The sequence below is a fragment of the Moschus berezovskii genome, chromosome 25, assembly GCF_049115385.1.
Source record: "Moschus berezovskii isolate FMDL1 chromosome 25, NW_MosBer_1.0, whole genome shotgun sequence".
Classification (NCBI taxonomy): domain Eukaryota; kingdom Metazoa; phylum Chordata; class Mammalia; order Artiodactyla; family Moschidae; genus Moschus; species Moschus berezovskii.
Window position 1 is genome coordinate 720,454 of NC_142484.1, and position 105,285 is coordinate 825,738.

General features: G+C 57.7%; 2 protein-coding genes across 4 annotated transcripts; one reads left to right on the forward strand and one right to left on the reverse strand.

Moving 5' to 3' along the window:
- The first annotated feature begins 2,620 nt into the window (after positions 1–2,620).
- On the forward strand, positions 2,621–68,188 carry AP2A2 (adaptor related protein complex 2 subunit alpha 2). 3 transcript variants are annotated; one of them, XM_055415168.2, is made up of 22 exons: positions 2,622–2,816; positions 33,159–33,227; positions 40,996–41,138; positions 43,757–43,950; positions 44,363–44,492; positions 46,373–46,474; positions 50,086–50,194; positions 51,495–51,645; positions 52,382–52,550; positions 53,564–53,701; positions 54,592–54,774; positions 55,278–55,375; positions 55,741–55,972; positions 56,091–56,264; positions 60,524–60,684; positions 63,262–63,344; positions 64,757–64,846; positions 65,640–65,763; positions 66,461–66,577; positions 66,663–66,732; positions 66,873–67,007; positions 67,801–68,188. In XM_055415168.2, the coding sequence occupies exons 1-22, from the start codon at positions 2,750–2,752 to the stop codon at positions 67,876–67,878; spliced, it is 2,817 nt and encodes a 938-aa protein (XP_055271143.1). In that variant the 5' UTR covers positions 2,622–2,749; the 3' UTR covers positions 67,879–68,188. The 3 variants fall into 3 exon arrangements, with proteins under 3 accessions (XP_088688550.1, XP_055271143.1, XP_055271144.1); XM_055415169.2 differs by having other exon boundaries at positions 51,498–51,645; XM_088832424.1 differs by lacking the exons at positions 65,640–65,763; positions 66,461–66,577; positions 66,663–66,732; positions 66,873–67,007; positions 67,801–68,188 and adding an exon at positions 64,993–65,614 and having other exon boundaries at positions 2,621–2,816; positions 64,757–64,884.
- A 2,046-nt stretch (positions 68,189–70,234) lies between these two features.
- On the reverse strand, positions 70,235–92,055 carry MUC6 (mucin 6, oligomeric mucus/gel-forming). The gene is made up of 32 exons (XM_088832035.1): positions 91,998–92,055; positions 90,238–90,300; positions 89,586–89,829; positions 89,392–89,518; positions 89,074–89,164; positions 88,895–89,004; positions 88,509–88,716; positions 88,297–88,419; positions 87,865–87,985; positions 87,645–87,783; positions 87,453–87,557; positions 87,244–87,316; positions 87,020–87,157; positions 86,640–86,801; positions 86,468–86,562; positions 86,250–86,382; positions 85,699–85,948; positions 85,568–85,620; positions 85,366–85,475; positions 84,786–84,937; positions 84,489–84,630; positions 84,300–84,410; positions 83,798–83,983; positions 83,483–83,722; positions 83,183–83,339; positions 82,604–82,741; positions 82,353–82,415; positions 81,849–81,881; positions 81,321–81,524; positions 81,002–81,229; positions 70,751–70,901; positions 70,235–70,412 (listed from the first exon to the last, which is right to left on the reverse strand). Exons 1-32 carry the CDS (start codon positions 92,053–92,055, stop codon positions 70,235–70,237), a joined length of 4,386 nt encoding a protein of 1,461 aa, XP_088688161.1.
- Positions 92,056–105,285: the final 13,230 nt, after the last annotated feature.

Consider the following 105,285-nt stretch of genomic DNA (forward strand, 5'->3'; position numbering starts at 1 on the left):
CTGTCGACAGGCCAGGGACAGAGGTCTGGACCAGATCCTCAGTCTCAGCCTCGAAGGAACCAGCCTTATTTGATCAACAGCGTCCAGCCTCCAGAACTGGGACAGAGCACAGCGCTGAGTTCCTTTCCCTACATCATATGCAGGAATTTCCAGAATATCAACCCTGTTTAAACACGGTGCCACCGAGTCCAGCTTCCAGACCCTCAACTGCCCAGGCAGATTCAGGTGACCCAGATCGCCGAGTGCCCCTTGGGATCAGTCTGCTCTCTCAGAAACCATCCTGCACACATTCTACAGAGTTCTACTGACAGACACTCAGCTTCCTGCAGTTCTCCTGGTGGCTAAGTCTTCGCATCCGGGTGTGACTGGGTGTTGGGACCTCACTGTCCCAGGTCTTAGGGGATGGGGCTGGGCCAGAGGGCTTTGGGGGGAACTGACTTTTCGCCTACAAAATAACCTCTTCAAGGATGTCATGACTGGGTCTTCAAGTATGGGAACAATGTTGTCTAATGAGGGGAAAAGGGCTGTGGAGGGTGACGGGGCTCCTGGAGAACAGGGCTTGGTGTCACCTGGGCTGCCCCACCCTCCACCCACCTTCTCTGGGCCCCAGCTGGGGAGGCTACAGGTTCACCTTCCGTGTCTCTTTCACAACAATCCGAATCTGCCATGTGTGACTCTGGGCTCAGTTTAACGGCTACGAGAGAGGAGACAGGCATCATAGGCAGGTTCCTGCCTCCCTGAGATGAGCAGTCAGGCTGGAGCTCATCTCTGTCCTCTGGGTGGTCTGGCTTCCTTCAAAGGCCCCACCCACCACAGAGTTCTTGAATTCCTCATGCCCTGCCTGCTGGCCAAGACAGGGGATGTGCTCAGTCCCTGGAGCCTAGCTGAGCAATCATTCCTGGTGAGCACAGGGCGCCACAGGGGCCCAGGACACCACATCCTGTCCCCAAACACGCACGGCTGCTTGGACCTCCAGCCCCGTCTGGGCCAGGATGCCAACCCCAATTTTCTGGAAGGTTATTGTCAACAACCCCTTCCAGACAATATGGGAAGGAAACTGGGTCACTCGTAAAACTGACAGGCCCAGGTACCAGCAGGATCACTCTGGACACCATGGCCCCTGGCTCTGGGCTCCCCTGCCTTTGTTTCTTCTTCAGAATGCAAGTGTTGGCGCCTTCCCTTCCCACTGGCCATGGAAGGAGGAGGGCCTGGGAACCAGCACTGGCTGGTCCAGTTCACACAATCCAAGAAACGGAGCACTCATGCTTCCGAAAGTTTAAGTGACCTGAAGGGCCGGTGAAGGCACGGCAGGAGGCAGGAGGCTGGGGTCTTTCTCATGGCCAGTGGTGTGTCTCATCAGTTTTTGGACACCGACTCCCCCGCCCTGACCCCTCGCCAACATACACACACATGTGCAGGGATCCCAGGAGGCGTAGGAAGCCCAGGGCCAGCACTGAGAGAGGCCTGTCCATCTCTAAGCCTGTCCTCCAAGAAGCCCCTCCACTGTGGGCTGAGTTTGCCATCTGTCCATGCCTCGCATGAGCCCCTGCAGCCTCTTGGCACTGCCCTGCCCAGTGAGTGGCTTCTGGGGGTGGGTCATGGTCTCCTCACCTGAGTCCCCTGGCCTGGCTACAGTAGGGTTATCTCCTGGCCTGGGGAAACAGGCCCTAGGGGGTCTCTTCTTCAGGAAGCCCTCTGCAGGCCCCGCCCTTTGGAAGTTTTGGAAGGTGGTGAAATTGCCGCCTTATATGGCTTCGGGTCTCCACAGGTTCTGACTTCCCCCAGGGGTCCCAAAGGACTAGAGCTTGGGTCCTTGGTCCATGGAAGGGGACCTGACCCTTTGTTCTCCTAGCCAGGGTCCATCAGGGGCCTGGCCTCTTACTGGGAAGTGAGCCAGGGTGGGCCTGGGCTGTGGCAGTGGAACCTCTCTGGAGAGAGAGAGACAGGGTAGAGGGGCTGGATAACCCCAGACGAGGAAGGATCCTCTCCAAAGCCACCCCGCTTCGTGAAGGAGAGCTCGGTGGGGCCACCTGCTCTCCAGATAAACTCCTGGGGTCTCTGCCTGCCAAGGCCCCTGCAGCGCACTGCGGGTGGGCCCTGGTCCTGTCCCCACCTCCCCAGGCTGCGGAGGCAGTGGCGGCAACAGTGCAAAAGGTGAGGCTGGTCACCAAGGACCTGGATTCGAGACTGAGCCCTGGTCCCCTGGTGCTGTCAAGGGTGGGGGGAAGCTGTCTCTTCAGGGCTCAGTCTCCCCTTTGTAAAGAGACGGGCCGGCTCTGGACTGCCGGGTGATGGGCAGCTGGCCCCAGAGCTCTGGATGGGGACGGGTTCCCCGCGGGAGGCCGGCGGCAGGCGGCCCCAGAACCGGGCGGGCGCAGGCGGGGCCGGGATCGGGGCGGCTGGCGGTGGGGCTGCCGGGTGGGGGCCGGGCGGTGAGTATTCTGCGCGGCGGAGCCGGGGGGAGTGAGTCGCGGCCGCGGAGGCCCGCGCCCCCTCGCCTCCGCCGGGCCGCTCCCGCGGCGCCTCGGGGCCGCCGCCCGGCCGCGCGCGCCCGCCGCCGACGTGCGCGCCCCCGCGGCCCGGCCGCCGTCGGTGGCCGCGCGAGCGAGCGTGCGTGCGTGCGCGCGCGCGCGGCGGCCCCGAGCGCGGCGCTGGAGCCTGAGGCGGCTCCTCCCGGCTCCCGCTCTTGCGGCCCGCTGCCCTCTGCTTCCCCGGGCCCGCCAGCCCAGGCCGCTCCCCAGGCCCGAAGATGCCGGCCGTGTCGAAGGGGGACGGGATGCGGGGCCTGGCGGTCTTCATCTCGGATATCCGCAACTGTGAGCGGCTGGGCGCCGGACCGGCCTGCGGGGGGCGGGGGCGCGGGCCGGGGCGCGGGCCTGGAGGGCGGGGGTCTGGGGTTGGGGCTGGGCTCCCGGGCGCGGGCCTGGAGGGCGGGGGTCTGGGGTTGGGGCTGGGCTCCCGGGCGCAGATCTAGCGGGAGGGCGTCCCCGGGTTGGGGCTGGAGCCCGGGGCGCGAACGTGGAGGCCAGGGGACATGGGGTTGGAGGCTGGGGTTCCGGGCGCGGGCCTGGAGGGCGGGGGTCTGGGGTTGGGGCTGGGCTCCCGGGCGCAGACCTAGCGGGAGGGGGTCCCCGGGTTGGGGCTGGAGCCCGGGGCGCGAACTTGGAGGCCAGGGGACCTGGGGTTGGAGCTGGGGTCCGGGGTGCGGGCAGCGTTCAGCACCCCCGCGGGGGACCTGGCTCCGCTGAGGGGCTTCTGGCGAAGCCGCCTCTCCCCAGCATGATGTCACCCCGAGCAGTCGGCCGGTCTTTCTAGTAACGGAGCATCTAACCCAGCGTTTTCCAGAATAGCGTGCCTTTTCACTGGGAATGGGAGTAGTGAAACCCGCGTCTTGGGGGGAAGTAGCTGCTTGACCCGGTCCTGGCGGCCTGTTAGGCCCTGATTAAAGTGAATCGTTCCCAGGGAATCGGCCCCAGGCGGTGGGGTGGGATGGCCTAGGGGAAATGCTGTTCTGCCCACTGTCTTTGGTCAGGGACCGGGTTCTCAGTGACATGTGCCCCTCACAGAGTGGAAAAATCCACACGGAACGGTGAACCCAGCTGCAGGCCAGGGGTGCACCGTTCCATCCATCAGTACATTTAACTTTGGTATGCAGAAACTCCTGTTGATTTTGAGGTTATGTTCCATTTATTTGGGCTTCCCTGGTGGCTCAGACGGTAAAGAGTCTGCCTGTGATGTGGGAGACCAGGGTTTGATCCCTGAGTCGGGAAGGTCCCCTGGAGAAGGAAATGGCAACCCACTCCACTATTCTTGCCTGGAAAATCCCATGGGTGGAGGAGCCTGGCAGGCTACAGTCCATGGGGTCGCAAAGAGTCGGACACAACTGAGCGACTTCACTTTTCCCTTTGTTTAATTAAAAAAAATACACAAAACCAGTTTCTTGTCTGGCTTTAATTTCCATTTTTATTCTCCAGACATTTGTGGATTTCAGTGGCTGAGGTTCACTGTATGTTTTAAAGGACGCATGCAACCACCTGCTGGTCCGTGCTGTTGTCCGGAGCCCTCCCGTGATCGCCTCGCTTCCGTAGACTGGGGTTAGGACCCAGCCTGTGGAAGGTTCGATCTCCTGCTCCTTCCCCTTTTCTGCAAGAAACCCATGTGGAGACACACCCTGAGGTCTGCGCTTTTACACGTAGGGCAGTGTCCTTTTGTCTTCTGCCGTGTAATGTGATTTTCTAGATAATGACGGGCATAGTCATAATGTGTCTTGTAAAGCTAAGTGTGGGTGTGCTGCTGCTTCAGGAGACCCTTGGGCCAGGGCTCAGCTGCCTTAAATTAACCTTGACACCTGTTCTTTCATTTTGGGCAGGTCATTGAGCTTGAAATTTGAAATCCCTTTTCTCAGTTTTGTAGAGCAGTTCTGCTAACTAGATGTGTTCTGTGCTGGGTCTGCCGCCGTGTGCGGATGTGGCCTGTCAACTGAGTGTGTACAGGCCTCTCCACCTCTGCCCTGTGGCATTTGGGGCCGATCACCTGTGTGACTCTCCTGTGGCCTCTACCTTCTAAAAGCTGCAGTTGTGACAACCAGAAATGTTTCCCGCTCTTGCCCTGGGGTGCACCCCCACTCTGGGCCCTGAGCAGCTGGTGTGGAACAGTGAATTAGACAGTGTCTTCAGTGAAGAAGCTGCCTAAGAAGAAGTGCCTAATCCTTCGGAGGGCCGGGGATGGGCTCAGGCCTCTGTTTAACATGGCCCCCTCCTGAAAACCAGCTTTCCCACCACACCTTCTTGGTACCCCTCATCAGCTGCGTTAGGCTGTCCTCTCCTGTCAGGACAGCATGGGCAGTTCGTGGCTCTCTGTCCCCTCCCTGCCCCGCCCTGGAAGCCCTACAGGGTGGGGGCCACACGTGGTGTCCGTGTGAGCCGGTCACCTGGTAGCTTAGTAGGAGAGTGCAGAGATGCTCTCCCCTGGGAGTGATCCAGAGCCTGTTCTGGCCAGGCCTGGTGAGCGGCGGGCACAGCAGGGAGGAGGAGGAGATCTGACCTGAGAGCCTGCTGCCTGGTCAGAGCTTCTCTGAGCTTGAGCCCTCGGTGGCAGGTGAGGGGTCCCCCCTTCCTCTGCTTGTGGCTTTGTTTTCCTGTCGTGAGAGTGACCCCTGTGCAGAGAGGGCACCTGGACCCAAGGCCGCAGAGCTCCGTCTCCCCTGCTGACATGGACAGTGGGTGTGTAGCTGAAGTATCACTGAAGTGTTTCAGCTCTAAAATTGTGGCTTCCTTTACCTTTCCGCGTGATGTAGTCTCTTAAATGTCCCCCTTAGCGTGAGCTCTGCCTCAGGTGGTGGCTGGCTGCAAGCTGCTGCTGGGCCTGAGAGGTGCCCGTGTCCTGGTGCTCTGTGTAGCTTTGTGGCCCAGGTAGCAAGCCCACTCGGTGCCTCGTACGTTAACTTGGTCTTGTCTTACTGACTTCAGCTAAATTTGACTCAGTTAATTTGGTGTGTGGGCGTTCATGAGCTGTTTCTCTCCATCGTTTTGAAATACGTTGTTAAAAACATTTTATTCCTTTTATTTAGTCCCAGTTGTAAGATAATTTCTTTATTCAGAAATAAATATAGAGTCTTAGGAAGTTGCAAAGAAATGGACAGGGAGGCCCCAGCATTCCTCAGCTGTCTCCCCTCGCTCATGACAATGTAGCTCCAGCACCAGGAAACTGACACTGGTACAGTCTGCCAGGTGTAGTCACGTTTCTCAAGTGTAGTATGCAGGATGTATGAGTGTGTGCTTGAGTGCATGTGTGTGTAGGTCTGTGTACTTTTTTTTGGCTGCACCACAAGGCTTGCGGAATCTTGGCTCCCCGACCAGGGCCCTCCGCAGTGAAAGCGAGGCGTCTGACCACTGGACTGCGAGAGAGGTCGCAAGGTCTTTGCGCTTCCCTCAGGCACAGCTTCATGCAGCCCCACCTCGGAGGAGAGCAGAGCTTCTTACCGTCACAAAGCCCTCCTGTCCCGCGGCGTGCAGTCAGCTCTGCCCTCGCATTCATCTCTTCTCCGTCTCCGCCTCACCTCTCAAGGGTGTCGTGTGAGTGAGACTGCAGTGTGTGACCTGCTGAGGCTGGCTTTTCTCACTGGCACAGTCGCTGGAGGGCCATCCATTCAAGCACTGAAGTCAAAATGAAGGATCTGGGCCTTTGTTGGTGGTCCAGTGGTTAAGACTCTGCCCTCCCAGTCCAAGGGGCATGGGTTCCATCCCTGGTCAGGGACTAAGATCCTGCAGGCTGCATGGAGTGGCCAAAATAACAACCAAACAGAAAACAAACAATAGGAAAGAACTGCTGAAACTGGTAAAATAATAGCTGTTTGCTATTTGGTTGTTTGGGAACTTTTGTTTGCTTTTGCACATATGATAGGGGAGGAGCTTTACGTGTGACTTGTTGATGCTAGAACATTGGTCCGGATGCAGAACCTGCCGAAAACGCCAGAGCTGACTGCAGAGCGACCGGGAGGGGAAGAAGCGATGAGACCTCGTTCTTGTGGAGCCTCCACGTTGCCAGTGGCAGGGAGGTGCCGTTCGTCCCTCCGTGTGCGCCGCGGTGGGAGCTGGGGCTGGACAGAGAAGTCGAGACGCATCATGGTGCTTGGAGGCTTCTTGATTTAATCCCTCCAGGCACCCACTCAAATGAAGGGATTCAAGTGGACAGGTGTAATTTGTCATTTGGCCAAAAACAATTTCCATGTTCTTGGAGAAAGCGTGTGGTTGTGCTGCAGGTGCAGTGATTTGACTGGAGGCTGACTGGCCGTGCCCTGTGCTGTGGCCGCCACAGAGCTCGGTTCTGCCCCCCGCCCCGTGTCTGTTGTTCATAACTTTGCTGAAACGGGGCGCTCCTTTGAATTGTAGTTTAGCATGACTTAAGTTTAAAAAATTTTACTTGTTTGTAAAATTCCAGTTGTTATGAGTCATAAATTGGACATGAAAATTTAAATTCAAAGTAAAACTTCAACGTTAAAATGAAACATAGGGTTGGCACTTGATTTTCCTGGGTAGTCGTAAAGATCAGAATCAGGGATGGTCAGTCTGCATTTTAACCTAAAAAAAATTTTTTTTTAAGTAAGGTTCAGTGTAGTCTTGTCTGTACATTTAAAAAATGCTGACTTTTTGAAAAAGTGCTCTTGTTGCATATTTCCTTTTGCACTCTCATGCATAATTTATATTCCTTAGAAACTGATTTAGGAAGTTCGTGCTGAGGCTCGGGGAAGGGACGGACCTCCCGGCTGGAAGAGGAAGGAAGTCTTTGGTCTGACTGCACGTTGTGGCTTCCAGGAAGTCCCTGCGTCCTCCTGGCTCCTGTCTGTCCCCTCTGTGAGACCTTGAGGTGCCCTGGTGAAGAGTGTATCCTCAGGCCAGACACTCAGCATTACCTCTTTCCTCTTAAAATGATCCTCACTCCGTTTATTTATTTGTTTTTTGGCAGCAACACGTGTCAGGATTTTATAGTTGTGGAATTATTGGAAAGACTGTCTTTGGGGGATTAAATGGCATTTCTTGGCTTTAAAAAAGTCAGACAGGGTCAGACCCGAGGGTAAGGTTCAGGAGTGCTGTGGGAAAAGACACTTGGCGTTCCCGTGAGCGGGCCGAGGGGCTCTGGTGGGAGCTCCGAGCAGCAGGGCTCACATTCCTCCAACGTCACTTGCAGGTCTTGGGTCCACGGTCGGCCTCCCTTGGTTCGGAGGCTCTCAGTAGGGACGGTCCTGGCGCGTCTGTGCGGACGCGTCTTAGTTCAGATTTCAGAGCTCCGGCGGCTCCGAGGAGGGATGATCCTGGCGCGTCTGTGCGGACATGTCTGGCGCCGCGGTGCGGCCCTCAGTGGTCCCCTCCCAGTGGATGGGGCATGCGGGGGCCGTGGCCCCGGTTACCCGCTGGCTTCCTCTGAGAGGCGGAGCGGTTCTGAGGTCTGGACGGTGTGGGCCTCAGGTTTCGGTGAAAGGGTAGCGTCTGGACCTGTTGGGTGAAACACCGCTGGGGTTCTGAGCAGCTGAGCATGAAGCTCCCGGCGCCAGAGGTGCTTGCAGACAGACACACGGGACGTGAGTTCCCGCTCTGCGTCCTCAGAGTTGGGGGACTGGCTCGACAGGGTGGCGGAGGTGGGTCCTGGCCCTGAGAGAGCCCCAGGTTGGAGAGCAGAGGTCTGGGGAGGGGGCAGAGGGAGGAATAGAGGGACACAGGTGCTTGGCACCCACAGCAGGGAGTGCGAGCCCGCCTGGGAGCACTCCGTGTTTGCCTGAGGCCCTGTCGAGCGTCTTTTCCCGTCGGAGCCTGTCTGGTCCTCACTCCCCACCCTGCTCTGTGTGAGGAAATGAAGGGAGGGTGTGCAGGGCTGCGTCCCTCCCTCTGCTCAGCACTGGACTTGGTGGACCCCACAGGGGAGTTAGAGAGCACACGGCTTCTGTCAGCCCCCGTGGGTGCGGCGTGGAGTAAAGGGAAGTCATTTCCCCGTCAGCTTACCAAGCGAATTGAGAGACACTCATTAGAAGACAAAAATGAGCAGTTTTCACTAGGTCACAGGATGTCTGAGGCGTCAGACCACAAAACTGAACTTGCCGATTCTGGCCTTGGCCTTCTTCAGAGTCTTCCTGACTTTGGGATGAAAATCGACACAGGTGAGGTGTCATGGAAAGCAGTGCACGTCGCTTGCCTAGGAGGCGACTTTCAGGCTGGGTTGCGGAGGGTGTTCGCTGGTGGTGGGGGGCGGGGGCTGTGTGCTGAGGTCAGCCCTTGCCCTCCGTGGAGGGAGGCTTGTGAGGGACGCCAGGACGCTCAGAACGGAGCGCACGCCAGGAAGAAGCGCCCGACTTAAAGCAGCGCGCCTCGGGGGCCGATGTGGGAAGAGGAAGGGTGTGGGGCCACGGCGCGCTGTGCCAGAAAGGGAAGAGGCAGGCCCGGCCTTGCGCAGTGCAGCGCGTGCCCCTGGGGTGCAGTCTCTGCCCTGCAAAGAGGAGGATGGCTGGGCTCACGGCGCCTGCCCGTGCGCTCGAGGGGCTGCTGGGGGAGCAGCCTGGTGGGACCGGGGCAGGTGGGCAGGTGTGGGGTGGGCCAGCGATCTGCCCCTCGGCGGCTGTGTGAGTGGGGGTGCTCCAGGTTTAAGGAGGGCAGTGAGGTGCCCGGCCTGTGCCCCAGAAAGAGAGGGCTGTCTCTGCGGGGAGGTCGACCCCTCTTCCCGGCTCACTCCTGGCCCTGGGCAGGGGGAGTGGCTGGCTGAGGATTGGATGTGCTCGTTAAGGCGGGGTGTCTGGTCAGTGCTTGGAGTCGGAGCCTGGCTCTGTCCCTTTTTCTTTCTCACTTTTGGAAAGTGTGGTCCAAGACAGCTGAGAGTCTTCATTTTTCCCCAAATTTAAACCCAGTGAGGGAATTCCCCAGCGGTCCAGTGGGTAGAACTTGGTGCTTTCACTACCAATGGCCTGGGTTGTATCCCTGGTCCGGGAACTAAGATCCTGCAAGTCACACAGCATAGGCAAAAAGTAAAAAACAAGAAGACATCTCCCCCCAGCTCTGTGAGCCCTGAAGCGGTTTTGTGTTCACCCCCTTGTAGTGGAGGCGTTTCCCCCGTGTGGCCCTTCCCACCTGCCCTCATCTGCAGGGTTGCTTAAAGGTGTGAAGACCAAATCCAGCCTGGGTTCCTTGGCTTCTGTTTTGCACTGCAGTGCCTGCTTTTCCGCTTTAACAATCCTTCTGATGGAAGCAGAAGGGTGTCGTGAGGATTAGGTGTTCAGTGGGCTTGGAGCACCTTGAGCCCCTCAGGGTGGGGTTGGGCGCTGTGTGGGGATCCTGCTTTGCTTTCCCTGAGGCCAGCCTGCCTTCGTGTGGTGGGGTGGGGAGGGCAGTTACGTGTTTCTGTTGCAGTTTAAACAGCACTGGAAAAGGGCACTGTGCTGATGCTGAATAGTCTTTTAAAGCACAGGGGGAAAATAGAGCAAGAAAATGAATATTTTGGAATACTTTTGTGTTACATTTATTGCTGTTGAAAAATAGTTTTTTCTGGCCAGTTACTGTGAGGGGTGTGTGTCTTGTACGGTACTACCAGACCAGAGCCTTCTTCTGACGCTCGCTGTGCCTGCGAGAGCACAGTCTCCGGTGATGAGGCGGGTGCTCGGTCGCACCGGGGCCTGTGGTGGATGGAGGCTGGCCTGCACCTGTGGGGCGCCTTCCGCAGGCCTCCTGCCCTGGACTCCTCCTCACAGCCTCAGGGGCTCCTGTCAGGTAGCACATGGCTTCCGTTCAGGCAGTTCCCTGTTCAGACTTCGTGCTCTCATTGCTTCCCTGCGGCCTGAGTCGGCTTCGCCTGGAGCAGCACGCCGGCCTCCCCGGCACGGACCGTGGAGCAGGGGTGGAGGGCCTGTGGGTCTGTGGTGCTGAGAGGCCTGGCCTTTCTGAGGCTGCCTTCCGTGGACGGACTGGGGACCCTGTGTCCACAGCCCCCTGGACTGTCTTCCGGGGAAGCTGGTACAGAGGGCGGGAGGCACTGTGCTGTTGGGGCTGACGTGTGTCTGGCGTGTGCTCTCTGATGTGGCGTTTGCTGTAGGCCTGACACAAACCTGCTGTGTCAGTAGCCAAGAAAGCCCTGTTTTTCATGTTACCTTCTTGCTGTTTTGTAACAGTTTTGATACAACTCCAAGAGTGAAGGGTGTTTTGAAGGTGTGTATTTAAAAGTTTATTTCTTTGTTTTTCTGGACTCTTATCTTTTGACGTAACTGTTCAATTCATTGTTTATTTGGGCAGTCTGTTGGTGCCCGTTGTGTGCCAGTCATCCTAGGCATCGGGGATGCAGCACGTGACTGAAGGGACCCAGGCCCTGTTCTTTCAGAGACTTAAATTCTGTGAGAGTATGCAGGACTGGTTTCTGCGTTATTCTGTGAGTCTGCTCTCGCAGGAATGCGCTTAGCCTCCTGTGCCCGGCCCTAACTTCAGGGGCCTCGGGGCCCGGGGTGCCCCGCCCGGGGACTCGGTGAGGCCTCCCTCCTTGGTCTCCTGTCTCAGTGACCGCCGTCTTCCAGTGTCTGAGAACTGTTGTTTCCTATATTTCGCTCAGGTTTTTATTGCCTGAGGTGGGAGGGTAGATCCTGACCCTGTTTATGGCAGTAGGTTTGGGAGAGATGTTGAGCGTGCTTTTGGATCCCAAGGCTGGAATTCGGAGGTGAGCGGACGGCGGCGGCGTGTGTAGGTGGCGTGTGAGACCGCGAGACTGGAATCCGAGCTGGATGCTGACGGAGGGAGTGGCGATCGTCCCAGAAGCTTTACCTCTGTTTACACAGCTGATCTTCACGACGACACTTCACAGCGGGTACTGAGGTGCTCCCTGTTCTATGGAGAAAGGGGTGGAGGCCAAGGAGGCCGAGGCACCGCTCCTGAAATGGTCCACTGAGGACCCAGACCCAAGCGACTGGGGCTCCAAACGTCTCCCCTGAAGTGTGTTGCTGAGCCAGCTCTCCAGGAGGATGGCCAGAGCTCCAGATGTGCCTAAGCCGTCAGGCAGCCTGGGCCAGGGCGGAGGGCTGGCCAGGGGGGTCACAAGAGAGGATGGGGCAGGGGAGCCTGACGGGCGGTTTCCAGGAGAAGAACTGGGAAATGGGAGTCTCCGTACAGGGAGTCTCTGCTTAGCTTTGCGGCAGAGACGGGGGCGGGGGAGGAGGTGGAGACCACAGGGCTGCTGTGACACGGGAGCGCCCTTTGTGCCATGCACAGCCGCGCTCCTGGGATCGGACGCGGGCACAGCCTGGCAGCAGGCGCTTGGCCTGCGTCTCCCAGAGCCTCAGTCGTCCTGGAGACTGCCCGCCTTCCTTCTCCCGCTCCCCTCCCCGCGCCCCCCAGCCAGTCTGTCTCCAGACCTGGGTCTCCCTGACTGCTCCCTCAGGGCTCCCCAGGCTCCCCAGGTTTAGTGACATCTGCAGACTCACGGGGTCCTAGGATTGGGGTGTGTCTTTGAGGGGCATTCTGCCTATCACGATTGGGTCAAGAGTGCTTTTTTAAGGTTAATTCATTTGTTCAGCAAATTCCTGGGTGCATATTTCACAGAATGAACAGAAAAAACGACCAAGAGTGCCCTCGTGTGGCTTATATCCCAGTGAGGCAGACATAAAATAAGTAAGTTTAACATACACTGCATTGTATATGGTGCTGGGGCTTCCGAGGTAGCTCAGTGGTAAAGAATCTACCTGTCAATGCAGGAGACACAGGAGTTTGATCCCTGGGTCAGGAAGATCCCCTGGAGAAGTAAACAGCAGTCCACTCCACTCTTCTTGCCTGGGAAATCCCATGGACAGAGGAGCCTGGTGGGCTACAGTCCACTGGGTCGCAGGGTCAGACACGACTTAGTGACTGAACACACACGCACACACACTGTGCTGTGGGGAGCCTAAAGGGGAAGGGGCTTCTGTGTGGGTAGGGAAGCTGGGAGTCAGGTGTCCTTGGAATGCTGGTGGGTGGGTGGGGAGGCCGCTGTGCCTGCTCTTCAGAGCCGGAGGAAGAGGGGGCGTGTGGCGGGATCTTGTAGCTGAGCCACGGCAGGTGAGCAGAGGAAGGCCCTGGCTCTGGGGAGACAGGAGGGAAGACAGGAAGGTTAGGAGCCTCTGGACCAGGTGAGAGAGGTGAGGACCCCTGGGGGTGGGGAGGTCCACCAGGAGTGAGGCCAGGGGTTTGCCAGCAAGTGCTCCCATGGAGGAGGCGGGTCAGGCGTGGTTTTCGTGATGGGTGGAGATTGGCTGGGCTGGGGTGAGGGCGGAGAGCGGCAGAGAGAGTGGGATGCAGTGGGGGTGGGGCGCTGGGGCTCAGAATTTGCTCACCTGATCTAGTTGCTCAGTAGAGATGCAAGGATGGGGCCCTGGGGGTCCCTGCTGTGGAGCGTGGGGAGCGTGACTGTTGGAACGGCGACTCTGGGGGACCAAATCTTGTAGGGCACCACAGTTAGGGCCGGCGGGTCTGGGGGTCATTCATTCTGTATGGCGGGGAAGGGGTAGTGTCATAGTAAGTATTTGGGCAGGTCTTCCCAATTATATTAATTTTTGCTATTTACTTGTCCCTAAATAAATGTTTAAAGAAATGAAGAACAAAATCAGGAATGTAGTTTAAGAAAAGGTTAGTCGCTCATTTGTGTCTGACTCTTATTGACCCCATGGACTGTAGCCCACCAGGTTACTCTGTCCACGGAATTCTCCAGGCAAGCATACTGGAGTGGGTTGCCATCCCCTTAATTATAAAACAGTTGACCCTCACCCCATTCCCTCATTCCTAAACCTAAGTCAATTATTTTCATTTTACATCCATCTCTTCTCATATTTACTTTAAAAATGTGATTACTTATTCTAAATTACATGTTAAATTGCGTGTCAGTCATGGGTGTTTTTCTCCATTTAGCCATTATTTATTGGCTTCTTACTGTGGAAGATGAGGATTTAACTTGCCTAAGCTTTCCTTTTCCCATGCCCTGATGTGTCCCAGTTTTTACTTTAGTTCACCTATAGTGTTTAATGACTGTCTGAGAATACTGTTCTTAGCTGATGGTAACGGTTTGACTTTTCAGAAAACACTTATTTATTTACTCTCGGCTCTGCTGGGTCTTTGTTGCCGCGGGCAGCTCTCTCTGTGCAGTGGCCTCTCGCTGAGGACACAGGCGCCCGGTGCCCGGGGTGAGGGCTCGGTAGTCGGCGCAGACCACAGCGCGCGTTCCGTGGCCGCGGTGCGCGGGCTTCGTTGCTCCGCAGCATCTAGAATCTTCCTGGACCAGGGATTGAACTCTTGTCCCCTGCTTTGGCAGGCAGACTCTTACCCAGTGTCCCACCAAAGAAGTTCTGTTTTTGTTTTGTAAATAAGTTCATTTGCATCATTTTAGGTTCCACATATAAGTGATGTCATATATTTTTCTTTTTCTGTTTGACTTCACTTAGTATGATCATCTCTAAGTCTGTTCATGTTGCTGCAATGGCACTAGTTTTTCTCACGGCTGAGTACTGTGTGTATATATATATAAATACTTACATAGCGCATTCATAAAGAATGTACCATACGCGTCTGTGTGTGTGTACATATGTACGTAAATATACCATATTCAGGGCTTCCCTGGTGGCTCAGCTGGTAAAGATCCACCTGCATGCGGCAGACCTAGATTCAATCCCTGGGTTGGGAAGATCCCCTGGAGAAGGGAAAGGCTCCCCACTCCAGTATTCTGACCTGGAGAATTCCATGGACTGTATAGTCCATGGGGTCACAAAGAGTCGGACACGACTGAGCGACTTTCAGTTCACTTCTTTACCGTATTTATAAAAAATGTATATATTCTTTATCTAGTCATTTGTCAGTGAATACTTAGGTTGCTTCCATGTCTTGGCTGTTATAAATAATGCTGCTGTGGACATTGGGGAGCATGTATCTTTTTGAATTAGAATTTTTTCTGGGTATATGTCCAGGAGTGGGGTTGCCAGATCGTGTAGTAACTGTTTTCCATGGGTGCTGCACCAGTTTCCTTTCCCATCAACAGTGGACGAGAGTCCCCTTTTCTGCACATTTTGAGGGCTTTCTCTCTCTCTTTTTTTAATTGCAGTATAGTTGATTTACAATGTTGTGTTAGTTTCAGGTGTCCAGCAAAGTGATTCAGTTATACATACGTGTATATCTATTTTTTAAAGATTCTTTTTCCTTGTTGGTCATTACAAAATACCGAGTCGAGTTTGCTGGGCCATACAGTAGGTCCTTATTAGTTATCCACTTTATATCTAGCAGTGTGTATACATTAATCCCAGACTCCTGATTTGTCCTTCCCTTCCCCTCGAGGGCTTTTTTTCTTGACAGAGTGCTCCTTTGTTGCTGGCATCTGATTCTTGAAGGTGTACTTTCTTCTATTTGTGTGAGAATATCTACTGTTCTGGGGTTTCCACCTTTGCGTTGCCCCTTTGGTCTGAATTCTTTTTCTGTAGGTCTGTGTCCGTCTCTGGCTTATGCTGTGAGTTGGTCTGGGATGCCTCGTGGTCAGTGTCTGCCCATCATATGGACCAGTGATGGCCTGCACGGGTAGGGCTCCGGCAGAGGCCTGACTGTGAGCCGAGGGGTGAGGGGTGAGGGCCTCTCTTTCATGAGGGAAGCCGTGTGTCAGTCGTCTTCTCCGGCTTCTTCAGAGGAGTTCCAGGCTCCCTTCCTGCTCAGTGGGGAGGCGGGTGTGGGGAACCTGGTTGCAGTTGTTCGAGGCGGGGGTGTCTCACTGTTCAGGGAGTCTGGCACTTGGCTGTGCTTTTCTGAGCCTCCCTCCAGCACGTGGTGGTGTCACCAGGCCTGGAGTTGTGTGTTCCTGCTTTTGTGGAGGGCACCCTGTTGTCTTCTGCTGGGATTTAGGGGTGTGGCCAGGCTGGGGGAGTGGCTGCTGCTCCTTCTGTGTCTTCCAGCCCTGCCCCTGGGGCCCCTCCTGAGGCACCTTCAGGTCCTGAGCTTGTCAGGCTCTCTGACAAGACTTGCTTCTCACTGGTTGTTCCTCCTGCGGGTGTCTGGAGTCCAGCTTGCTCTGTTAGGCTGCGTCCATAACCACAGTCTCTTTCTGGTGTCCAGAGTTGTGGTGGTGTCCACTCTCATCAGTTTTCTCCTTTTAAATAAGTTTTGGACTAGTTTTGTATATTACACACACACGCACCATCCAGACCTTCATATATTACACACACACACAGACACACATCATGCAGATCTTCATATATCACACACACACACATCATGCAGATCTTCATATATTACATGCACACATAGACACACACCATGCAGACCTTCATCACCTTAATGGCCATTATTTATGCCATGGATTAATTGCTCCCTGAGGGAAGGGCTTGGGAAAGAATAATGTGACCTTTTTGTCCTTTGACCTGATTCCTGAGTGGAGTGATACTGCCTTTTCTTGTGAACTTGGTTTGGGCGGGTGGTTCTTGCATTTGACACGAGTTTCTAGTAGACTTTCTAAGAGAGCCTGGGATCCTGTGGCTCTTATTTCACTTCTTAATCCAGGCAGCAGGCGGGTGGGCTTGTTCTCTGTTCACAGAACACCTGCTTCTTAGGGCTCAGTTCACAGTGCTCCAGGCCCCAGAGGTCAGGGCAGGGAGACGGGCGTCTCCTGTGGTAACGAGGCCGTTTCTTGCTGGTGATGGAACATGGCAGACGGAAGTCTGTCTTTGTGGGACGCCAGTGGATTCTGTAATCGCTGATGGGGAATCAGTAAGGAGAGTTTGGATTCCTAACTTTTCAAAGAGTTACTTTTAACCCTGAGCTCAGACTTTTGAAACTAGAAATATTTTTAGCATGTGTGTCATCGTGGTGGAGCACAGAAGGGAGCCTGCGTCAGGTGGGGTGTTCACAGAGGGCCTCTCTGGGGACACAGCATGCGCGCTGGGTCCAGAGGGAGCAGGGCTGGGCTGAGTCGCTGACGTGGCCCGCTCCAGGACCTGAGAGCCCTGGGCACCGGAGAGTAGAGGGCGTGGCCCCTCCCTGCAGGCAGTCTGAGTTCTCTGAGGCGTGTGGGAGGCTGCTGAAGAGTCAGATGAGTGGCAGGTCCACCTGTGCGTGAGGGTCTCTGGGCCTCAGAGGAAGTGGGTCAGAGGAGGCCTGAGTGGGAGGTGAGGTGTTCCAGTTGAGATCGGACGTGCTGGCGGCAGTGGAGGTGGTGAGAGTGTCCTCCTGGAGGAGAGCGGACCAGACCCCCGGTAGGGTGGGCTCAGGGACAGGAAGCCTCATGGCGGAACCTGGACTCCCCTTGTCCTGCCCTCAATCTTTCCCAGCATCAGTCTTTTCCAGTGAGACGGTTCTTCGCATCAGGTGGCCAGAGTATTGGAGCTTCAGCTTCAGCATCAATCCTTCCAATGAGTATTTAGGATTGATTTCCTTTAGGATTGACTGGTCTGATCTCCTTGCAGTCCAAAGGACTCTCAAGATCCAGCACCACAATTTGAAGTCATCAGTTCTTCTGTACTGAGCCTTCTTTATAGTTCAACTCTCACATTTGTACATGACTACTGGAAAAACCATTGCTTTGACTATACGGACGTTTGTTGGCAAAGTGACATTTCTTTTGTGCTTTTTAACACAACCATTTTTCATAAATGGAGAAATTAAGATACTGCTGAATAAACAAGAATGAATAAATACCTTGCTAGCAGACCTGTGCTGCAGTAAATATTCAAGGGAGAACTTCCTTGGTGGTCCAGCGGTTAAGAATCCACCTGCCAATGCAGGGGACACAGGTTCGATCCCTGGTCTGGAAGGATCCCACTTGCTGCGGAGCAGGTAAGCCCGTGCACCAGTAGTGAGCTTGAATGTCCCATACTCTGCAACAAGAGAAGCCGCAGCAGTGAGACGCCTGCTCAGTGCAACTGGACAGCCCCTGCTTGCTGCAACTAGAGAAAGCCTGCGTGCAGCAGGAAAGACCCAGCACAGCCCAAAACAAAGAGGTTGATTCAAAAAACGCTGACGGGCGTGTGAGGCCCAGTGGAGGGATGCTGGATGGTAGAATAATGCAGATAGAGCGGCGGCACAGGCGCGTCTCAAAGACGTTACGGTGTTGTAGTGTTTGCTCTCCTACCTGATTTAAAGGAAAACTGCTTAAAACAGTAGTTTTTAACTGATTCTAATATAGTTTAAAATTTTCAGGTGCACAGGGGACATTCTTCAAAATAGACTGTATGTTAAACTATTAAGAAGCCTCAAATTTTAAAAGTTTGAAACCATACAAAGTGTGTTCACCAACCACAGTGGAGTGAAATTAGAGATCCGTGGAATTCTCTGGGCCAGAACACTGGAGTGGGGAGCCGTTCCCTCCTCCGGAGATCCTCCCAACCTGCAACTGACCACAGGTCTCCCACATTGCAGACGGATTTTTTTACCAGCTGAGCCACAAGGGAAGCCCAAATAAAATTATACTGATGACCTTGTAATGTTTAAATGTATAATTTGTATGACAAAACTACCACACAGGAGGAGGGAAGGAACAGAGCTATAATGGAACAAATTTTCTCTGTACTATTAAAATTTTTCTTTTGGCCATGTCACATGGCTTGTAGGATCTTAGTTCCTTAACCAGGGGTTGAACCCTGGCCATGGCAGTGAAAGTGCCAAGTCTTAACCACTGAACTGCCAGGGAATTCCCTAAAATTAAATTTATATTAATCAAACTAGATTGTTTTAGGTGTTAATTATGATCCCCAAGCAGCTACTAGGAAAGTAACTAAAAAATAAATAGTAAAAAGAAACGGAATTGAACTGGTATACTGAAAAGCACTTCTGCTTCCCAGATGGCACTAGTGGTAAAGAACTTGCCTGCCAATGCAGGAGACACGGGTTCGATCCTTGGGTAGGGAAGATGCCCTGGAGGAGGGCATGGCAACCCACTCCGATGTTCTTGCCTGGAGAATCCTGTGGACAGAGGAGCCTGGAGGGCTGCAGTCCACAGAGTTGCAAAGTTGGACACGACTGAAGGGACTGAACATGCATGGAGTGCAAAAGAAGGCAGTGGAGGACTGCAGGGGCGTGACGGACGGCAGGAGACGGCACAGCTGCCGGCGGAGATCCTGCAGGGGCGTGCCGGACGGCAGGAGAGGGCACAGCTGCCGGCGGAGATCCTGCAGGGGCGTGCCGGACGGCAGGAGACGGCACAGCTGCCGGCGGAGATCCTGCAGGGGCGTGAGGGACGGCAGGAGACGGCAAAGCTGCCGGCGGAGATCCTGCAGGGGCGTGCCGGACGGCAGGAGACGGCACAGCTGCCGGCGGAGATCCTGCCGCATTAGTGAGCATCTTAAATGTAAGTGAGTGAAGCCCTCGAATTAAAAGACAGATTGGCAGAATGGGTTAAAAAAAAAAGCATGATCCAACTAAATACTTTGTTCAAAAGACCCTGTAGATTAAAAGGTACAAACAAAAGATACTGGTGAAAGGAAGAAAGTGCTGTGCTTCGCAGAGAGTGACCAGCAGAGAGCTGCGGTGGCCACACTGGCACCAGGCGAAACAGACTTTCCAACAGAGCTGCTCCTGGAGACGCAGAAGAGCAGTTTACGACGGTAGAGGGTCAGTAGTTCCTGGAGACGCAGAAGAGCAGTTTACGACGGTGGAGGGTCAGTAGTTCCTGGAGACGCAGAAGAGCAGTTTACGACGGTGGAGGGTCAGTAGTTCCTGGAGACGCAGAAGAGCAGTTTACGACGGTGGAGGGTCAGTAGTTCCTGGAGACGCAGAAGAGCAGTTTACCATGGTGGAGGGTCAGTAGTTCCTGGAGACGCAGAAGAGCCGTTTACGACGGTAGAGGGTCAGTAGTTCCTGGAGACGCAGAAGAGCAGTTTACAATGGTGGAGGTCAGCATATCAATTCTTTCTTTTGATCATGCCTCATGGATTGCGGAATCTTAAGTTCCCTGACCAGGGACTGAACCTGGGCCATGACAGTGAAAGTGCTGAGTCCTCACCACTGGATCACCAGGGAATTCCAAATTCTAAACCCAGTACCAGAGCCTCAAGATACATGAAGTAAAATACACAAAGAAATGAAGGGGGAAATAGATACTTCAACAATAGTGTCACTAGTTGGGACTGTAGTGGCTGGCGTTCCGTGACGCAGTGGACGACAGAGCGGCAGTGGATGGAAGACTGCGCTGCGAGGCTGCTGGAGCGCACAGCCCCTCTGCAGCCTGCGCCGCCGGCAAGGGCAGGGTGTGCACGCTGTTCTCAGGTGCCCAGGGACAGTCCTCAGCATACACTGTATGTTATGAAAAAAAGCCTCAAGTGTAAAAGGATCGGAATCATACAAAGTGTTCACCAACCACAGTGGAGTGAAATGAGAAATCAGTAACTACTGTGGGTAAGAATCCCTAGAAGTATTGGAGTAGCCCTCATAGGCAACAAGAGGCTGAAATGCAGTGCTTGAGTGCAGTCTCAAAAATGACAGAATGGTCTGTTTGTTTCCAGGGCAAATCATTCAGTATCACAGTAATCCAAGTCTATGCCCCAACCACTAATGCCGAAGAAGCTGAATTTGAATGGTTCTATCATGACCTACAAGACCTTCTAGAACTAACACCAAAAAAGATGTCCTTTTCATCATAGGGGACTAGAATGCAAAAGTAGGAAGTCAAGAGATGCTTGGAGTAATAGGCAAGTTTGGCTTTGGAATACAAGACGAAGCAGGGCAAAGGCTAATAGAGTTTTGCCAAGAGAACACACTGGTCATAGAAAATACCCTCTTCCAACACCACAAGAGATGACTCTACACCTGTACATCACCAGATGGTCAATACCAAAATCATATTGATTATATTCTTTGTAGCTGAAGATGGAGAAGCTCTATACAGTCAGCAAAAACAAGACCAGGAGCTGACTGTGGCTCAGATCATGAACTCCTTATTGCAAAATTCAGACTAAAATTGAAAAAAGTAGGGAAAACCACTGGACCCATTCAGGTATGACCTAAATCAAATCCCTTACGATTATGCAGTGGAAGTGACAATAGATTCATGAGGTTAGATCTGATAGAGTGTCTGAAGAACTATGGACAGAGGTTTGTGACAAGAGCATCCACAAGAAAAAGAAATGCAAAAAGGCGAAATGGCTGTCTGAGGAGGCCTTGCAAATAGCCGAGAAAAGAAGTGAAAGGCAAAGGAGAAAAGGAAAGATATAAGCATCTGAATGCAGAGTTCCAAAGAATAGCAGGGAGAGATAAGAAAGCCTTCCTCAGAGATCAATGCAAAGAAATAGAGGCTAGGAATAGCATGGGAAAGACTAGAGACCTCTTCAAAAAAATCAGAGACACCAAGGGAACATTTCATGCAAAGATGGGCTCGATAAAGGACAGAAATGGTATGGACCTGACAGAAGCAGAAGATATTAAGAAGAGGTGGCAAGAATACACAGGAGAAATGTACAAAAAGGATCTTAATGACCCAGATAACCACGATGGTGTGGTCACTCACCAAGAGCCAGACATCCTGGAACGTGAAGTTAAGTGGGCCTTAAGAAGCATCACTATGAACAAAGCTAGTGGTAGGCGATGGAATTCCAGCTGAGCTATTTCAAATCCTAAAAGATGATGCTGTGAAAGTGTTGCACTCAATATGCCAGCACATTTGGAAAACTCAGCAGTGGCCACAGGGCTGGAAAAGGTTAGTTGTCATTCCAATCCCAGAGAAAGGCAAGGCCAAAGAATGTTCAAACTACTGCACAATTGCCCTCATCTCACACGCCAGCAAGGTAATGCTCAAAATTCTCCAAGCTAGGCTTCAACAGTACGTGAACCGAGAACTTCCAGATGTTCAAACTGGATTTGGAAAAAGCAGAGGAACCAGAGATCAAATTGCCAACACCCGTTAGATCATAGAAAAAGCAAGAGAATTCCAGAAAAACATCTATTTCTGCTTCATTGACTATGCCAAAAGCTTTGACTGTGGATCAAAACAAACTTTGGAAAATTCTTAAAGAGATGGGAGTGCCAGACCTCCTTACCAGCCTCCTGCGAAGTATGCAGGTCAGGAAGCAACACTTAGAACTGGACATGGAACAATGGACTGGTTCAAATTGGGAAAGGAGTACATCAAGGCTGTACATTGTCATCCTGCTTATTTAACTTATATGCCGAGTACATCATGTGAAATGCTGGGCTGGAAGAAGCACAAGCTGGAATAAGATTGCCGGGAGAAATATCAATAATCTCAGATATGCAGATGACACCACCCTTGTGGCAGAAAGCGAAGAACGGAAGAGGCTCCTGATGAAAGTGAAAGAGGAGCGTGAAAAAGCTCAACATCCAGAAAACGAGGGTCACGGCATCCGGTCTCATCAGTTCATGGCAGATAGATGGGAACAGTGCACACAGGTAGAGACTTTGTTTCTTGGCCTCCAGAGTCACTGCAGATGGTGACCACAGCCATGAAACTAAAAGACGCTCCTTGCAAGAAAAACTAGGACCAGCCTAGACAGCATATTGAAAAGCAGAGAGATTACTTTGCTGACAAAGGTCCGTCTAGTCGAGGCTATGGTTTTTCCAATGGTCATGTATGGATGTGAGAGTTGGACCATAAAGAAAGCTGAGTGCCTAAGAATTGGTGCCTGTGAGCTGTGGTGTTGGAGAAGACTCTTGAGAGTCCCGTGGACTGCAAGGAGATCCAGCCAGTCCATCCTAAAGGAGATCAGTCCTGGGTGTTCATTGGAAGGACTGATGCTGAAGCTGAAACTCCAATACTTTGGCCACCTCATGTGAAGAACCGACTCATTGGAGAAAACCCTGATCCTGGGAAAGATTGGGGGCAGGAGGAGACGGGGATGACAGAGGATGCTGGCTGGATGGCATCACCGACTCGGTGGACATGAGTCTGAGCAAGCTCTGGGAGTTGGTGATGGACAGGGAGGCCTGGCGGGCTGCAGTCGGTGGGGTCGCAGAGTGGGACACGACTGAGCGCCTGAACTGAATGGGAGGAAATTTGGGAAATTCACAAATGTGTGGAAATCAAACACCCTCCTCAATAGCTCGTGAGTCAGAGAAGAGGACAGAAGGGAGACTAAAAAACACTCTGAGATAAATGAAGAACAAAGCAGCAAGCAGGGCCTTCCCTGGCAGTTCAGTGGTCAGCAGTCCTCACTGTCGCTGCAGGGCGCCTGCCTTCAGCCTCTGGCCTCCAGGGAACTAGACCCCACGAGCCGTGTAGCGTGGCCTCCAAAAGAGAAAAGACAGCTAGCCTAAGTAAAGATGGGTAAGGTAGATACACAGAAGTCCAGTTGATAACAGAAGCCATTCAGTTCAGTTCAGTGCAGTCTCTCAGTCGTGTCCGACTCTCCGCGACCCCATGAAACACAGCACGCCAGGCCTCCCTGTCCATCACCAGCTCTCGGAGTTCACTCAAACTCAATGTCCATCGAGTCGGTGATGCCATCCAGCCATCTCATTCTTTGTCGTCCCCGTCTCCTCCTACCCCCAATCCCTCCTAGCATCAGACTTTTCCAGTGAGTCAACTCATCGCATGAGGTGGCCAGAGTATTGGACTTTCAGCTTTAGCATCAGTCCTTCCAATAAACACCCAGGATTGATCTCCTTTAGAATGGACTGGTTGGATCTCCTTGCAGTCCAAGGGACTCTCAAGAGTCTTCTCCAGCACCACAGTTCAAAAGCAGCAATTCTTCAGCGATCAGCTTTCTTCACAGTCCAACTCTCACATCCATACATGACCATGGGAAAAACCATAGCCTTGACTAGATGGACCTTGGTTGGCAAAGTAATGTCTCTGCTTTTTAATATGCTATCTAGGTTGGTCATAACTTTCCTTCCAAGGAGTAAGTGTCTTTTAATTTCATGGCTGCAATCAGCATCTGCAGTGATTTTGGACCCCCAAAAAATAAAGTCTGACACTGTTTCCCCATCTGTTTCCCATGAAGTGATGGGACCGGATGCCATAATCTTAGTTTTCTGAATGTTGAGCTTCAAGCCAACCTTTTCACTCTCCTCTTTCACTTTCATCAAGAGGCCTTTGAGTTCCTCTTCACTTTCTGCTATAAGGGTGGTGTCATCTGCATATCTGAGGTTATTGATATTTCTCCCGGCAATCTTGATTCCAGCTTGTGCTTCTTCTAGCCCAGCGTTCCTCGTGATGTACTCTGCATATACGTTAAATAAGCAGGGTGACAATATACAACCTTGACGTACTCCTTTTCCTATTTGGAACCAGTCTGTTGTTCCATGTCCAGTTGTAACTGTTGCTTCCTGACCTGCATACAGGTTTCTCAAAAGGCAGGTCAGGTGGTCTGGTATTCCCATCTCTTTCAGAATGTTCCACAGTTTATTGTGATCCACACAGTCAAAGGCTTTGGCATAGTCAATGAAGCAGAAATAGATGTTTTTCTGGAACTGTCTTGCTTTCTCCATGATCCAGCGGATGTTGGCAATTTGATCTCTGGTGCCTCTGCCTTTTCTAAAACCTGCTTGAATATCTGAAAGTTCACGATTCACATATTGCTGAAGCCTGGCTTGGAGAATTTTGAGCATGACTTTACTTGCGTGTGAGATGAGTGCAATTGTGCGGTAGTTTGAGCATTCTTTGGCATTGCCTTTCTTTGGGATTGGAATGAAGACTGACCTCTTCCAGTCCTGTGACCACTGCTGAGTTTTCCAAATTTGCTGGCATATTGAGTGCACACTTTCACAGCATCATCTTTCAGGATTTGAAATAGCTCAATTGGAATTCCATCCCCTCCACTAGCTTTGTTTGTCGTGATGCTCTCTAAGGCCCACTTGACTTCACATTCCAAGATGTCTGGTTCCAGATGAGTGATCACGCCATCGTAATTATCTTCGTCGTGAAGATCTTTTTTGTACAGTTCTTCTGTGTATTCTTGCCACCTCTTCTTAATATCTTCTGCTTCTGTTAGGTCCATACCATTTCTGTCCTTTATCGAGCCCATCTTTGCATGAAATGTTACCTTGATATCTCTAATTTTCTTGAAAAGATCTCTTGTTTTTCCTATTCTGTTGTTTTCCTCTATTTCTTTGCATTGATCACTGAGGAATTCTTTCTTATCTCTCCTTGCTATTCTTTGGAACTCTGCATTCAGATGCTTATATCTTTCCTTTCCTCCTTTGCTTTTCGCTTCTCTTCTTTTCACAGCTATTTGTAAGGCCTCCTCAGACAGCCATTTTGCCTTTTTGCATTTCTTTTCCATGGGGATGGTCTTGGTCCCTGTCTCCTGTACAGTGTCACGAACCTCCGTCCAGAGTTCATCAGGCACTCTATCTATCAGATCTAGACCCTTAAATCTATTTCTTACTTCCACTGTATAATCATAAGGGATTTGATTTAGGTCATATCTGAATGGTCTAGTGGTTTTCCCTACTTGCTTCAATTTCAGTCTGAATTTGGCAATAAGGAGTTCATGATCTGAGCCACAGTCAGCTCCTGGTCTTGTTTTTGCTAACTGTATACAGCTTCTCCATCTTTGGCTGCAAAGAATATAATCAGTCTGATTTCGGTGTTGACCATCTGTGATGTCCACGTGTAGAGTCTTCTCTTGTGTTGTTGGAAGAGGGTGTTTGCTATGACCAGTGCGTTCTCTTGGCAAAACTCTATTAGCTTTTGCCCTGCTTCATTCCGTGCTCCAAGACCAAATTTGCCTGTTACTCCAGGTGTTTCTTGACTTCCTACTTTTGCATTCCAGTCCCCTAGAATGAAAAGGACATCTTTTTTGGGTGTTAGTTCTAAAGGTCTTGTAGGTCTTCATAGAACTGTTCAATTTCGGCTTCTTCAGCGTTACTGGTTGGGGCATAGGCCTGGATTACTGTAATATTGAATGGTTTGCCTTGGAAACGAACAGAAATCATTCTGTCATTTTTAAGATTGCATCCAAGTACTGCATTTCAGACTCTCTTGTTGACCATGATGGCTACTCCCTTTCTTCTAAGGGATTCCTGCCCACAGTAGTAGATATAATGGTCATCTGAGTTAAATTCACCCATTCCAGTCCATTTTAGTTCACTGATTCCTAGAATGTCTACGTTCACTCTTGCCATCTCCTGTTTGACCACTTCCGATTTGCCTTGATTCATGGACCTAACATTGCAGGTTCCCATGCAATATTGCTCTTTACAGCATCAGACCTTGCTTCTATCACCAGTCACCTCCACATCTGGGTATTTGTTTCACTTTGGCTCCATCCCTTCATTCTTTCCGGAGTTATTTCTCCACTGATCTCCAGTAGCATACTGGGCACCTACCGACCTGGGGAAATCCTCATTCAGTATCCTATCGTTATGCCCTTTGATACTGTTCATGAGGTTCTCAAGGCAAGTATACTGAAGTGGTTTGCCATTCCCTTCTCCAGTGGACCACATTCTGTCAGACCTCTCCACCATGACCCGTCTGTCTTGGCTGGCCCCGCACGGCATGGCTTTCCTGTCCATTAGGCAACTGGAAATCAAACACCCAGTGACAACCACTGCTCACACACTAGGATGGCTAGAATAAAAAAGATTGACAATAACAAGTGTTGGCAAAATTGTGGAGAAATTGGAACCTTGGCTCTTTTATAGTGGTGAGTAAGATGGGCTTTCCTGGTGGCCAGTGGTAAAGAATCCCCCTGCCAATGCAGGAGATGGAGTTTGATTCCTGGGTCGGGAAGATCCCTTGGAGAAGAAAATGGCAACCCACTCCAGTGTTCTTGCCTGGGAACTCCCGTGGACAGAGGAGCTGGCGGGCTACAGGCCATGAAGTCCCAGAGTCGGACAGGACTGAGTGTAAACAGCAACAGCGTGATGCTGCCTTTTGGGAAGACATCTAGTCAGTTCCTCCAGGTGCTAAACATGGAGTTGTCACATGACCCAGCAGTTCTGAAAATGTGTATTCACACAAAAACTTGTTCATAGATGTTCATAGCAACATATTCATAGTAACCAAAACGTGGTAACAAGCCCCGAATTCATCAAGTGATGGCCAGATAACCCAACGTGGAACATCTGTGTAATGCAGTATCATTCCGCGGTGAGAAGGGATGGGGTACTGACCCAGGCTACCTTGAAACAGTCGTGGCGTCTTTTGTAAGCGCTGAAGGAAACTAGGTACAGGACATGTACCGCTTGTTTGTGTGTGAAGCGTTTAGAGGAGGTGAAGCCGTGGAGGTGAAGAGTGGAGTCTGGCTGAGGAGCAGGGGTGGGGAGTGACTGCTGGAGGGTGTGGTGTTTCTTTTTGCGGAGATGAGCATTTTCCAAAATTAGACAGTGGTGATGGATGCACCTCTGAATGTACTGGAAGTCGTTGAGTTGTGTGCTTCAGATGAGTGAACTGTGGGGCGCGCAACTTCCGTCTCACTCTGTTGTTAGAATAAGACACACTGGCAGCGATTGTCTGGACCAAGCTGGTTTTATCTTCTGTGGCACAGCAGCTCTCAATGCTCCCTGAAATCTTTGGTTCTCATCCACCGTTTGAAGGATTTCTGCTCTGAGGCCCAGCCTTCCTGTGCAGTAGAGGTAACATGCAGTCATAAGAGAACTCCGAGAATAGTCCTGACGCCCTGCGTGCGCTCAGGCGGTCCGTGTGTGGCCCTCGCTGTGCGCTGTGTGGAGCTCGAGCACCCATGTGAGGCAGGAGAGGCCCAGCCTGGCCGGAGGGGCGGTCCTCCCTGCGTCCGCCCTCAGCACAGCCTGCTCTCTTCTTTCAGAAGCAGGCTTTTCCGTGGTCAGTTTTGGGCTTTTGGCTTCCTCAGTGAAGTCATTTTACACATAGACTAAACTTTGTTTCGATCAAGTTTTATTGTAAATTTCAGACTCATTACTGGAGGATTTTTGCAGTTTGCTGTGTTAGTTCTCATGAGCTGTGATAGGCCCCTGTGCTTTTTGTTTGAAATTGGGCTATTCTGAGAACACTGGCGCTGTCACTGTAAGCTGGTGAGCTCAGCCAGCAAACAAGAAGGAGCAGTTAACCAGCACGTTGTTAACCAGTGTGTGTAATTCCAGGAGGAAGACCCAGGCGGTGGTTGTAGAACTCCAGGCTATTTTTCAAAGCCTGTCCCCCTGGAGTGTGTTCTTTGCTTCTGAATGGGTGTATACTGTGGCTTGTTTGGGGGCGGTGGTTGTGGGCTGGTCTGGGTTTCTCATTAGCTCCCAGAGCTCCGACATCCACTGTGGGAACCACTTTTTAGAAGCTTGGTGTTTTCTGTGGCCGACAGGCCTGCCGCGTTCTGGTGGGGTTGGCACGGGGGTCTCACTGCAGGCCTTTGAGGTTCAGCCCCACATCCGGCTGCTCTGGCTGTGGCCAGCCCATCAGGATGGGCTTCTGAGTCAGGATGGGCAGCCGCGTCTCCTTCTCCAGGGCTGCTGCTTTATCTGGAAAGACCAGACTTTTTCTATAGCTGCTTCCAGCAGTGTGGAGCGGTGGGGCTTGGTGGCGAGGTGCTTGGCCGGGAGGGCTGTTCACTCTCATGAGCCTGGGTGGGGCGCCGCGGTTGTGTTTCTCCCTGGCATCCTCACCACATGGAGGAGGGTGGCGGTTTTGTGAATTTGGGGCATAAGTGTGGATTTGGACGTGTTGCTTTGTCTGTGGTGTGTCTCCCTCATGGCCTATTAGGGTGAGTCAGAATCTGAGCAGTTCCTGGGTGGTGGGGGTGGGGAGGGGTGTCCCTGGGGCAGGGGGTTCCCCAGGGTTGTGGGCATCCCCGGGGCAGTGGGCGTCCCTGGGGTAGTGGGCATCCCTGGACCTGTGGGGGTCCCTGGGCCTGTGGGGGTCCTTGGGGCCATGGGCATCCCTGGGCCTGTGGGGCTCCTCGGGGCCGTGGGCATCCCTGGGCCTGTGGGGGTCCCCGGGACCGTGGCTCAGGCACAGCCTCGCTCTGCGGAGCGGGAACACCACCAGCCCGTGAGGGCCACTGTTTGTGTCCTTGGTCCCCGAGGTGTCGTCTTCCCCGGGTGATGAGGGCACCCAGGCACAGTCCAGCCAGTGGACCCGGTGGTCAGCCCAGACCTGAGCCCCCTAGGGTCAGAGAACTGAGGAAGTCTTATTTTCTTCCTTGTGTCAGGTGCTTTTTTTCCCCAGATGTTAAGGATTTTTTTTTTTTCTGTTTTGGCCGTGCCTTGAGGCTTGCGGACGTGTTACCGGGTGGGGCCAGGCCCTCAGCGGTCACTCGTGAGTGCTTCAGCAAGTGTGGCCCGCGGGCACTGGAGCACAGGCCCAGTGGTCACGGCACCTGGGCTTCGCTGCTTCACGGCGTGCGGGGTCCTCCTGAGTCAGGGGTTGAACCCGTGTCTCCTGCGTTAGCAGCTGTATTTTTTACTACTGAGCCACCAGGGAAACGCTCTTCGTTTCTATTTGCTCTAAATGATTCTGTCTTTTCATTCTTTTCACCTTCTGCTTCTCTTCAGGCCTCTGCGGGTGTTCTTCTGTTCTTTTTCCTTCTGGCTGTGCTGTGCGGCTTGTGGGATCTTAGTTTCCCGGGCAGGGATTGAACCCAGGTCCTTGGCAGTGAGAGCACAGGGTCTTAACAATTGGACCGCTAGAGAATTCCCTCTTTTTATTCGTTTTTGAAATGATTTTTAGATGTCTGCTTTACCTGATCTCTCTTACCTGGCATCTGAACTGTTCCGCGAGTCTTTAGTCCCTTCTCTGCTTCTCTTGCTGTTTCCTGGCCTGTCTGGGGCTGGGGGCTCCAGTGCTGCTCTGTCTGTGGGGCCGTCTACCTGCTGCGTGGCGTCTCTGTGTGGGCTGACTCGGTCCCCGGCGGTTTTGCTTTACGTAAGGTTAGTCCTCTGGACTGTGGCGGGGGTGGGGGCACGGTCCAGGGTGGCTCTCCTGTCGCACAGACACCCTCCTCTGCTGTCTCCACTGGGCACTACTCTTGGCATCTCTGAGCCAGGAGCAGTGCTCACGCTCTGCCCTGGTCCTCACGCTCTGCCCTGTGGGGTCCCCTGGGTCTGTTTGGGGCTGTCCCTTCTCTTGCCTTTTCATACTGTTCATGGGGTTCTCAAGGCAAGAACACTGAAGTGGTTTGAGACTCCCTTCTCCAGTGGACCACGTTTTGTCAGAGCTCTCCACCGTGACCCGTCCATCTTGGGGGGCCCTGCCCGGCGTGGCTCACAGTTTCACTGAGTCAGACGAGGCTGTGGGGCGTGAGATCAGACTGCTTAGTTTCTGTGACTGTGGTTTTCAGTCTGTCCGCCCTCTGATGGAGAAGGATAAGAGGCTTACGGAAGCTTCCTGATGGGAGAGACTGACTGAGGGGGACCCTGGGTCTTGTTCTGATGGGCGGGGCCAGACTCAGTAAACCTTTAATCCAGTTTTCTATTGATGGGCGGGGCTGTGTTCCCACCCTGCTGTGTGACCTGAGGCCAGACTGTGGTGGAGGTGATGCAGATAACGGACCTCCTTCCGAGGGTCCCCTTCACACACTCGCACTCAGCGCCCCCGACCCTGCAGCAGGCCGCCGCTGACCCACGCCTCCGCCCGAGACTCCTGGATGCGCCCGGGCGAGTCTGGGTTGGTCTCCTGTGGGGTCAGTGCTGCTTTCTCCTGGGTGCGCACGGGGCTCTGTTTGTGCCCTCCCAGAGTCTGTTTCCCCGGGCCTGTGTCACTTCTGTGATCGAATCCCACTGGCCTCCGCAGTCACCGTCTCTGGGCATTCTTGGTGCCTTTGCTGGATCGCCAGGTTGGGAAGTCTCTTACGGCTTCTGGTGGTGGCTTAGTTGCTGTGTCCTGTGACCCCAGGGACTGTAGCCGCCAGGCTCCTTTGTCCGTGGGATTCTCCAGGCAAGAAGACTGGAGTGGTTTGCCATTTCCTTCTCCAGGGGATCTTCCCGACTCAGGAATTGAACCCTGGTCTCCTGCACTCCGGGCAGATTCTTTACCAACGGAGCTATGAGGGAAGGCTTGTGGGGTTATGGGTCCTTGAACTTTCTTAACAGTGCGAGAATTTCTTTGGTATAATTGTCCTACAGCTTGTGTGTCGTCTGCTTGGCAGTGCTGTGCTGGGGTTGATGGCAACCTCCTCCACGAGGGCTTGTGTCATGGGCTGTGTGGCCCCGGGAGTGCACCCAGAGCCCTGCCTCTCAGCGGCCGCTGCTGTGCCCCCTGCGGGAGGCTCGGGGCCTAGTGCTCACAGTGTTCTTCGAGCCCTCTGAGTGTCTCCGGTGGGTGTGGGGTTTGATGCTAAACGTGCCTTTACCCCTCCTGTTGTCTTGCTGGAGTTTCTTTGCCCTTGGACGTGGGGTATCTGTTTTTGGCGGGATCCAACATCCTGTGGATGGTTGTTGAGCAGTGAGTTGTGATTTTGGAGTTCTCGCAGAAATGAGCGCATGTCCTTCTGCTCCGCCGTCTCGCCAGGCAAGGCACAGCTGAGCATCCCTGAAGGCACGCGGCTTGGAGTCCAGGGGGAAGCACAGGGGCAAGAGGAGCCGCGGGGATGCAGCCATGTTGGCCTCCTGATGGGAAGCACTGACTCGTTGGAAAAGACCCTGATGCTGGGAAAGGTTGAAGGTGGGAGGAGAAGGGGACAACAGAGGTGGTTGGATGGCATCACTGACTCAATGGACATGAGTTTGAGCAAGCTCCGGGAGTTGGTGATGGCCAAGAAAGCCTACGTGCTGCAGTCCATGGGTTCGCAGAGTCGGACACGACTGAGCGACTGAACTGAACTGAACTTCTCCTGCCTCCCCGCCCAGATGTATTGCCGTGAGACTTTGTGACTTTCAGTGGTTTCCTTGTCGAGGGAGCTGTGCTCAGAGATGCGAAGTCATTGCCATTGGTTGCAGAGCAAACCAGAGGCAGTGCTTGGATCCAGCCTTAGTGCCCTGCTCCAGAACCTGCTCTTGTCCTCAGGAGAGCCTGCCTGCTGTTCATTAAAATGAATGTGTGCGTGTGCATTGTAAATCGGCCAAGCTTTGGCTAGAAGGCCAGCTTTGTGCCCCGCCCTGGCCTTGCTGCCCAGAGGCAGGGCAGTGTCCCCACGGCACCCCTCGCTCCTGTGCTTCCTTCCCCCTGAACTCCAAGCCTCGTGCCTTCGGTTGTGTGTTGTGCCTTCCCTGCCGTGGGCAGTAGCTGTCGATCCCCTCTGTTCTGCATGCTGCCCTCTGCACTCCCAATCCTTTGTCATTTCTGCTCAACTAAGTTCCTGCCATGCAGGCCTATTTCCCTCGGGCTTGGTGGCTAGAGCAGTTTGCCTGCCGGGGAGCAGCACCGACCAGTTCCTGCACCCTCGAGAGCAGCTCACGCACACAGACGCACGCCAGCGTGGGCACAGAGAGTGGCACACCCCCGCGGGCCCCCTGCCTGTGCTCAGTCCAGGCTGTGTGGTGCCACCTGCAGGCCCTGTGGGTGGAAGGTACCCACAGCCTCGTTTCGTAGCCCTTTGGCCCAGTCAGTAAAGCCTACTGCTGCAGGCGGTACTTTATCAGGAAAATTTAAAAAAGGTTTGCTCTTGACCCACCGCCCTGCCTGCAGCTTTGTAGGGTGCCCTTGTGTCCTGGGGCGCGTCTTCCGGAGGACAAAGCCGGCACTCGGTGCTGGGAAGGAGAGTCCACTCCCCTTGGCCTGCCCCTCGCTCCCCAGAGCTGACCACTGTGCTCGTGCTAAAGACCCCCAGCCTCTATTCACCCCCAACCCCCATGTGGAGCATCGTCTCCCTGAGGGCAGAAGTGTTGTTTTAACCTGAGTCTGGGCACCCTGAGCAGTGCCTGGTGGGGGAGCTTGCCTCTCCGCCTGGCCGGGGCCTTGCTAGAGTAGAAGGGGCTCGAAGGAGGATTCTTTTATTTTGGAGATGTGCAGCCCTGTTTGTTAGCAAGTTGGTGGTGAAAGATAGCTGGTGCTGGGAGTGCCCTGGGAGGGGGTTGCCTCTCCAGCAGCAGGGGAGCTGGGTGGTGGGCAGCGTGTCTTCAGGGCGTCTGTGAGCGCCCAGCCTGTCCGTGGTCCCAGGGAGGTTGCTGTGGAAACCTCTCCTCCCTCTGGGGTAGGGACTTCCTTGCCTGCCTTCCTGCTTTGAAGCAGCAGTGGTACCTTACAGAGGGAGCGCATGACTCAGCCTGCCTGTGTGATGGGCAGCTTCCTCTGTGTGGTGTTGTTGAGCCGTGGGGCCCGGGAACGGCGTCTGCCCCTCAGGCCGTGTGCACGGCTCCGTGGACTGGGAGGGGCACGGGCAGGCGCGCAGAGCAGCATGGGGGGGACAGTTGTGCAGTCAGCGCGTCTTCCTGCCTTCTTTACATGATAAGACGGCTCCCAGCCTCACTGCTTACTGTAGAAGGGCACCTGTCAGATTTTTGGGTTGGTGAATTTCATAAAGGAAATGAGAAGCCTACAGTAGTTAAAACTTGACACTTTAAAAAATGATCTCGAAGTAAGTTACCTTTTGGAGCAGTCGCTTAGCTGAGAGTGGTTTACTATGGCGCATGCACAGCAGTGCTGTGACAGCACCCAGGCCCAGGGCTCTGGCAAGAAGGCGGGCAGAGCTCACCGTGCGCTGTGTGGGGGGCTGCCCTCGCTTGAGGAGCGTCCACGGACTCGCTGGTCCTGACGAGGGCCTCAGGTGGAGGCAGCTGGCGTCTTCCCTTGGGCTCCTATGAGCCTGATTCTGCCTTTAGCTCTGATGTGTCACTGTTGTCAGGGAATAGGTGTTTGTTTAGAAATCAGTTAAAGTAAGATGCCTTTGTGTTTTCTCTTTTTAGGCAAAAGTAAAGAAGCAGAAATAAAGAGAATAAACAAAGAGCTAGCAAACATTAGATCCAAATTTAAAGGTAAGTGTTTAACCGTTGTCCAGACACACACTATTCTTTTGTAAATTTTGCAAAAGGGACTTAATCTCTTAATCTCATCTTTATTTTTTTCATTTCAAATCAGAGTGAAGGCCTCAGTACAGATGCTGTCCTGGCTCTGTTGATGTTTAAAGTAAAGCCGGTGGTTATTCTGGAGTTGTTTGATGGTTTGTGTAGAGTTGATCCTTGATAGCGGGGCTCCTCCCTGGTCCAGCCTTTTCCTGGAGCTGGGAGGACACTGGCCTGGAGCAGTCCCCGCCCCCAACTCTGCTCCACAGGGTGCAGGAGCTCCAGCCAGCTCCCTGCTCTGCGTGGGGACTCCCTGCTTGCTTGAGCTCTTTCTGCCGGAGGCCCCTTCGCTGTGTCTGCATAGTGACCAGGCTGGCCCCCCCCCCCCCCCCCACCGCCCTCAGTCCCCACCTCTCCGCCGGCCAGCCTCGGGGGCGGTGCTCCCTGAGCGGCCTCATTTGGGAGAATCGTCAGGTGTAGATGTTCATTCTTGGGACATATTTATGAGTCCCGTAGACTTTAAATTTTCAGTTAATTTTTACAAATTTGAGACCTGGTTCAAATCTCTGAGCAGACGTTAGCAGGGAGAGTGGCTGAAGCTGCCTAGAAACAGTGTGCAGAGGAGAGGGCGGGTGAGCCCACAGAACCCGGGGGACCGCGGCCAGCCGGCTGCTGGGCGGGTGCTGCCGCGGGCGAGCGCGGGCATCCGGTGCGGTCAGGCTGCAGGCCCTCGTGGGGCCAGGACTGCTCCTGACGGACTCGGGAGGTGTTCTGTCTTACTGTTGACCAGTCCAAGGATCCTCTGGGAGACCTGAGAAAGTCGTCTTAGAATTCTATGTGGAGTGGTTTGCTTATATAAATGTTTCTTGTGTGTGTATGAGGGGATGTCTGTAACTTTCATTGCTGAAATTTTTAAAAATTTTAGACTTTTTTGTAGAGCAGTTTTATTTATTTTTAAATTTTTATTGGAGTGTAGTTGCTTTACAATGTCAGTTTTTTCTTTTTTTAAAAAATTTAGTTATTTTTGTTTGCTGCTGGGTCTTCCTTGCTTTGGCAGGCTTTTTCTGTTGGTAGTTGCAGCAGGCTGGGGCTTCTCTGGGGAAGCACAGGCCCCAGGGTGTGTCGGCTGCAGTGGTTGTGGCACGGGGGCTGAGTTGCTCTGCAGCATGTGGCCTCTTCCTGGACCAGGGATCGAACCTGCCTCCCCTGCACTGGCAAGCAGGCTCCTGTCCTCTGTGCCTCCGGGGGGTCCGTGTCGGTCTCCACTTTGCAGCAGAGTGAGTCACCTCTGCGTGGCCATGTGTCCCCTCACTTTATTTCCTTCGTGTCGCTGCAGGTCACTGAGTAGAGTCCCCATGCTGTGCAGTAGGTTTTCATTAGTTACCTGTTTTATACACGGGTGCTGCCTCACTTCACAAGTGGTTGACTGTGACCTTGTGGACTGTAGCCGCATACTCCTTTGTCTGTGGGATTCTCCAGGCATGATTACTGCAGTGGGCTGCCATGCTCTTCTCCAGGGGATCTTCCCGACCCAGGGATCCAACCCTCCTGCATCGGCAGGTGGATTCTCTGCCTCTAGCGCCGCCCGGAAACCTCAGTATGTGTGCGTCAGGTGCAGTCTCCCTGGTGTTCTTGGGTAGCAGTTTCACATTCCCAGCAAGATGGAGAGGGAGGCGCAGAGATCGCTCAGGCCCCCGCTGTCCCCACAGGCGTCCCGGCGCACGCCTGTCGTCACAGTCGCACACGGAGCGGCTCCCTGTCGCGGACGCCCTCCCTCCTCAGCCCCGCACCCGCTGCTCTTTGTGTCCTCTCCACGGTTCCGCCTTTTCTGGAACGCCGCTGCGTTGGAGCCACAGAGAAGGCGGCCTTTTCTCGCTTGCTTCTCTCACTCAGTTGTGTGCGTTTGCGGTTCCTTCGTGTCTCGCTGTGGCCTGACAGCTCATTTCTTTTTACGTGACCGATATTCCATTGTTGAGTGTACCACAGTCCATTCATCCCTTCACCCGTTGAAGGACATCTTGGTTGTTTCCAGGTGTGGGCAGTTACGAATAAAGCTGCTGTAAACATCAGTGTGCAGGTTTTACTGTGGTTGTGTTTTCAAGGAGCGGTGAGAGAGTGTGCAGGTGTGTGAGAAGCCGCCCAGCTGTCTCCACGGTGGCTGCACGTTCGCACCCCACTCATGGACGGCAGCACGCCAGGCCTCCCTGCCCTTCACCATCTCCTGGAGCGTGCTCAAACTCCTGTCCGTTGAGTCAGTGATGCCATCCAACCGTCTCATCCTCTGTCGTCCCCTTCTCATCCTACCTTCAGTTTTTCCCAGTGAGTCTTCAGCGTCTTTTCCAGTGAGTCAGTTCTTAGCATCGGGGCCAGAGTATTGGAGCTTCAGCATCAGTCCTTCCAATAGATATTCAGGACCGATTTCCTTTAGGATTAACTGGTTCAATCTCCTTGCAGTCCAAGGGACTCTCGAGAGTCTTCCAACACCGCAGTTCGAAAGCATCAATTCTTCGGGACTCAGCCTTGTTTATAGTCCAACTCTCACATTCGTACATGACTACTGGAGAAACCATAGCTTTGACTAGACGAACCTTTGTTAGCAACTGATGTCTCTGCTTTTTAATACACTGTCTAGGTTTGTCATAGCTTTCCTTCCAAACAAGTGTCTTTTGATTTCATGGCTGCAGTTGCCATCTGCAGTGATTTTGGAGTCTAAGAAAATTTTTATTTTTTCCCACATCTGTTTGCCATGGAGTGATGGGACCAGATGGCATGATCTTAGGTGTTTTTTAATGTTGAGTGTCAAGTCAGGTTTTTCACTCTCCTCTTTCACCCTCATCAAGAGGCTCTTTAGTTCCTCTTCACTTTCTGCCATTAGAGAAGTATCATCTCCATATCTGAGGTTGTTGATATCTCCCAGAAATCTTAATTCTAGCTTGTGATTTATCCATCCCAGGATTTCATATGATATACTCTGCATATAAGTTAAATAAGCAGGGTGACAATATACAGCCTTGTTGTACTCCTTTCCCAATTTTGAACCATTCCATTGTTCCATGTCCAGTTCTAACTGTTGCTTCTTGTTCTCTCTTCTTTGGAGACAGGTAAGGTAGTCTGGTATTCTGCTCTCTTTAAGAATTTTCCACAATTTGTGATCCACACAGTCAAAGGATTTAGTGTAGTCATTGAAGCAGAAGTAGATGTTTTTCTAGAATTCCCTTGCTTTTTCTGTGATCCAGTGGATGTTGGCAATTTGACCTCTGATTCCTCTGCCTTTTCATTGTCGAGCTTGTACATCTGGCAGTTCTCAGTTCACGTACTGCTGAAGCCTAGCTTGAAGGATTTTGAACATAACCTTACTAGCATGCAAAATGAACACAATTGTGTGGTAGTGTGAATATTCTTCGGCATTGCTTTTCTTTGGGATTGGAATGAAAACTGACCTTCTCCAGTCCTGTGGCCACTGTTGAGTTTTCCAAATTTGCTAACATATTGAGAACAGCACTTTAATAGCATCATCTTCTAGGATTTGAAACAGTTCAGTTGGACTTCCATGCCCTCCACCGGCTTTGTTCGTAGTGACGCTTCCTAATGAGGCGCACTTGACCTCACACTCAGGTGTCGGTCGCAGGTGAGCGAGCGCACTGTCATGGCCGTCTGGGCCATTAGGACCTCTCCATCTAGTTCTGTGTATTGTTGCCACCTCTTCCTAATCTCTTCTGCTTCTGCTTGGTCCTCGACATTTCTGTCCTTTATTGTGTGCATCCTTGCATGAAATGTTCCCTTGGTATCTCTAATATTCTTGGAGAAGTCTCTAGTCTTTCCCTTTCTTCAGAGTCTTAAGAGGGTGGTTATCAGTGAGGATAATTTTTGTCCCCAGGGACAGGCTGGCCCAGCTGGGTTTGGCGAGCTGCTGCCACCTACTGGGTGGAGGCCAGGCAGGCCACCAGACACCCCAGAACCGCCTGGCCCGAGGAGGCCCAGTGCCGAGGTTGAGCAGCTGGGGTCTAGGAGGAAGTCAGCCCAGAGCTCACCAACAAGGGGCCTCTTTCCACTTCAGGCGGAGCCCTGAGAGGCAGTGCCCTTGGGGCAGGAGTAACCTGGGAGCCAGCCGGCCTGTCCCAGTCCTCTGGAGGAAGAGGTGACTGTTGCAGGTGGAGCCATGTGGCAGGTGTCACCTACCATCTGCAGCCGACTTTTCAAGGGTGCCGTCCCAGCACCGACACAGAGGAGCCCGATGGCTTGGCAGGAGCCAGAGGGGTGACAGCAGTGGACTCACAGGGGCCTCTGAGACTAGACTCGGGGTAACAGAGAGCTGGGTCACTGTTTGTAAAGCAGTAAAAGACAAACTTGAAAATTTCAGAGGGGACCTTAGTATAAAAAGGTCACATAGATTTTGAAATGAGACCAAATGGAAACGCTGGGACCAAAACATGGAGTAAGGGATGTAAAGCGCTCTCGTGGGCGCCGCGGCAGGCTTGTTGAAGCGGGGCAGTGTCCTGGGGGCGGGTGAGGGGCAGCCTGTCCTGAGTGTGGCGAAGAGGGCCTGGGAGACGGCGGTGGGGCACGGAGTCTGGAAGGTTGGCTGGCTTCCTGGCAGGCGAGAGAGCTGCTGTGACAGAGGATGTGTGAAGATTCGTGACGCTCAGGCCTGAGCTGCAGTGGCCACAGTTACAGTAAATAATGAACTCTACATCTAGAGACACCGATGTGAAAAGGCTGATCCAGAGACAGGAAATGTGTGGTTGCCAGAGGGAGAAGGAGATGGGCCGACCTCACAGGAGCCCTCCCTGCTGGCTCGTCACCGGGCCAAGGGGCAGTGGGGCGGGGGCTGCTGTTAGCACACTGGAAGGGACAGCCCCCAGCGGTCTGCATCCAGCTGCCGGCTCCATGAGAACGAAGCTAAAAGAGGCCTTTCCAGACGAAAACGGAGTCTTCCACCAGGAAGCTTGTGCTAATGGAGAGTCTAAATGACCTACTTCAGGCCAGAAGCAGACAGTCCCGGACGCCGACGGAGGAGGACCATGGTGGGCATGTGGGTGGTGCATGGGCCGGTGGGGGTGTTAGACGTCCACGGGGTGTGGGGTCTTTGGCACCAGACAGCTGGAGCAGGAGGCATGGATGGGGCCTGGCGCCAGGGCAGCATCTGTGTGAGACCTGGTCCACGACGGAAACGGTGGGCACAGCCTCGTGTGCAGTTTCCCTGTCGAAGCCTGAAGGCGGCCTCTGGTCTCCCCTGGGCAGCCCTGCACCCCTTGTGGGCGGGTCGCTCCTCTGCCCTGGCTACCTGGCTGGCCTGGGAACTCGAGCGGGGGTTGGGCTGCTTGTGGACGCTGCGGGCCTGCCCTCGGTCCTGGGGCCTCTCGAGACGGCCGCTGTGCTGCCCGGTCGGGGGGCAGGCGTGTCGTCTCAGTGCTGGGCTTCAGGGACGTGTTGACGTGCTTGTTCGCTGCTGGGTGCTCACTTGTCCCAGGTGCTGGGGTGGACAGACCAATGAGAGGCATCTCTGTCGGGAATGTGTGTTCTTAGAGGTGTAGGGGGGCCTGGACACACGCCTCCTTCCCTCGAGGGAGCGTGAGCGCGTGCTTCCTGGGCTCGCTCATCTGTCCTCCCGCCTGGAGGCCTTTGCGGCTGCGGCGCTTGCCGTTCCTTTGCCTGTGTGCTTTAAGCTTTCGCTCTTTTTTCCTGGGAGATTCTGACACAGGAATTGTCTTTAAATTGGCTTTCTGAGATACAACTTAAAATCAGTTGTGTGCACTGTGGGTTTTAGCAAGTACTAGATGCAAGTACTGATGCAGCCACGCCCACAGCCAAGGTGGAGAGTGGCCCCTGAGAACGCCTCTCATGTCTCTGGTGCCGTGGCCCTCCCCGCCTGACCGCGCGGACCTGCCCTCTGTCACTGCAGCCCTGCTGTTCTTCCTGCGGCGGAGGCCGCCGTGTCTGCTCGTGGACTTCGTGTCCGCCTTCGCAGTCTGCGTGTGGCGCTGGCTCCCCGTGGGTGCACTGTAGAGCTGCTGTGAGCCCTGCGTGCGGGGCTGCTGTAGACGCGCCGTGTCCTTCCCTTCAGGAAGGCGCCTGAGGGTGCAGCCACTGGCTCGCGTGAGGGGTGCATGTTTGACCTTTTAAGAACCTGTCCCATATTTTCCGGAGCGGCTGCCCTGTTTTGTGCCCGCTTAGCTGAGTGTGAGTTCCCATCTCCTCCATGTTCTTGCCCGCACGTGGTACGGCTGACAGTTAAGCCTTGGTTTTCCCAGTGGGTGTGCAGTGGTCCTTACATGGTGAAACAGTTGAGCACAGTCGGGCCTGTGGGTCCTGGGTGGATGTGCTGGTGCTACCACCCTGCAGCGGCTGGCGGTATTGCTGTTCCCCCCTCTGAACGTAGGCAGGTACTCACTGAGGGTTAGGGCTGGAGTTGAACGGGTCTCTGTGAGAGAAGGTGAAAAAGGATCCCAGGTGGAAGTCCTGCAGCAGGATGTGGTCACCGGGCTCAGATGCCTTTCCCTGGAGACATTGGCTCTTGCCCTGCATCGCGGCAGCACCAGGGCCAAGACTTCTGACCGTGTGGCCGTGACTGCCCTTCCTGCGCACTCGGCACCTAGTGCGTCTGCGAGTCTCTGCGTCCTGCACGTGGCCTGGTGCTGTTCCTGGGCCGGGGCTGCTCTCCAGGGTGAGAGGGGGCAGCACTTCTGGCTGCTCATCAGAGGAGGCTTCCAGAGGTGATAGAGCGCAGGCTCGTCCTTGAGGGGCAGCCAGGTGTGGGGGTAAGGCGCGGTTGCCTGGGCCCCCTGCCCTCACCTCAGATGCTCTCCTACGGGGATGGGGCGGGAGTCCCGTCGTAAAGCAGTGAGCTGGCTTCTCCGGTGCAGGTCGCGGTGGGAGGAGCAGGGAGCCAGGCCCGCTCTGACTAGATGTTTGATCATTAAGTAGAATGCCAGTTTGCTGCTGAGAAGGACGGGGGTTTCAGAGCTCCCCAAGTAAGGTGTCCAGCTGGCTGGCTGACTTGTGATCCGCTGTCACCTCAGGAGTCTGGGGGTCTTTCTTCTCAGTGCCCTTTGAGGTTGGCCGGGGCTTGTCCGGGACACAGGTGACTCACCCTCACCGTGGGGGCCGTGGCTGCGCTCGCCTTCCCGGCTCCCGCATCCTGCTTGGCCTGCGACCCTGCGGTCAGGGCCACTGCAGTGCCTCACTCGAGCTGGCCGTGCTCCCTGCTGTCCCCCCGCAGGCTGCACGGGGAGGCTGCGCACTCCTCTGGTGAGAGGAGAACCTCTGCTTTTAAAACGGCACTGTCTGTTGGTCCTTTTTGAAACAGAACTTTCTGTGCTGACAGCGACCTGTTGTGAACCTGCCTTGCCGTGGTCTCCCGGGAGAGGCCGAGTCATGCTGCCATCAGGGTGGGGAAACAAGCCCTTCTGGTGGTTCTGTGTGACTTTTTGGGTGGATGATTTGTCCTAAAACTGGGTGAAATGAGAGATTATTTAGTGTATTGTCCTGCCTAAATGAATAAACATCTCTGAAAGCTTAAGCCGCTGGTGAGGTCAGGGTGGAGCAGCAGGGCTATGCTGGGGGGTTGTGGTTTTGCTGCCGGCCGGGAGGCTGGCTCGGGGTCTGCGAGGGACCCATACGCTCAGCCCTCACGTGCCAACCAGCTCAGCAGTGCTGGGCGCGAGCCTCCCAGTGGGTGGTCTGGCCGGCTGGCCTCCTGGTGGTGGGCCCGGCGCCCTATTCCGTGCTGCCCCTCCCACAGGCGACAGGGCCCTGGACGGCTACAGCAAGAAGAAGTATGTGTGCAAGCTGCTCTTCATCTTCCTGCTGGGCCACGACATCGACTTTGGGCACATGGAGGCCGTGAACCTGCTCAGTTCCAACAGATACACGGAGAAGCAGATCGTGAGTGCGCGGGCGCTGCTTCCCGCCGGGGCCCTGGCGCAGGCTCTGCACCTCTATCTGTCTGGGGACTTCCCTGGGTCTAGGTGGGAGCTGGCAGGAGGGCGCTGTGTCCCCCGAGGGCGGGGAGGCGCGCTCCCTCTCCTCAGCGCACGTGCGGCCCCCCACCACTGCCATTCGATCCGGGCACCCCCTGCGCTGGTTTAAGAGCAGAGGGCAGGCGTCCACGCCTCGCCCCCGGCTCCAGTGTCTGCCGAGGCGAGTGCCCGTGTCTAGGCCCTGTGGGCCCCCAGGCTCTGTACCTCCAGCCCTGTATCTGCGTGGAGGAACAGTCTGTGTGTGTTTTCTCAGGTGTTACAGAGGAGTATTTTATTTGTTCAAGAACTTTAACTTACAGAAAGCGGAAAAATACCCTTGATGCCCGGGAATTTTGTTAATTGTGTTTACTTAGAAATGGGCTTCCCGAGTGCTAGTGGTAAAGCAGGGGCGCTGGTGGTAACGGTTCTGCCTCCCAGTGTGGGAGAGGGCTCGATCCCTGGGTTGGGAAGATCCTCTGGAGTAGGAAATGGCAACCAGTTCTAGTATTCTTGCCTGGGAAATCCTATGGACAGAGGAGCCTGCCCGTCTGCTGTCTGTGGGGTTGCTGAGTCAGACACGACTGAGCAGCTAAGTGCACATGTGGGTGCACGCACACACACACACACACACACACACAGACACACTCCCACTGAGAAATACACACACACAGACACACACACACACCCACTGAGATATACACACACACAGACACACTCCCACTGAGAAATACACACACACAGACACACACAGACACACACTCACTCCCACTGAGAATATACACACACACAGACACACGCACACACAGACACACTCCCACTGAGAAATACACACACACAGACACACACAGACACACACACAGACACACACACAGACACACTCCCACTGAGAAATACACACACACACGCACAGACACACATAGACACACTCCCACTGAGAAATACACACACACAGACACACACACACACACACACTCCCACTGAGAAATACACACACACAGACACACACAGACACACACTCACTCCCACTGAGAATATACACACACACAGACACACGCACACACAGACACACTCCCACTGAGAAATACACACACACAGACACACACAGACACACACACAGACACACACACAGACACTCCCACCGAGAAATACACACACACGCACAGACACACATAGACACACTCCCACTGAGAAATACACACACACAGACACACACACACACACACACTCCCACTGAGAAATACACACACACAGACACACACACACACACTCCCACCGAGAAATACACACACACGCACAGACACACATGCACAGACACACACACACAGACACACTCCTACTGAGAAATACACACACACACACACACACACACTCCCACCGAGAAATACACACACATAGACACATACACACACAGACACACTCCCACTGAGAAATACACACACACACACACAGACACACACATTTCCACTGAGAAATACACACACACAGACACACTCCCACTGAGAAATACACACACACAGACACACTCCCACTGAGAAATACACACACACACAGACACACACACACTCCCACCGAGAAATACACACACACACACAGACACACACACCGAGAAATTACCGAGTGTCTTCCATACACACACACACACACACTCCCACCGAGAAATACACAGACACACACAGACATACACTGACACACACACACATACTCCCACTGAGAAATTACCGAGTGTCTTCCATAGATATACACACACACACACACTCCCACACATACACACACTCCCACACACACACACTCCCACCGGGAAAGTACTGAGTGCCTTCAATAGACCCAGCAGTGTGCTGGGGGCCATGGGGATACTGATGGTAAGCAGGGGTGGACACGGCTCTTTTCTAGGGGTGAGGCCGTCAGGCAGCCCCCTGCAGAGAGCAGAGCTGTGGCCGATGCCAGGAACCAAGGCGGGTGGAGCCCTAGGACTCTGAGCAGTGGGCGGCTAGTGGGTAGGGCTCTGGGGGAGGAGGGCCGGAGCTGAGGCTGAGGACAAGAGGTGCACGGGGGCGGTGGGGACGGACAGCACCGTCAAGGCCCAGGTGCAGGAAGGCAGGGTGGCCAGGACCCAGGGTGGGGGGCGAGCTCCTCCTGAGACCGATGGGGCTGAGAGGTGCTGTCCCTGCATGGGGAGGGCGTGGGCAGTGGGGTTGGCACGAGTCTGGAGTTTGGCCCGATAGTGAGGGGGCGCTGGGGCCCTGAGACAGCTGGGAGAGGGAAGTGTGGCAGTGTTCCCGCCACAGCCGAGGCAGGCCCTTCCATCCTGTTCAGATCCCCGTGGACCAGTAACTGGGGGGGCGGCGTCTGATGCCCATGGGGACGGTGCCTCAGGTTTGTCCTGCAGAACTGCCCGACAGGGGGTCTGGGGACAAGACTCGTGTGCTCAGGAGAAGGCAGGTGGGTCCCCTGTGGCCTGACCGCAGCAGTGCGCCGAGCAGACGGGTGGGGCTGGGGGCCGGCCGAGTGTGTCCAGCAGTGGTCTCTCTGCTCTCTGGAACCCAGGGCTATCTCTTCATTTCCGTGCTGGTGAACTCCAACAGTGAGCTCATCCGCCTGATCAACAATGCTATCAAGAACGACCTGGCCAGCCGCAACCCCACCTTCATGGGCCTGGCCCTGCACTGCATTGCCAACGTGGGCAGCCGGGAGATGGCTGAGGCATTTGCGGGGGAGATTCCCAAAATCCTCGTTGCCGGGTACGTGTCTGGGTGGCCCGCTGAGGGCACGGTCACCTCCTGCATGCATAAGTCAAGTGTGTGAGTCCTGAAGTCTCTGTAGCCTCTTAGCCTCCCATCTTGGTCACAGCCATAGGGCAAGGCAGGTCGAGATTGCCGGCTTAGTAGTCAGGAGGTCCACGCGGGCCTCTGTCCTGGGGCCCAGAGCCTCACTCCGCCTCCTCTCGGTCCCCGTGGGCTGAGGGGGGCCCAAGCTTGATTGCATGGAGAGCCTGAAGCAACTTTTTCCCGTGTGTCCCTGTAGCCCTCTCACGGGTGCATCTCTGTCCCCTGGGGCCCTGGGGTGTTGTCCGTGGGCTCTGTCCCCTGGGGGCCCCGGGGTGTTGTCCGTGGGCTCTGGGCCATGCTGGCCTCACTGCTGTCTGTCTTTCAGAGACACCATGGACAGCGTGAAGCAGAGCGCCGCCCTGTGCCTGCTGCGCTTGTACAGGACATCCCCGGACCTTGTCCCCATGGGCGACTGGACGTCCCGCGTGGTGCACCTCCTCAACGACCAGCATCTGGTAGGTGCCGCTGGGTCACGCCCACCCTCCCCTCTGGGGCAGCCCGTTCCGGGCCAGGGCCACGCGAGCAGCCTCGTGTGACTTCCAGGATGCTGAGGGGGATGTCCCTGGCCTGGCCGTCGAGCTGGGAGAGCCTGCAGGTAGAGGCTGGGAGCCTCTCCCCTGGGGTCAGGGCAGGTGAGACAGGATCTCTGACTTACCCTGTCCAGGCATTGGAGGGTCTCCTGCTCGGTGGGTGCAGAGACAAACAAAGCCCAGCATGTTGCAGAAATGCTACGTCCACAGAGGGCCTGCAGAGACGTGTCTGTCTGTACCCTGTTTAGGGCTGCCGTGGGGCTGTCTTGTGGCCCTGGGGGCGCTCTGGCATGCAGCCCGCCTAATCCACACGGCTGCACGTGAGCCAGGCCTGAGCCTGCTCTGCATTGTTGGCCAGGGAGGTGAGATGTGCAGTAAGGTGGTGTCTGGGCTGGCCGTGAGTCACAGGACCTTGTCCACGCTGACGCTGGGAGGCGGGGTTAGGCAGGAGCTGATGCCGGACAGGTGGCCTTGTCTTGCCGGAATCCTGTCCTACAGATGAGAGAGTCAAGATTCCACAAGGAGTTTCCCATTGAGCAGAGGGGTGTTAGCATGTTAGCTGGCTACTCAGTGTTTTCCCAGAGGAGAAATCTGCCTTCAAGCTGGAATGAGAACTGAACGGTCCACATAGGCCCACAGGGCGAGGGCGGGTGGCCGTGTGGGCTCGCCTGCCATGGGGCAGCCTGCGAGCGCTCCCCCGCGTCCCCACACTCACGGGGAGGTCGGGTCTGCACGGCGACCTCTCCTTGGGGCGGGGGGTGTCTCAGCCACGAGGCCCCGCTCCTGGGATGTCTCTGTGCCCAGCTGTCGGTTTACTTTTTGTGCTTTCACGCGCGTGGCTCTGTGGCTGGTGCATGGATTGGCCCTGCGTGGTTCTAGGCCGCAGGAGCCCAGCTGGCAGTAGACGAGGTGGGGTGTGGCGCAGCCACTGTTTTCTGTGGGCGTGACTCCTGAGTCACACACCTCCTGGCTTTGCCACCAGAGGCCTGGGGTTGGCTTCTTTGGTCTCAAGGTCGGGGATCCCCAGGAAGAGGATCCCTTGTCCACCCAGAAGCAGCAGGCAGGCCCTTCTGAGAGCAGCAGGGGAGGCAGGGGGCTGTGACATGCAGAAAGGTCTGTGTCCAGCCAGGCCCCTCCTGAGTCCGACATGGCCCCGGCGTCACCCAGGAGGAGGGAGAGAAGGCAGCCTGAGCATGGGGGCCCCCAGCCCTCTCCTCACAGCCTCTTCCTGCACAGACCCCTGCAAGCATGCAGGGAACGTGGGACCACGCCCTGGGGAGCTGACCAGCTTCCTTGACCGCACTGGGGGGTCAGGTCTCATCCAGGCCCGGTGGAGCTCCCCGGTCAGCAGGCAGAGACATGGCTTGGACCACATTTAAAAATGGGGAAGAATGGGCTTTGCTTTTTCCATGATCTCAGATTTGGGTTGTAAAGATTCATATGAGTCCGAACGTAGCGTGTCCATCCCTCTGCAGTCCACATGGAGTGACCTAGGTCGGGGCAGCGAGGGGGTGTGCGGGCGGACGCGGGGCCTGGGGCCGCTGCCCTGCGTCACCTCCCTGAGGCAGGGCTCCGGGCTGCAGCGCGCCGGGTCTCCACGTGTTCGGAGAGAGGGGTAAGCAAGTCAACAACCGCTGTGTGCATCTTGCTTCCTTGAAACATTGAGGACTGAGGGGGTGGCCCCAAGGTGGCCCTGGGGTGGCCAGTTGTTCTGAGGTTAATGTTCTGTTTAGAAGAGGAGTTTCAGGTGAGAGGCTGTCTGCAGGTCGTCTGGCGGGCGTCTGAGCATGGGTGTGTCCTCTCAGGGTGTGGTAACTGCCGCCACCAGCCTCATCACCACCTTGGCACAGAAGAACCCAGAAGAGTTCAAGACCTCTGTGTCTCTGGCCGTCTCCAGGTTAAGCAGGGTGAGTCTGCCGAGGGGAGCGGTGCTCAGGGCGGGCTCTGGCCTCTGTTACTTTATTCAGCTGGGGCGTCCTCTTCAGCGGGCGTGGCCTTTGGGCGGTCTGTGACTCGGGGGTGGACGTGTGTCTTGGTTAGTGACTGGTGGGCTTTTCTTTGACCCCGTGTCAGAAGTGTCCTGTTGGCGCAGGAAGCGTGCAGGGCAGGGTCCCACCCCCAGCGACCGCTGCGCGCCTGTGCTGTGCCTCCAGTAATGAGGGCACGTGGCACGTGTGGCTCTGTGGCCGGCTCGCTCTGATCGTCAGGGTCGTGAAGTCATGGAGTCGTTTCTCTGCTGGCAGTTGACGCGTGTTGCTGGGCAGCGCGTTCACCTGTCTGTGTCTGGTCTTGCCCAGCGCTTGGCCGTCCCCACTGAAGGCCACTGTGCGGAGCCCGTGGCCCCTCTGGAGGCTGGGTCTCCGGCCCCCTCTGCGGCCTGGCCCTTTGGCCTTGGCCCTTCCAGCCGCTTTGTCCTGCTGCTCTGTCACCTACTCTACATTTTCTCGATCCCCGTGAGCGGGGCAGCTGGGTGTGTTTACTGGTTTTTAAGAGACATTTTCTCAAGATAACGTCCCTTTATTTATTTTGGCCACACCATGCAGTAAGTGGGATCTTAGTTCCCTGACCAGGAGTTGAACGTGTGTCCCCTGCTTTGGGACCATGGCATCTGAACTACGGGACCACCAGGGAAATCCCTTTACTGGCATTTTGAATACCTTTTTTGTGAAGAGCCTGTTCAATTTTTCACCCATTTTTCCATGGTTCGTTTTTTGTTGTTGTCGTAAAAACTCTTATTTATTTTTTTGGCAGTACCTCTCAGCATGGAGAAGGAAATGGCAACCCACTCCAGTATTCTTGCCTGGGAAACCCCGTGGACAGTGGCGCCTGGCAGACATGACTTAGCAACTAAACCATCTCCCGGCATGTGGGATCTTACTTCCCTGACCAGGGTTGAAGCCACTCCCCCTGCAGTGGAAGTGTGGACTGCCCCAGAAACCTCCTCTTTGTAGTTTTTAGATATGAACACTTTGTTGGTTAGATTCGGTTAAACCGAATAAATTTCCAGCATTTAACCATTATTAATCTACAGAAATGCCAGCAACTTTATGTGGTTCAGTCTAATCTGTGTTTAAGAATCTCGTCCTGCTCTGTACCTTGCCACCTCACTGGTGAAGTCTTCTGTGATCAGAAACCCCACGTTTCAATGTAGTCAGGCTTCCTGATCTTTCCTCTGGGGTTAACCCCTTCGTGTCCCCAGCCGTGTGGTCTGCCCCTCTCCTGAGGGCTCTCTGTGTGCTGGCAGCCCAGCCGAGCCGGCCTCGCTGTGTGATCTTTCCTCTGGGGTTAGCGCCTTCGTGTCCCCAGGCGTGTGGTCTGCCCCTCTCCTGAGGGCTCTCTGTGTGCTGGCAGCCCAGCCGAGCCGGCCTCGCTGTGTGGTCTTTCCTCTGGGGTTAACGCCTTCGTGTCCCCAGGCGTGTGGTCTGCCCCTCTCCTGAGGGCTCTCTGTGTGCTGGCAGCCCAGCCGAGCCGGCCTCGCTGTGTGATCTTTCCTCTGGGGTTAGCGCCTTCGTGTCCCCAGGCGTGTGGTCTGCCCCTCTCCTGAGGGCTCTCTGTGTGCTGGCAGCCCAGCCGAGCCGGCCTCGCTGTGTGGGGAGGCTTTTCCTTGAGTTACATAGTTGTCCCAGCACCACTGCGAAGCGCCTCCCTCCGTGCAGACCCTGTTTCTGCAGTAAAGTAACCTGCCCTCGTGCAGACGCTGCTGTCTGTGCTGTGCCCCTCTGGTTCTCTGTGTATCTTGGTGCCAGCGACGTGACTTTGGGTTAATTTGATGTCCAGTGGCACCAGTGACCCTCATCCCCAGAGTCCCACCGGGTCTACCTTTGTCTGTAGGTCAGCTTCGGGAGAATTCAGGTCTTCGCAGTATTAAGGTTTTGACTCTGTGGCCACAGTGTATCTCTCCCTTTACTTAGTCTTTAATTTCTGTCAAATGTGTTTCATAGCTTTTCGAGTAGAGGGTCTTTCTTTTCTGTCTAACTCACCTTTATGTGCTTTACTTTGCGAGCGCTCTCCTCAGTGATGCCTTAGACAGGCCGTCGTGAGGGCCCGTGCTGCTCACGCGCGTGGACTTTGCACACTGCTCTTGCTGTCAGCAGCTTTGCCAGACTCACCGCTCAGGCCTGGCAGTGTATATGTGGGTTGCTTGGGGTCTTCTTTGTATTCTGTCACATGATCTGTGGACAATGACAGCTTTTTTCCTTTCCCAGTCCGTATTTATTTGTACTTTCTGCTTTATTGCTCCAATTTGGACCTCCCCTGCAGTGTTGAATGTGAAAGGTGATTGGTGTGTTTTTCTACATTGAAGGGAAAGCCTTTGATGTTTTGCTGTTAAGTATGATATCGGCAGGTTTTATCTATGTCTTTGCTAACAGTTTTATTATTAACTAACCGGTGAAGCTGTGTGAACTTAGAATTTTTTTGTGGGGCGACCACTAATTATGGGTTCGGTTTATTTAGTGAAAGTAACAAGGCTTCGGATTTTCTTTTATCAGTTTTGCTAAGTGGCATTTTCTTAATCGTTTGCTAACTTACATAAATGTTCAGGTATGTTGGTAGAAAGTCACTCTGTTGGCTCTGCACTGTGGTCTCCCTTCTTCGTTTAATGGTTGGATATTTGCCCTTTTGTTTTGCTGGATTTATCTCATCAAGTGTGTAAGAATTTCTTTTGACTTTGTTGGTCCTGTTTTGATTTTTGTACCTTATCACTTTACGCTTGTATCTTTATTGTTTTCTTTTCTCTACTATTTTTGGGCTAATTTGCTAGTTTCTTCCAAACCCTTGAGATTAATTTTTCAATACTTTTGTTATTGTATTTGTTTCAAATATGTGCATTTAATGCTCTCAGTTTTAACTCTGAGCCTGGTTTAGCTGCCTGAGGGGCATTGGAAAGGCAGCCTTGGGTGGCTGGCTGTGTCCCCGTGGTGGCATGCTCTGGCATGGTGGCGTGTTCTGGCATGGTGGCGTGCTATGGCGTGGTCAGCTCCGCTCTGTATGCCTGCACCCCTGGCTGCTTCTGCTGGGCTCCCCACTGCTCTGCCCGGCCTGGAGCTCGCCCATTTCAGGTGACCTAGTGTCACAGCTGAGCTTTGTGAGGGAGCCACCCCGAGCCCCTGCTGTGGGGTGTGGGGAGGCGCGTGCTGTGGGTTTGTGGGTGTGTGCCGTCTCCATGTGCGAGGGGGTGTGGTGTGTCATCTGCCCAGACCCTGTGGCGCGGGTGATGGGGTGAGAGTGGAGGCCTTGTGCCCTGAGGGCGGTGGGGCGTGGGGCCAAGCGGGAAAGATGGGGCTCCCCTGCTCAGGCTCTGGAGACCTGGGTCCTGCGGGTGGGGTTGCTGTTGAGCGCTGGGTACCTGCAGCTCCGTGTCCCTCGGGGCAGGGCTGTCCTTGTACAGTGGCTCTTCTGGGGCTGGGGGCTCTGCTGCTGTCCCTCAGACCTGGACAAGTGTGTCTGTCCTTAGCACACGTTGTGGGGCTCCTGGGGACACCGGCCCCGCCTCTCATCTCGCTGTGCTTTTTCGCAGATTGTGACGTCGGCCTCCACGGACCTTCAGGATTACACCTACTACTTCGTTCCGGCCCCCTGGCTGTCGGTCAAGCTCCTGCGGCTCCTGCAGTGCTACCCGCCCCCAGGTGACAGCCGAGCGCAGAGCCTGGGGGAGGCTTGCTGCGGCCTTTGAGTGTTCGGTCTCGTGTTGAGAGACTGAGCACTCTTGTTGACGGTTGCCGTTCGCTCTCCTGGCGCCAGCTCCGGGTCTCTCTGGTGCTTTTGCAGCTCTTGGCTTTCCTGGAGCAGCCAGTTGAGGATGCTCACTTCATTACGACTGGGATGAGCTCTACTTCTGTGTATTATGTACACGTAGGGTCAGATCCCTGTGGGTTTTTGAAACAGTCTTTTAAAATAATCCTTGAAACCGGTTGCAACTTCACATCCAAAATTGTTAGGTTTGTGTTACCTTAAAGTGCACGTCATGGATATTGTTATATTTGTGTTATTCTAAAATATGGCAAGTACCTAGAATCACTGGTTCGAGAACGCTCATGAGAATTTCTGTTCCATACTTCCAAATTGCCTTCTACAAAGACGTCTTTCTTGTTGTAACCTCTGCACTTTAGTCTTCATTTGTTTTTGTACAGAGTATGTCTTTTAAACTCAAGTCACTTTGTGTCCTGAGTGTTTATACTAACGTGTGAGCTGCTCACCCTGCAGCAGGGATGAGCAGGCGCGGGGCCCCATGAGGCCCCACCCCTCCTGCCGGCGGCCCTCCCTATCCCCCAGCAGCAGGGCAGTCATTCTCTTGGTGGAGCTGGCCGCTGCCTTCTTACTCCCAGACCGGGGCAACTTGGGAGTCCCTGGGGGTGAATCTCACCGTCACCACCTCCTTTCAGCGCTGCCCCTGCCCCAGGCGGCTTCGGGGGCCCTGCCGTCCCCCTGCCCAGGTGCCTGGGGGCCGCCAGCCCCGCCTCGAGTGGTTGTTGAACAGGTGCTTTAGATGCAGTGCGACGCTTGTTTCTGGAGCTCTGATGTTTTATTACTTTCTTAGTCGTTCTTGGTCTGGTTTGAGTTTTAAAATTTCCCTTCTGTTTTTGTTGCTCTTCGTGTGTTTTCTGTCTCCTTTAGTAATAGCAGGCAGTGGGAAAACCCCTTCATTCCCCCACCCCCTGCCAGGCTTTCACATTTAGGTGTTTCATCCATGTCACTGAGATTTTATTTTCCTCAACTTATATAATCTATATTTCAGCAAAACTTGTGTCTGTTACTTGTGCTAAAATGTACACGTAGTTGCCCTGGCCATCAAACCCTCTGACTTAAGCAGCCTCAAGGTTTGAGTCGGTATCCTTGCCTTCTGTCGGTGGGCGTGAGGCGAGGGTTACCGGGGCTGGGGTACGGCGGGCTGCGGGGAGCCGGCCAACGGCTGTCTGTTTTGCCCAGAAGACCCTGCAGTGCGCGGCCGCCTGACCGAGTGCCTGGAGGCGATCCTCAACAAAGCCCAGGAGCCGCCCAAGTCGAAGAAGGTGCAGCACTCCAACGCCAAGAACGCCGTGCTCTTCGAGGCCATCAGCCTGGTCATCCACCACGACAGGTGGGCCTGTGGCACGCTCTGCCTCCACCCTCCACACACAGCTCGGTGACGTGGTCTCGCCTCCCCTAGGGGCTCCCTCTGCTCCTGGGCATCCTGTCTGGCCAGTCGCTCCCAGGGCCACCCAGGAACCGGCGTGAGCGTGTGTCCCGCGAGCTGCGTGGGTTGAGGTTGTGGCAGGAAGGTGTGTGGAGGCCATGCAGGGTGGGGTGGGGGCGTTTCTAGGTCCCAGTGGGTGCACCCACCAGAGTGCCGTGCTTCCACAGGATGGGGCCCTGTTAACAAGCTCCGTGCTGGGGGGTTTCCAGTCTGGGCTGCGTCTGAAGGGTGCAGACGCCATGAGGACAGAGTGAAAAGCGAGCAAAGACCCCCCTCCCCAGCGACCTTGAACCCCAGCGGCCTCTGTGTGCCGTGTCCACCTGCGTCTGCCTTCTCCACGTCGGGGCTTTCGTCCCGCTGTCGGCCAGGCGGGTTCTCTGGCTAAGCACGTCACCCTCTGGTCAAGGCATGATGAAAACTGGGGTCCCCTGGCCAGTTTGGTGTGGAGGCTCAGGTTCCTGGCCGCCCTTGGCCCTCTGGAGGCGGGTCCTGTGGATGCACTCAGAAATGCTCTCGGGTCCTCGTGAGGTACTGACCAAAATGAGCGTCAGGCTTCGTGTCCTGGGAGGCCGTGGTGACTGTGACGGCGGCTCCGGCCGAGCGGGGGACCCCTGCCCACCTGCCTCTCCCGTCTGTGCAGCGAGCCGAACCTGCTGGTCCGGGCCTGTAACCAGCTGGGCCAGTTCCTGCAGCACCGGGAGACCAACCTGCGCTACCTGGCCCTGGAGAGCATGTGCACGCTGGCCAGCTCCGAGTTCTCCCACGAGGCCGTGAAGACGCACATTGAGACAGTCATCAATGCCCTGAAGGCAAGCGCACTCTGTCCCGTGTCTCTCAGGCTGGGTGGGAGCTACTGGTGGGTTCTGGGGTCCCACACGCTCAGCCCCGGGCCGGTCTGCTCGGATGCGTGGGTCCCTGGGTGGTTCTGCGCTCTGCCCCCGAGAGACTGTGCCCACACGGGCAGCTCCTGCTGGGTCTGGCATGTGAGCACACCTGCAGTAAAAGTTGAGATCAGTTCAAAGCCAAAAAAAGAAAAAAAAGTTGAGATCAGTGAAACTGTTCTTTTTGGTGGAAGGATAAGATATTTTGGCCATGTCTGCAAGAACTCACTCTTTGCAAAAGAATATTTGCTTTCCCAGGGAATTCAAATTCCAGAGCAGGATTTTTTGCTTTATGAGGGTTTGTTCCTCAGGGTCAGACACAGCTGGTCGTGTGCGCTAGAAAACTGGAGGCAGGCGGGGAGTTAGAAGCCACCGCCGGGCCCTGCGCTGGAACTGAGAATAGATCTGACCCTGTTCCTCTGGGTTTTTCTGTGCTTCATAGACGTATTTGGTGTGAGTTCTGAAGGCGAGGGCTTGCAGAGGTTTGGACCTTGCTTTCTGGTGTTTTGAATTCCTCCTGCGTGGTTCTGGCGTCTCTTCCAGTCACTGCCTGGATCAGAAAGACACCCGAGCGGGCTATGGCTGGCTCTCGGCAGCACCTCTCCTGCTGTTCAGTGCGGTGGGGCAGCTGCGCCCTCATTTCTCAGGGTCTGGAGTGGGGCCGGGAGTCGGCACGGTGACGGGCTCCCAGGTGACGCAGAGGGGCCAGTCTGTGACCACACAGTGGGTGGCCTTTGACCTGCCCCCCACCCCCGGGGGCAGAGCATGAGCCGGCCTGTCAGAGCAGGAGCTGGGGCAGTGGTTGGCGCGTGGGGTTAGGGCTCCGCAGGACGCTGGACTTGGACGGTGAGGGGGCGAGCTCTGAGGGGGCACTGGGACGGAGGGAAGCCCCCTGCCGCAGCCCCTCCCCCTCATGCTGCTGCCCCTGTGCTCACCCCCAGACGGAGCGGGATGTGAGCGTGCGGCAGCGGGCCGTGGACCTCCTGTACGCCATGTGCGACCGCAGCAACGCCCAGCAGATCGTGGCTGAGATGCTGAGCTACCTGGAGACGGCGGACTACTCCATCCGAGAAGAGATTGTGAGTCTTGCGGCCTCTGTCATCAGGGCCTCCGCGCTTGCATCTGGGCTGAAGTGCTTCCTCACAGGGTCTGCTACAGGCTGGATGAAAGTGCTGTGCTTTGTTCAGTTTTTTTTATCAGCGTTTTAAGTAGAGCTTCAGTTTTTTGGAGTCACTCTGAGGAGGCCCTGATCCTGACTCTCCACCTCCCCTGCAGAGGCCCTGGAGGCAGGGGGCTCAGCATCAAGGGAGCAGTCTAGGGGTCTGCAGGCACTCGGGCCACCATGGTGGTGAGGGGCCTCCAGTGTCCAGCATTAGGGGCAGCTCTGGGCTTGAAGGACTTGTAGCCGAGGGCAGTGACGAGGCATGTGTTCCAGGATGACCTCTGGGGTCGTTATGGAGGGTCAGTGTGGAGGCCAGAGAAGCCGCACAACAGGTGGATGGGGCCCTGGGGTGTGGTCGGGAGGTCAGCCCAGGGACAAGGTGGGCGTGAGGGCTGCCCCCGCCCGAGGGCTGGGCTCTGGGTCCGCTGGCAATGCTGCCCAGGGCGGCTTCGTGCAAGCGGAGGCTGTGCCTGGGGAGGTGAGACGCCTGCTTCCCAGAGCCCAGAGCAGGCACCCCCGGGCAGCAGAAAGTAGGGAGGAAGTGAGAAGGGCTGGTTGGAGCATGAGGCCCGGTGAGCTAACTGGAAAAGTGGGCGTGGCTTCCTGGGCGTGGGCGCGACTGAGTGCCGGTAGGGTGGGCGGGGTCCAATGTGCCTCTTGCAAAATGCCATCTCACTTGTACTTCGTGTGTCCTTCCGCATCTGTCCTGGAACCTTAAACTTTGGGGATTCCTTTGAGAAGCTTGGGGGTGCTCTGGCACGGGTTCAGATCCTCCTGAGTGCCTTCCTGGGCGGCCGTGCCCTGCAGGTGCTGAAGGTGGCCATTCTGGCAGAGAAGTACGCCGTGGACTACACGTGGTACGTGGACACCATCCTGAACCTGATCCGCGTTGCCGGCGACTACGTGAGTGAAGAGGTGTGGTACCGCGTCACTCAGATCGTCATCAACCGGGACGATGCGCAGGGCTACGCCGCCAAGACTGTGTTCGAGGTGCGCCGGCCCCCCGCTTCCCTGCCGGCCCTGGGCCTGCGTCCACCTCTGCTGGCGTCCCTGATTTCCACATGGCTGTCCCGGGTGAGGTGCTCTTGGTCGGCCAGAGGCTGCCTGAGCAAGCTGCCCAGGGCAGGGGGCTCCCACTGGCCTCCATGTGCCCCTGCCCATGTCCAGGGTCTGAACCGTAGTTTTTGGGAGCAGCTCTTGTTGAAGGGGTGGGATCGACCGTGGACCTGTCCCTGGGGCTTCCCTGCTACTGACTCCTCTGCTGAAGTGGCCAGGAGGGGGGTGGGGTGGGCAGTGTGCTTGGAAAGGGAGAGGAGGGCTCAGGAGGCTCTGGGGACCGTGGCCATGTGCAGTGTTGGCTCCCTGGGAAGGCGCCTGGGCCGCACTCCTGGCTCCTCGTGCAGTTCGGCCACTTTCTCTGGAGGCCAAGCCCATGCCGCTTCCACCTGTGTGTGAGCTCTTGGGCACTGGGTTCACAGCACGCTCCTCCACAGGCTCTGCAGGCCCCGGCCTGCCACGAGAACCTGGTGAAAGTTGGTGGCTACATCCTCGGGGAGTTCGGGAACTTGATAGCAGGAGACCCAAGGTCCAGGTGAGTCCCTCGGGGGCCAGAGCCCTGTGTCCAGGTGCTTCTCCTGTGCCCCGAGCTCTCACCTGGTGGCCTGGTTGAGGCCAGCTGATGTCTTGAAGTCCTAAGACAGCCCAGAGTGAGGGCACGTCCGTTCAGGATGACTGCAGAACACGGGGATTCTGGGGGAAAGGAGGTGTGGCCAGTGACCGAGGCTGTTTCGGGGGAGCCTGTGCTCGACCCGGAGCTGGAAACACGCAGGTCCTGGCGAGGGTGGGGCTCCTCATTGTTCCCTGCTCACCCATCCTGAGGGCTCGGGCAGGGCGGGCCCGGTGCAGCACGAGACAGAGAGGTGACTCTGTGCCCCACGTGTCCCCTGCACCCCACAGCCCCCTGACCCAGTTCCACCTTCTGCACTCCAAGTTCCACCTGTGCAGCGTGCCCACCAGGGCGCTTCTCCTGTCCACCTACATCAAGTTCGTGAACCTCTTCCCGGAGGTGAAGGGGACCATCCAGGATGTGCTGCGCAGTGACAGCCAGCTGAAGAACGCCGACGTGGAGCTGCAGCAGCGTGCAGTCGAGTACCTGCGGCTCAGCACCGTCGCCAGCACTGACATCCTGGTGCGACCTCTCGTCCCCCCGGCCCCCCCCGCCATCTCCCTGTTCCCAGGCCACCCTGGGTGGGTGCTAGAGGCCGTGGGGCTTTGCGCCTTGCTCACCTGGGCTCCTTTCCCACCAGGCGACTGTCCTGGAGGAGATGCCCCCCTTTCCAGAGCGTGAGTCCTCCATCCTGGCCAAGCTCAAGAAGAAGAAGGGCCCAAGCACTGTGACCGACCTGGAGGAGGCCAAACGGGAGAGGAGCGCCGATGTTAATGGGGGCCCCGAGCCTGCCCCAGCCAGCACCAGCACCGTGGTGGGTTCCTCCCGAGGGCCCCGCCTGCACGAGCTCCAGGGCGCCTGGTGCCCAAGGTTCAGGACCCCGGATGGTGTCCTAGGTGGGCTGACCCAGATGCAGTGTCTGTCGTTAGACTGTCAGACGGTAATCTGGGGTCCACGGTCAGCTCCCACGTCTTCTCTTGGCTTTGGATTTGGAAAATGTGGTCATTCTTGCGTGACGGCTGCATGGGGGCCTCTCCTGCCACCCGGGCTGGTTTCCAGTGCCTCCACCTCCTGGGGTCCAGTAATGAGTGGGTTAGAGCGAGCACCCTGTTCACACAAGTGCCCTGAGAACGTGCCCTCTGATGTCTGTCGAGGAAGATGCCATTTTCAGAGTTATGTTTTCTCTTTCGTCCCCACTAGGGGGGCTTTGTGGCTGCAGCGTCGGGAGGCAGCCTGGAGAGCAGGCCCCACCCTGGGAGCTGGTCCGGCGATGTGGCCAGCTGCTCACACTGTCTGGCGGCCCCAGTGAGGATGCGCCTGAGGTAGCGGGGCCGTGTGCCCATGCGTGGACAGCCTGGGGCCCGGGTGGTTTGCTAATGTATGGCTTCAGGATGCTTGCGTGTGAGCCCTGGCATTCTACGTGTGGGGGCACTCGCCTGACCCCGGGCCCGCCTTGAAGCCTGTGCTCACTCCTGGCCCTGGGCTTGGGACCCATCACAGTCAGGACCTCCCACCTGAGCCCTCACACCGGCTCTGCAGAGGCGCCCGTGGTGGTGCTGGGGAGGGAGTTGTTGTTTGTCCCCGGGGCTCAGGTGGTCTGATGCGGGTGGGGGAGGTGAGGCAGGAGGGCAGAGAAGGGCTGGGGTCCCTCCTGAGTCTCAGTCTAGGGCTTCTGCCTCCAAACTCAGGGGAGGCCCCGCCTTGAAGTGGCGTTGAGATATCTGGGTTTTATGGGGGAACCTGTTATGCCTTTCACTTTCACGTAGCATCGGCCAGAATCCCTTTTGCTTAGGATTGCACGTCCCACTTGGATGTTGTTTTCTTTGGGACTGTCCTGGGGGCTCGGCGCCTGTGGCTGCAAGGATGCTTGTTTGTGCATCTGTGGGGGCGTCTGCAGGCTGCCTGTCCCCTGGGCTTTGGGTTGGCAGGGGAACCCAGAGCTGCCCCCCACCCCATGGTCTGCAGCACTTTGAGCAGGTGTAACCTGTGCAGACTGTGCAGCAGGCCAGCTTCTTGGGGAGGGTCTCCCCACGTCCTGAAAACAGGGCCAGGTGGTGTAGAGGAGTGACTCCAGTGTTGGCAGGTTGAGGTCCTTCTGCAAGGGGTCTGGGGAGGGAGCTGGCGTCCTGGGGGATCACCCCAAGGTATTGCCTAGCTTTTGTGTGTTCACATTTGACTTAGTGGGACAAAAGGGTTTTTCTACCTTAGAAAGCGTTTGAACTGTTCTTTAGGAACCAGTGTTAGACGTCTTGCAGTGGGTGGCAGGGTCCACAGGGGCTCAGGGCCCCCGGGAGCAGCCCCTGAGCCGGTGGGCAGGCTCCCAGCAACCACAGTGACCTGGCTGGTGGGCGGGGCTGCCTGTGACTTGTCCCCCAGGCTCCCCAGCTGCACCGAAGCTTCTGCTGATCCTTCCCCACCGGCCCTCTGGGCCCTCCCTTCTCCTGGGGATCCCAGCCTGGCCTGTTCTGTGCCTGGCGCCACCCTGCCTGCCAGCCCACTTCCTGCCGTGGCTGGACCTTGGTGCACTGCCTCCGGTGAGTCCTCAGTCCTCCCAGAGCCACAGCCTCTCTGCACACGTGTGTTCTGTGACGCTTCCTTGTCTTCACGTGGAATCCGTTCATGAGATCATTTGCCTGCACACGTAGTTGTTTAAGAAATGCAGTGCAGCACTCCAGATTTTAAAGGGAGATAAGTAGTAACTTGTGCTGAGGTTGTGGTTTCATCCAGGATGTCACCTAGAGCTGGACATCCTGGGGTGTGAAGTCAAGTAGGCTTCAGGAAGCATTTCTGTGAACAAAGCTAGTGGAGGTCATGGAGTTCCAGCTGAGCTGTTTTGAATCCTGAAAGATGATGCTGTTAAAGCACTGCACTCAGTATGCCAGCGAGTTTGGAAAATTCAGCAGTGGCCATAGGACTGGAAAAGGTGAGTTTCTATTCCAGTCACTAAGAAGATCTGTGCCAAAGAATGTTCAAACTGCCTCACAATTGTCCTTATTTCACATGCTAGCAAGGTAATGCTCAAAATCCTTCAAGCTTGGCTTCAGTAGAATGTGAACCGAGAACTTAGAGATGTAGAAGCTGGATTTAGAAAAGGCAGAGGAACCAGAGATCAAATTGCCAACATTTGATCATGGAGAAAGCAAGGGAATTCCAGAAAAACATGTACTGCTGCATCGTTGACTACACTAAAGCTTTTGTGTGGATCACAACAAACTGTGGAAAATTTCTTAAGGAGATGGGAGTACCAGACCACCTTACCTGTCTTCTGAGAAACCTGTATACAGGTCAAGAAGCAATAGTTAGAACTGGACATGGAACAACGAACTGGTTCTAAATTGGGAAAGGCTGTATATTGTCACCTTGCTTATTTAACTTCTATGCAGAGTACATCATGTGGAATGCTGGGCTGGTTGAATCATAAACTAGAATCAAGATTGCTGGGAGAAATAACAACAACCTCAGGTAAGCAGATGGTATCACTCTAATGGCAGAAAGTGAAGAGGAACTAAAGAGCCTCTTGATGAGGGTTAAAGAGGAAAATGGAAAATGCTGGCTTAAGGCTCAACGTTCAGAAACTCAGATGATGGCGTCTGGTCCCCTCCTGTGTGCGTGCTGAGTTGCTTCCGTTGTGTCAAACTCTCCTTGACCCTGTGGACTGTTCCCCGTCAAGCTCCTCTGTGGATGGGATTCTCTGGTCCCATCACTTCTTGGCAAGTAGAAGGGGAAAAAGTGCAAGCACTGACAGATTTTATTTTCTTGGACTCTCAAATCACTGCGGATGGTGACTGCAGCCATGAAATTAAGACACTTGTTCCTTGGAAGAAAAGCTGTGACAAACCTAGACAGTACATTAAAAAACAGAGACATTAGTTTGCCAACAGAGTTCTGTACAGTCAAGGCTATGGTTTTTCCAGTAGTATGTACAGATGCGAGAGCTGGACCATAAAGAAAGAAGGCTGAGCTTCGAAGAATTGATGCTTTTGAACTGTGGTGCTGGAGAAGACTCTTGAGAGTCCCTTGGACTGCAGGGAGATCCAACCGGTCCATTCTAAAGGAGATCAGTCCTGACTAGTCTTTGGAAGGACTGATGATGACACGGACGCTCTAACCCTTTGGCCTCCTGATGCGAAGAACTCACTCATGTGAAAAGACCCTGACGCTGGGAAAGATTGAAGGCGGGAGGAGAAGGGAATGACAGGATGAGATGGTTGGATGGCATCACTGACTCAATGGACATGAGTTTGAGTGAACTCCGGGAGCTGGTGATGGGCAGGGAGGCCTGGCGTGCTGCAGTCCATGCCATCTTACAGAGTCGGACACGAGTGAGCGGCTGCACACCTCCTGGGAATGCTCCGCACGTGTGTGTCCTCAGCGCACCCTGAGGGCAGGCGGGCGGCCTGGGTTGGGTGCGTCCGAGTGCTGAGAGAGGAGGGGTGGCTGTCGGGAAGCTGAGCGCTGCCGACCCAGCGCAGTGCTCACTGCAGGCACGCGGCGACTCCAGGGGGGCGCAGGGGTGTAAGCGGACGCCGGCCTGCAGGAGGGTCCAAAGGAGTTCTCACAGGCTGGCTTCTTGCTTCGACATGATCCTCAGGATCATAAGAACCCTGGGGCTTCTGGAACTTGTGTGCCCGGGCGGGGGCACTGCCACCTCTGTGCAGCCGGCGGGGGACACGTGAGTGACGGTGATGAGCTGCATGCTGCGTCCCCTGTGGGTTGAGAGAGCCATTGGGAGGACTTTGCTCTTTTCCTTTTGCCTCGTGTCAAAACTTAAAAAGACAAAACAACAAAGCAGTTTAAGAAAAAATCTCTTCTGCAGAACTTTTATCTCCTTTTTCTCTGTAACACAATAGGACTTAAAGAAGTTTGAGGGTGCGTGCTAATAAGGTACTTGCTTAGTCATTTCACCTCTTAAGATTTTTTTAGATATTTGACAGTAGCGTGCACAGCTGTGTTTCTGAAACTAGAGGTTTCTTTTCGGCGCTGTGGGTGGTGAGGGTGCAGGCACTTGTGCCCTGAAGTTGTGACTGGCAGCTTCTGCACTGACCGCTTTCCCCGTTTCCCTCCATTTTCCAGTCCACGCCGTCTCCGTCGGCAGACCTCCTGGGTCTGGGGGCTGTGCACCCCGTCCCCGCAGGCCCCCCACCCTCTTCCGGTGGGCTGCTAGTGGATGTCTTCTCAGACTCGCCCTCCGCGGTTGCACCCCTGGCCCCCGGCTCCGAGGACAACTTCGCCAGGTAGTCTGCCTCCTGTCCCGAGGGTGGGGCCTCCCTCTCTCCTGAGTGTATCCCAGCCAGGCAGCAGACGGCAGCCGGCGTCCATCCCCGCAGCCCCTTAGCCTGCTGGGCCTGTGCCCCGGACTCCCCCTGTCTCCAGTTAGTGAGGAAACGGACTCCAGGCAGGCAAGGGAGCGGGCCGCCCCAGGGCTTTCGCCGCCGCTCACCGCGTCCTCTGCACTGTGCCCGCGGCTGCCCTCCAGGGGCCCAGCTGGTGTTTAAGAAGCGCTCTTCAGTTGCATAGTCGCTGCTTTGTCCTGTGGGATCTGTGCCGACAGACCCCACAGGCCCTTCCTGTGCCGCCTCTGTCTGCTCCCCGCTGTCACGTGTGTGTCTGGTGCCCCGCACTGGCGTCCCCGCTGCGGGCTTTCGGAGTTCTGCGTGGGCTCGCCTTCGCTGCTCCCTGAGGCCTCCCTCCCCCCTGTTCGCTGCTTGGGCTCCTGTCCCTTCTCGGCTTGCTCTTTGTGCCTCTGTCTCCTGAATCTTGCGTCTGGGTGAGAGGTGGGCACCGCCCCCCAAGAGCAGAGCGGCTGCCCAGCCTCGGTCCTGGGCCGTGGCGACTCTGGTCTGCAGCCTCCGCCCTCCGCCCGCCCCGCACGCTGACCCACCTCCTGTGCTGCAGGAGTGATGGGCGGGCAGCTGTGCAGGGCTGAAAACACACACTTTTTTTTTAGATTGAGGTGTAGTTGGTTGATTTACAGCATCGTATCAGTGACTCGCAGCTTTTATAGACACCAGAACACTGGCTGTCTCTCCCTGAGCGTGGGGTGTGTCCTTGAGCTTCTCTGTGGTGCACGCCGTCTGCACCTCTCCACCCCACGCCGTCTTCCCGCTCATAACCGCTGGTTTGTGCTCTGTGAGTCTGCTTCTGTTTTGTTGTATTCGTTTAATTCTTCAGTTCCACATGTGGATGGAGACACTGTCTGTCTTTCTCTGATTCATTTCACTTAGCATAATGCCCTCCGGCCCATCCATGTTGTTTATCCATGGCAGAATTTCGTTCTATGGCTCAGTAGTATTCTGTCATGTGTGTGTGTACACGCGTGTGTATACATGTGTGTGTCTGTGTGTGCGTGTACATGTGTGTGTCTGTATGTGTCTCTGTTTCTGTGTGTGTGTGTGTGTGTACACGTCCCCCCACATCTTTCTCCACTCATCCGTTGATGGACACTCGGGTTGTGTCCGTGTCTTGACTGTTGTAAATGGTGCAGCACTGAACGTGGGGCACATGTACCTTTTTGAATGGGTGTTCTCGTTGTTTTCGGGTGTATGCCCTGGACTGGAGTTGCTAGGTCATGTGGTTGCCCTGGGTGGGGAAGATCCTCTGGAGAAGGGAATGGCTGCCCACTCCAGTGTTCTTGCCTGGAGAATCCCATGGACAGAGGAGCCTGGCGGGCTCCAGTCACGGGGCTGCAAAGAGTCGGACACGACAGAGTGACTGACTCTTCCCCTTTGATGGCAGCTCTCGCGTTAGTTCTCTGAGGACCCTCGGCCCTGGGCCCCGCCTCTGCAGCAGCTCACACCCACCAGCAGCGTGCTGGGCCCTGCTCCCTCTGTGTGTTCACTGACTTGTCTCTGGCCTGCGTGATGACGGCTGTTCTGACCTGTGTGAGGTGACACCGTACTGTTGTTCCGGCCCCCATCTCCTCGGTGGTTAGTGATGTTGAGTGTCTTTTCACCTGCCTGTAGCCCCATCTGCGCCTTCTTTGGAGAAACGTCTGTTCAGGCCTTCTGCCCGCTTTTCAGTTGGGTGGCTTGGTTTCTGTGGATTGAGCTGCATGAGCTGCCTGTGTGTTTGGAGGCTAGCCCTGTGCTGGTTCTGCCATTTGCGGATGTTCTCTCCCGTTCAGTGGGTTTTGTTGATGGTTCCTTTTGCTGTGTGAAAGCTTGTAATTAGATCTCATTTATTTTTGCATTTGTTTCCTTTTCCTAAGGAGCTGGTCCAGGAAAATATTTTATGTGATTTATGTGAAAGTGTTCTGCCTATGTTCTCTTCTAGGAGTTTATTGGTTTCAAGTCTCACATTTAGGTCTTTAATCCATTTTGAGTTTATTTTTGTGTATGATGTGAGAAGGTGTTCTGGTTTCATGTTTTCCACGGAGCTGTCCAGCTTTCCCAGCACCAGGGGCCAGGTGGGCGTGGGTGTGTGCGGCCCGCAGACACCCCATGAGAGGACCGTGCCCAATGTCGGATGCCCGAGCCTGTGGGCCGACCTGGCACGTGTGCGTGTGTGTTCGTGTGTGTGTGTGTTCGCGGGTGCCTGTGTTCTGTCTGTGTCAGTGGGAAGCCATGCACAGGTGAGCAGCACTTCACGGAAAGCAGACGACTGACCTGCCCCTGTGGTCACTGCTCTCGGCTCACCTCCTGTCTCCAGGGGGGTGCTTCAGCGGTGTTCATTGGAATGTTTTCTGCTGTTCCCTTTCCTTACGTCTCAGAGAAGTTTTCCAGCCTTTGTGTTCCTTAAACCCCTTTCAGAACTGATCTTGGTATTTTCAGTGGGTGACTTTGAGTGACTCACACGCTGTCCCTTGTCCCCAGGTTTGTCTGTAAAAATAACGGTGTGTTGTTTGAAAACCAGCTGCTTCAGATTGGACTGAAGTCTGAGTTTCGGCAGAATTTAGGTACGTGTTTTACTTCCTTAACGAAACCGTTTCTTGTAAGGGTCTAGTCTCCAGAGTGTATGACGGGCTCCACATCAAACACAGGGACAGAGCCCAGGTGACAAAATAGGCAAAGGTCTTGAGTAGATGTTTCTCTGAGGAAGACGTTCAGGCGTCCAGAAGCGCTTGACAAGGTGCCCAGCATCACTAACAACCTGGGAAGTGCAGTGAGGTCTCACTGAGGCGTGTTCACACCCACAGCGGCTGCTGTGCACGTGGAACCCACGCCGAGGACAGGAGGGACCAGAGCCTCGTGAGTGTGTCAGTGGGGCTGCTGGTGTGGAAACAGTGGAGGTTTCTGACAAGATGAAAAGCAGGGTCACCATGTACATGACCTCGCCATTCCACTGCTGGGTGTTTCCCCAAAAGCTGTGAAAAGAGAGCAGGGCTGAACAGACACTCGCTCACCCACATTCGCAGCAGCATCACGCACAGTCGCCAAAAGGTGGAGACAACCCCAGTGCCCACCCCTGATGAGTGCATGCACGAACGTGGTATAGACACACCACGGGTGTTACTCAGCCTTAAAGGGGAAGGAAACCCTGACGCAGGCTGCAGCGTGGGTGACCCTTGAGGACGTGATGCTCAGAGAAATAATCAGTCACAGAAGGACGGGTGCTCTCTGACTCCCCCATGGGAGGTCCCTGGAGGGGTCTCATCCACAGACACAGGAAGTGGATGAGGGGCCAGGGGGCTGCAGCCATGGGGGAGGGGAGTGAGTGTCCAGTGGGGACGGAGTGTCCGTTTGGGAAGATGAGCAGGTTCTGGGGATGATGGTAGGGAAGGTAACACAGCCAGGTGAATGTTTCGTGTCCTGAGCTGTGCGCCTGGAAATGGTTGAGATGGTAAATTGCAGGGTATATATATTTTACCACACTTTTTAAAAAAGCTGTTTTCGCTCCCCCCATATCCCCCCGAGTTATGCGCGCTGACTGTTGGGACCACCCCTCCCGGTCCCTCGTGGACCCTTGTCCTGGAAGCGAGTGGGGAGAAAGCAGGGAGGAGGCGGTGTGTCTGCCGCACGGGGACCCCGACCCTGCTCATGGAAATGCAGAACTTCGTGCTGAGCTGAGGCGTTGACTCCGGGCTGTTGTGGGGTCAGCCAGGCGCCCGGTGTTTCTTACTCTGTGGGGGAGCCATGCACACCTGCGTGTGTGCTCTAGGAGACATGAGGTCACGGTCCATCCTGGGTTCCACTGGTGCAGACGCTCACGGAGGCCTGCGTGACGTTGTCTGCTCTGATGGCACAGGGCTCTGCATGCTGTGGCCGAGGGCTTAGGGTGCTGTCAGGGTGGGGCGGGGGCTCTTGTTCTCCCCCTGCAGCTCAGGGGCTGTGATGTGCCCTGTGAACAAGCTGCTCTGCTTCCTTCCAGGTCGGATGTTCATATTTTATGGTAATAAGACCTCCACACAGTTCCTGAATTTTACTCCAACACTTATCTGTTCGGACGATCTCCAGGCCAATATCCTTGGTCCTGTTGCCCCTCGGGCCCCAGGCAGGGTGGGTGGGAGGATAGACTGGGAGGACGCTCCCAGGGCTGGTCCTGCAGCTTCAGGGTCTCTGACTGCTCTTAGGGTGCGTGTCCATAACCCTGAGAACTGCCTGCAGGTGCGCTCCAGCCTCCCGTCCCTTGAGGAGCCCCCAGGCAGAGCAGGGGCTGGGGCCCTGGGACCAGCTGCAGCCGCAGACAGCCCTGGTGGACAGCAGGACTGGATGTGAGTGCCTCCGGCCCATCAGCCTCGCCACCCAGGGGTCTGTCCTGGAGGATGCACTCCCAGATAGTGAGGGGTGGGTGGCCGAACTTGACCGCCAAGGATGCCACTTTCTTTGGAGAAGCTGTGTGAAGCAGGAACCTCCTCACCTCAGACCAAATCTATTTTTCAGTGAGTTCAGTTGTTCAGTTGTGTCTGACTCTCTGTGACCCCATGCACTGCAGCATGCCAGGCTTCCCTGTCCATCACCAACTCCCAGAGCTTGTTCAAACCCATGTCCATTGAGTCTGTGATGCCGTCCCACCATCTCATCTTCTGTTGTGCCCTTCTCCTTCTAAGAGATCTATTTTTCTTTTAAGATAGACATCTTTTAAACGTAGACTGTTGATGCTCAGTGTTTGTGGCCAGCTGTTAAAGGCAGCGTGCAGGTTTTGTTCTTGGGCAGGATGCGTGCTCTGTCCTGCTGAGCCCCTCCTGGCGCCCCTCTGGCCGTGGGGCTCAGCTGCATTCCCCTCATTCCCTCGGCCTCCTTGACTCCTGCACATCTGAGCCTGCAAACCAAGCCCGTGGACCCGACTGTGGATGGGGGCGCACAGGTGCAGCAGGCGGTCAACATCGAGTGTGTGTCTGACTTCACGGAGGCGCCGGTCCTCAACATCCAGTTCAGGTGGGTGTCAGGCCAGGACAGTACACGGCTGTAGCTGTCACTGCCGTGACGTGGGGCCTGCTGCTCGGAGGTCGGCTGCGGGCAGGAGCGCCTGCCGGGTCCTCACCAGGGTGCGTGCTCTGTGTGTCACACTCCCCACACACAGACTGACTATCTTTGTGGCGTGTTTGTGTTGCTGCTTTGCTCGTTCCTGCTGTTTTCCAGTGACCAGTAGAGTGAGTGACCAGGCTGCCCTGTTGGGTATTTGTAAGGTTAAATTTTGGAAAAGCATGCTCTGAAACATGAACTACATAGAGACCCGAAGACAGTGTACCGTGTAAAATCTAGGGAAATAGACGTGCAGAATTTTGTTTAATTCTGTAGGCACTCTTTTCTTTAGTCATTTTGTGGAAACAAGGAGCAACCCGCACAATTTAAACTGAATGGACTGCTGGGGAACGGGAAGAGGTGGCAACTGTCCCTGGTCGTGACCAGCCTGGCAGCGTTGGCTGAGGGTGTGTTTCCCAGCACCCTTGGCCCTCGATGACTGTGTGCTGGAGATGGACAGCCTCCCTGGGCCCCCGGGCCGCTCTTCTGCCTTCTGCACGCAGCCCATCTGTGCCCCAGGGGTCTCGCACTCAGGACCTGGTCCTGGCCGAGTCTCGGGTTTTTTGCGCATTCGTGGACTCCCCCCAGTGGACCTCTGTGTTGCTCACAGGTACGGGGGAACCTTTCAGAACGTGTCTGTGAAGCTGCCTATCACACTCAACAAGTTTTTCCAGCCCACAGAAATGGCTTCTCAGGATTTTTTCCAGCGCTGGAAGCAGCTGAGCAAGTGAGTGGCAGCTTGTCCGTAGGTGGACAGGTGGGCGGGGGCCAGGCTGCAGCCAGCTGATGTGGCAGCTGCTCTGTCCCCACAGCCCCCAGCAGGAGGTGCAGAGCATCTTCAAGGCCAAGCACCCGATGGACACAGAGGTCACCAAGGCCAAGGTACCAGTCTCGTGATGGGCGTTCCCAGGGTCGGGACCTGGCCTGTGCCTCTGAGGAGACAGCCGTGTTCTCCTCTTGGAGGACTCTTCCCTCTGCCAGCGCTGGTGCCATGGGCTCCTGTTTCACCCCTTTCTTCCCAGATTATCGGCTTTGGCTCTGCGCTCCTGGAGGAAGTCGACCCTAACCCTGCGAACTTTGTGGGCGCTGGCATCATACACACTAGAACCGCCCAGATTGGGTGCTTGCTGCGTCTGGAGCCGAACCTGCAAGCCCAGGTGCAGCCCTGAGGATGTCACTGAACAGGCTTGAGTGGTGTTTACTGCAATGGAGTTTATACACAGGGAGATAGGTCCCAAGGGTGGTCATTTGGTGCTGCACAGATGCGTACACCTGCGTATCCACCGCCCCCGCCCCTGGTGCACGTGACATTTCCATCACCCCACGCACTTCCTGGGCACCCTTGTCAGCCCTGGCCTCCCCAGTAGGCCACGCTCTGCGGCCCGGTGTGGGGCCCCCGGCGTGGGCAGGCGCCTGTTGCTGCCGTATCCTCGGAGGGCCCTGGTGGAATGTGTGGCTCTCCCCGTGGGGAGAGGCGCTGTCAGCTCGTCCAGCGCGGCTCTTCCTGAGGGGGGCGCTGTCGGCTCGTCCAGCGCGGCTCTTCCTGAGGGGGGTGCTGTCGGCTCGTCCAGCGCGCCTGTCCATGGACACGGGGCTGCTGCAAGCCGCGCTGTCCTTTGTGTGCACGTGACGTCATTTCTTGGGTGACACCCGGGTGGGCTCACGTGGTCCAGGCACCATCAGCGTCGCTGCCCCGCCAGCAGTGCGGTTCTGATGCCCAGCAGCTGTGCTTGAAGGCTCCAGTTGGTCCCCATGTACACGAGCACTTGTTACTGTCAAGCTTTTATTTTAGCTGAAAGCACCTTTGATGCTTGAGTCTGTCAGACTGGGTGCTTTCAGGGAAGGGCTGAGCAGGGACTTCGGGGGTTGCTGGGCAGGGCCTGGCCCCAAGGTGGTCTGCTGCCCGGAGCACCCCTGCCCCACCACTACCTGCTGTGTCCTCTGTTCCAGATGTACCGACTGACACTGCGGACAAGCAGGGAGACCGTCTCTCAGAGGCTGTGCGAGTTGCTGTCAGAACAGTTTTAAAGCCACACGGGTGGAGCGTCAGGCCCCCGCCTGTGCATCTCTCCTCGTCCACCGCTGCCCCGCTGCTGAGCTGCAGGCCATGCCCTCCTTGGTGTTGCAGCCCCCAGTGCCTCCCAGCCCCGCCTCTCGGCCTCGTCCCTCCTGGGGATGGATGGGGAGCCTGTGTGCCCTTGAGGAAGAGGAGGCTCAGCCTGGACCCAGCCAGCCTGCCAAGTCAGGAGGAAGGGTGTGGCTCCCAGGATCGACTCTTACAGAAATCAAGACAGTTCTGTGGTTAAGTCTACACATTAAAGGGAAATTAGAAGTTTGAGTGAAAGTGGAAATTTCTCTTTTGAATTCTCTCGAGATACCGTTTTCTCTTATTGGTAGTTCATTTCTGACGCCCTCAAAGGAGAGGCGGTGTTCTGTCTGCAGGACTAGATCTCAGCTGTGGGATGGGAGATGGGGAGGCTGCCACAGCTCTGGGTATATTTGCTAGGGGCCTGGGGGCCTGTGGGGATTGTGTTCTCAATGACTGTCAGGGAAAACTTCTCCTGCCTAGACTGAGTTCAGCTTCCTCCCCCAGCACTGTGTTGTTAGAGGGAGGCTTGTAAGGCCCTCTGACTGAGTCCTGGTGTGCACAGGGGGAGGAGGGTCCTTGGTGGCTCTGGAGGGTGTGTTCCTGGCCTCACACGTCTTTGAATTCATTTGGGTCATGGTCACCACAGCGGCCCAGGGCTGGGTCCCGGTTGTGATTGCAGGGTGTGGCATGGCCTCTAGAGAAGATTCTGGAAGGTGAGCTGTCTCTTCTCTGTGTAGTGGCCCTAACCTGTTGGGGTCACACCTGCAGGCCTGTGGGTGGGAGCAGGGCGGCCTGCGTGTGGCCGGGGAGCGGGGAGCCGGGCGGGGCTGTGCTGGCGGCAGTCCCCACGTGCACGGCTCAGCGCCTCAGCTGCACCTTGAGACGCCTAGCCAGGGTCTGTGTCGTTCCCTGGGTTTCCAGGGGAGACCAGGCTCCTCACTGCCCTGTGAGGGGCGCCACATGGGTCAGGGGAACGTGGCGGCTCTCTGCTGGGTGCAGGTCCTTGGGGAGGCAACTTCTGGGAGTCGCCATGTGGGTGTTGGGGCCCCGCCATACCACCAGTGCCCCACTCAAGGTTCCCACACCTGGCACCCTGCACAGTCCTCCACGTGTGGCCATGGGGCCTGAGGCTACGCGTGAGAGGCAGCTAGTGGTGCCATTTGGCACTGCAGGTGGATGGTGTGGCCGTCCTGCTTTTCGTTCAAGCCCCAGTGTGTGGACTGCCCAGCTCTGGGCTGGTTTCCTGTTAGCCCATGCCCTCCCCCCATCCACCATTCTAGCTGAGTGTCCATCTGCAAAGCAAAAGCAATGCTGGGGTGGTGATGGGAACGTGTGGTCTCTAGAGGGAAGGATCCTGTGGGGCCGTAAGTGCCAATGACACGGGCTGTCATCTGGCCCCAGTTCCCTGGTCACATGGCAGAAGCCTCGGTGAGTCCAGATGACGTGCCTTTTGCTCTGCACTTGGACTCAGGACGTGGGTTGAGCCAGCAGGACTCAACCCCGTGCGTGTTGGGGGCCCGCCTTCTAGAGGGCGGGGTTCTAGGGGACAAGTGGGCCCCAGAGTTCCTTCCTGGAGAGTAACCCTGCTGAGCTCAGGCAGGGTGACCCCAGCCACAGGTGGGGTGCAGGGTCCCTCCAGATGGAGGGTGTCACGGGAGAGTAGTCCTGAGCTAGGAGGGGGGCAAGGGCCTGCACGGGTGGGGAGGGGAGGGCCTGGGGCCGCAGCAGTGTCCCTTCTGGGCTCAGGCTGATGTTGGGCCAGTCCCGTGGACCAGGAGTGGGTCTGGGGACTTGTGAATGTGAGAGCGTGGGAGCCGACAGGAATCTTTGGGAGCCTTTGTGCTTTGACCAGTTTATTTGCCATCTGTTCACCGGGGCTGTGCTGCACAGCGCCTGGGCACCCCCTCCCCAGGGTGAGCTTTGTCGGCAGGCAGGTGGGGTGCTCCTCCCCCTTTGATTCCCTCTGTGTGCCGTGACCTGTGTCTCTCCCCGATCCTCTGCTCGGGGGCCCGCCCTCCCCAGGAGCCCCTTCTGGACGGCCTCCCTTGCTGTTGTCACCCCGGGTCCTGGTCCCAGCAGGACTGGAGGCTGTGTGCACGAGCAGTGAGCGTGGCAGGCAGTTCCCTGTGTGGCCCCAGAGGCCAGCCAGTCCAGTGCAGCCTGCTGGGTCCAGTTGGAGTCTGCAGGACCCCCGCCCGCACCCCCTTCAGGGGCCCAGGGCTCTCGGAGGCCACGGCTGTGCCTTGGAAGGGGCTCTGGGGCCCAGCGTGTCTGGGCGGTTTTGTGGACACAGCTCTAGTCTCCGCAGGGCCGGCGGCGGCAGGCACAGCTGCTGAACACGTGCACTGTCAGTGTCAGCTGCCGCCCCCGCCCTGCAGGGTCCGCGCAGGGCAGCAGGAGTGGCTTCTCGGAGGAGCTGACAGGGTGGCAGCAGCTGCAGGTGCTGGCCACTTGCATGGTGTTGGTGTTGAAGCTGCAGAGGAACGGTGGTGGAAGTGTGCGTCAGGGCGGCCGCCTCGGGGTGCCCCTCCCGGGCCTCAGAGAGGTGGGCGCCAGGACCCCAGCCTGGGCCTTCAGGGAGGGGCTGGCTCCTGTTTCTGAGCTCCCCCGCCCCCAGCTGGTGTGGCGCAGGCAGGTGTGTGTGTGGGAGCCGGGGTGACCTGACGGGGTGGCACGCTGCTGGGGTGGCACGCTGCTGGGCTGGGAGCTCTCGGTGGATCTTGCCTAGCTTCCGTGAGAAGTGCCTCTGTCGGGCAGGGTGGGCTCCCAGCCCACGACCCGGACAGACACTGCCCAGGGCCGATGGCTCACCTGGCTGAGGAGGTGCAGACACCCTCGCAGCGGGTCACCGTGATGTTGGCCGTGCACCCCTGGTAGGTGACTTCTTCCTCAGACTCCTTCACGCTGCAGGCCCCTGGGCGCGGAGAGGCGGGTGTCAGCCGGCGACCCCGGGGCGCGGCCTCTGGGGGCTCCGCACCTGGCCCCTCGAGAGCGGGAGCTGGCATGCCTGCTCGAGGATGCGGCTTTCTAACCCCTTGTGTGGCACAGCGGGTGGTGCTGGCTCCGCCGAGGGGAGGCTGCCAGCTGCCTGACTGCTTCGATGATCTGCACGGGGCCACGTGGGCCCCTGCCCACACTGGTGTCTCCCCTGGGCCCCGGGCCGGCTCCCCTCGGCAGCCCCACCGAGGTCAGGCCGCACAGCTTTGCGTAGAAACAAAGCCGGATGTTAAGTCTCTTTCTCGTGTATTTTCTTACTGAAAATTGGCTGCACTGAGAGTCCCTCAAGGTCGAGGGTTTCTCAGAGGGTGAGGCGGATTCCAGCCCTGGGCGTGGCGGAGCCATGCTCAGCCCCCAGCCTCCCTTGCCACCTTCCCTCCCAGCCCAGCACCAACCTGTGGGCAGAGCTGTCTCTGGTCTGCTGGTCTCAGTACCTGTGAGAGGGGTGGGGGAGGTGTCAGTCTACCCCATGGGGACAGATGGTATCGCGAGGGCTCCCTGCAGTGGTCCGTGCTACTGGGGGTGGGGCGGGCTGTGGGCCCGGCTGTGAGCTCTGCCCTGCATCCATCCCAGTGGGCAGGCTGCACTGACAGCCTGTCTTGGGTGCCCATCAGAGAACTGCCAGTGTGGGACTTGGGTGAAAAAGGGAAGACTGGACAGTCTGTCTCGCCTTCCCACCTGCCCCCATGCGAGGCCTCCCTGTGGCTTCATGCCCTGCCTGCCTTGCTCTTCTGCTGGAGGTGGAGTGAGAGGCTTGGTGGAGACAGAGCTCTGGATGCTTCCCTGTGGTTCCCACTGCCCCCACTCCCCTCCCCTCGATCTCCTGCGCCTGCTCGTTCATCCCACGTTCTGCGTCTCCTCAGGGCAGCCTCTACCCTGTTCTTGTCCGACAAGAGAAAACGCTATTTTTCAGTGCCGTCCTGCAGTGGTGGAAGTCACGCTGGGGGAAGCCTGGGGCTGTGTGAGAGGAGTCTGGTCTGGGGGATGCATGCCAGGTGAGGAGAGGCAGCCTTGGAGGACGGGGCTCAGGCAGCTCTCGAGCAGGAAGGCACAGCAAAGCTGGGGGCACCTGCAGCACTGAGATCTAGGCCGGCGCCGGCCCTGGAGCACGGGCGCCCCAGCCGCTAGTTCAGTTCAGCCCCGGAAGGCACCTGAAGTGAGGTGTGCGTGTGCTTTCCGCAACCTGGGGGAGGCTGGCCAGGCTGGAGTTCACTGGGACCTGGCCAGGAAAGGCTGAGGAGAGGCCCAGAGGACAGGAAAGCAGCAGAGGACAAGATGGAGAGGGGGGTGGGGGTGTGATGCCGTCCTTCTAGACACCCCCAGGACACGGCTGAAGCACCAGAGCTCAGAGGCCTAGAGTGGCGCGCCAGGGCTGGTCAGAGGCTGTGGCTGTGGCTCCACCTTGTTATGCGTGACCCCAAGTCTGCTCATTGTCCTGTGCTGCATGACCATCCCTAGGCAGGGCAAGTGATGGCTTTAGGGGGAAGAAAGATGCACTTGCTGTGAGAACTGGACCAGCCTCTGTGGGTGCGGGCAAGGCGTGATGGGGTGCAGCAGAGGTTGGGAGAGAGGCGGCACCCATAGGGTCATCAGGAGGTGTGAGGGGATAAGAAAACGCGGGGATCCAATGGGAGCGACCCAGAGCGTTGTCCAGAGCGCAGAGACAAGGCTGAGAAGAGGTGTGCCCCGTGGGTCATGAGGTGGCTGCAGAGATGTCACTCACCTGCAGAGCTGGGAAGAGATGTGACAAGAGAGATGGACTGGCTCTCAGTGGACACAGACCCAGTGGTGGGAAAGAAGGAGCTTCCGTGTGCAGTGATGGAGCTGGTCAGGAACACGGTAGCCTGCGGCCCGGTAGTACTCGGCTGTCTGGTGGTGAGGTTGGTGGCTGGAGAACTTGGGATGGCTGTCACCCCCAGGGTGGAAGACAGGAGGCCGTGGGTGGGGGTTTGGGTGGTGAGAGAGGTGGACTGTGAGGTGGTGGACTGAGAGGATGGGACGGGGAGAGCGGGGCTGCTGACTGTGGTCCGGGGTGTAGACAGGACTGTGGAGCCCACAGTGGGGACCGGGGACAGGGTGGGAGACGAGGGCGGGGCGGGGGAGGACCTGCTGGGCGTGGCGGTGGCTTCCCAAGGGGGCCTGGTCGGCAGGGAGGCTGTTTGTGGTGCGGTCAGAGGTGCAGACGGGGAGGGACTGTGTGGAGCTGGACTAACGGGTGGGGCGCTGTGCGACGGGGAGACCGCAGAAGGTGACGGGGAGGACGGTGTGAAAGGAGCGGTGTTCGAGGGCGCGTGAGGAGGAGGGGACACAGAGGGTGGGGAGGAGGGGCGCGCGGTGGAGGAGGGAGCGGGGGTCTGTGCGGGAGTCGGCACAGAAGCAGAGGTGGGGGACGGGCTGTGGCCCGGGTTTGGAGAAGCTGGGGGAGATAGTGGAGTGCTGGGGCTGGAGTGCAGAGGCCGTGCCGTGCTGACCACGCTCTGGGTGTGCGTGGTCCCTGCTGTGGTCTTGGTGAGTGGCAGGGCTGTGGGTGTGGTGCTCCCTGCTGTCGCTGTTAACGGTGGCGGTAGGGATGTGGGTGCCGTGGGTGTGGCCGGGCTGTGTGTCAGTGGCGTTGGGGTGGAGTGGGTAGCGTGGGACCCAGTTGGGGTGATGATGTGGGGAGAGGTTGAAGTCACCGAGGAGGTAGCAGGTGTCGACACGTGGACGGGAAGGGTCTCTGGGTGTGATGGGGAGGGATGGGTGGTGGTGGTCCAGAAGGATGCTCCTGTCGACACAGCTGCTGTGTGAGAGGAGGTGTGGACAGAAAAGGTGGCAGTGGAGTGAGTGGTGAATGGACTGTGTGGCCCATTGGGAGTGGCTGTTGCAGTGTGTGTCACAGGTGTCCCCGTGCCTCTGCTGGTAGAGGCAAGGGAGACAGCAGTGAGTGGTGGAGAAGTGGTTACAGGGAGGAAGGCTGAAGTAGAGCGTGGTATCGGGGCTGCGGAGGTTGTTACTGTGCTGACCGAGTTTTGGGCTTGAGTGGTCCCTGTGGTGGTTTTGAGCAGTGGTGGGGTTTGGGATGTGGCCGTCTCTGTTGTGGTCGCTGTCAGGGGTGTGACTGAGGGTGTAGTGGTTGTCAGTGGTGTGACTGTGGGTGTGGTGGTCTCTGTCAGGGGTGTGGGTGTGGTGGTGGTTTTCAGTGGTGTGACTGTGGCTGTGGTGGTCTCTGTTGTGGTCTCTGTCAGGGGTGTGACTGAGGGTGTAGTGGTTGTCAGTGGTGTGACTGTGGGTGTGGTGGTCTCTGTCAGTGGTGTGGGTGTGGTGGTGGTTTTCAGTGGTGTGACTGTGGCTGTGGTGGTCTCTGTTGTGGTCTCTGTCAGGGGTGTGACTGAGGGTGTGGTGGTCTCTGTCAGGGGTATGGGTGTGGTGGTCTCTGTCAGTGGTGTGGGTGTGGTGGTGGTTTTCAGTGGTGTGACTGTGGGTGTGGTGGTTGTCAGTGGTGTGACTGAGGGTGTGGTGGTCTCTGTTGTGGTCTCTGTCAGTGGTGTGACTGTGGGTGTGGTGGTGGTTGTCAGTGGTGTGACTGTGGGTGTGGTGGTCTCTGTTGTGGTCTCTGTCAGTGGTGTGACTGTGGGTGTGGTGGTGGTTGTCAGTGGTGTGACTGTGGGTGTGGTGGTCTCTGTTGTGGTCTCTGTCAGTGGTGTGACTGTGGGTGTGGTGGTCTCTGTCAGTGGTGTGACTGTGGGTGTGGTGGTGGTTGTCAGTGGTGTGACTGTGGGTGTGGTGGTCTCTGTTGTGGTCTCTGTCAGTGGTGTGACTGTGGGTGTGGTGGTGGTTGTCAATGGTGTGACTGAGAGTGTGGTGGTCTCTGTTGTGGTCTCTGTCAGGGGTGTGGCTGTGGTTGTGGTGGTCTCTGTCAGTGGTGTGACTGAGGGTGTGGTGGTCTCTGTCAGGGGTGTGACTGTAGGTGTGGTGGTGGTTGTCAGTAGTGTGACTGTGGGTGTGGTGGTCTCTGTCAGGGGTGTGACTGAGGGTGTGGTGGTCTCTGTTGTGGTCTCTGTCAGGGGTATGACTGAGGGTGTGGTGGTGGTTGTCAGTGGTGTGACTGTGGTTGTGGTGATTGTCAGTGTGACTGTGGGTTTGGTGGTTGTCAGTGTTATGACTGTGGGTGTGATGGTCTCTGTCAGTGGTGTGACTGTGGGTGTGGTGGTCTCTGTTGTGGTCTCTGTCAGTGGTGTGACTGTGGGTGTGGTGGTCTCTGTTGTGGTCTCTGTCGGTGTGACTGTGGGTGTGGTGGTGGTTGTCAGTGGTGTGACTGTGGGTGTGGTGGTCTCTGTTGTAGTCTCTGTCAGTGGTGTGACTGTGGGTGTGGTGGTGGTTGTCAGTGGTGTGACTGTGGGTGTGGTGGTCTCTGTTGTCTCTGTCAGTGGTGTCACTGTGGGTGTGGTGGTGGTTGTCAGTGGTGTGACTGAGGGTGTGGTGGTCTCTGTTGTGGTCTCTGTCAGGGGTGTGGCTGTGGTTGTGGTGGTCTCTGTCAGTGGTGTGACTGATGGTGTGGTGGTCTCTGTCAGGGGTGTGACTGTAGGTGTGGTGGTGGTTGTCAGTAGTGTGACTGTGGGTGTGGTGGTCTCTGTCAGGGGTGTGACTGAGGGTGTGGTGGTGGTTGTCAGTGGTGTGACTGTGGTTGTGGTGATTGTCAGTGTGACTGTGGTTGTGGTGGTTGTCTGAGGTGTGACTGTGGTTGTGGTGGTCTCTGTTGTGGTCTCTGTCAGTGGTGTGACTGTGGGTGTGGTGGTGGTTGTCAATGGTGTGACTGAGGGTGTGGTGGTCTCTGTTGTGGTCTCTGTCAGTGGTGTGACTAAGGGTGTGGTGGTCTCTGTCAGGGGTGTGACTGAGGGTGTGGTGGTCTCTGTTGTGGTCTCTGTCAGTGGTGTGACTGTGGGTGTGGTGGTGGTTGTCAGTGGTGTGACTGTGGGTGTAGTGGTCTCTGTTGTCGTCTCTGTCAGTGGTGTGACTGTGGGTCTGGTGGTGGTTGTCAATGGTGTGACTGTGGGTGTGGTGGTCTCTGTCAGGGGTGTGGCTGTGGTTGTGGTGGTCTCTGTCAGTGGTGTGACTGAGGGTGTGGTGGTTGTTGTCAGTGGTGTGACTGTGGGTGTGGTGGTGGTTGTCAGTGGTGTGACTGTGGGTGTGGTGGTCTCTGTTGTGGTCTCTGTCAGTGGTGTCACTGTGGGTGTGGTGGTGGTTGTCAATGGTGTGACTAAGGGTGTGGTGGTCTCTGTTGTGGTCTCTGTCAGGGGTGTGGTTGTGGTGGTCTCTGTCAGTGGTGTGACTGATGGTGTGGTGGTCTCTGTCAGGGGTGTGACTGTAGGTGTGGTGGTGGTGGTTGTCAGTAGTGTGACTGTGGGTGTGGTGGTCTCTGTTGTGGTCTCTGTCAGTGGTGTGACTGTGGGTGTGGTGGTGGTTTTCAATGGTGTGACTGAGGGTGTGGTGGTCTCTGTTGTGGTCTCTGTCAGTGGTGTGGCTGTGGGTGTGGTGGTCTCTGTTGTGGTCTCTGTCAGTGGTGTGACTGTGGGTGTGGTGGTGGTTGTCAATGGTGTGACTGAGGGTGTGGTGGTCTCTGTTGTGGTCTCTGTCAGTGGTGTGGCTGTGGGTGTGGTGGTCTCTGTTGTGGTCTCTGTCAGTGGTGTGACTAAGGGTGTGGTGGTCTCTGTCAGGGGTGTGACTGAGGGTGTGGTGGTCTCTGTTGTGGTCTCTGTCAGTGGTGTGACTGTGGGTGTGGTGGTGGTTGTCAGTGGTGTGACTGTGGGTGTGGTGGTCTCTGTTGTCGTCTCTGTCAGTGGTGTGACTGTGGGTCTGGTGGTGGTTGTCAATGGTGTGACTGAAGGTGTGGTGGTCTCTGTCAGTGGTGTGACTGTGGGTGTGGTGGTGGTTGTCAGTGGTGTGACTGTGGGTGTGGTGATTGTCAGTGTGACTGTAGTTGTGGTGGTTGTCTGAGGTGTTACTGCGGTTGTGGTGGTCTCTGTTGTGGTCTCTGTCAGTGGTGTGGCTGTGGGTGTGGTGGTCTCTGTTGTGATCTCTGTCAGTGGTGTGACTGTGGGTGTGGTGGTGGTTGTCAATGGTGTGACTGAGGGTGTGGTGGTCTCTGTTGTGGTCTCTGTCAGGGGTGTGACTGAGGGTGTGGTGGTCTCTGTTGTGGTCTCTGTCAGTGGTGTGACTGTGGGTGTGGTGGTGGTTGTCAGTGGTGTGACTGTGGGTGTGGTGGTCTCTGTTGTGGTCTCTGTCAGTGGTGTGACTGTGGGTGTGGTGGTGGTTGTCAGTGGTGTGACTGAGGGTGTGGTGGTCTCTGTCAGTAGTGTGACTGTGGGTGTGGTGGTCTCTGTCAGGGGTGTGGCTGTGGTTGTGGTGGTCTCTGTCAGTGGTGTGACTGAGGGTGTCGTGGTCTCTGTTGTGGTCTCTGTCAGTGGTGTGACTGTGGGTGTGGTGGTGGTTGTCAGTGGTGTGACTGTGGGTGTGGTGGTCTCTGTTGTGGTCTCTGTCAGTGGTGTGACTGTGGGTGTGGTGGTGGTTGTCAATGGTGTGACTGTGGGTGTGGTGGTCTCTGTTGTGGTCTCTGTCAGTGGTGTGACTGTGGGTGTGGTGGTGGTTTTCAGTGGTGTGACTGTGGGTGTGGTGGTGTCTGTTGTGGTCTCTGTCAGTGGTGTGACTGTGGGTGTGGTGGTGGTTGTCAATGGTGTGACTGTGGGTGTGGTGGTCTCTGTTGTGGTCTCTGTCAGTTGTGTGACTGTGGGTGTGGTGGTGGTTGTCAGTGGTGTGACTGTGGGTGTGGTGGTGTCTGTTGTGGTCTCTGTCAGTGGTGTGACTGTGGGTGTGGTGGTGGTTGTCAATGGTGTGACTGAGGGTGTGGTGGTCTCTGTTGTGGTCTCTGTGAGTGGTGTGACTGAGGGTGTGGTGGTCTCTGTCAGGGGTGTGGCTGTGGTTGTGGTGGTCTCTGTCAGGGGTGTGACTGTAGGTGTGGTGGTGGTTGTCAGTAGTGTGACTGTGGGTGTGGTGGTCTCTGTCAGGGGTGTGACTGAGGGTGTGGTGGTCTCTGTTGTGGTCTCTGTCAGGGGTGTGGCTGTGGGTGTGGTGGTCTCTGTTGTGGTCTCTGTCAGTGGTTTGACTGTGGTTGTGATTGTCGGTGTGACTGTGGGTTTGGTGGTTGTCAGTGATATGACTGTGGTAGCGGTGGTCTCTGTCAGTAGTGTGACTGTGGGTGTGGTGGTGGTTGTCAGTGGTGTGACTGTGGGTGTGGTGGTTTTTGTGGTGGTTGTCAGAGGTGTTATTGTGGGTGTGGTGGTCTCTGTCAGTGGTGTGACTGTGGGTGTAGTGGTTTTTGTGGTGGTTGTCTGAGATGTGACTGTGGGTGTGGTAGTCTCTGTCAGTGGTGTGACTGTGGGTTTGGTGGTTGTCAGTGGTGTGACTGTGGGTGTGGTGGTCTCTGTCAGTGGTGTGGGTGTGGTGGTTGTCAGTGGTGTGACTGTGGGTGTGGTGGTTTTTGTGGTGGTTGTCAGAGGTGTGATTGTGGGTGTGGTGGTCTGTGTCAGTGGTGTGACTGTCGTTGTGGTGGTCTCTGTTGTGTTCTCTGTCAGTGGTGTGACTGTGGGTGTAGTGGTTTTTGTGGTGGTTGTCTGAGATGTGACTGTTGATGTGGTGGTTTCTGTCAGTGTTATGACTGTGGTTGTGGTGGTTGTCGGTGTGACTGTGGGTTTGGTGGTTGTCAGTGGTGTGACTGAGGGTGTGGTGGTCTCTGTCAGGGGTGTGACTGTGGGTGTGGTAGTGGTTGTCAGTGGTGTGTCTGAGGGTGTGGTGGTTTTTGTGGTGGTTGTCTGAGATGTGACTGTGGGTGTGGTGGTCTCTGTCAGTGGTGTGACTGTGGGTGTGGTGATCTCTGTCAGTGGTGTGGCTGTGGTGGTGGTTGTCAGTGGTGTGACTGTGGGTGTGGTGGTCTCTGTCAGTGATATGGCTGTGGGTGTGGTGGTCTCTGTTGTGGTCTCTGTCAGGGGTGTGACTGTGGGTGTGGTGTTTTTTGTGGTGGTTGTCAGAGGTGTTATTGTGGGTGTTGTGGTCTCTGTCAATGGTGTGACTGTGGGTGTAGTTGTTTTTGTGGTGGTTGTCAGTGATGTGACTGTGGGTGTGGTGGTCTCTGTCAGTGGCGTGGCTCTGGGTGTAGTGGTCCCTGTGGTGGTCTGTGTCAGTGGTGTGGTTGTGGGTGTGATGGTCTCTGTCAGTGGTATGACTGTCGGAATAGTGGTTTTTGTGGTGGTTGTCAGTGGTATGGTTGTGGTGGTCTCTGTCAGTGGTGTGACTGTGGGCGTAGTGAGTTTTGTGGTGGTTGTCAGATGTGTGACTCTGGGTGTGGTGGTATCTGACAGTGGTGTGACTGTGGGTGTGCTGGTCTCTGTCAGTGGCGTGGCTCTGGGTGTAGTGGTCCCTGTGGTGGTCTGTGTCAGTGGTGTGGTTGTGGGGGTCTCTGTCAGGGGTGTTACTGTGGGTGTGGTGGTCTTAGTCAGTGGTATGACTGTGGGTGTAGTGGTTTTTGTGGTGGTTGTCAGTGGAGTGGCTGTGGGTATGGTGGTCTCTGTCAGTGGTGTGGTTGTGCTGGTCTCTGTCAGTGGTGTGACTGTGGGTGTAGTGGTTCCTGTGGTGGTGGTTGTCAGTGGTGAGACTGTGGGTGTGGTGTTCTCTGTTGTCGTCTCTGTCAGGGATGTGGCTGTGGGTGTGGTGGTCTCCGTCAGTGGCGTGGCTCTGGGTGTAGTGGTCCCTGTGGTGATGGTTGTCAGTGGCGTGACTGTGTGTGTGGTGGTCTCTGTCAATGGCGTGGGTGTGGTGATGGTTGTCAGTGGTGTGGTTGTGGTGGTCTCTGTCAGGGGTGTGGCTGTGGGTGTGGTGGTCTCTGTCAGGGGTGTGGCTCTGGGTGTGCTTGTCCCTGTGGTGTTGGTTGTCAGTGGTGTGGCTGTGGGTGTGAGTACTGTCTCTGTTTCAGGGGTGTGTGCTGATGGAGGAGGGGTGCCTGTTGCCTTTGTGGTAGAGATAGTGGTATGGGACTTGGTCAGGGTGATGACATGGTGAGAAGTTGTCATCACCGAGGGGGTGGCTGATGTTGACACGTGGACTGGAAGGGTCTTTGGAGGTGATGGGGTTGGGTGGGGTGTGGCGGTCTGGAAGAGTGTTGCTGTGGGTGGAGCTGTTGTCTGGGATGTGGTGGGGACAGGGAGTGAAAGAGTGGTGCTGGAGTGGGCAGTGGGGGCGGGGTGTGGCCCGGTGAGGGTGGCTGTGGAGGGGGAAGTCGCTGTGCTGTGACTGGTGCTGCCCTCGGCCCGGGCGGTGGAGGCCGTTGGTTGCAGGCCCGTGTGTGCTGTGCTGGGCCCTGTGGTGCCCTCTGGTGGCCGTGGGGGCTCCGTGCGCTGTGTCTGCTGACTGGTGAGGGTTTCGGGGGTCCGTCGATGTGTTGAGGATGCTGTTGAAACAGGGGCGTCATTTCACCCCCTCCCCCTGGTTCCCTGCTGTGGGTTCGCCCACACCTTCCACACCGGCCTCCTCACTTGTGGCTCCAGTATACCTGCCGGGGTGCCCAGCAGCTTTCTGGTGACTCTTGTTCCTCTCCCAGCCCCCTGTCCCAGCACTGTCTGTGGGCCTTGTTGCACCCTGAATGCAGTGGGTTTTGGGGTCCCTCCCTAGCAGCCCTACTCTCAGGGTGGGCTCCTCTGTCCCGGCCTCAGGCAGGTGCTTCCTCTTCCCTCCTGCTCTCAGGGGAATGGGAAGTTGGTGGCCCTGCCCCCAAGCTGCGGCCTGTGCTTGGCTCAGGGGCCTTTGGGAGCCCTGGCACTCCCTCGGTGAGGGTGGCTGTGGGGGACGGCTGTGCGGGTCGGTGTCTGGGAGATGTGTGGAGAGGAGTGTACTGATCTGGCGGGCCACCCCCAGCTTAAGCCCATGGTCACAGGGGTCTCCTAAGGCCGCTCTCTTCCCCTGGCCCAGAAGCTCAGGCTGGGCACCGGGGCTGCCCCGTGGAGGCCCCTCTGCAGGGACAGGTGGTGGTGGCGTGCTTACTTGTGGGGTGCCCTGTGGCAGTTCCTGACGTTGCCAGGGTTGGCGAGGCTGCAGTTGTGCGTGCCGTGGTCCGAGCTGTGGACTGCGTGGCGGTGCTGAGGGAGGGCCCCGTGGGCCGTGTGGTGGCCCAGGTCACGGGAGGGCCCGTGGCTGTGGACCTTTGCGTGGCCGTGGGGGCCGGTGCGGACGTGGCCCGGGTGGTGACAGCAGAGGTGCTCCGAGGTGACTCTGCAGGGATGGTGCCTGGTGTCCCTTTAAGCCCCACCCACACGCCCCGGGTGCTTCCTCACTCACTGCCAGGCCCCCGCCTGGGCCTTACCTTCCGAGGAGATCACTGGTTGTGTCCGGGTGGTCGGGGCTGTCCCTGCCTGTGTGGATGAAGAGGCCGTAGCCGTGGCTGTGGCCGGGAAGCTTGGCGTCTGCGTGGGGGCCGTGGGTGTTGTTGGGGAGCCAAGCCCAGTGCTGGGGGTCAGCGTGGTGCTGGCCGTAGCCATGACTGGCGTGGTTTCTGTGGCAGGGGAGCCTGCGGGGGACACGTGTGCTGCTGTTGTGGGGTAGGCAGCTGCCCCCACATACCCTTGGGGAGGAGCCCTCTCTTCCCTGCTGGGCCCCCGAGCCCCTGGGCTGGGCAGGAGGCCCCGCAGTGCTCGGTGGCCGGGTGTTGAAGCCTGCCTGCCCTTCCCGTCTGACTGCTTCCCCCAGGCCCGGCCCAGGTGCCCCTGCCTCCCACACCGCATGCCCAGCTGTGGCCCCAGCAGACACAGACACAGGCGGGCTGGAGAGGAAGAGCCAGGAGAGCCCGGGGAAGAGCCTGTGTCACTGCGACCCCTCGTGTGTATGCAATCACCTGTTGTGGGTGCTGGCGTGGTGGGCGGCGGCACTGCAAGAGGGGGGCAGGTCAGGAGCGCTGCCTCCCTGCCCACCCTGCCCCCCACCCAGGGAGGCCCTGCAAAGCCTTGGGCTGTGTCCCCAGGGCCCGAGTTAGGAACCCGGGGGTTAGAGCTGCCACGGAGCCCCCCATCCTTCCCCCACCCCCCACGTCGGCATGGATGGGCCTGGCGGGACTGATGGGGCCGGCTGGATGCTGCCCCAGGGTCACTGTAGGTGGTGGTCAGTGCCCCCCACCTGCCTGTCGCTGAACCCAGAGGAGGTCCCTGCCCTGCACACACACTCCCCAGCAGGCCTGGATATGCCCTGCGACCAGAGGCTGGAAGAGTGGATGTTTGGTTGGGGGAGGCAAGGACTGATCCTTTTCCCTGTGTGTCTGGCTGTGTCCCAGGGACGGGGGCGCACAGGGGCTCGTCGGGAGCTCTGTGAGGGGTGGGGGCTTGCGGGCAGTGGCTGAGCTTACCACATGGCACACACGTCCCCTTGTCGTGATCGAAGTACTCATCCTGGGAGCAGTTGTAGCAGCCTGAGAGGTGCACGCAGAGGATGGCCAGGCCTCAGTGCCCAAGCCGGAAGCCCCCCTTCCCCTGGCCTTGGCCTTCCCGGAGGGCCTGTCAGGCTCCCTCCCATCAGGCCCCCTGCCGTCAGGCCCCCCGCCTGTCCGTGGTCCTGATGCTGCAGGCTGCCCTCCTCCCGTCTCTCGCACGCCCGGACCTTCGATGTTGTCCGGGACACTCTGTGGCCACGCAGGGCAGAGGCACGGCTGGTAGTGCCACGTGCAGTTGGCCTCCTGGGTGTACTGGAACTCGCCGCCCACCTGAGTGTGCGTGTTGTAGAAGTCGCAGTACACGGCTGGGGGGAGGGACACCATCAGTGGCAGAGCCGAGCTCAGGGTCCCCCCTCCGGGCTCAGGGTCCCTCAGGGCTCAGGGTCCCCCAGGGCTCAGTGTTCCCCCCGCCGGGCTTAGGGTCCCTCAGGACTCAGGATCGCCCTGGGCTCAGGGTCCCTCAGGGCTCAGTGTCCCCCCGCCCCCTGGGATCAGTGTCCCTCAGGGCTCAGGGTCCCCCCGGGCTCAGGGTCCCTCAGGGAATCAGTGTCCCTAAGTGTCCAGTGTCCCTCAGGGCTCAGGGTCCCCCCGGGCTCAGGGTCCCTCAGGGCTCAGGGTTTCTCAGGGCTCAGGGTCCCTCTGTAAGGCCTCCCTGGGCATGGCCCGCTGCCCATCCTGGAGAAGCGCCACAGCCGGGCAGCTCAGCCACAGCCCCGCAGAGGCTGGAGGGCCAGAGCAGGACTCACGGCAGAAGTCGGGGGACCGCCAGTCCACACACACGCCCTTGTCCACGCAGGCCTTGGCGTAGGCGGCCACAGCGTCACACAGGCACTCGCAGTCCCCGCCAGTGTCGCACGCACACGTGTCCTGCACGCAGGCCTCGTAGTAGGGCAGGCGGTAGACCTGTGGGCGGCCCTCGGGTCAGGTGGGGGCTGAGCTCGCCCCGCTGACCCGCCCCGACCAATTGGTGCTGGCGGGGCGGGGCGTGGGCGGGGCGTGGGCGGGGCGTGGGCGGGGCGGGCGGCCGGGGCGCGGCGGGGGCCCACCTGGCCGTGGCAGGCGGCGAAGGTTTGGCTGTTGATGATGCTGCACTTGCGCTCGGCCCAGGAGCGGCGGAAGGCGTTGAGGCTGCAGGGGTCCAGCGTGAAGGTGGTGTCGCCGCACAGCGGGCTCTCCTTCCAGGAGTTCACGAACTCCAGCTCGCTGGATGCCAAGTACTTGCTGCGTGTCTGGAAGTCGTCCTTCATATTCCCATTGTAGTTGCCACACAGGCCACAGAGGGGATCCTGCAGGAGCTGGTGTCAGGTGCTGGGCAGGCAGGGGCTCCGCACACCCCTAGGCCGCAGGGTGGGCAGCGGTACCTGGGAGGCGCGGGCGACCTTTATGAAGACGGTCATGTGCTTGTTCCAGGTGAGGGTCAGGTTGTATGCACTGCCAATGGTGATGTCCAGCACCAGGTACAGGGAACCAGCCTTGACCCTGAAGTGCACGCCGGGGTCCTCCCCGCTTACTGTGTAGTTGGCATCTGCCAGCACGATGGACAGGCCCTGGGGGACACAGCTGTCACCGGCTGCCTGTGTCCCGGGCAGCAGCTCAGTGCTGCGGGGCTCCCCCTCTCGGCCCGAGCTCTCCTAGCCTGGGGGCCTGCCCTCTAGGCCATCTTGGGAGAAGGTCCCAGGGCACCCTGGAATCTGCTGAGGGTCAGGCTTGGGGGAGACCCCTCCCCTCTGTACCGTTGTCCAGTTCTGGGGGACACTGCCGGCATGGTGTGGACATGGAGGTCAGGGGCAGAGGGTGGCAAGGGCCGTGAGTGGCTAGGCTCTGAGGCCCTAGGGCAGTTGGGGAGGCCGCCCGCTCGCTCACCCCCAGGAGGATCTTTATGGCCCGCGAGCAGGTGGCACCCGACTTTGCACACACGACGTTCTCTGTCAGGATCTTGAAGTTGGGCTGCGAGTCGCTGGCATTGCAGCCGTCCTGTGGGGAAGGGGTGTTGAGGAGCCGGCCCTGTGACCCCAGCCCCATGTGTGCCCCCGTGGCCTGGCGCACGCTCACCGTGACCAGGATGTACTCGCAGTTGCCATCGAACACGAAGCGCTGCCCGTCAAAGGTGACCACGTGGCCCTCCCCATAGAGGCTGCAGGTGGATGGGCAGTGGGAGCTCTGCTGGCAGGACCACGTCCCGTTCGAGCAGGTGCTGCAGGAGGAGCAGGGTGTCCTGGAGTTCGGGGGATGACCTGGGCACACGTGCCCCACAGGATCCTTGACCTTGTGGGCTGGTGGGGCCCCTGCCCGCCCAAGCACTTGACGACAGTTGGGCCACCAGGGTCTGCGGGCGGGGCTGCAGCTCACCAGCTCTTACAGTTGGTGTGGAGCTCAGCGCCCCGGGGATAGGAGACACCTGCAAACTCGCACGGGCACTCCTCGGGGGGCACGCACTGCCCGCTGGCGTTCTCGTAGAGCCCCTTGGCACAGACACAGCCAGGCTCACACTTCGTGGGCACCTGCAGGAGGAGGGTCAGTGGCCCCTGCAGGGTGGCCCCACTTGCTGCCGCTACAGCCCTGGGCCCTTCTGAGACCGCCCTCCACCGCGTTCTTCCCAGATCCCTCCCTGTGTGCACCCTGCTCTGGGCCTTCCCTGCTCCACCCCTAGGGGCTGGGCTGCTCTGGCCCCTTCCCAAGCAGCAGGGCTCTCAATCCTCAGGGAGCCCATAGAGGAGCATGCTCGGCAGCCAGGCTGTCGGTCACACGCATCATGAGACGGGTGGGATGGAGCATGGCCTGCCGTCTCTGAAGGGCCCGTGGGAATCTTCTCGTGGACCAAGAAGCTGCAGGACATCCACTGTGGGAGTGTCTGCCCCAGGGCGCTCCTGGCTTCCTCAAGCAGTGGGGTCTGCTTTCCAAGGAGCACCCTAACTCCACCCAGTCTTACGCAAGGGGTGCCAGTGGCCAGCATCTGACAGGTGGGGGCGCAGGCTGCCCCAAACTTGTCCTCCGAGGACTGGCTGCAGGACTGGAAGGTCTTTGGGGCCGAGCAGGTTGCTGCAGAAACAAGGGGCCCCGGGGTGAGGTGGACACAGAGGATCCAAGGCCCCCACAGTGCAGCTCCGCTAGCCTTGGTCACAGCCACATACCCAAAAGCATCTGAGGCCGCGCTGGACAGCTCAGCCGCCCGTTGACGCAGTGGCTGTGGGAGAGAGGCTGGGTGAGTGCCGCCTCGGCAGGGCTGCAGCCCTCTGGGCTGCCCTCTGGAGCCCTTGCTCACCAGACGACCCCGTTGACCATGGTGGACTGGTCGGCCAGGATGAACCCGTGGTTGTCCAGGAAGCAGGGGCACTGGGCCTTGCGTACACACTCGGTCTTGTGGTTCAGGTAGGTGCCCTCGGGGCAGTTGCAGCCGTCCACCGGCACAGTGCTGGGGTGGCACTCGGCCTCGCGGTCCGTCAGTGACAGACATGTGTGGTCACAGGCCTGGCTGTCATAGCTGAACGTCTGGTTGCCTGTACAGGGAATGCCTGCCGGGGGCCGGGGAACAAGAGGTGCTGGGGAGGTGGCCTCTGTGTCCGCCCCGCAGGCCCCGCCCACCCCATTGTGCCCACCGCCACAAGTCCCGCCCATCACACAGGCCCCGCCCACCCAGCAGTCTACCACGCAGACCCCGCCCACCACGCAAGCCCCGCCCACCCCGCTGTGCCCGCCCCATAGGCCCCGCCTACCCCGCTGTACCTGCCCCCTCAGGCCCCGCAGACACCGCCCACCCCACTGTGCCCACCGCCACAAGTCCCGCCCACCACACAGGCCCCGCCCACCACGCACTGCAGTTGTCCACGCTGCTCCTCCAGCCCTGCAGCAGGACGCCCCGTGAGGCGCACGCGAGCGCGTAGTCGCCGAGGGCAGCGCAGATGTGCAGGAAGGTCTCCTCGTAGTTGCAAGCCTGGTACATGCACCTCTGCGGGCAGGCAGTGGCCATGAGCGTCCGCCCGGAACCGCGAGAGTCTCCCCTGGGGCCCCTCCATGCCCACGGCCCCGCCCACCTTGTAGAAGGGCTTGGGGTCCACGGTGGCGTGGCAGTTCTCGAACACCGTGCCCTTCTTCACCAGCACCGCGCAGTGGGTCTCCGCACACACCTCTGGGGGGGCAGGTCAGCGTGGGTCAGCTGCCCGCTGGGGTCTCCTGCCTACCCCGCCCCTCCTGGGCAACACTCACTGTTGAGCTGGCTCATGGAGCAGGGGTCGGTCTCACGCTCCAGCGCAGCAGGGCAGTTCCCCGCCCGCCAGGAGTCCACGAAGAGCGAGGCAGTGCCCTCGGCGATGCCCATGCTTGTGGTGAAATCGTCTGTCGTGTCCCCGTTGAAGTTGCCGCAGAGCCCTGAGCCGGTGGCGAGGGTGGGTGGCCCGTGCTCCTTCCTGTCCTGCCCTGTGCTCCCCAAGGCCCCCTCCTCCCCTAACCACACTGGGAGGGCCAGCTGTGGTGCTGGATGGGCTGGGTCAGTGCCAGGCTCTGCGGGGCACTCCTCCTCTGGGGTGGCCAGGCTGGGCGGGGAGGGGCCTCTGGGCCAGCCCTGGGCAGACTGGGGTGGGACTCACCTCTGGTCTGGCCTCTGAACTGGGGACCGACGGTGATGTACAGCTGGAACACGGGCCACAGCTGGATCACGAGCTCCAGCCCGAAGGTGGTGACCATCTGGAGGTGGGTGGATGTCTGCCTGAAGACCGTGATGTTTCCTGAGGGGACAGGGGCCTCAGCGGGTGGCCTGCTTTGGGACCCAGCTCAGTGAGGCCCCGGGTGCCAGGTGGGGCTGGAGACATACGGGTCTTGTATGGCAGCCACTTGGTGTCGCCATTGTTGGTAACCACCTCGTCCTGAGAAATCACAATTTTGTCCTGGGGGAAGGAGGCCTGAGTTACAGGGGGCCGGGAGCAGGGGAAACCCCCACCTCGTGAGGACCAGGCAGGGTGAAGCGGGAGCTGGGGTGCGTCTGCCTGGGGCCCCAGGTGGGCGCAGGTGGGGTGGCCTCACCTGGCTGGACTTGTAGATGACAGCGACCAGGGAGGTCTCTGAGTGTGAGTACCCAGACTTGTCGAACACAGCCATGAGCGAGCTGCCGTCAGGGAGCTGGGGGCTCTAGGGGAGGGTGGCTCAGGTCAGGCCCCAGGGTGCTCACGGTGTCCCTCGACCTGTGGCGGGGCCCCTGGTGGAGGTGTGTCCTACCTGGACAAGGACGTAGGTGCAGGTGCCATGGAAGCGGTAGGGCCTGGCGTCGAACGTGGTGACGAAGGAGCCACCCTCCAGGGCACAGCGCCGTGGGCAGGGCCGCTCCTCACACTCCCAGTGGCCCCCTGAGCACCGGCTATGGGTGACAGGCGTGACCCAGCGTCCGCCAGTGTCCCCCCACTGGCCTGCGCGCCCTCTCCCGTGGCCCAGCACTCACCAGGTCTGGCAGGCAGCTGTTGTGACCTCCCCGGGGGCATAGACCACCCCGCTGAGCATGCAGGGGCACTGGGACTCGGGCACGCAGCTGTGGTTTTTGGAGATGTCATCCAGAACCATCCCTGCAGGAGAGGGGCTTCCTGGGGCTGCAGCTGGGGGACCCCTCCCTCGCCTGTGGGGGCATGGGAGAGCCCCTACCCTTGGCCTTGCCCCCTCCCTGGGTGCTGCCCCCTGGGCGGCAGGCCTTGCCCCTGCCACCGCCTCGCTCCCCGAGGGTGAGGACTGGCCCCGGGCGCAGTGAGGCAGAGAATTCCCTGGGGCAAGTCCCAGCGGAGCGTCTGCGGCCACAGGTCCTGGCTCCCAGCCTGGGGTGGGCGGGTGGAGGCCCAGCTCTGGGCTCCTCTCGGGGGTCCGGGGAGGGTGGTGCCCTCACCTTCAGGGCAGAAGCAGCCGAAGGCGCAGAAGCTGGAGCAGCTGTGCTGTGGGTTGGAGCAGGTCTGCACGCAGGCCTCGCCGCACTCCCGGTACACCTGGTTGGCCGGGCACTGGCCCACAGCTGCAGGTCGAGTGGCCCTGTGAGAGGGGCCCCCGGCCTGACCCCCCACCACCTGCCCTGACCCTCTCTGCTCGCTCCCCGGCACTCACAGCAGAGGTTGGGGCCCCGCCAGCTGCTGACGGGCTGGCCAGCCATGCTGCACTGGCGTGAGTACTCGGACAGCGTGGCGCAGCTGCAGTTGTGCCGGCCGGGCTGGACGCACGCGGCCATGTCCACCTGGCAGCTCAGCAGGAAGGGATCCTGGGGCACAGTGCACTTGGGCGCCACCAGGGTCAGCAGTTGCAGGCAGGTCTGGGCCTGGGCACAGGGCCATGCAGGGTCATGGGGGCCAAGGCACATTCCCCACCACACACATGCCCTGTGAGGCTGGGGTGTTGCCGGCCTGGGTCCCCGTCAGACCCCATGGGCCGGCCCCACCCCAGCGGTAGGCCCCCCACCTCCGACCCCGGGAGTCCAGCCCTGCCGCCTCACACACATGCTCTGCCTGCAGGAGCTGGGGGCTGGGGATGGCCTCGTAGGCGCAGATCTCGTTGGGGTCGTCCAGCTTCTGGAGGGCAGCGTACTTGTGGGGCTCCAGCAGTTGGCCTGGGGGAGGCAGGGCGGGGTCAGCACCCTGGTTGCCAGGCCACAGGGAGGCCGCCAGCCCTCACCTACCGTCCTCGCTCAGAAACTCGTTGGTCTTCTCGCCGTCGAAGTTCCCACACAGCCCGCACATCCTGCCCATGTACTTCCTCTCCACCAGGACCTGCAGGGGTGGGCACCGCCGTCGGGGGGGTGGGGAGGGGCACAGGGCCCCGGCGCCCCCCAGGAGCTACTCACGCCTGCTCCAGGGGCACAGTACCCCTCACAGGGCGGGACCCAGGCCTGCCCCCCGGCTCCTCCCTGGGAACCCATTTCTCACTGGCTCATCCTCGAGCCCCTTTAAAGCCCAGGCTCCCCAGCCCGGCCCCCGACCCCTGCTGACGCCCTTACCATGAGGTGGGCACCGGGACCCCACATGACCACCAGCTCCATCTCCAGCTGCTTGGCCGTCAGCCGCACGCTCTGTCCGAAGGGTGTGATCTGGAGCCCGTTGCTGGTGTGGGGCAGGCTGACGACCCTGCAGGGCAACCGTGGTCAGCGCTGCCCCCGGGCCCCCAGCTGCCCCTCCTGGCTCTCCGGCCTACCCCAGGTCCTTGACAGTGATGACTGCGTCCTGTACGCTGACCGCAGAGGCCCCCAGCTCCACGATGATGCGGGAGATGTTCCCACCAGGCCCTCGCCTTAGCTGGACGCTGAAGGTGGAGGGGGCGTCCTTGCAGACGGCCGCAAAGATGTAGTTGCAGGTCCCCGAGAAGTCATACGTGTGACCGTCGAAGGTGGAGAAGTGGCCAGCCCCCCAGGTGGAGCACTGGCCCCTGTTGTCTGGAGCTGCAGAGAGGGTGGGGTCTTGGAGCCCTGCGTCCTCCCAGCTGGCAGAGAAGCTCTGGGGTCCTGGGGAGCCCACACTGGAGACGAGAGTCCTCCCAGTCTCCAGGCGCCCCCTGGGGTGGGCGGGGAAAGGGGCCCACATCTCCATGCCCACCCAGCTCTGGGCTGGGTCTGCCTTACGGGAGTGTGGGCCTCTGTTGCGGCTGAGCTCTGGGACGTGAAGTGGCAGCTTAGCCCGCATTCAGCAGGACCCCTGCCTCCTCGGCAGGATGACCTCATCTCCCCCGGGGGAGGGGTGGGCTGGGGTCTCCTTTCGCAGAGGCTCCAGACCACACTCCCCCTGTAGCCAGGCTGTGGCCCCGTGCCCTGGGCAGTTCCTCAGGACGCGGGGCTGCCTGTGAGCCTCACCTGTCTGTGGGTTGTCCTTTGCCCTGTGGAGCCCTGGGGGCACCAAGGAGCTGTCCTCCAGACCTGGGAGGACAGGGCCCCCTGTCAGCATGCAGCCGCCCACATCTGGGGGTGAGGTCCCAGTGCTGGTGGGTGGCAGGGTCATCTGAGTGCACCCCGGGGTCCTGTCCCTGCCCCGCCCGCTGTGCCCCCTGCCTTGGGGTGCGCGGGTTCCTGGCCACACCGACTCCCCAGTCCCAGCGTGGTGGCTGCCCACATTGTCCCTCTGGGTGACACCAGGAGCAGGCCTGTCTGCCTGATGGCCACAGGGTCCCCAGCCAGCCGAAGGGGTGGTGACTGGCCCCCTTCCCCTGCAGTGCCCACCACGCGGGGGTTCCTCTGGCGCCTCTTCTTGGCTCACCACCAGCCCCCACAATGCCTGGAGCCATGTCTGCTGTGCCAGCCTGGACGGCCCGTGGGGCTGGCACACACGCTGTTCCTCCTGCACGCTTGGTGGCCTTTCCTGCACTGCCCGTTCTGGTTGGCCCGGGCACCACTCAGAGGCCTCCATCCTGGCGTCCCTGGCCCCCAGACCCCGAGGTTGGAGCCGGTGCTTCCGGGCCTCTGGTTCAGGAAGGCAGGGCCTCCCTCTCACCTCCTCTGGGGCCAGCGCTTAGAGACCCTTTCCTGCCCCCACCCCACCGCGTTTGCAGCCCAAACCCCCACGGCTCCAAAGCCACGCCCCTCACCACCCCTGCGTCCTACACCCACCCTGGCTGGCTCCTGGAGTCTCCCTCCCCCTGGTTCTGGGCCCAGGTCTGAGGGTCCCCAGGGCATGGAATGGGCCTAGGGAGGCAGTCTTGGCTGGGCAGGGGTCCTGGGTGCTCAGAGCCACCCCTGGTGAGAAAGTGGTGCCTGGGGGGTGGGGAAGGGGCTTCGTGGGAGGTAAGGGGTAGAATGGGCCCAGGGCTACCCACTTGCCTTGCGGCCTGCCCCCGGGCCGGGCACCTCTCCCTAGCTCCACACTGAGGTTGGAGGGGCCCTGGGGCTGCCAAGGGGCACAGCGGGGCAGGAGCTAAGGAGGTAGGCTTCCTCCTGGCTCGAGACTGGGCTCTGGGTCAGGCCTGGTCAGCCAACAGGAAGGGCTTCCCCTGGCCATGGGGTGACCGCTCTGGGCTGACCCCTTCTGAGGGGTGCTTGGCTGAGGGGCCTGGGGGAGGAAGAGGGGGACCTGTGTCCCCACGGCCTGACGTGGGTGGGGCGGCCCTTCCAGTCCCCACTTCTTTGATCCTCACATTGGCCACGCAGGGGAGTGTCGCCCACTTTACAGACCGGGAAACCGAGGCCCAGAGCCCCCCTCGGGCTTGCTGTTCACAGCCAGGACTCCCCAGAGTCTTTTGACTTCAGTGCCCACAAGGCCCCCTGCACGCCCTCTGGCTGCCCCTGGGGACCCCAGAGGCCTCTCAGGACCCAGGGCCCGGTGGGGAGTGCCAATGCCAGGCTTCAGGCACTGAGGCCCCACCTCTGTCCCCTGCCCATCACACCTGCGTCCCGAGGGACCCCTGCCCCCCGACTCGTGTGGACATGTGGGCCTTGGCCAGCAGGGCGGCCTCGGAGCAGGGAAAGGCTGCTCTGGCCTGTCAGTCATCTCCTGGTCATCACCGACCACGTGGCCTGCCTGCCTCCTGCCGGGTCTCTGAGGCGAGAAGGCCTGGAGATGCTCCCACGCGGAGGGGCCCTCGAGGGGTCTGGCACTCCGGTGCCCGCGGGCCCCCACTCACCAGCGCCGAGCAGGGCCCACACGCAGGAGAGGAGCAGCAGCAGCCGTAGCCCAAGCATGGCGCGAGGCGGGAGCGGTCACTGCTGGACCCGCACCTCCACGGGGGACACTGCGGCTGGCTGCACCTGTGCGGTCCGAGCGGGTGCCTGGCGCCTTATGTAGGGCGAGACCTGCCCACCACGCCCGCCGAGCCCCACGTTCCGTCCCCCAACGCCACGGCCGGCCGGGCGCCACGGCGGCCAAACAGGATCTCCGGCGCTGCTTTATCAGGACGTGGCCTTTAGAAAATTCTTGAGCGGGCAGCAGGCCCATAATTACTCACCCCTGGGCCGGGGGCTGGCCACACCCTCTGGGGTCCCGCAAACAGCTCCGGTGCTTACTCGATCTGCGGTTGCCAGGAGTCTCCCGGGGTCACTGCAGGGAGTCAGCCCGGCACCTTCAGCCACACTGAGAGGAGCGTGTCTGGGGCGTGTTGGGGGAGATGCTGGGCTCCCCTCTAGGGCTCTGCTGGGGGGGGCTCCTGGGGGGCTTCATTCTCACCTGGACCCTTGTCCCTGAAATGGCGCCAGTCTTCTGGGCCCACCCCCACCTGGGAGGAATGGACCCATGGAGGGACCTCCAGAGGTCAACCCCCGCCCTTGGTGTTCCCAGGTGGGGGGTTATCGTGCAGCCGGCCTGGGGCTCAGATGAACACCTCCCTGGAGGTCTTAGGAGCTTGTGGGGCCACCCCACCTTCCCAGTGTGGGGACCCTGGTTGACCAGCTCACCCCTGGAAACTGCCTTCTTGGCTGGCCTCCCGGGACCCTGGTCGTGCAGCGCCCACACGCTCTGAGCTGCTGACTTCAGGCACGGGGAGGCAAGGTGGGCTCAGGGCTGCCCATCTGGGCGCATCTCGGGGGGGGTCCAAGGCCAGCCCTGGGTGCTCGGCTCCTTCAGGCATAGGAGCAGAGGCTATGCCCACACCCCCTGCATGGGGCAGAGGATGTGGCTCCTGCAGGAGCAGGAAGCGGGGCAGGGGGCGGCGCTGGTGGGCATTTGTCCATGGGCAGTTCACACTCCAGCCCACGAGGGGTCAGGGTGAGGGTCAGCTGAGGGTCACGGTCAGGGGAAGGCGAGGGCCAGGGCGAGGGGAGGGTTGGGACACAGGTGTTCAGAATCCTGCAGCTTCTCCAAGGTCCCCAGCTCTGAGTAAGGGCCGGGGGGCCGGCATGGAGGGAGCGCCCCACTTCCTGAGGGATTTCTGCCCACAGGGACTTGGGGCGCTGAGGCCCGGCTCCTTCCACAGAGGATCTGTGTCTGGGACCTCCCCACACCTCTCAGAGCACAGCCTGGCCGCCTGCTCCCAGCTCACAAGTACAGAAGCTGTGTGTGCTTGCCTAAAGAAATTTCAGTTTTGTAGAATAAAGGCCGGGGGATGGGCAGGCGGGACGTTCTCTATCGTCTCTCCCTGCTGCTCTCCCCTAGGTCAGGGGTCCCAGGCCTAGGGGTGCGTGGGCCCAGGTGGGCAGGGACCTGCCCTGGAAACTCCGTGGCTGTCCCTGCAGGCGGGGTGCTGCTGAGAGCCGCCTTTGTTCTGGGGGTGACTGGGTGCCCTTGGCCGTCGACCATGCTTTGCCGGGGGCCTCGGTGGGGGGCTGCTCTGAGTGAAGGCTCAGGGCAGGCTGACAGGTGGGCGCTGGGGTTCCTCAGGGGCAGGGGGGTGGGTGGGCCTTCCCTCAGGCCTCTACCTAGTGGGGGCTCCAGGAGGGCGCATGCACCCAGATAAGGGGCTGCAGGGAAGCAGGGCTCTGACGGCCATCGGACCACCGCCCACCGGTCGACCCGGGGCCTGGGTGCCACCCAGGGTGGGCAGCGTGAGGCTCCAGAGGGAGCTGCGGGGGCTGCCCCTCCCCCGGACCCCCTGCAGCTGGGGCTGCAGTGGAATCGAGCCCCAAACCCTTCTCTCTCCCGACTCAAGTTCCGTCCCCCTGCCTGGACCCTCCTGGGGCCCCTGAGCTCCTCCATCAATTGGGTCGCGTGCCCACCTGCCGTCCCACTCTAGCAGGCGCCTGGCCACAGGGCCTTGGCACTGGCTGCCCGAGCTTCCCACACGCGGCCCCAGGTGCCCATCCCCACCCCGTCCCCATTCCGTCCAGACTGCACCCTGCACATTGGGTGCAGCTGCGTCTCCCAGCAGGCCGCTCGCCCAGGGCCCCCCACATGCTCTGTGTGTCCCAGTGCCTGGAGGGGGCCCACACCTTGGTCTCGGGCCAGGGAGAGGGTGGTGCTTGTGGCAGACATGGGGTCCGCTTGTTGGGGTCCAGGGTCACCTCCCAGCAGCCCGAGGGGTGCAGACGTCACCAGCCGGATGTCTGGTTGGATGTTAGTGGGTTGCAGTCTGCTGCGCCCGGGGCCTGGACTACAGAGGCCCGTGTGTGTGCACTTGTGATTCGGTCTGAGTTTCCTGGAAAAGTCACACGTGTGGTCCAGGATCTGTCACTGCACGTGGCCCAGGCCCTGAAGTGAGTGAACGGCTCTGGCCTTTCAGCACGGCTGGTGCCCAGGTCCTGCTCTGTCCCGGAGATGGGGGCGTGGGGGGGCTTGGGAGGGGTTTCCCTCTCTGCACACGGGAAATCACAGAGCAGGACATTGTTGTCGCTGCCCTGGGGTGCGGGAATGTGCTGAGCAAACAGCACGGAGATAAGCCTGTGTGTGGCTGTCTTGCCAGTGTTCCCGACGGCCTGCCTGCAGGCCTCGAAACAGAGCCCCAGACAAGCGGGCGATTGTCCGCTGCGGAGCCCTGCCTCACAGCCGCCACCCTGGCCTCCTGGCTCAGTTGGGAGGGTGGGCACCGACCCCTAGGCCGCGGCTCCCCAGAGTTGGGGCCGAGGGCCCGGGTGAGGACTCTGTACTCACTGCCTGTGGATGCTTCTAGAGGCTCCCTTTGGGGCCGCGTGTCATGCTGGCGGCCATGAGGCTCGAGGGTGGTGGCTTCAGCACAGCTGAATTTCGGTCCGGAGGGGTCGGCCTTGTGGTGCCTGCGCCCTGGCCTGTTTGTGAACTGGCTGGGTGGCAGAGGGGGCCATGATGACCCGGAGCGCTGGGGGGCTGGGCGTTCGCATAGGGCCAGCGACCTTGCGCTGAGCCGGGGGCAATGTTGCGACTGCCCTGGACCTGGGTGTCGAGGCCAGGGGTGAGCAGCCACTGGCTGAGTCTTTCCCAGGAGAGCGGTGAGGCCATGAGTGGCCGTGGGACCAGGACCCTCCGCGGCCTGAGAGGGGACGCTGGGGAGACGTGCCTACCTGGAGACCCTGGTCCCAGAGTGGCCCGAGCAGAGGCTTCTCGAGGGACATCTGCCGGGGCAGAGTCGCCTGCCCTCCCCTGCCTGCCCCACCCTGGCGTCCTGTGTGTGGCCAGCTGGGCAGGTGCCCCCCACTGTGGTTGGAGCCTACAACTCCTTCCTGGAGACCCCCACCTGTAGCCAGCAGGGAGCAGCTGCATGAGGCTTGGGAGAGGCTCGGGCCCTCCCTGTCACTCTTGGCCGCCTCACCCGTGGCTGTCTGGCCTCCTGTCCACTCCCTGGCCGGCCTGCTTCGAGACCCCCACCCTCAGCTACTGGGGTGTGCCCTGTAGCCGGCAGTGGTGGGGCCAGTGAGCCAGGAGGGGCTGGGAGGGGCCTCTAGAGAGGATGCTGCAAGGGGCTGGGGTGGGCGTTCCTCCTGGGGGCCCGGGGCCTCCCTGCTGGCCCCCAGCACTGCCTTTGGGCCCCAGTTCTTTCTGCAGATTCCTGGCCCCGAATTTGGGGTGGGTGTGGACCCTGTAGGGCAGCCCCAGGGCTGCCTGTGGCCCCCAGCTCCTTCACGGCGCCATCAGATGGACCGAACCTCATGTCCATGGAGGGGGTGAGGTGTAGGACTGGCCTTGGCACTGGGTAGGGGGCCCTGGGGAGGGGGACACCACTGCTTGAGCCCATGGCGGCCTGTGGAACTGTGTCCCTGAACAGGCTCACTGCCAACCCCTGCCGGCTGGGCCTGGGCTCCTTCGTGTCCGTTTTAGCACCTGGCCTGGCTGGGGCCTCACCAGGGACCAGGGAGGCTTAGTGGCACATTGAGCCAAGGGGGGCTGGGAAAGCGGGCCTGGGGCTGGGTGCCCACCCACTGCCCAAGCAGCCCTGCAGGAGGGGCCCTGGCCGCCTGGCCCTCCTGCCGGGGAGGAGGGAGCTGGATCCCAGAGACCCGCTCCCAGGAGGCCGTGCTTGGCGTCTCTCTGTGACCACACTGGCCTGTGCTCTGCACGGCCCACCACCCACTCTGGTCGGGGGCCTCCGACCCTCTGTGGGGCCAGCACCGCCCCATCCGCACCCTCTCCCTGCCGCTGGGGACCTGGGGCAGCCCCTGTTTCCTGGCTCCAACCCCTACTCCCGCCCCCATTTAAGGGTCCTGAAGGCTCCACTCAGAGATGCTGGGGAACACTGACGTCTGCAGCTTCTGGTCCAGCTCAGAGGCCCCCGCCAACAACTGATCAGGCCCCCACCTTCCACCCCCACTCCTCCCCACCACCGCAGGCTTCGCAGTGCTGAGAGCTGGCGGATGTTGGTGAAAAGCAAACAGATAAGGCTGGCCAGAGGGATCCGCGGGGGCCGTGTCGGGGTTGGGGGCTTATCGGGCTGCTGGGGCCTCCAGACGTGGTTCTGAGAGGCCAGTGCTGGGTGTTTGCTCTCCGCTGGTGGCTGTGAGGGGGCCTCGGGGAGGGTCAGGGGCTGCCCGCTGCCGTGGGTGTGACCCGGGGGCTGGCAGTCTGCTGGTGGTACCCCTTGGTTCACACGCACCCAACGCTGGGGGGAGGGGAGGACGGGGTGGGGGAGGGGAGGAGGTGGGGTGGGGGAGGGAATGCATTCTCAGCAGAGCGTCCGGGTTGGGCTGCTGGACAGAGCGGGCCTCGTGGCTCCGAGCCGGGGCGCCAGGGTCTGGGTCCATCCCGGGCAGCTCTGGGAAGGACCCCGCCTGTGCCTGGTGTGGGGGGAGGGCAGTTCCGGCGTCTGCTCTTCTAGGGGCACTGAGCCCACCAGAGGGCCCCATGGTCACGACCTCGGCGTGAAGTTTGGGGAGATGCAAATATGCTGCCCGAAATAAGCGGTCCCGAGTTGTAGGGGCCATCAGGATGGAGGACCCTGAGGCACATGTCAAGTGGTCTCTGAGGGCAGACACAGCGGGCAGAGCCCTGAGTGGCCCAGGAAGGTTTCCTGGGGAAGGTGGGCTAGAGGAGGGCCAGCCAGACCTTCAAGCCCAAGAGTCGGGGCTGGAGTGGGGAGAGGCCTTGGCCAGGCAGGAAGTGGCGCCTGTGTGGCCGCGGGGTCAGTGCTGAGGGCGGGGTCCGGCCAGAGAAGGGGGTGAATAAAGGATGAATGTGGGGCCGTGACCTGGGTACCAGCAGAAGGCAGGGGGGTGGGCAGACCGGGTGGGAACCGTCCCAGGGCTGGGCTCCTGGGCTTACAGCGGCTGGTCTGCCAGGCTGGTCACGGAAACTCAACACGTGCCACATGGGGCCCTTCAGGCCAGGCCCTGACCCCAGGGAGCCCTGGAGCCAGGTTTGCTGTCCGGGGACCATGGGTCCCTCTGGCCACCTGGGGGGGCGTGTCAGGCGCGTCCCTGCAGGCCCAGGACAGCGAATGGCTGCTGGGCTTGGGGCACAGAGGCAGCTGCTTGGGACCCCAGAGCTTGTGGGACTGGAGGGCCCAGCCAGGGGCTTGGGGGCTGGGGGAGGCAGGTGGGCGGGGCTCGGGCTGCAGCGGTCCCAGCAGGTGGCACGGGGCACTCCAGACCCAGCCCTGCCCTCCGCTGCTACCCCGTCTGTCTGTTCCAGGCTCGGCACTGGGGGCTGTGACCCGTGATCTTAGCACTCGGGGCAGTTCCGAGCAAGGGGGCAGGGCGCAAGGCCAGGACAGGTATCTCTTCTTCCTTTCCCTCCTGCTTCTCCGGCGGCTGCTGCTGCTGCTGAGTCACCTCAGTCCTGTCTGACTCTGTGCGACCCCATGGACTGTAGCCTGCCAGGCTCCTCCGTCCATAGGATCCTCAGGCAAGAGTACCGGAGTGGGTTGCCACGCCCTCCTCCAGATCTTCCTGTTCAGTTCAGTTCAGTCGCTCAGTGGTGTCCGACTCTCCGCGACCCCATGAATCACAGCACGCCAGGCCTCTCTGTCCATCCCCAACTCCCGGAGTTCACTCAAACTCATGTCCATCGAGTCGGTGATGCCATCCAGCCATCTCATTCTCTGTCGTCCCCGTCTCCTCCCGCCCCCAATCCCTCCCAGCATCAGAGTCTTTTCCAGTGAGTCAACTCTTTGGATGAGGTGGCCAAAGTATTGCAGTTTCAGCTTTAGCATCAGTCCTTCCAATGAACACCCAGGATTGATCTCCTTTAGAATGGACTGGTTGGATCTCCTTGCAGTCCAAGGGACTCTCAAGAGTCTTCTCCAGCACCACAGTTCAAAAGCATCAATTCTTTGGCGATCAGCTTTCTTTATAGTCCAACTCTCACATCCATACATGACCACCGGAAAAGCCATAGCCTTGACTAGACAGACCTTTGTTGGCAAAATAATATCTCTGCTTTTTAATATGCTATCTAGGTTGGTTATAACTTTCCTTCCAAGGAGTAAGCGTCTTTTGATTTCATGGCTGCAGTCAGCATCCGCAGTGATTTTGGAGCCCAAAAAATAAAGTCTGACACTGTTTCCACTGTTTCTCCATCTATTTCCCATGAAGTGATGGGACCAGATGCCTTAGGTAGGTAGAGTAGGGAAAAGGAGTCCAAAATGGCGGTGGCTAAAAGATAAGAAAGGGGAAAGCCCGCAAAAATAGCCCAGAGGAAGGTCTGAGGACCGGAGTGAGGGCTTCAGGTGGAACAGCACTCCTGACTGAGCCCAGTTTGCATAGGACAGGCCCGGGGGAAGAAAAAAACACGAAAAGAGGAGCCAAGGGGCTCCCCCCACACCCGTGTGCAGATCACAGATCACACCCGTGTGCGTCCGCACTCTCTCTCTCCCCCTGCGCGCTGGGCCGCTCTGCTCTTCGCATCTGTGGAGCGCCGTGCCCTCACGGCTCGAGAACGGATTCTCCTGCTAGCTTCTAAAGAAAATTGAGCTGTAACACTGATTTGTCTAAGAGCTATAACACGGTCTATTCGAGACCTGAGAGCTACAACACAGTCTGTCCAAGATCCGAGAGCTATGACACGCCGAGGGGGCTTTAATGTCCGTCACCCCAAATCTTTGCTGTGACGAGACAAAGAACCGAGGAGCATACACTCGCCCGACATTCCCGACCCAGGGACTGAGCCTGTGTCTGTTATGTCTTCTGCATCAGCAGGCAGGTTCTTTACCACTAGTGCCACCTGGGAAGCCCCCTGCCTCTCCTTCCAGAGGTTAAAAGCATGCTGCGGGGGTGGGTCTTGTTTTCAGCAGCTCTGTGGGCGCGTGACAAGCACACACAACACGCATAGACAGGCGGATCTGGGAGACACTGCAGGTCGGTTCCAGACACAGCAACACCCAGATGGCGTCTCGACGGGTCCCGGGGCCTTTTGTTCCAGATACAGCAACACCCAGACGGCATCTCAACGGGTCCCGGGGCCTTTTGTTTCCCGGCTCATAGAAAAGTTATCTTTATGCTCTCCTGTCGTCCAGTAAGTGGGCAGCAGCACGACTTCTAAAACACACTTCCCTGGTGGTCCCGTGGTCAAGAGCCCACCGTGCAATGCAGGGAATGTGGGTTCAGCCTCTGGTTGGGAAACTAAGATTCGCACGTGCTGTGGAAGCACTAAGTCTGTGCCCCACGACCAGAGAGCCTGAGAGCCACGGCGGAGACCAGCACAGCCAAGAAACCAAACAAACCCACGCCGTGCATAGGGCCTAATTTAAAAGTGTTTTATTGCTAGGAGAACGGACACGTGTGTGTACATGGCGGGGGCGCTTTGCTAGGAGAATGGACACGTGTGTGTACATGGCGGGGGCGCTTTGCTAGGAGAATGGACACGTGTGTGTACATGGTGGGGTTGCTTTGCTAGGAGAATGCATACATGTATGTATATGGTGGGGTCGCCTTGCTGTGCGCCTGAAACTGTTGTTAATCAGCTATCCTCCGGCATAAAACACAAAGTTTAAATAATGTTTTATTGCTGCAAAATGCTAACCATCGTAGGAGCTCTCAGCAAAGATCACGGATATCACAGGTCACCACAGCAAACAGAATGACGAAGAAGCTGGAAGTACCGTGAGGATTACCAGGGTGGGAAGTGAGCAAAGGCTGCGGGAAAATGGTGCCTATAGACTTTCTTGGTGCAGGGTTGCCTGCAACCTTCAGTCTGTGGGAAAAAAGGCCAGATATTTGCCAAGCACCATAGAAGGAGTCTGCCCATCCTTGAAGAGTCCCGTTTGATCAGCTTGATCCCAAGCACACACCCGTGAAAACGTCACCACCTTCCAGGACAGCAGTCACCTCCTTTGTCCCTTTGGGAATGACCTGTCCCAAGCCTGCAGTAGCGTGGACCTGCTCTCGGTCACCACAGGTCCATTTGCATTTTCTAGAATTTTACGTAATGGTGTCATGCGCTATGTACTTTTTTGGTCTGGCTTCTTTCACTCAGCTTTTTGAGTGAAATGTTTTGAGATTCATCCACGTTGTAGTTTGATCCAGTCATTGGTTCCATCTTGTCGCCGAGCAGTCGCCTGGTTGGGGTGAGCCGGTCTGCTCCTCCATCCCCCACTGGGGGCCACTGGGAGGTTTCTGGTTTGTGGTCATTACAAACAGAGCTGCTGGAACAGGTGTATCTGGTCTCAGGCGGGCACGTGCTCCTGTTTCTCTTAGGTAGACACCGGGGCATGGCTGGATTGTACAGTTGGTGTCCATGCTCCTGTTTCTCTCGGGTAGGTACCAGGGCATGGCTGGATTGTACAGTTGGCATCCATTGGAATTTTCAAGCCAAACTGCTCTCCAGGGTGGCCCCACCACTGCAACCGCGCCACCACAGATGAGATTTCTGGTTCCTCCACGTCCTGGCCAGCACTCAACACTGTCAGTCTCTCAAGTTTCAGCCATTTTTACAGGCAGTGGGGGTCTCACATACACGTGCTTACCTGCCACCTGTATGTCTTCTTTGGTCAAGTGTCCTTCAAATCTTTGCATATTAAAAATAATTGGATTATTTGCTTGTTATTCAACTTTGAGAGACTAAAAAAAATTCTATTCTGGATACAAATTCTTTGCCAGGTACAGGCTTTGCAAAGGTTTTTCTCCTAGTCTGGGGCTTGTCTTGAAAATCTATTTCTGGCTGTGCTGCGTCTCCGCTGCTGCGTGTGGGCCTTCTCTGTCTGCAGTGAGCAGAGGCGGCTCTCCAGCTGTGGGGCACAGGTTTCTCCCTGGGCTGGCTTCTCGTCTGGGGGCACAGTTTCTGGGACTTGCGGGCGCCTGCGGTTGTGGCACGTGGATGAAGTGCCTGCGGCATGCAGGGTCTTCCTGGCCCAGGGACTGAGCCTGTGTCCCTGCCTTAGCAGGTGGTTTGTGTTTTTAATCCTGAATAGTATCTCTCAGAGAGTTGAAGTTTCTTTTCTTTTAATTAATTTATTTTTTATTGAAGGATAATGGCTTGACAGACTTCTGTTTTCTGTCTAACCTCAGCATGAAGCAGCCACAGGTGTACACACATCCGCTCCCTTTTGAAGCTCCCTCCCGTCTCCCGCCCCACCCCACCCCTCAGGTTGATACAGAGCCCCTGTTTGAGTCTCCTGAGCCGCACGGCAAGTTCCCGTTGGCTCTTTTACACATGGGCGTGTGAGCTTCCTCGTCACTCTCTGCATACATCTCACCCCCTGCATACATCTCACCCCCTCCTCCCCTCTCCCCATGTCTATAAATAAGTCTGTTCTCTACGTCTGTTTAAACGCTGAAGTTCTTAATCTTGACAAAGCCTAGTCCCCAGGTTTTCTTCTGTGGATTGTGCCTCCACTGTTGCCTCTAAGCAGTCAGGTTTTCTCATTATGACGGGACCCCCTTTTACCCTGAAAGGCACCCTTTGCCCCGACGCCCACTTTCCTGAAGGTGATGCCACCGCTGTGTTTCCCGCTGTGTGTCTGCACACCTCTTCCCAGCCTTTCACTTTGAATGAGTTTACTCTTGTGTTTGGCGTGGGTTTCTTCAGGCCTCGCTTAGTTCATGCAGCCTGACCCCGGGCTGGATTGTCCACTTGTCTTGGGGTTTCAGAGGCTGTCCTGAGTACAGTTGCTGACCTCGGTCAGTTAAAACCTGCTGCCTTGTTGGTTGTTTTCTCTTTCTTCCATCTCTTCTGCCTTGTTTTGGATCCACTGAGTAGCTTTTCACGATTCAGTTCACCTCCTTCGCTGCTGCTTTGCTGTAACTGTTCATCTTGTTTTTTAGTCGGTTTCAGGGTTAGATCCACCTTCAGAGACGTGCGTGTGTGAGGAGACCCCGCAGTGCTGACCTCCTGTTCCCCCTCCCGAACTCTGTGTGTGCTTTACTTCCACACCTTACAGACCCTCACTAACTACAGGGTTATTATCGTTGTTTAGTTATCCTTTAAAGAGATTTAAGTAAAATGAGCAAAACCTCCTAAATATCCTGTATTTATCCGTGTGACCACCATCCCAGCCGCTTCCCTCTCTGTGTGACCACCGGGGGTCATTTCCTTCCGCCCAGACGACCGGCGCGAACCTCTCCTGTGCGATGGCGGGTCTGAGAACACGGTCACTTTGCCTCTGTTTTGGACAATGCTTTGCAGGATGATCACTTTCTTTGTTCTGCTGGTTCTGCATCTTCCTTGTGCTCCCCCACTCCCTCACCCTGGCTTTTTATTTTGACAGCATCACATGACATGTGGGATGTTAGTTCCCTGACCAGGGATCAGACGCATGCCCCTGCATTGCAAGTGTGAAGTCTTAGCCAGTGGACTGCCAGGGGTCTTTTTCTTTAAACAATGATTTATGTGGCGGTCCCAGGGCTTGGTTACGGCACGTGAGATCCCCTTTTGAATGATTAACCAGCTGTGCCGGGAGAGGGCCTCTCCACCCGAGTGGGGCTGCCCTCGAGTCCCGTGTGCGGGCTTCTCACGTCGGCGGCTTCTCTGTCTTCTTTTCTGTCTCTGGGCACTGGGGCTCGGGAGTTGCGGCTCATGGGCCGGGTCGCCCTGCGGCACGTGGGACCCTCCCAGACCAGGGACCAAACCCGCGTCCCCAGCGATGGCAGGCGGGCCTTCGGGGAAGCCCCCGGCAGGACCTCGGGTCTTCACGGTGGCACACGGTGTCTTTGGTGCAGAGTGTGGGAGCCCGTGCCCCGAGCAGGGATGAGCCCGCCCCTGCCTCGGGAGCGCCAGGGGGCCCTTCCTTTCAGAGCCTCTTTGCGTCACTGGTTTGAGCAACGTGACGACTTGCCTCGTGAAGTTTTCTCCGTGTTTCTTGCACTTGGGGCTCCTGAGTGTCTCATCTGTGGGCTTCCGGTTTCCACTGTTCTGCACACACGGCCGTTATTTCCTCAGCCTTTCCTGTCCCTCTCTCCTTGGTAGAAGCAGCTGCACAGAAATTAAACTGATCAAAGTCCCCCCTGCTCACTCGCGAGCTGTTTATGTTTGGGTTCTTCCGCCTCCCTGTGCTTCGTGTTGGATAGGTTTTATCGCTGTTCCGCAGGTCCACTCATCGTTTCTTCTGTGGGGTCTACCCGGGTGCTAACCCCTCCGGTGCACTTTTCATCAAGTTTGTGGTCACGGTTTTCACCCCTAGCATTGCCATTTGGATTTTATGTGTGTGTGTGTGTGTATTTATCGTCCTTGTCTCTACTTAACACGGGCGATCTGTGCTTATTTTCTATGCTCATGAATTGAGCACAGGGAATATAATTTTACATTCATTTCAATTGGAGGCGACCACAGTCATGAGAACTGTTCTAACAACCTTGTCCACTCACTCTAACATTCATGTCAGATCTGGGCTGCTTTCGAACGGCTGATTTTTCTCCTGATTGTGGGTCGAATGGTCCCTTTTCTCTGCCTTCCTGGGATACGTCTTGATTGGATGCCAGATGCTGTGACTTTTGCCCTGTGGGGCCAGGTGCTTTCGGCCTCCTCTGCATCTTGGGCTCTGTGCGGGATGCGGGCCAGGCTTGTGGGTGCTATCTGGTCCGGCAGGTCTTGCTCTGGTGGGCCGCCGGCGGGGCTGGCGCAGTGCCCTGTGGGCAGGGCCGTGGCCTTTTCCCCCTGCACTGTGACCCTGGGGTTTGCCAGCATGGCCTTGGGGGCCCGCTCCCTGCCCGTGGGGGCCTGGCTGCTGCTGCCCCGTCCTTGCAGGTGGCTCCTCCCAGCTTGGGCACACCCCTCACTTGCATGCCCTGCCCTGTGGGGCTCGGGGTTCTGCCCGCCCCGGGCTTGCTCTGTGCAGCCCCGTCTTCTCCGGCGCCCCCTGAACTCCATCTACCTTGTCTCCAGGCAGCTCAGCGCCCTCCTCATACCTCGTCCTGGCAACAGTGTCAGGGCAGTGACCAGGAAGTGGTAGCTGGCACCCACCTCGTGCGTGCTGCCTCCTCTGCGTTCCCCGTTCTTCACTGCCTGACGTCCACTGTCTTGACCACAGTCAGCCTCACATATTTTTTCCCATCCTTGAGTTGTTAAACCTTGTCACGTGGTTCACAGGTGCTGACAGATGTGGGGAAATGCAGAGAAGGGCCAGAAGGAAGGCACCGCCCCATGGAGCCCCCTGCCCACACCCAGGCTGCCAGCACGGGCCCTTCGGGGCGTCTCCTCCTGGCTGTTTTCCGAGTGAGGCGTCGGGCAGCACCACCAGGACGCCCGTTTTGCTTTTCCAAGGCAGCCTGAGCGCCTGGCGCTTATCACCTCCCAGTTCTAGAGGCTGAAGTCTGAGGTCCAGGCCTCAGCAGAGCTGACTCCTGGAGGCTGGGAGGAGTGTCTGGTCCATGACCTGCCCCTCAGCGCAGTGCTTCCTGGCCGCCCTTTGGGGCTCCGTGGCTTGTGGACGCATCATCGCATCTCTGCCTGCATCTTCAGGTGGCGTTCTCCCTGTGTGCGTCTGAGTCAAATGTCCCTTCTTTTTAGGAGGACTCCGCCATGAGGGTGAGGGCCCACCTGTTTCAGTGCAACCTCACCGGAAGCAGCTACATCTGTAAGAACCCTACTTGCATGTCAGGCCCCCTTCTGAGGCTGGGGTCAGGACCTCCACCTGTGAGGGTGTGCATCTTCAAAGGGGGAAGCCTGCCCTTTGGAGGCTCCTCTTTGGGGGCTACTTTGTGTGCTCT

Excerpts from the sequence above, each read along its gene's own strand:
- AP2A2 (XM_055415168.2), top strand. The coding sequence starts at position 2,750 with ATGCCGGCCGTGTCGAAGGGGGACGGGATGCGGGGCCTGGCGGTCTTC. Across the intron at positions 56,265-60,523 it reads CAGCCAGCACCAGCACCGTG|TCCACGCCGTCTCCGTCGGC; the intron begins GTGGGTTCCTCC and ends TCCATTTTCCAG. Across the intron at positions 60,685-63,261 it reads TCCGAGGACAACTTCGCCAG|GTTTGTCTGTAAAAATAACG; the intron begins GTAGTCTGCCTC and ends CCTTGTCCCCAG.
- MUC6 (XM_088832035.1), bottom strand. The coding sequence starts at position 92,055 with ATGCTTGGGCTACGGCTGCTGCTGCTCCTCTCCTGCGTGTGGGCCCTG. Across the intron at positions 86,563-86,639 it reads CTCCATGAGCCAGCTCAACA|AGGTGTGTGCGGAGACCCAC; the intron begins GTGAGTGTTGCC and ends CTGCCCCCCCAG. Across the intron at positions 83,723-83,797 it reads AGGTCGCCCGCGCCTCCCAG|GATCCCCTCTGTGGCCTGTG; the intron begins GTACCGCTGCCC and ends CAGCTCCTGCAG.